We start from the raw sequence: 144,179 nt of genomic DNA, 5'->3' as shown, positions 1-144,179 counted from the left end.
GTTGTATAAGAAAGCTCAATGAGCCAGAGAGATGGAGTCAGGAAGTAGAGTTTATTGTTTCTGTATGAGTTCCTGCCCTGACGTCGGTCAGTGATGTATTGTGACCTGCAAGAATAAGATGAAAGAAACACTTTCCTATGTGGCCTTTGGTCTTGGTGCTCATCACAACACGAGAAAGCAGACTAGGCCAGCTGGAGACTGGGTGTGTGGGTATGTACAAGAAGTCCAATAGCCAGGAGGTGGAGGCAGAAGACTGGAAGGTCAGGGTCATCGTCCTTAGCTTCTTAGCAAGCTGGAGGCCGGTGTGGTGTGGACTGTGTGAGAGCCCACCCCCAACAAGCAAACAGGAACAGTTGCAGGTTAAAAGATCTGGTTGAACATGGTAAATTTTGGTCATAGACAACACCGAGTAAGTTAAGGACCCTTGTTGTTTGAGATAGACATCTCGCCTATATAATTGTGTGGTTCTTCCACCCGTCCTCAGAGGAATTTAAAGCTCAGGGAGAGAAGGTTTGGGGCCCCTAGGTAAATCTTGGCTCCAAAGGTCATATGACTACTGTTGGTGCTCATGTCTTACCTAGGACTATTACTGCAGCTTACCACGATCAGAAAGTATGTACGTGTGTTGTGCATAACTGACAGGGGTAGACTTTGGGATTTATATAATGCTTGAAGAGTGGTGGTGTAAGAATATATAGACTACATAGCAGCAGGGTAGACCAAAGCCGTTCTGCAGACACCAAGTATAACGTGTGTGTGTGTGTGTGTGTGTGTGTGTGTGTGTACATACACACTAGGGAAGCAGAGATGTCTAGGGAGGTAGACATGGCCTTCCAAGACAGTTTGTATTTAGGTTAGTCAAGTGAGAGAGAAGGGCAATCCGGAGACTATTACCATGGTAACAGCTGCACTGTAAGACTAAAGATGCTGTACCTGGCAAGCATAGACAGAAGGTGTGAATTCAGGACGGCTAAACCTTACCTGAGTATTTGGGGTTTTTTTGTATGTTTGATTTTTAGGGTTTTTGTTTGTTTTATTTCGTTAAAATATGGTCTTACCATGTATCCCTGGTTAGCCTGGAAGTCACCACTCACCATGTAAACTCTCAGAGATCTGCCTGCCTCTGCCTCCTGGTCCTGGGAATAAAGGTGTTCCTTGCCATACCCAGCCTTACCTAAATTTTGAAGGGAAAATGGACGTTTTGTCGGCTAAAGGGCATTTCAGGCCATGGGCACAGCCTGCGACAGTCGTATACATGGACAGAGCGGCAGGATCATGTAAACTCTGTAGAGAAGATCATTTTTAGGGTGACCAAGCCCCTCTTTCAGCTTCATCCCCGCAGTGAATGATTTGACGTCTGACCTTTTTCGTACCAAATCCAAAAGCGAAGAAATGAAGCTTGAACTGGGAAAACTTGAAAAGAACCTGACGGCAACGCTGGTGTTAGAAAAATGTCTACGAGAGTGAGTTGAAATGTTGGCATTTTTGAGCTATCAAGAGCTTAGTGGGACATTGTCAAGTGGGGCATGGTAGCACCAGCCCACAGTGCCAGCTATGGGAAGACTGGGGCAGCAGCCCAAGGCCAGGGCCACCTGAGCGACTCAGGAGGTGCTTGGCTACTTACTCTCCCATTTGCTTTAGGCAGTTTATCACCCTCATAATGATTCTTGCAATATTAAAAATATGGAGATTGGTAATTTTCAAAAGTTTTAACCCACAAACTACCACCTCAAGTCCATATTTTGGTATGCCTTTTTAGTACAGCTTTAATGACCCTCTTTGATGCTGTGAGCCTTTAGATTCTACTCGCCCCAGAGATTAGAGCCAGAGGTTAGCATTTATGTAAATGCAGAATAACTTGGTGACATACAAATATATTCAAAAAATAATGAAGATATAATTGTCAGACACTGTATCAGGTCACAGTAAAGAGGTCTTTATGATCTTGTTTCAAACTGGCTTTAGGATATAATAAATCACTTTTTTGAATAGCAGTTTTAGCTTACCCAAGAATAATTGTTGGGGGCTGGAGAGATGGCTCAGCGGTTCTTAATGAAGGTCCGAGTACAAATCCCAGCAACCACATGGTGGCTTACAGCCATCTGTAATGACATCTGACGCCCTCTAGTGGGGTGTCTGAAGACAGCTACAGTGTTCTTACATATAAATAATAAATTTAAAAGTCTAATAAAAAAGAATAATTGTTATAGGTTGAAATTAATGTTATTTTATGTGCATTGAGAAAAGTCTCACGTGGCCCAAGATGTAAAACTCGTGGTATAACAATAGCTGGCAAGTAGGCTGTCTGTACTGGCTAAGCCAGACTTAACTCCCAAAACAGGGAACTGACTTCCTTGTGTTTTAAATAATCATTTGCTGAGAAGAAGTATGTGCTTTCATTTTGCTTTTGGAAGAGATCTCAAGAAAGCAGAGCTGCAACTGTCTGCAGAAAAGGCCAAGGTTGACAGTCGCCTTCAGAATATGGACTTCCTAAAAGCGAAGGCAGCGGAGTTCCGGTTTGGAATCAAAGCTGCAGAGGTGCGTATGAAGCGCTGTGGGGAGCCTTTGGAGCTTTGGAGCCTTTCAGACCTTTGTCCTCACCGTAGGAAGCATTAGCGGCCCTCTCTGCAGACCAGGGAGCTACGCGGAAGGTCTGGAACCTGCCCAAGTTTCCTCACCTAGTGAGCAGCAGCTCCAGGTTCGAAGCCGGGCATGGAAACCCGTCTGCCAGCACCGTCTTCTCCCCACATCTGACTGTAGAAAGGACTCAGGGCTAGCGTAGACTAGCTTAGATGCATGCGTGCTCCTTAATTTGTGATCTGTACCTATTCTTTATTACATATTGAAAAAAGTTTCATGATGGCTACCTTCAAATGATCCTTCATCTGAACTCTCCTTCCTCACATTGCAGGAGCAACTTTCAGCCAGAGGCATGGATGCGTCTCTGTCTCATCGGTCACTAGCGGCACTTTCAGAGGTAAGCTTCCCATATTAGCCTGTCTTCTGCTGCTGTAACAGAATACCATAGATTGGATAATTTAGTTAGATGCTCAACAGTTAAGAGCACTGGCTGTTCTCTTATAGGGAAGTAGGGTTCAATCCTAACACCCACATGGCAGCTTGCAACTGTCAAAAACTCCAGTTGCAGGCAGGCGTGGTGGCGCACACTTTTAATCCCAGCACTCGGAAGGCAGAGGCAGGCGGATTTCTGAGTTCGAGGCCAGCCTGGTCTACAAAGTGAGTTCCAGGACAGCCAGGGCTACACAGAGAAACCCTGTCTTGAAAAACAAAACAACAACAACAAAAAAAAAAAACCCCTTGTTTCACCAGGCTTGGCTGCACATACCTTTTCCTCCTGAACCGTCTTGCTCGCCGCTGTAGTCCTGTAGTAAATGAGATGGACCGTAGCGTTCTTATTTTAAACACTCTGGAAAGGGATTTCTTCTATTAGAAATGAGTGATCTACTTGAAGCTCTTTGATTTTTTTTTTAAGATTTATTTACTTATTTTACATATATAAGAGTGTTCTATCTGCCTGTACACCTGCATCAGAACTCATTATAGATGGTTGTGACCCACCATGCGGTTATCAAGGATTGAACTCAGGACCTCTGGAAGAGCAGCCATTGCTCTTAACTGCTGGGCCATCTCTCCAGCCCAGTTTTTTGTTGTTGTTGTTTAGCCACCACCGCCCGGCCTTTTTTTTTTTCCCAGCCCAGTTTTTTGATTCTTTATTTAAAACACCTGCAGGTTGACAAGTGCCTCTCAGTGACAGATTGCTTGTCAACCTTCAGGAAGCTATAGGCTCCATCATTAGCACCACAAATAAATAACTCCCTAAATAGTAATGCTTCGTTGCATTTTATTTCAATAATGAGCACGGGTTAGTTGTTGGTGGGTATTTCTGTTACCGTATAACTCTCTTTGCATTTCTAGAAACTCTCGGAGTTAAAAGAGCAGACTATACCCCTGAAGAAGAAGTTGGAGTCCTATTTAGATTTAATGCCGGTAATTGTTGCTATGGGATTTCTTGGAGTCCTGTTTTCTAATTGTTCTCTAAAGACACTAAACTATCAAAATAGTGGGTTTGTGTTCAAGGATTTAAAATCCGTGGCAGAATTGAGAGTGGTGACTCACACTTGTCATTGAGCACTCGGAAGGCCGGAGTGGAAGGGTCCCTGCTTTCTTGGATAACTTAGGCTACAGAATGAAATTGTGTGTCAGAAAACCAAAAGAATAAAGAAAGGAAAAAAGACAGCGGCAGGCTTGGCCTGGCGGCCCACATCTATAACCCCAGCTCTTGGGAGGTGGAGGATTTTGAACTCAAGACCAGTTTGGACTACATAGTAAGACCCTGTCTTGTTACGATTATGTATTTATCTTGGGTGTGCGGGCCATAGCACACAAGGAGACCTGCAGAACAAGTTTCAGGACAGCCAGGGCAACACAGAAAAATCCAGTCTTGGAAAAAAAGATCCAGCTGTAAGGCAATTTCTTAATTAGTGATTGATGGGGGAGGGACTGGTGCATGTGGGTGGGGTGAACGCTGGGCTGGTGTGTTTGGGTTCGGTAAGAAAGCAGGCTGAGCAGGAAAGCCATGGGGAGTAAGCTGCACTCCTTCATAGTCTCTGCCTCCAGGTTTCTGCCCTGTTTGAGTTCTGGTCCTGACTTCCTTAAATGATAAAAAGCCATATGGAAGTATAAACCAAAAAAACCCTCCTCCCCAACTTGATTGTGGTCATAGTGTTTTATCACAGCAAAAGAACCCCAGACTAAAACAAGGCAGTGACTTCAAAGCCTCAGCTGCCGTGGCCTCTTCCTCCTGATGTTCCGGAGCCTCCCTCCATAGCCCCAGCAGATCCGAGCAAGAGCCGTGTGAGACTTCTCATAAACCGTGACGCTTTCCTTGTTTGTTTTTCTTTATAAGAGTCCATCTCTTGCTCAACTGAAAATTGAAGAGGCAAAGAGAGAATTAGTAAGTACTTCTCATTTTCCTTACTTCATTTTCCCCCTTTGAAATTAGCAGTTACTCAACTGAGATACTAAGACTTCTTTTTTTTTTTTTTTTTCCATTTTTTATTAGGTATTTAACTCATTTACATTTCCAATGCTATACCAAAAGTCCCCCATATCCACCCACCCCCGATACTAAGACTTCTAAGCTGTGTTGAGTGATGAGGTCCAACTGCTTGGGAGTACAGTGTACACACTGTCTCAAAAAACAACGAACAAACAAACAAAAAAAGTAAGACAAAACAATAAGAACAAACAAACAAAAAACCTCAGTAGGCCAAGGCAGGATGGGTGCAGGTCTGAGGCTAGCTAAAGCTGCATATGGAGATTCTTACAAACTACACATAAACAAAACTACACACATGAACATACGCACAAGGACCGGCAGTGCAGCTCAGTGGTAGAGAGGGCTTGCCTGGCATATAAGTTCCTCAGACACACATGTCCACGTACATGTGCATACAGTCAACACCAAGGGATGGTGATAGAGTTCAGTAGCCAAAGGCTTGACTAGCGTAAATGAGTTCCCCAGTTTGGTTCCTGGTACCACAAAAAAGAAACAAATAAATAAAAGGTTTGCCTTAATGCTTTCTTTCTCTACTTCTCTTATTTAATTTTCAGTAGAGGTTGATGCCGTCTCTTCCATGTCTTTATTTCTGGCTTGTTTTCTTCCTCTAGGACGCCATAGAGGCTGAACTTACCAAGAAAGTAGACATGATGGGCCTGTGAGGACAGCCATGTAGACGTGGTCAGGGGAAGGAGGTGACTGTTCTTAGAGATGATGATGTCTCTATTAGTAAAACAACAGGGTTCGCTTCTGCCTTTAAACTTTGTGGCCTGAATACAGTTTGCATATGAAAAGGCATTTCTTGTTATCTGTTGCTCACGGTACACCTCAAGGGTTACCTGCTACTTACTGAACACCTCACAGTTAAGAATCTTTCCATAAGTGGGTAGGGGGGCTGGTGAGATGGCTCAGTGGGTAAGAGCACCCGACTGCTCTTCCGAAGGTCCAGAGTTCAAATCCCAGCAACCACATGGTGGCTCACAACCATCCCCAACAAGATCTGACTCCCTCTTCTGGTGTGTCTGAAGACAGCTTCAGTGTACTTACATATAATAATAAATAAATCTTTAAAAAAAAAAAAAAAAAAAAATAAGTGGGTAGGGGCTGGGGAAATGGCTATGAGTTTTAGAGTGCTTTTTGCTCTTGCTGAAGACCCGGGTTCTATTCTCAGTGCCCATATGGTGGCTTGAAAGCATCCCTGACTCCTTCCAGGGAATCTGACACCCTCTTCTACCATCTGCAAGCACCAGGCACACATGTGGTACACAGACGTATGTACAGGCAAGACGCTCATATACATAAAAAAAAATTTTTTTAATTGACAAAAATGAATCCTTCAGTAGTTTCCTTAGGTGACCACCATGACAGTTCTTCAGACTCACAAGCTACATCAGTGGACAGTTTCTGTGGTTCCAGTTTTTCTACCTGTTTCCTTCTCTAGGGCTTACTGACCTGTCTTCAAAAGTTTATACGTTTACCTCATGAAAAAAGTAGATTTTAAGCCAGTGGCAGAAAGAGGAATAATGAAGCAAGCATACGGTGCTAAATTTATATTTCATGCCTTATATTAGTATAACCAAAAAACAAAAAAAACAAAAAACCAAAGACCAATATAAAAAATAAAAAATAAAGATGTTGACCTGGGAGTGCAACTCAGTTGATAGAAGCTCCATGATCCATCTCTAGCCCAGCGTGGTACACGTGCCAACTTGACACAAGCTGGAGTCATTCCTGGATCGCTCTGGCCTGTAGGCAGTTCTGTAGGGCATTTTCAGAATGAATGATTGATGTGAGAGGGCCCTCGCCACTGTGGGTCAGGCCACCCCTGGCCACGTGGGGCCAGGTTGTATAAAAATGCAGGTTGAGCAAGCTAGTAAACAACATATCTCCATGCTCTCTGCTTCAGCTTCTGCCTCCAAGTTTCTGCTTAGTTCCTGTCGTGACATCCCTCAGTGATGGACTGAAAGCTTTATAAGATGTATGAACCAGGCCTCTTAGAATGTCTAGCATGGGGCTGGAGAGATGGCTCACTGGTTAAGAGCACCAACTCCCGTCCCGAAGGTCCTGAATTCAAATCCCAGCAACCACATGGTGGCTCACAACCATCTGTAATGAGCTCTGATGACCTCTTGTGAATCTGAAGACAGCTACAGATATAATAATAAATAAATCTTTACCCGGACGTGGTGGTACACGCCTTTAATCCCAGCACTTGGGAGGCAGAGGCAGGCGGATTTCTGAGTTCGAGGCCAGCCTGGTCTACAAAGTGAGTTCCAGGACAGCCAGGGCTACACAGAGAAACCCTGTCTCGAAAAACAAAACAACAACAACAAAAAAAAAATGTCTAGCACGAGTGCAGCCATGGGCCGACTACAAGGTTCAACTGTATTGGCCCAAGCCAGAGCGTACCTGCTTTTGGGTGTTAGCCACATTTGTAGCGCCCACATGAGATGGTGCCTGACATGTGTTTGATTGAATCAGTGCCTGGGAGAAGACTGTCAAGTGCCTGCCTGCTATCACTCTTAACTCGTGCAGTGTAGCCGCCAGTGGCCACGGAGAACTGGGTTCCTGAAAGGAAAGCTGGGACTGCATGGGAAGGACAGCCGAGAGAAATAATGAGCCAAGACAAAGTTTCTCTGATCAAGGCTCAATGTTTAATTCTAAGGTCTGAGTTTAAAGGGAGGGGGGATGGGCCCATCCCCCACTTTGACAGGATCTCGTCAAAGGAGATCAAGGCTTTGCTAGGATCTCCTCAGGAAGAAGACTAGCTCAGCTGCTCAGCCAGTAGTGGCTTCTTGCAGGAAGCTGCAGATGTGGCAGACAATAGACTTCATCTAGGTCAGAAGACTCCACCCTAGGTGGGCTAGCGGACTGTGGCAAAACAAGGCCTGATTCAGCCCGCTCAAGGCTAGAGGGAGGGCACAACTCCTCCCTTTTTATTTATTAAAAATTAGCTGGACTGGGGCGTAAGATTTAGTTATGCTCCATGACAATTACGGGCCTGGGAATTATGATGGCTGGTGGCCTTGCCTGCTTGGGACTGAGTCTATACTCTCTGTTACCCGTCCCGGAGGACACATACAGCTTGCTTGTGTTTGTTTGCACAAACACGGCCTTTTAGTGTTTATTATGAACAAACACGGCCTCTTGGCACATGCCTCTGTCTTAGGTTGATAAGAGTCATAGAACATCAGTGGCTTGTCTTTGACTGCTGGCCCTCATCTCATCGCACACCTTTTTCCCATTCAGACCAAAGCCACAATATGCACTCAATGCATTTCTTCATAGCGATGAATAACAGCCGTCTGAGCTTTGCTGAAGGCGAGCCTGTATGGAGGTAACCGATCTGCTTGAAATACAAAGTCAAAAGTTAAAGGCAACAGGATTAAGGTGGTCTGTGGGGATGTCCCAAGCACTCAATTCAGTCTTTGCAGTTCGACATGCACATTCTCTAAAACTACCAACATTATGTCAAGCCATTACTATTTTGATGATGTAAAGAATGAGGTTATACGGCAAATTGTTCTACATAAGGCCTATAAGCTGCCTGGGATACAAATCCGATGTGACATTGCCTTAAGGGGTCTTGTCCAGGTAGTCCAGGATGAGTTTTTAAATGTCCAAAGACAGTCCTTTAAAGGAATAGTACTTTCTCTTAACTTGAGTTGTATTTGCATAAACAATTGCAAAATTTGAGAATTGGGAGTATCTTCAAAAGGAATAATTTCAACCAATTGTAAGCCCAGAGCTATATATATATTGGCTATCAGTATACAAATTAAAGCTTGATTTTTTTCAACATTTCAAAACACTGGCTACAGCAAGCAATTGGATTATCTGTGCTGAAGCAGGAAGAAACTCAAAAGAGTATATGTGATCCAATCACATAAACTTCTCTCCCATAGAAGGTCTGTTTATAAATACAGTAGATGTATTCTTTATGGGATGCATGCATAAATTTACAGAAAATACAAAAGCATGCATAGAAGCAAATTTTAACAATTTGTCTTTTGGATAATGATTATAAATTTTGCCTAAAAAGTTTGCTATGCAATACGCCAAATATCAGTATTCTGCAATAACAAATTTAATGGCTGTTTGAAACAAGGAATAGATGTCTCATCAGGTTTTTTAAGACATTCTTTCCAAAATACTTTCATGATTCTATCCTACAATTCTTTATTATCTTACAGTTCTTTATTAACACCACAATGGCTTCATAATAGGATGTCAAAACTTTACTTGGTGATGAAGAAAGATGAATCCACATTAATGCTCTCTTTGGCCAAAGAATTGCTGTGGGCACATTGAGTAACAATAACTAAAACAAGCAGCTAACAATTGATTACAGCAGCTTCTTCTGCCTTCTGTAAAGCTATTTGTCTCCCATCAGTTAGTTTGCATCTCCCTTGATAACATCCAACAAAGGCCTAAGTCCTCCTGTGAGGTGAGGTCTTAGCCAATTTACATCTCCTGCAAGCTTTTGAAAACAATTTAAAGTAAGCAAATCATCTTTTCTTTCTTGAATTTTTTTTCTTTTTTCTTTTTTTTTTTTTTTTTTTTTTGCTTTTTGAGACAGGGTTTTTCTGTATAGCCCTGGCTGTCCTGGAACTCACTTTGTAGACCAGGCTGGCCTTGAACTCAGAAATCCGCCTGCCTCTGCCTCCCAAGTGCTGGGATTAAAGGCATGCACCACCACGCCCAGCTCTTTCTTGAATTTTCTGTACCTCAATTTTTCTAGGATATAACGGAGGCCCCAAATATTGAAAAAGACATTTCCTTTGAATATTTTCTGGAACAACAACTACTTCCCAAAAATTTAAAGCTCGTTGTATAAAAGCAAAGATTTGTAGTAACAGGCCATCAGAGGAATCAGCTAATAAAATACTCTCCTTATAATAAACAATATACACTGGAAGGTCAAAGTCCTAACTTCTTTTTGTTTTGTTTTGTTTTGTTTTGCTTTGGGTATTTTGTTGTTTTTTGTTTTGGGTTTTGTTTTGTTTTGTTTTGTTTTGTTTTGACACAGGGTTCCTCTGTATAGCCCTGACTGTCCTGGAAAAAGTTCTAACATCTTGTATGAAGCAGAGACATTTTTATTTTTAACATAATGTAAGGTTATTAGCCTAGAGGCAAAATCTTTCAATGATTACAGGCTCACTTGAAGCAAACCCTTTACAATTATCAGGATGCAAAGGAAAAAAACAACCTTCCAAATCTATAATAGTTCTATATGGAGTAGGCAGGCCAGATTGTAATGCCTCTACAAGTTCCATAGCCTCATTGACCTTTCATAAATCTTAAATTTGAACTTTATTTTGAACAACAGCTGGATAGATCTGTAATAATGCTGTTTTGGCTTAAAAAAAATAATTCCTTGGAGGCAAGGCAAGGCAAGGCCCCTAAAACTTCCCTAGGCAGGGTCCACACAAGCCTTGCTGAGGCTGCTCTGAGCTTTGCATTAACTCAAATATAAATATTTCTTAATCTGAGCCTAGTCAGTCATTGAGTCCTGGCCCAGAGATTACCCCTCCAGCAGTGAGGACAGGTTCCAGGGGAGCAATTCTACTGTATACCTCTGCCTCTAACTTTTGGACAGTCTTTCCTAGGATGATTTCTACTTAAAACATTCCTTAGCACCTTGGTGCTGTGAAAGCATTGCTTGTACTGTAGCCCCTTCTAAGGCAGCAACCATAGCTGGACCCTGATTGTATGAGGGTCCAATTTCTGCACAAAGAGGAGTATATCCAGATAAGTCTGTCTTTGCTTTGTATGGCCAGATAGCCACAGCAAGCTGCATTAGCATTCTCATAAGACAACTGTATAACAAAAGGAACCCCTGCTTGAGGGTCTCTGAAAATTCTACTAGCTGTTTTTAGTAGCCTATCCACAAACTCCTTGAAACAGTTCATCAGGAGCTGGTTTGATATCAAATAAATTCTCACTGAGATCTCCTTTCCAACCATGGGGGGTTAAATTTTGCTTCTACCACTGTATCCAATAAAGCTTGTGTAAAAGGGGCAGCAGGCCCACACTGGCCACAGCTGTTTTTAACTCTTATTACTCTTGCATTCATCCTAATTCCAATATGTGGGTGAGTTAAGAACTTTGAGCTTGGGCTGGTGAGATGGCTCAGTGGGTAAACAGCACCCGACTGCTCTTCCGAAGGTCAGGAGTTCAAATCCCAGCAACCACATGGTGGCTCACAACCATCCGTAACGAGATCTGACTCCCTCTTCTGGAGTGTCTGAAGACAGCTACAGTGTACTTACATATAATAAATAAATAAATCTTTAAAAAAAAAAAACAAAACTTTGAGCTTTCGATCAAACTGCAAACTGCAGCCAATGGAACACTGGCAATTTAACCATAATTTTAAAGTTTCTTTTGCAGTATTAAGGCATAATTCTAACTTTGGAAAGCAAGACCAATTTTAAACAATCCATCCTCTTTAAAATCTATATCAAAAGCATCACTTTCACATTACAAAGTTTGGCTGCCAATTCTTATATATGAATGCATGATAGTTCAACTTTTTGTTGTTGTTTTTTTTTTGGTTTTTTTTTTTTTTTTTTTTTGAGACAGAGTTTCTCTGTGTAGCCTTGGCTGTCCTGGAACACACTCTGTAGACTAGGTTGGCCTCGAACTCAGAAATCCTCCTGCTTCTGCCTCCCAAGTGCTGGGATTAAAGGCGTGTGCCACCACACCTGACGGTAGTTCAACTTTTAATGCTTCATTAAAGAGACATTGTTTTAAATCTTATTCCTTATAAGTCTAGTTTCTTGGATAAGAATTACATAAAATATTACCCCAATTTAAAAGTATCTTTAGGGGGCTGGAGAGATGGCTCAGCGGTTAAGAGCACTGACTGTTCTTCTGAAGGTCCTGAGTTCAAATCCCAGCAACCCCATGGTGGCTCACACCCATCTGTAATGAGATCTGGCACCCTCTTCTGGAATGTCTGAGGACAGCTGCAGTGTACTTACATATAATAATAAATAAATCTTTTTTTTAAAAAAAGTATCTTTAGAGGCCTAGTTTTCCTGGGTTGGGTCATGCCATGTGTTATTTTTTAAAATGACTCCAACCCTGAGTTACCAATTTTAAGCTAATTTTCTTGTTACCAATGTTATGCCTTTTTAATCATACCCAATAACTTATAAGCCAGTACTCTATGACCAAGACATGCAGAACATATATATATATATATATATCTTTAAGACCAATCAGAAACCAAATGAAACGGCTACACAAATTTTATAAATTTAGACCAATCAAAAACTTTTTACGGGGCTGGGGAGATGGCTCAGTGGTTAAGAGCACTAACTGTTCTTCCAGAGGTCCTGAGTTCAATTCCCAATAACCTTCTGTAATGAAATCTGTTGCCCTCTTCTGGTGTGTCTGAAAACAGTGTACTCATACATATCAAATAAATAAATAATTAATTAAAAAAAGAAATTTTACTTTTTATGGGTATAGTTTTGAGAGAAAAAGCACCTTATCATTTGCTGAACCCAATAATCACATTTGCAGAGATTTTCCTAAGAAAAAACCAGCTATCAGCTTATTTGCCTTAGAACATAAGAGCTGCTGACCTCTTTTAAAAGCAGCTTTTCAGCAGGGCCTCTCCTGCTGTGCTTGACTCCTGCTAAGGTGCAGGGCAACTTAAATCAGCTTCCGCTGTGTAAACTGAGACTGAATCAAGAGATGTGAAAGGTCCCCAAAGAGGGGAGACCCTCACTCAAGTCTCGGGATGACACAACCCCCCAAGAACTCACGAGAGACCATCCTTGCTACAATTACATGCGGTTTATTGATAGGAACCAGCATGCTGGGGCCGACTTGTATCCCACACACGGGTAGAGGAGTTCGGCCCCGAGTAGTTGGGAAAGGGGGTATTTAAAGGAAAAAGCCACAACCCAAGATTGTTCTCAAGATTTTAATCTAACTTTTGTGCTCAGCCAAGCTCCTGGAACAGGGTGTGGCCAGCCAAGTTTCTGGAACAGGCTGCTTCGGGGCCCAACTATTTTTCTTGGCTCCAACTGGACTAGGGGGTCAAACTTAAATCTTCTACCTTACATTTCCCACTTTTTCTAGTGGCTAGTTCTAATCATAGAACTAAATTTCAGTACCTTCATAATATTGATTTTCTTGACCTTTTTTTTTTTCGAGACAAGGTTTCTCTGTGTAGCCCTGGCTGACCTGGAACTCACTCTGTAGACCAGGCTGACCTCAAACTCAGAAATCCGCCTGCCTCTGCCTCCCAAGTGCTGGGATCTAAGGCATGCGTCACCACTGCTCAGCTTTTCTTGACTTTCTAAAGCATGACGTAACATCAAAATCTGAACAGCACTCACTCTTTCTCTAATAAAGGTAACTAACTTATTTAATATACATGGACCTATAATTAAAAGCAGAAGCAAAATCAAAAGGGGTCCCATAAGGGTAGATATCAAAGTAGTCATCCAAGGACATCTACTAAACCAATTTTCAAACTATCCCTGATGCATCTCTCTCTCTCTCTGTCTCTGTCTCTGTCTTTTGTCTAATCTCTCTTTAAGTTTACTCATGGAGTCTTTAATTACTCCTGAATGGTCTTCATAAAAACAACACTCTTCTCTGAGAGCAGCGCATAATCCTCCCTCTTTTAAGAATAACAAATCGAATCCCCTTCTATTCTGTAAGACTACTTCTGAGAAGGAAGTCAAAGACTCTTCAAGCTTGGAAATAGATTGTCCCAGGGCCCTCAAATCTTCATCCATGGCAATTCTTAATTCATTAAAGTACTGTATTAGGGCAGCGGTGCCTGTCCCAACACCGGCGGCTACCCCGAGACCCAGGATTACTGCTAGTGTCAAAGAGACAGGCTCTCTCCGAAAATGGGTTGGGCACTTGTCAAACTCATCTTTAGATGGCTCTGGGGCCTGCTTCATGTGGGAGGCATGGATCCAAGCAGAAATACCTTCAACCTTCACCGCCGTAGGGGTTGTCAAGAGTACCAAGTATGGTCCTTTCCAGTGAGGTTCCAGATTTCCCACTCAATGGCATCGGACTAGGATGGCGTCTCTGACCTGGAACTGGTGGGACAAGTCCAGACTCCCAGTCTCATAGGCCTCTTTCAGTTGTTCCCAGGCTTGGCGTATCACTACCTCAAGGGCCTTTAGGTGGGCAAACAAGTTTAGAGAGAACAGCATCAGGATCATACACTCCACCCGACTCAGTGAGCAGTGGCGGTCCCCCACACAGGATCTCATAAGGGGTGAGTTTAAATCGCCCTGGAGTGTTCCGAATTCAGAACAGGGCAAAGGGAAGGAGAGCTGTCTAGTCATTCCTGCTGGTCTCCAAGGCCAATTTGGTGAGGGTCTCTTTTAGGGTTCTATTCATCCTCTCTACCTGACCTGAGCTCTGGGGTCAGTAAGCACAATGTAATTTCCAATTGATCCCCAGCTGGGTGGCCAGTACCTGACTTAGCTGGGAAACAAAGGCAGGTCCATTATCAGACCTGATTACCTTGGGTATCCCAAACCTCGGGAAGATTTCTTTTTTTTTTTTTTTTAAAGATTTATTTATTATTATATGTAAGTACACTGTAGCTGTCTTCAGACACACCAGAAGAGGGAGTCAGATCTTGTTACGGATGGTTGTGAGCCACCATGTGGTTGCTGGGATTTGAACTCTGGACCTTCGGAAGAGCAGTCAGGTGCTCTTACCCACTGAGCCATCTCACCAGCCCCGGGAAGATTTCTTCTAGGATCTTCTTGGCTACCACATTGGCCATCTCAGTCCTGGTAGGAAAAGCTTCTACCCAGCCTGAAAAGGTGTCTATAAACATGAATGAATACTTGTTGCCATATCTAGCTGGCTTAATTTCTGCAAAATCTACCTCCCAGTAGGCCCCAGGCTGGTTTCCCCTGAGCCTCTTCCCAGGAGTAAACATGGAATGTCCTGCATTAGTCACAGCACAGGCCTTGCAGCTTTTGACTATTTCCTCTGCCAAGTCAGAGAGTCCTGTAACATAGTAGTCTGAGGACCTAACCACACCTTTCAATTTCTTGGCCCCCAAGTGGGTCAGATAATGTAAGTTGATAACATACTTGTGTCCTTCTTCCCATGGGAGGACTAGTTTTCCTTCTTCTGTTTCTACTACCCCATATGGGGTTTCCTTTGTCAGTCCTAATTTGTCCATAATTTGATAGTCCTCAGGGGTGCATCTGAAGCTGGTCTCTCTGACATCATAATAATCTTTAGGCTCTTTGACTGTCAGGATCATTGCTCCTTGGGCCGCCTGTATGGCAGTTAGGTCTGCCATCTGATTCCCTTTAGCCACAGCATCTCGAGTTTTCTGGTGTCCTGGACAATGTATAATGGCTACCTTTTTTGGCAAGTGTATGGCCTTGAGGAGGCTCAAAATTTCCTCTTTATTTTTTTTGTCTTTCCTTGCAGATGTCAACAGCCCTCTTTGTCTGTATATTGCTCCGTGTATATGGGCAGTGGCAAAAGCATACCTGCTGGGGCTGGTGAGATGGCTCAGTGGGTAAGAGCACCCGACTGCTCTTCCGAAGGTCAGGAGTTCAAATCCCAGCAACCACATGGTGGCTCACAACCATCCGATCACGAGATCTGACTCCCTCTTCTGGAGTGTCTGAAGAGAACTACATAGTGTACTTACATATAATAAATAAATAAATCTTTAAAAAAAAAAAAAAAAAAAAAGCATACCTGCTGTCAGTGTAGATGTTGATAGACTTCCCCTCTGCCTTTCGTAGAGCTTGTATCAAAGCCACAAGTTCGGCTTTCTGGGCCGACGTCCCTTCAGGGAGGCTGCTGGCCCAGATCACTTGCTTCCCGTCCACCACTGCTGCCCCCGCCTTCCGCTAACCTTCAACCACGAAGCTACTGCCATCCGTGGACCAGCTCCGACGCCCAGGCCAAGGCTGATCCTTCAGATCATTTAAGTACCAGTTTCTTCTGCCAGAATGTCAGCGCAGTGATGAGTAGGTGAAGAGTCATCCGTCTCAGGCAGTAGGGTAGCGGGCTTGAGGACAGCAGGGGGAGCGAAGGTCACTCGTTCAGTCAACAAAAGGCTCTTGGTGTAGTTGGGGTGGGGATCTGAGTTACAGTCTTTTTTCTGACTTCCGTTAGCCACCGCTTCCCGTCTTGAAGGGTGTATCCCAAATAAGTAACTTCAGTCTGACGCGGCTGAGCCTTTTTCTTTGCAACAAGCACATTGGTCTTTATCCAAGGGGCGCCTCTGTCCATCATTACTCATCCTTGGTTTTCTGTTGCCCAAGTTCCCTATCTGTCTAGGTCCTGTCTTTTTTTTTTCCTCCTACCACTGCAGCCAAATTTCTAGTCAAATTTCTCTTTTGTCTATGATCCCTCCTGTCTTCTCTTTCTTTTGCCTCTTATTTCTCTTTTTCTCACTTCTCTCCCTCAGTCTTCCGCTTATGAAACACTTTCTCTGCCTCCTTAACCACATCCTGCAAGGTATAATCCTGCAACCCTTCTAGCCGCTGTAACTTTTTCTTAATATCTGATGCTGACTGCCCTATAAAGGCCATAGCCACTGCAGCTTGCTGACCCTCAGAGGTTGGGTCAAAGGGAGCCACTCTCATCCAAACCACCACATTCCACTTCCTGGCCCCCATAGGCTAGGCACATCTCATAATGCAAAATGCATTTAGTCCAACTTCAAAAGTGTCCACACAGTCTCTTACAGTCTTAACTGTTTAAAAGCCCAAGTCTCTTCTGAATCCCAAGGCCATCTCTTAATCGCAACCCCCAGATATTCCAAAGGTGAGCTACTTGCTTCCAACTTACAACGGCACAGAATATACATTACTACTCCAAAGGGAGGAACTGGGGCATAGTGAAGAAAGCAGAGGCTTTGTGGACCAAAGCAAGACCACAGCACAGGAGCTAACTCCAAGTCCTGTGTGACGTCCAAGGGCTTAGAGGGCTGCCCCCTTCCAGCCTGCTGCCTGCAAGACAGATCTCCATCTCGGGCTAGTAAAGCCTGTATGCAGCTCTATCCACAGCTCTGATAGGTCTAACATCTTAGGGTCTCCAAAGCCTACAGGCTTCACTCTCAAAGCCTCACTCAAAGGCTTCCCGGGGCCTCCGTGCGGGGATTCGTCTGCTACACACCTGGCTTTGGTGGCTCTTCTTAACCTCCGGTAGAGATTCCACAGCTCCTTTACTCCTGTATTTCACGACTCTAGAGCCAGAACCACGTGGACAACGCTGCCAGGTTTGGCTGCCTCTTGGGATGAAGCCTGGCCTCCTTGACTTATGTGTAATTGATTCGTTACCGTTCTTCAGCAGTGAACTGGCTGGTTTTGTGTGTCAGCTTGACACAGCTGGAGTTATCACAGAGAAAGGAGCTTCAGGTGAGGAAATGCCTCCATGAGATCCAGCTGTAAGGCAATTTCTCAATTAGTGATCAACATGTGACGGTCCCCTTGTGGGTGGTGCCATCCCTGGGCTTGTAGTCCTGGATTCTATAAGAAAGCAGGCTGAGCGAGCAATCCAGGGGAAGCAAGCCAGTAAGGAACATCCCTCTATGGCCTCTGCATCAGCTCCTGCTTCCTGACCTGCTTGAGTTCCAGTCCTGACTTCCTTTGGTGATAAACAGCAATGTGGAAGTGTAAGCTGAATAAACCCTTTCCTCCCCAACTTGGTTCTTGGTCATGATGTTTTGTGAAGGAATAGAAACCCTGACTAAGACAAGCAGCATGAAATTTCCTAGGCTTCTTGTTTTCACAAATCGTGAGATTATCTGGGTGGAATCTTGCCCAGAGGGTGCCTCTCTCTTGATACCAATGTGGATCAGGCCGTGTCCTGATTCCTTATTTCTTTTGAGCACAAGCCTTGCCTCCGACGTGAGATTTCCGGGTGCCCTTTTTCTCCTCTAACTTTACATTTCGTTTTTCTGTTTGCCCTACTTGCTCTTCTTCTATTGTAGACCTACATAAACGAGATGACTAATAGATATGGCCACGTAATAGAGCCAATATTAGACTGTCTTGACATCTTCACCAAAAAAATCAGTCCATTACTTTTCATTTTTTGTGTGTGTGTCAGGTAAATGCTTAGGGCAGAAAGCAACAGTCTTTGCCAAAGTATCCCAAGAATGGTCCCTAGCCCAGTTGCCAGTATTGTTCTCCTCTGACACCTCTTGAGCTATGCTTCCATGCCTGCACACCTCTTAGCATATTGTCTTCCATATGCCTAGTAGAATGGCCCCCATTCATCTCTGATTATAGCATTCACCTGATTTTGAGGTATAACATTCCAAAAGACTTCCTCCCTCCTCTAAAAAAAAAAAAAAAAAAAACCAGCATGGCATGGGTAGACCTATCACAGCCATCAATACCCCATTGCTTGTACCCACTTCTATATTCGATTCTTTTCTAATGCTGTGAAGAGACATAGTAACCCAAGCAGCTTATAAAAGAAAGTGTTTAATTGAATTACAGTTCCAGGGGGTTAGACACTGATGATTGAACAAAAGCAGCAGAAACAGCTGAGAGCTCAGGAACAGAGAAGGGGGCGGGGGGTGGTGGTGGTGGCGGGGTGGGAGCTGACTGGGAATGGGAGGAGTTTTTTGAAACCTCAAAGCCCACTCCTCGTGACACACTGTACTGGCTGGTTCTGTGTGTCAACTTGACACAAGCTGGAGTTATCGCAGAAAAAGGAACCTCCCTTGAAGAAATGCCTCCATGAGATCCAGCTGTAAAGCATTTTTTTCAATTAGTGATCAAGTTGGGAGGGCCCATTGTGGGTGGTGCCATCCCTGGGCTGGTAGTCTTGGGTTCTATAAGAAAGCAAGCTGAGCCGGGTGTGGTGGCGCACGCCTTTAATCCCAGCACTCGGGAGGCAGAGGCAGGCAGATTTCTGAGTTCGAGGCCAGCCTGGTCTACAAAGTGAGGTCCAGGACAGCCAGGGCTATACAGAGAAACCCTGTCTCGAAAAAAAAAAAAAAAGAAAAGAAAAAGAAAAAAAAAGAAAGCAAGCTGAGGGCTGGTGAGATGGCTCAGTGGGTAAGAGCACTGACTGCTCTTCCGAAGGTCCTGAGTTTTAATCCCAACAACCACATGGTGGCTCACAAACATCTGCAATGAGATCTGGCGCCCTCTTCTGGTGTGTCTAAAGACAGCTACAGGGTACTTACATATAATTGATAAATCTTTGGACCAGAGCGAGCAGAGGTTCAATTCCCAGCAACCACATGATGTCTCCCAACCATCTGTACAGCTACATATACATACTCATATACAATAAATAAATAAATCTTCTTTTAAAAAAATTTTTAAAAATTAAAAGAAAGCAGGCTGAGCAAGCCAGGGGAAGCAAGCCAGTAAGCAGCACCCCTCCATCTCCTGCCTCCAAGTTCTTGCCCTATGTGAGTTCCAGTCCTGACTTCCTTTGGTGATGAATGCAATGTAGAAGCCTAAGATGAATCAACCCTTTCCTCCCCAGCTTGCTTCTTGGTCATGATGTTTTGTGCAGGAACACAAACCAAAACTAAGACACACACCTCCTCCAACAGGCCACACCTCCTAGTCCTTCCCACAACCGTTCCACCAATGAGGAACTGGGCATTTTAACATATTCATTCCCATTCTCACCACCACAGCTGGTGAGATGGCTCCGCCAGTAGAGGAAGGCACTCGCTGCTGAGCTGGGCGGGTAGTCTGAGTTCAGCTCTGAAAACCCACAGAGTGGAAGTAGAGAAACAACTCCTCCAAATTGTCCCCTGACTCCCGCGTGCACAGTGTGGCCTGCGTATACCCACACACAAATAAGTAAATGTCGTTTTTAAAACAAGCAGACAAATACAAGAAAAGACATGAACTGTTTGTTCTCTGCTGTGAACTCAGTTGTATGTGCAGGGGAGATGAGGGGCAACCTCTGTTTTTTTGTATCCACGTCTGACCCTAGGCTACATGTCTGAAGACTTTCCTCCTGGTATTTCCATATCCATAACCTAAGAAGAGAAACATTGGTAGCTAAGCGCAGCAAAATAATCCAATTTGCCAGGCGGTGGTGGCATACGCCTTTAATCCCAGCACTTGGGAGGCAGAGGCAGGCAAGGATTTCTGAGTTCGAGGCCAGCCTGGTCTACAGAGTGAGTTCCAGGACAGCCAGGGCTACACAGAGAAACCCTGTCTCGAAAAAAAAATCCAATTTATGAAATGTAATATTAATGAAATATTACTGCTGTATGATCCATGCTTAAGTTTCTCCAGTTATCTTGGTCATGCAGTGTACATACAATTGCCCCCATTCAGGAACATATGTCATGTACAGTCCTGTTTGTCTTTGTTGTTTTCTGCTCTTTTGAGACAGGGTCTCACGTACACCTGGCTGACCTCAAACGCGGTATGTAGGCAGCGATGAAGTTAAAGTGCCGATTCTTCCGCTCCACCCGGAAGCTGGGTGCTGGGTGACGGGTGCGGCATTCATGAGAAACATTGCTGGGCAGATGTGTCAGGTACTATTTTAAGAGCAGGATGATCACATTGGACGTCCTTGGTTACCAGGGGAACTTTTTCTTGTGGGTCATCACAGAAGCACATCAGAGAGGGCTTACGGTAGGCTGGCTGCAGCCCTGTGCCTGGACTTCCGAGGCTGTGGGGCGACTGGCCGCCGCGCAGAGCGGCCGCTCTGCCAGCTTTCTTTGGGAGCATGATGCGTGGCCCCTTCTGATCTCAGAGTGCTTTCTCTCACGTTGTGCAGGAGTGTATTTTTAGGCTCTTCTCGCAGCACCCGGCTCCCACATGTTCAGTCTTCTTTAAACTCTGCAGCAGCAGTGGCGGGCTGACAGCCTGCCTCCACAGTGTGAGGTAAGGGGGAACTGCCCTCTCTCCCTCCACAGCATCCAGATTTTCAGCTTACACAGAGCATCCTTGTGCCACCTGCACTGTGACCTTAAAGACCACAGGGAACTCTTCAGTGTCAGACAGCAGAGCTGCAGGGCTTCCTTTACTGCCCGTTGGCTCATTTCTGAGCACCCACTAAGAATAGTATCTTCCGTGGTGGGGTTATAAAGATAAGTAAGAGTTTCCCCCTAAATCTCAGGCAGTTTATATGTTCAAAGATCATCAAACTGCCCAGTCTAAATATTAGTTTTGTAAAGCTGGGTAAAACACACCTCTGACATGGTGCAAACGCCCTGTCTATCAGCCGACTCTGCTTATTTGTATGGCATTTTTATTATACACACAGAAGAGTTCAGTTCCCAGCACTCACATGCAACTCACAACTGTGTATAACTCCAGTGCCAGGCATCTTGCTTCTGCTTTTGGCCTCCTTGGGAACCACAGGCATGTTGTACATAGACAAACATGCAGGCAAAATACACACATAAGCTGGGCAGTGGGGGGCAGGCCTTTAATCTCAGCACTTGGGAGGCAGAGACAGGCAGATTTTTGAGTTCGAGGCCAGCCTGGTCTACAGAGTGAGTTCCAGGACAGCCAGGGCTATACAGAGAAACCCTGTCTCGAAAAACCAAACCAACCAACCAAACCACATAAAGGTTTTTTGTTTTGTTTTGTTTTTTGTTTTTGTTTTTTTGGGGGGCAAAACAGCATACACATAAATCTATTTTAAGTATATAAAAGTTCACCTTGGCATGATGCACAGGCCTGTAGTCCCAGCACTAGGGAGGTGGAAGCAGGAGGATCAGGAGTTCTAAGGCATCTTCAGTTACAAAGATATTAAATCCAGGACCAGATACCTCATTCAATAAAAACAAAACAAAACAAACACAGATAACTGAAATGTATTTAGAATTATTGATTACCTAGCAAGAGCTGGTAACATTATATATTGTCCCTTCCCCAAAGGTAATTGCATTTGAAGTGTTGGGTCTATATTTCTCATAAACTCTACAGCTCCCATATACTTTAAGGTACATCCATCCATCCATCCATCCATCCATCCATCTATTATCTCTCTCTCTCTACATATCTATCTATCTATCTATCTATCTATCTATCTCTATTTATCTATTTTTGAGTCAGGGTCTCACTCTGTAGGCCTGGCAGGCCCAGAACTCACAGAGATCCGCTTGCCTCTTTCTCCCAGGAGCTGAGATTAGAAGTGTACACTACCATGCCTGGCCTTTAAATCTCCTCTGCAATATTTATTTACAATATCCAATACAATGCAAATAGTGGCTTACACTGTATTGTTTAGCGAATGAGGTGGGGAAAGGCTGTACTGGTGGGTACAGATGCAGTACTTAACCAGATGTTTCTAGCGGTTGGTAGAATCTGCACATGCAGAGCCCACAGATATGAGCAACAGCTTTATGTTATCATTTATATAACTTAGCATACATATGTATAAATTTTTTATAGTATAGAATAGAGTTTATTTAGGGCAAGGGGAGAGGAGTCAAGAGGGTAATAGTGGCAGAAAAAGGCAGAGAGGGGTAGAGAGTAGAGAAGTAGAGGTTGGCTATAAACACGTGGAGAGAGGGGGAAGGGAATAGCCCAAGAGGGCAAGAGAGAAACAAGAGCACATATGTATAAATTTAGGAATAAAATTGTTGGTATGTTAGCATAGACATCTATCAAATTTTCCAAAATGACTCTTTTCAGCCCCACATCCTCATACATCCTTGGCATTGTTACTTAGAATTTTTTAGGACAGTCAGGTGTGGTGGGACCTGCCTTCAGAAGACTCCAGCAAGAGAATCACTTGGAGTTCAAGGTCATCTTGGCTTAGAGTGAGAGAATGTCTCAAAATCGCAATCCATACCACAAAGGAAAAAAAATCAATACAGCTGGGGAGTGGTGGAGCATGCTTTTAATCCTAGCACTTGGGAGGCAGAGTCAAGTGGGTCTCTGAGTTTGAGGCCAGCCTAGTCTATATGACAGGGATACCCAGAAAAACTCTGACTCAAAAAAAAGCCCCCAAATACAAAATGAGTATATATATATATGTGTGTGTATATATATATATATACACACACATATATATATATTATTTTGTAGATGTTGCTAGTATCCCACTGTTTTTTTCTGTTTTAGATTTTTCTTTTTCTTTCTTTCTTTCTTTTCTTTTCTTTTTTTTTTTTTTTTTTTTTTTTTTTTTTTTTTTGGTTTTTGGTTTTTTGTTTGTTTGTTTGTTTTTGAGACAGGGTTTCTCTGTATAGCCCTGGCTGTCCTGGAACTCACTTTGTAGACCAGGCTGGCCTCGAACTCAGAAATCCGCCTGCCTCTGCCTCCCAAGTGCTGGGATTAAAAGCGTATGCCACCACTCCCGGCTTCTTCTTTTTTCCTCCTTGAGACAGTCTTACTATGTAACTCTGGCTGCCCTAGAACACTCTGTAGACCAAGCTGGTCTCGAATTCACAGAGATCTGCTTGCTTCTTCCTCTCAAATTCTGGGATTAAAGGTGTGCACTCATATGCCCAGCTTAGATTTTTTTTATTAATTTTTTTAGTTGTGTGTGTGAGTATGCTTTTTTGTGTGAGTGTGTGTGTGTGAGGGGGGAGGTTCTTTACAATCACAGAAATCGTAGTAGAATATGTTTTCATTTTAATCCTAGGTGTGGGAAAACGAGCCTGCTTTACAGCAGCTGACTGTGATTTGCCTCATGCTCCAGGTGGGGCGTGATTTTTGCCAGCTGCAGATAGTTTCTGTGATTGTGTGACTTTTGGAATTCTGGGGACTTTTCAGAGAGCCCCCCACCCCCACCCCGAGAGAGGTGGTGGGTTGTTTGTTGCAGTTTGTTAAGTAGTCATGCTCAAAGAAGAAACAAGAAGAAGAAATTAGATAACCTGTCAGCGAAGATCAAACTTTCCCCAAGGAACTTGATGCCCCCTAATTAGCAGGAAGTAGTCTAATGACAACATCACCCCTTTCAATCCTGACCTTATTCAGGGATCTCTTTCCTTTCCTCTCTACCCCCCCCCCCAACTAGTGTGAGGGGGTTGAGAGGGTGGAAGGAAAAGGATGAAGAAAAAGGGAAGAGTGAAGAACCCACAAAACAGCAAGAGGCAGATATCCTTGTGAGCTTCCCAGCATGGTCCTAGGGATTCAGAGCTTGGCAGCAGCAGCAGGGAGGGCTCTGTGCAGCTGAGCCAGCTCTCCAGACCTCCACGGCCACTTTGCTCTCAAGTGGGCACCGTCTTTTCACCCGGCTAGTGGATTGACAGGATTGTATAGCAAGAAAACTTGCCCGAGTTAAGCAGAAAATATTCTACCAAATAACATTTGCCTTTCTTATTTTTTTTTTTTCTTTCTTCGAGACAGGGTTTCTCTGTATAGCCCAGTCTGTCCTGGAACTCAATTTGTAGACCAGGCTTGCCTCGAACTCAGAAATCCACCTGCCTCTGCCTCCCAAGTGCTGGGATTAAAGGCGTGCGCCACCACGCCCGGCACCATTAGTTCATTTTTTTTTAAAGATTCATTTATTTATTATATGTAAGTACACTGTAGCTGTCTTCAGACACTCCAGAAGAGGGCGTCAGATCTTGTTACAGATGGTTGTGAGCCACCATGTGGTTGCTGGGATTTGAACTTCAGACATTCGGAAGAGCAGTCGGGTGCTCTTACCCACTGAGCCATCTCACCAGCCCCCATTAGTTCATTTTTATCTCTGTCATTCAGTCAACATCACTGAGCAGTTACTGTGTGTCGTGGCCACACTCTGCAAGGCTCTAGGATAAGACACAGGCTCAAAAAAAAAAAAAAAAAAGTATATCTGAAATGTAAATAAAGAAAATATCTAGCCGGGCATGGTGGCACATGCCTTTAATCCCAGCACTCGGGAGACAGAGGCAGGCGGATTTCTGAGTTCTAGGCCAGCCTGGTCTACAAAGTGAGTTCCAGGACAGCCAGGGCTATACAGAGAAATCCTGTCTCGAAAAACCAAAAAAAAAAAAAAAAAAAAAAAAGTATATCTGAAATGACCTGATCAGTTTTCTCCTAAAGTCTGATGTTCACGCTCATGATCTTAAATCACTCAGAAAACTTTCTCAGCAGTTCTTGGGCTCCTGATACTCAAAATCCCTGTCTGGGATCATGCTTTGAAAGGCTCGGTGCTGGCAAACATAATTTCAGACACCAGAGGGCGATCATAACTTTAAAATACTTCCAAACCAAAAGGGCTGGGAGGGGGGTGGGATGACTTGGTCCAAAAAGGCTATGGGTGGATTTGTGGAGAAGCGCATAATCTAACAGCGATACAAGTCCAGTAACCAATCTATTGTCCCACTCCAGGCCTGAGATTTTGCCGATTTACCATAAAGCTCTGGTCCCTAATGGAGAATAACACAATGGAACCTGATGTCCATCAAAACAAAATAGGTCACAGCGGTTCCAAACCAACACCAGCCCCCATCACCCCCTACCCGCTCCTGGGGACGTTAGCTGCACCGGGACCTATGCGAGATGGAACGGAGAGCATCCACAGACATGCCATCAAGTTCGCGCTGAAGAGTCAGACAGGAGCGTTTGTTGGGCAACAGTTGTTTAAGCAATGGCTATTCAGTGGCTGAAGAGAACCGCACTCGACTAGCTACAGCGAGAAGACTAGCTGGCAGCACATCCTGGGGTGACCAGTCAGGACGCCCTTTCCCTCAACTGGAGGAGATCAATGTTGCCACGCAGCCAAATTTCAGTTTGTTTAAAGACAGCCTACAGAGCTTGCCTTCGATGTCCTGCTGGCCCGCAAGCCCAACCGCTACCCAGCCTGGGCTCGGAGATCCATTTCCAGTGTCACTTTTTGTTTAGTTTTTTACGTTTGGTTGATTTTCGTTTCTAAAGTGTTTTTGTCAAAGCCCGACATTCTCAAAACACAGGGTTTGAGGAGCTTTGGGGAAATACAAGCAAGAGAGGGTCAGAGCCAGGCCTAGTAGCTCCCTTTTGTAACCCTGTGGTACTTAGGAGGCTGAGGTGGGTGGGAGGACCTAGAGTTCAAGGCTAGCCTCGACAGTTTAATGACAGCCTGTTCCAAAGTAGAAAGGAAGAAGTACCCTCTCTAGCGCTCAGGGAAACCATAGAGGAGATGGTGGAAAGGTGAGATCGTGGATGATGAGAGTGTGGGAAAGGGTGAGAGGAAGAGGAGGAGAAATGTGTTCCAGGCAGTTACACAGTCTCACATTCTTAGCAGCCGATGGCCTGGGTGTCACCTGCAAAAGACTGGATCTGCTGGGCGGTGGTGGCTCACGCCTTTAATACCAGCACTTGGGAGGCAGAGGCAGGCAGATTTCTGAGTTCGAAGCCAGCCTGGTCTGCAGAGTGAGTTCCAGGACAGCCAGGGCTATACAGAGAAACACTGTCCCAACGCCCACCCCCCCAAAAAAAACAAACAAACCCACAAAAGACTGGATCTTCAAACTTGGGGATGTGGGGTGGGGCTCATAAGAAGTCTCCCCTCCCTGTGGTTAGAGGGCAAAAAGTCAAATGAATCCATTATGTATTATATAAATTGTATGCTGATACAAAAATTTTAAAAAGTAAATGAGAAGGCTGGGGTATTGTTAAGGGGAGGAGCACTAACATACCTAATGTGTTAAGGCCCTAGGTTCCATCCTATGTAGTATAAAACACAGAGAAGAGACAAACAGATCTCTGTGGGTTCAAGACTAGCCCGGTCTACATAGCAAGTTCTAGGTCAGTCAGAGCAGCATAGTGACACCCTGATTTTAATAACATCATCAATAACAACAACAATAATTTTGATAATATAAAACAGAGAGTTGGGCTCCCTGCAGCCTCCTCTTGCTTCCATGTTCACGAGTAGAGTCTGTTGGAGTGAGAAGGGAAGAGAGGAGACCGAGGGAGGAAAACGGCCGAAGTAGCCGAGCTGTACCCGGCCTGGAACTGTGAGACCCCAGCTCCCTGGCCTGCACATGGCCTATGGCAAGAACACACTGACATCAGTTGCTGCATGTTCACACCTCCTTGCCAAAATTTCCAAAGCTCCCGGTGCTCTCAAAACCCCAAGAGTTATAACTCATCAGACAAAACTTGGCCTGACCTGGATTTATTCATCGCCAGGACTTGGGAAAAAGCTCAGTTGTATAGGGAGAGACTATCTAGCATGTTGAGGCCCTGAGTTCCATCCTTAGCACCATAAGAGGAAAAAAAAATCTACTGGAGTAGACTTGAACAGTGTGGCCACTGACACCTGTGGCAACTGGTGCTGGTCTGGACCTCACTCGGACAGTATAGGTTTATGAGTCTCTGCTTTCTAGAATCTGAAATATCCTGAATTTTGGAACAGAGCTCGCCATGGGATCTTGTTCCGATTATGAAATCTGGCTCTCTGTCTTACCTTGGCCATTGTCCGTCTGTCCACGTGAAGATAGGCATGATGGATAGATCCCAAGGTGCCCCTTTCTTTTGACTGTGGGTAGGACCTTGTGATAAATCAGCTAGACTGGACTAAGTGAGAACTTAAGAGAATTGAAAGTGACTGTGAGGGCTGGTGAGATGGCTCAGTGGGTAAGAGCACCCAACTGCTTTTCCAAAGGTCCGGAGTTCAAATCCCAGCAACCACATGGTGGCTCACAACCATCTGTAACAAGATCTGATGCCCTCTTCTGGTGTGTCTGAAGACAGCTACAGTGTACTTACATATAATAAATAAATAAATCTTTTAAAAAAAAAAAAAGAAAGTGACTGTGAGATAAGGCCATATGCATATTCTCTGTCTGTCTGTCTGTCTGTCTGTCTGTCTCAGCTGAAATGCTTATCTCTTGCTGCCATAGGCCACCAGAACTCCAAGGTCTCTGGCTTTTAAGCTGTGTTCCTGTACGTTCTCAGGTCTTCACCTTCAAGCTAAGACTTGGTCCCAAGGTCTTTGGACATGAAATGTAGCGTGGCCAGCCTTGGATCTGTCTGGGAACTCCTCAGCCTTCATAATCACATGAACAGGCACCTCGATAAACCTCTTATTTAGCTAATTTTATTTTTTATTTTTGTTTGTAAGACAGGATTTCCCATGTTGTTTGGGTTTTCCTGGTCCAAAATCCTGGGACTAGGGAGGCGTGTGTACCAGCCTACATTCTTCCTGCTGTAACCTAAAACTGACAAGAATCGACTTACAGCAAGGAAAGCTTATGGTGGCTCACAGTCATAGGGTACAGGTCACCTTGACAGGGAAGACCTGGGGACAGAGGACAGTTATTGGTCGATTTAGCTGTGGCAGCTGGAGTCTGAAACTGCTACTCATATCTGGGCAACTCAAGAAGCAGAAAAGGAAATGTGAGTGTCCCACTGGCTTCCTCTTTCCATCACTTTACACAGCATGAGATCCCCACTCATGGGACAGCACAATCTGCCCACACTCAGGGCAGGTCTCCTCTCAGCCAGGCCTTTCTGAAAATGCCCTCAGAGACATAGGCAAGGTTAGCCTCACTGATCCAATCAAGTTGATAACGAAAACAAGCCACTCCATCCTGGCTTTAGGTCTGTCTGTTGGTCTCCTATTTGTGTTGGCCCTATGAACAATCCTACTAATATAGACCTGTCACTCGCTGCTAACTAACAGAATATGACAAAAAGAAGAGATTTTAATCCCTAGTGACATACATGCATACACATCACACACACACACACACACACACACATACACACACATAAAGTTGTCGTGGGACTGGAAGTGTAGCACATGAGAGGCCTGGCTTAAATGGATAAGTATGCCATTCTGTTGTAAGTAGACAGATGGGAGACCGCTGCAGACTGCTGGGCCGCCTTTACCTGTCTTCTCATCCAGCCAACCACCAGCAAGGGAATAAGAATTCTGCTAACAGGGCTGAAGAGATGGCTCAGCAATTCAGAACACTGCTTGCTCTTCCAGAGGTCCCGAGTTCAAGTCCCAGCAACCAAAAGGTGGCTCACAACCATCTGTAATGGGATCCAATGTCCTCTCTTGTTGTGTCTGGTTTTTTTTGTTTGTTTGTTTGTATTTTGTTTTGTTTTTCGAGACAGGGTTTCTCTGTGTAGCCCTGGCTGTCCTGGAACTCACTCTGTAGACCAGGCTGGCATCGAACTCAGACATTCACCTCTCTCTGCCTCCCAAGTGCTGGGATTAAAGGCATACACCACCACACCCGGCAAATAAATACATCTTTAAAAAAAAAAAGAAGAAAAAGAAAAAAGAATTCTGCTAATAGCCCAAGGAGTCTTGGGTGTCTTTCCTCAGCTAAGTCCCCAGGAGACATAGGCTGTTGTTCAGACCCTACTCTCAAAGCCTTGATCTCGGTTTTTGAGAGCTAAAAACAGTGCCAACTGATAATCAGCAGTCAGTGGTGTGGCTCTTCCACTCCAGAAACTCAGTTAAGGGACTTTTGGCTTAATCTGCTAGATGGAGCAATTGCTATGCTACCTGGGAGCTAGGGCCCAGGGATGCCCTTTAACCTCCCCAGGTCTCAGTTACTCACCTGTAGTGGGGATGGGTGTGGCTGCTCTAGGTCCTGGCCGGGAGTCTTTCAGGCTGGTACTGAGAGAGACCTGTACTGCCCCGTGGCTGATTCCTCCAGTGCTGCAGCTCTCAACCTGAGGGGCTTGAACCATCTTAAAAACACAGATATTTACATTATGACTCAAAACAGTAGCAAAATTACAGTTCTGAAGTAGCGACAAAATAATTTTATGGTGGGGTGGGGTCACCATAACATGAGGAGCTGTATTAAAGGGTTGCAGCATGGGAAGGTTGAGAATCACTGCGCTAGTGTGTAAGTGTGGGTTGGTGGGTCTGTCCCTCCCTTGAGAAAGCAGAGAGGACTGTGGGCCCAAGAGCCGGGATGCTAAAGCAGCTAACGCACAGGCAGAAGATATGCAGACAGCTGGGGACTCCTCCTGGGTGCCTCTTGACCCATCTGTTAGGCTGGCCACTGACTGCAGCTGGCTTGGCTCCTGGCTGCAGAGGGAGTCGGTTTTCAGGAGCAGGAAAAAGAAACAGTTCTCTTTTCCCGGCTTGGAAGGCAAGTTCCACTGTGCTAGACACTGGCCCTGTCATTTTTAGGAAAGGGAAAAGGTCACAGCTTGAGAGCCTTGTCCCAATGCTTTGGAAGCTCTTGGGCTTGTCCCCTAGAACTGGCCTGGACCCTCTGGAGCAGCAGAGGGAGGACTGGAGTCAGGTTTCCTGTTGGCTCTTGGTAAGCACCTGAAGCCACAAGGCTGTGCTTCTGTCCCCACCCAGCCAACTGCCTTGTCTCCCTACATCCCACCTCTCCATCGGTCCCACCCTCCCCAACACGCTTCACTCCGACCGACCACCCACTCATCCCAGGAGCAGTGAGTGCATCGTGAACCCTCCGCCTCCCCTCCCCCAACACTCTCTTTGCACACACAGCTAAACTCTCATCTGGCTAGCTAAAGGGATTGTCCCTTATTAAATTCCTCGGGGGATGATCTCATTAAACCTCGTTACGGGGCACTTCTATTTCAGGGACAGTAAATTTGCTGCAATCTATGGGCAGCTAGTTAATTGAAACCCGAGGAAGGGGCTGGGGGAGGGGGCGGCGGCCGTGGTAGAGAAGCCTGAACTGGGTGGCCCAGCCTGGAGCTGACGCAGGGAACTGGAGGAGGCTGAGGTACGGGGAGGAGCTGGGGTACACGTGAGGGCAGCTGATAAAGGGAAGACCTGAGCCTCAGAGGGGGAGGAGACAGAGCAGCCCGGTGCGGTAAGCTGGCCTTGTAGCTGCCTGCCAGGCCTTGCGCTCACCCCAGACTGCCAGAGAGTCCAGACTGGCCCCAAGTGATAAGGCCCTAGGCTGGGACGCGGCCACTGCAATGGAAAAGCAGGAGGAACAGGAGAACTTGGAAACTAATTTGATACGGGGATGAGGGAGAGAAAGGAGCCCAAGATGACCTCTAAAGATCCCTGGAGAACGGGGACAGGTGCCGGAGCGCAAGCCCAGCAGAGGCCTCAGCCCAGTGCCAAGTTAGTTTGCTCTATTGTTTCAATAGTCTGTCTTCACTCCCGTCTTCAGAAAGCGTTTCCCCGTCTTCCAGTTTTTCATCTATTCAGGCTTACATTCAGCTCCTAATCTTCTACCGCTCAGCTCTTAACTTAAGCTGAGTCCAGACAGGATCAGTACAAACAGGGGCACCGCCTGGGTCAGACTCTCCCTCGGAACCCCTGCAGAGCACTTAGCTGCACTCAGAACCTCCCTGACTTCAATTCCCTCACTACAAGCAGTTGTATAATTTCCAGGACAGCTGCAGAGGAGCCAAGGACATAATAAGCACCGGAAAGCGTCTGGTAGCAGGCCTCAGTGGCAGATGAGCTTGGAACTTCTGACAGTGCTTGGAGACAAGTGGCCTCTAACGCCTGCATTGTGGTTCTCTTAAGAGGCCTGGGCTTCACTGTGTGTAGAGGAAGACGGGAGGCTTTGGTGATTTCTCACAACTTTATTTTTTTCTTCTGTGTCGTTATTGAATGGCTGTGGAAGCGCCTGCCAGTGTGGTCTCAGGCTGAGGATGTAGCTGAGTGGTTGAGTGTGGGCCTAACAAGTGTGAGGGCCTGGGTTGGCTCCCGGCACTCCAGGAAAAAGGAAAGACATACTTCGGTTTCCATTGTACCGGTTCTTTGATTCTGGAAAAGGACAACAAAGGCTTGTGACATAAAACTTCATTGGTTTCCTTGTTATTTCCATGTAGCTAGGGTGCTCTCTGTATGAGCCACCATGTGGTTGCTGGGATTTGAACTCAGGACCTTCAGAAGAGCAGTCAGTGCTCTTAACCGCTGAGCCATCTCTCCAGCCCTTATTTTTATTTATATGTCTCTGTGTATGGATATGGATTTCCAGGGAGACCAGAAGAGAGTATCTGATCCCCTGGAGCTGAAGCTACTGACAGTTATGCACTGCCTGCTGTGGGTGTTAGGGACTGAATTCAGGCCAGTATGTACTCTTACGCAGACCCATCTCTCCAGCCCCTCTGGCCTGCCTCTCTCAGAAGGAAGAATGGCCTGCTTGAGACAAGAGCTGCTGGAGAGGAGCAGCCCTGACTCTCTGCAGAGCTTGCCTGCCTACAACCCCTTTCGCCAGCTCTCAGGAGAGGTGACTGTCCCAGTGCTAGGTTCAGTGTTGCTCTGGAGGGGCATTCTGTGGTCACACACTAGCCGGGCACTCTGCCGCAGGTGTCCATGAAGTTCCCACTGTATTTCTTACGGTCTTCTTCTCCATCCCTCCTACTTGCAGGTGACTGTCAGGCTGGTGGCTCCTAGTGTCAGGGACCTGGGTGAGAAGGGACCGAGGTTAACAGCCCTTCTCGACTTTCAAGAGAAATCTGAACTTGTTTCCACGCATGCTGTTGAGTGGGGAAGGGAAGTGGGTGAGAGGCGGGGAGGCATTTTGAGAGAAGCGGTTCTCTGAGCCTTGGTTGGGAGAAAGATGGCGCTGTGCCCTCCCTTGTACAGCCATCCATTTACAGAGGGGTCCTAAGAGAACCTTGGAGATTCCAGCCTTGGGAAAGGTCTCTTCTCTCATGGCACGAGGCCAGAGACCCTGCCATAGTGTATTGCTGGGTTTGGACAAGTGGGGAATGTGCATCATTGAAGGTCTAAATCCTGTGTTTTTGTACAGTTGGACTCTGGGAGTATCTAGCAGGGAAGGGAGAGAACGAGGCCTTGGTAATAATGAAATGAGCCCTTCTGGTAGCCCTTCCCACCGCTCCCACCGCACACAGACACATGTACTATAGAGATGTTGCCAGATCCCTAACTGACTGAGAATCTGCTCTATCCTTCCACACAGTTTTGGGGAATGTTTTGTCATTCCCGAGACTGGGTAGATGGTGGCCATCTTCACAGTGGCTTGTGCCAACTGGGCACAGAGGTAATCTCATCAAAGGGTGGGTGCTTTCAGGTGGAGACCAAAGGCCCAGCTAACTAATGAGTCCTTCCATTGTTCCAGCATTGAAGACCAGAGTGGAGAGGATGGCACAGATAAAGGTCAACCAACTGCAGATGAAGGCCTACCTAGAAGGGTCTGCGCAGGACAGGCAGAGTCCCTCCAGATCTGAAGACTATGCAGCCAGCTAGCACCAGGCCTACACCAGGGGACAAGACCAAGAATGAAGAGACCAAGGCTCCCTGCAGATCACATGGCCGATTCTCATTGCTTCCAACCTTGGCTGCCTGGAAGAACCTTATCTCTACATAGATACAGCCAGTGAGTCTACACTAGACAAGGCAACCAGAGACCAAAGAGAAGAAAAGGCAGAGCGGGGACATCCGGAGACAAGAGAGAAGCAACAGCTGTTGGCTTGGAATACCACAGAAAGAAACTTGAGGTAGCGGCTTGCCAGTCGGCTACTGTGAAACCAGAGGCATGGTATCTTTTCTGCCACTAGCCTGGCAGGCATTGACAGGGAGGTTGGCCTTGGCAGTGAGGGAGCATCCCCAATCCCAGTAGCCTGGGGCAATCTCTTTCTGGAAGACAGCGGCTTCCTTGCTTTTGCTGGCTCTTCCAGTTCACCATCACCTGAGAGTTTCCGGCTGTGAACACAGCCTGCCAAGGGGCAAGCTGAAGGAAACAGACTGCATGAGAAAATGGGGAACCTGTCAGGGTAGAAGCAAGCTTCCTGCAGCCCCATGGCACGGTTCTCCAGTTTGGGTTGCCTCTCATTTTGGCATGGATTTGAGGAGATGTGTTCTAAAGTTTCTGGAGAAAATTAGAAGGATTGCAAGTAAAGTTGGGTAGTGCTCTATGAAAAGGCCTGGAACATTCCACATTTGGATTCTTATATGTCTTCTTTTTGGGAGGGGGCATTTAAAACAGGGTTTCTCTGTCCTGGAACTCACTCTGTAGACCAGGCTGTCTTCAATCTCAGAAATCTGCCTGCCTTTGGCCCCTCTGTCCCCTAGTACTCAGATTAAAGGCGTGCGCCATCAACACCCACTGGATTCTTCTTTATTTTGATGTACTTGTGCTATGTAAGTGCTCTGACTGTCCCACTACCCAGCACACTGGAATCCTGGCTACACTTAATCCCAGCCCTGCTGGCTGTGAAAGAGGCTTCCTTACCCAAGACAGCGATTTCTCTCTCTCTCTCTTCCTCCCTTTCTTCCCCCCCCCCCCCTTTCTCTCTGAGTAATCACAACACCAATGTCAATAAGATAGGTGTGGGGCACTCGGAAGGCAGAGGCAGGCAGATTTCTGAGTTCAAGGCCAGCCTGGTCTACAAAGTGAGTTCCAGGACAGCCAGGGCTATACAGAGAAACCCTGTCTTGAAAAACAAACAAACAAACAAACAAACAAACACACACACACAAACAAACAAAGATAGGTGTGGGGCCATGAACCACAGACAGGTTTAGTTCTTTTTTATTATTTTGAGTTATTTCTCCTTAGACTGAAAGTTCCAGACTTTTCTGGCATTTCCCAGGTCTGGAAGGTCTGGCTTTGAGGCACAAGATCAACACGCACATGAATGTGTATTAGCCTGGCCCTATTGGGCTAACAGAATATGATGTGAAGGTTCCAAAAACTTGGCTTACTAATGAATCTATCCTACAGTCTAAAATCCCTACATTCTATGTCTCTCTTTGACAAATCCTGGGGAGGCATTTTTATTATTGGACGATGTATTCTATCATCTGGGGGACACCATATTGGTCATCTACCACTCCAACTTGACACAAGCTATAGTTGATGCATTTATAAAAAGATAAAGGGAGCAGGTGGGGGGGCTGGAGAGATGACTCAGCGGCTAAGAGCACTGACTGCTCTTCCAGAGGTCCGGAGTTCAATTCCCAGCAACCACATGGTGGCTCACAACCATCTGTAATGGGTTCTGAAGCCTTTTTCTGGTGTGTCTGAAGACAGCTGCATTATACAAATGTACATACAATAAATAAATAATTCTTTTTTAAAAAAGTGCCAGACAGTGGTGGCGCACGCCTTTAATCCCAGCACTTGGGAGGCAGAGGCAGGGGGATTTCTGAGTTCGAGGCCAGCCTGGTCTACAGAGTGAGTTCCAGGACAGCCAGGGCTACACAGAAAAACCCTGTCTCCAAAAACCAAAAACCATAAATAAATAAATAAATAAATAAATAAATAAAAATAAAGGGGGGATATATGTGTTCTATGGGGGTGTGGTAAGATGTGGGGGAAGGGGTGCCTCAGCAGGCCCATGCCAAGGCATCCCTTTCCTCCGAGGGACCAGCCACATGATGGTATAGTATAGAATACAGTTTATTCAGGGCACGGGGAGGGGAGTTAAGAGGGTAGTAGAGGCAGAGAAAGAGCAGGAGAACAAGAGAGGAGCAAGAGAGAGTAGAGGAGTAGAGGCCATGAGCACCTAGAGAGAAGGGGTGGTAGAGGAAAGTGGATCGGGAAAGAGTGAGAGAAACAAGAGACTAAGACAGCAAAGAGGGGGCAAGCAGCTGCTTTTATAGTGAGTCAGGCATATCTGGCTGTTGCCAGGTAACTGTGGGGTGGATCATACCTGGCTTATGTCACAACCTAAATAAAAGGCAGACCCAGGGCTGGAGAGATGGCTCAGCAGTTAAGAGCATCGACTGCTTTTCTGAAGGTCCTGAGTTCAAGTCCCAGAAACCCCATGGTGGCTCACAACCATCTGTAACGAGATCTGGCACCCCCTTCTGGAGTGTCTGAAGACAGCTACAGTGTACTTACAAATAATAAATAAATAAATCTTAAAAAAAAAAAAAAAGAAAAGAAAAGTCAGACCCTTCTGATCTCCCCCCCCCACCCCCTTCTCCTTCATCTTTGTGGCTACCTTTGCCCTCTTCCCCCACGTGGAGTGGAACTGTATTGGCTTGGTATTAGCTTGGTGTGATCTGTCTGGTTGCAAGCCGTGGTGATTCTAACACAATAGTTATCTGAGAGAAGGGGACCTCAATGGAGAAAATACCTCTGTGAGATCCAGCCGTATGTAAGCCTGGAGAACATTTTCTTAGTGATTGATGGAGGGAGGCTCAGTCCATGTGGGTGGTGCCCTCTTTGGGCTGACGGTTCTAGGTCCTATAAGACAGCCGGCTGAGCAAGTAGGCAGTGCCCCTCCACCATTCCTGACTGGTTTGAAGCTCTACTTTGGCTTCCCTCAAAGGACTGTGACTGAGGATATCTAACCCTTTCCTTCCCGACTCGCTTTTGATCATGGTGGCATGTTCTATCTCACTATAGCAATAGTGACCCTAACTAGGACATGCTCCAACTTCACAGTTTTGATTTAGGTAGGGTTTCCTCTGGTGATGAGAATTCATCCAGGAGATGGGGTTTTTACTATCCCATTAAAGAAAACCTTAGAAGCCGGGCGTGGTGGCACACGCCTTTAATCCCAGCACTCAGAGGCAGGCAGATTTCTGAGTTCGAGGCCAGCCTGGTCTACAAAGTGAGTTCCAGGACAGCCAGGGCTATACAGAGAAACCCTGTCTCACCCCCCCCCTCCCGAAAAGAAAAGAAAAGAAAAGAAAAGAAAAGAAAAGAAAAGAAAAGCTTAGGCCCCCAAGGGCAGGCTTCCTCTGACACATTTTATGCATTCTTCAGTCTGACCTGCAATCTGTGGGTGTGGGTTCTCTCTGCTTACAGGGAATGGGGCTGGCTTGAGCACTAACTCTCTGGCTTTTCTGGTCTATTATACTTTTGTCAAGCCCGTGTAAACGTTCATGGCTTTTCAATGCCTGTCCTTGCTCTGAAATATCGACATGGAGACCTGGTATTTTTATTGATGAGCTTCATGCGCTATAGCGGGCAGATTCTGAGCTATTGTAACCCGACTATGCTGGTCTGACCTACTTTCCAAGCACATGGAGATACCTGCCATGTGGTGTCTCCTTGGCCTTCTTCATGGTACCTCATCTGACCTCCTGGTGAATTGCTTCCCTCTTTTTCCACCCGGGACCTGCCCCCCAGTGGAATTGGAAGCCCCACCTTATTCTTTCCTGCCTAGCTTCTGGCTGATCAGAGGTGAAGGAAAACATTTTTTACACAACATTTAGACAGGAGTTATTTGACAATGCCAGCATTGGGACTGTAACCAGATCTCTGGGCAGAGTGATCAGCACTGAACACACAGTGCACAAAACCATCCCCCAACGAACCAGACTTCACTCGGGGAAGCCTGCAGGTCAGTCCAGGAGGGACTTGGAGATGTTTTTCTCTTGAGCCGGTGCTTTGTCCTTTGGTGGCTTGAACTAGCAAGGAAGAAAGCCCAGATGGAAACAAAAGGCCAGAGGAAGCTGGACACAATGGTGCATACCCATAACCCCAGCACTGGGGAGATGCAGATAGAAGAACCAAGAGTTCAAGGCCAGCCTGGCCTATACAAGACCCTAGCTCAACGATAGGCAGTAGTGGCGCATGCCTTTAATACCAGCACTCGGGAGGATTTCTTTTTTTTTTTTTTAAAGATTTATTTATTATTTGTAAGTACACTGTAGCTGTCTTCAGACACACCAGAAGAGGGCATCAGATCTCATTACGGATGGTTGTGAGCCACCATGTGGTTGCTGGGATTTGAACTCTGGACCTTTGGAAGAGCAGTCGGGTGCTCTTACCCACTGAGCCATCTCACCAGCCCGGGAGGATTTCTGAGTTCGAGGCCAGTCTGGTCTACAAAGTGAGTTCCAGGACAGCCAGGGAGACACAGAGAAACCCTGTCTAGAAACAAACAAACAAACAAACAAAGACCCTGACTCAAAATATAGACTAAAGCAAGCAAGCAAACAAAAATGGCTGGAGCAATTGCTCTAGAAAGAGAGATTTGTAAAAACATACTGTGGTTGTTTGAAAGAAAATGGCCTCATAAGGCCATAGGGAGTGGCACTATTGGGAGGTGTGCCTTGTTGGAATACGTACGACGTTGTGGGAGAAGGTGTGTCCCTGGAGAGTGGGCTTTGAGGTTTCAGAGGCTCAAGCCAGGCGGAATGGTCCACTGTCTCTTCCTGTTACTGGCAGATCCAGATTAGAGCTCTCAGCTACATTTCCAGCACCATGTTTGCCTACTCGATGCTCTATTTCCCACTGTACTGGCTGGTTTTATGTGTCAACTTGACGCAGGCTGGGGTTATCACAGAGAAAGGAGCTTCAGTTGGGGAGGTACCTCCATAAGATCCAGCTGTGGGGCATTTTTTCAATTAGTGATCAAGGGGGAAAGGCCCCTTGTGGGTGGGACCATCTCTGGGCTGGTAGTCTTGGTTCTATAAGAGAGCAGGCTGAGCAAGCCAGGGGAAGCAAGCCAGTAGAGAACATCCCTCCATGGCCTCTGCATGAGCTCCTGCTTTCTGACCTGCTTGAGTTCCAGTCCTGACTTCCTTGGTGATGAACAGCAGTATGGAAGTGTAAGCTGAATAAACCCTTTCCTCCCCAACTTGCTTCTTGGTCATGATGTTTGTGCAGGAATAGAAACCCTGACTAAGACACCCACCATGGACGATAATGGACGTAACCTCTGAACTGTAAGCCAGCCCCAAGTAAATGTTTTCCTTTTTGAGAGCGGCCATGGTCACAGTGTCTCTTCACATCAATAGAAACCCGGCTGAAGACACATGCTATGACTCTTGGCCTCTTACAAAACAAGACCTTGGCCTCTCAAGTCTCCTTTTACTCGGGGTTACTAAGGAGCTGCTTGAGACCCCGGAAACCATTCCCAGCTCCTTGCTGTTCTGTGGTCCAGGGGCATTAACTTGTTGCCTCTCTCAGGGGCTGGCTCTGCAAATCTCTTCTTAGTCTTTCCCCTGGATGCTTCTTCTGTCCCCAAGGCCTGGTGCCTTTGAACAATTCCCTAGGGGAGCATCACACCAGAGAAGCTGTGGATTCACTTTTAGGTGACAGTTACTTCAGTCAGTTGGTCGAGGCGCCCTACTGAGTGCTTGTACTGTTCTCGTGGTGTCAGATGCTCTGCACTTTAGACACACAAGGAGTCTTTCCCCCTCCCCCATGGTGCCAAGGCTTGAAGAGGACAGCTCAGGAACTTTGGAGAATTCTACCAGACCCCTCCCCTCCTGGAAGAGAAAGGTCATAGAACACTTAGGCACCCCCACCCCCAGCCCCCTGGAAGGGAGAAGCTAATTACATTTCTCAGACCACAGCGGGGGACAGACCGTTGACCACCTGCACATAAGGGAAGCTGAGAGCAGTAGACACATTCCTCAGGGCTGGAGGGACCGTCGGCCCTCCACAGCCAAGGAAAACCCTTGCTACCTCATTTCCTAAAGACCAATCAGTTTAGAGGGCGCACTGTTCCGCCAATCATATTGTGCCTAGTTGCTGCTGCTCTAAAAAGTGTATAAACACTTACCAAACAGGCTGCGAGAGGTCACCGCCTCTCCTTTGGATGTAGGGTGACCCCAATGCATTGGAACAATAAATCCCTCTTGCTTTCTGCATGCGTTGTTCACTCAGGGGTGAACACTCAGGTAAGCTAAGGCTCGCCAGAGTCTTACAGGCTAAGTTCCTCCCAACCCTCCAACCCGCACAGGTGGAACTGGAGGCTGGGAGTCACAGGCAGCAGAACAAGGTTTGGTTGACTTCCACTGGCTCCATTTGGTGTTGGTGACCTTGGGCAAGTCAACCGCTTCCTGCTTACTCAGCATTTCCTTGGCCTCTTCTGTAAAGTCCTCGGGTGTCTGCAAAAGAATACAATTAACGGGGCTGGTGAGATGGCTCAGTGGGTAAGAGCACCCGACTGCTCTTCCAAAGGTCCGGAGTTCAAACCCCAGCAACCACATGGTGGCTCACAACCATCTGTAACAAGATCTGACTGCCTCTTCTGGAGTGTCTGAAGACAGCTACAGTGTACTTACATATAATAAATAAATAAATAAATAAATAAATCTTTAAAAAAAAAAAGAATACAATTAACAATACCCACTGAAACCTCCTACCAGTCCTGTTTAGAGAACCTAATAAACTCTTATGAGCTGAGACTGAGGGAGGTGGATCCCACTTGGGGGCTAGCCTGAGTTACTGCCTAGAGACGGCTCAGTGATTAAGAGCCCTTGTTTTTGAAGAGAACCCCAGTTTGGTTCCTGGCACCCACATGGTGGCTTCCAGCCATCCCTAAGTCCAGTTTCCAGGGGATGCGATGCTCTCAAGCACCAGGCACACGTGTGGTACACATAGGACTTGGTAAAACACTCAACTCATACTTGTAACATAGAAATAAATGGATCAAAAAAAATTAAAATCTCTATTAACAAAAGCATACTTGGGGTCTGGAGTAATGGCTCAGCAGTTAAGAGCACAGACTGCTCTTCCAAAGGTCCTGAGTTCAATTCCCAGCAACTACACGGTGGCTCACAACCACCCGTAACAATATCTGACTCCATCTCCTGGAGTGTCTGAAGACAGCTACAGTGTAACTTATATATAATAAATAAATAAACAAAAAAACAAAAAAACAAAAGCATACTTAGCCGAGCCTGGTGGCGCACGCTTTTAATCCCAGCACTTGGGAGGCAGAGGCAGGTGATTTCTGAGTTCGAGGCCAGCCTGGTCTACAAAGTGAGGTCCAGGTCAGCCAGAGCTATACAAAGAAACCCTGTCTCAAAAAAAAAAAAAACAAAAAAACAAAAACAAAAACACAAAAAAAAAAAAACCCAAACAAACAAACAAAAGCATACTTATGAAAGGGTTCACATCGCGGATACACATGTATATTTGTTGGTATTAATATGAATAGAAAAAGGGAACAAATCGGAGGTCTGGACGACTGGCCTAGTGGTAGACTGGGCGCTTAGAATGTTCAAGGCACTGCGGATACTCCCCAACAACTCAAATAATGGGAGTGGTGGGGAGAAGCGCCCAAAGGGATGCTTGTGGAGGTGCTTGAACTATGCGCTTGCCCTGAGAAGGGAGTGGCCAAAGCTGCCCTTCTGCAACCCAGTCTTTGAGCCCTACCCTCTGTGAAGGCGCCCTTTCCATCCCGTCCTTGCTCTTTTTTTTTTTTTTTTTTTTTTTTGGTTTTTCGAGACAGGGTTTCTCTATATAGTCTTGGCTGCCCTGGAACTCACTTTGTAGACCAGGCTGGCCTCGAACTCAGAAATCCGCCTGTCTCTGCCTCCCAAGTGCTGGGATTAAAGGCGTGCGACACCACCGCCCGGCTCCTTCCTTGCTCTTAAGATTCATGGCTTCCTCTCACATGTCCCTGTATCAATTAAAGATCTCAAAAGAGCAGAGAAAGCTTGTTTTCCAAAACCATGCCCTTGGGACAGGAACACAGCTCAGCGGCAGGAGATTGCTCACCAGAAGGCCTCCCGCTGGGAGTAGAGGAAGCCTGGGCTTTACCTTGGGTAGCCGCTGCACCTTTGCGCATGCTCAGTTGGAGGACACAGCAAGATGGATGAAAGGTCTGGGGTGTTTAAAATGGTGGGTAGGAGGACTACAGGGATTCCCGGCGGGATGGAGCTGCTGAGTGTAGCTGTGTTACTTAAGGAGCAGCAGTGTTTGGGGGTGGGGGGTGAGGTGTGGGGGGCAGGTGACCACGGTCTCTTCCAGGATCCCCGATTTTACTTTCCTTCTCCCCAAAACCTGGTCAGGAGAACTGTCTTCTCTGAGCCTGTCTGGTCCACAGAACCTTCCTTGCCGCCTGTGGAGATGATTATCCACAAAGCTTCCCACCGCAGACCTTGCTTAGGTCTGGCCTTCTCAGGCTATCTTTGGAATACAACTAACGGGCAGTGCACTTGCTGGCCCTCGACAGCCAGGCAGTCACGATAGGTGCACATGAGGCGTAGGAGCAGCTTTGTTTAACTTAACATACTCAGTTCAAAACAAAAGGATTTTTCAAAGTCAAGTTTTAGGACACTGTGTGCGGTCCCCTCCTCACCTCCCTTGGGCCAGGGGGTGAGAAGGTGAGGAGGGACGGCCAATTCTTTGACACCAGTGAAGTATCCAATAAATCAGCCCCGCTCAGACAGTGTCACCTAAATGCCGCAGTCTAGAGGGCTCAGTAGGTTAGATGGTCCTGCTTCTGAGCCCAGCAAGGTTCCCAGATCTGAAAACTGGGAGGGTGGGGTTACCATAATCTGCATTTATATTTGGCAGAAGAATTCACAGAACTCAGGGTTTAATGAACCTTACTACTAACGGTGCATTATACTTTAGCCCACGTCCTGAATTTTTTGAGATAAGGTCTCATTATGTTGCCTTGGCTGGCTTTGAACTCACTATGGTAGACCAGGCTGGACTCAACCTTGCGGCAGCCATCCTGCCCCACCCTCCTGAGTCCTAGGAATACTAGTGTGGGCCACCATGGTCCATTTATTATCTCCATACGGAATCTCACTGTAGTTCAGGATGGCTTCAAACTCACTCTCCTCCTGCCTCAGCAGCTTATTTGTTGGGATTAGAGGCACTTGTGGTATCTGGATTTATGTATAATTTTCTTGTGTGTGTGTGTATGTGTGTGTGTGTGTGCACGCGCGCGCGCGCACACGCATGTGCATGTGTTGCTGGGGATGGAATCTAATGCCTCGTTCATATTGGGCAAATGTCCTACCACTTAGTTCCAGTCTCAGCTCTATCAGTTCCTTATAAAGTACACATCCAAGAGTCCAAAGGACAGAGAGGCAAGGAAAGGGTCCGAGGTTAGCTAGAAGCTCCATGCCTTACCCAGTGTAGGGCATAGCCCCAGAACTCCTCAAATCCCATCATTTTGGGGGGAATTTATTAAGGTTTCATTACACAGCCTTGCATGATTAAATAATCAGCCATTGGTGGGTATAGGACATGCCTGAAATTCATAGGTGATAGGATAGGTTATTTTTCCACCTGTGAAGTGAGCCCATTCAAGCCAGACTAGAATATGTTAAAGGCAGGCTTATTGGGAAGCTGCTCTTGGCTGAGCTCACTGGCCCAAAGGACCACGGCCAGGGAAGTCACCATGGGGAGAAAAGTGGGGTGGGGGTGGGGTGAGAAAGAAAGGCTACAAGCGCAGAGAGAGAGAAGGGAAAAAAGGAGGAGGAAGAGAGGGGGGGAGGGAAAGATGGAGAGAAGGAGGAAGAGAGGGAGAGGGACAGAGAAAGAAAGAGCGAGCGAGAGAGGGAGAGAGAGAGAGAGAGCGCCAGAGCCAGCAATGTCTGGATTATACAGCCTCTTGCAGAGGTGGGGGGGTTAGGGGTCGGGGGGGGGGGGGAGGGAAGCTGGAAAGTTCAGGGTTGGGCGCAGGGTATGCCGGGTAGGGACTGAGGAATGCTGGGAGAACCTGGAGGCCAGGTGGGCTTTGATATGTAAAATATGCACCTCAATCCCCTGTCCCAGGAGAAACCAAACATCAGGCAGCTGAGAGGCAGGAGGATCTTGAGTCTGAGGCTAGAGTAGGGCTACATAGCAAGACCTTGCCTCAAACTAACCCCCTTTGGCCTTTGGCAAGCGAATCCTATCTCTAGCCCTCCTCCTTTTCCTGGGGTTGAAGGTGAGGATGGAGGTTGGGAGGAAGGTGGGGCTGAAAGTTCCACCCAGCATGGTAACTGTAGTTCTTGGAGGGTGTACTTAACCCCTTTTGTACCTGAATAACTGAAGGGTGTTTCTATGCTTGCTCTAGCCCATCCTGGCTCCCGAATAAATGACAGAGACTTGGTATATTTAATAACAAGCTTCAAGCCTAAGCTGGGCAGGTTCTGAGCCATTCTAACTCTCTATGGCTGCCTGGTCCCCACGGTGTGGTGCTTTACCTGTATCTGTGTCCTGCCCTGGCGCCCGCCCTCTGGTCCACGTGCGTCCTCGTGGCTGTTCTCTTTCAACCTCCTCCTAGTCCACCCATTTCCACATGGTTTCTCCACTTTTTCCTCCTTGCGGTCCTACTCTACCACTTTTCCCTGTCCCCCCACCCCCACCTCCCACCCCCAACCTGAATCAGAAGTCTCACCCCGTTCTCTTCTGCCCAGCTAAATGACTCATCAGCTCTTTTATTACCAATCCGGGCTGTTTTTTACATAACTTAGAGACCAGAGATGATTGACCTTGCCATAGTTAGGACCTAGAGATCAGTATCTGAAAACACAAAACACAAAACACAAAACCATCCCCCCCCCCCAGCTCTCTTAAGCTCTCCAGGTTCCCCCTAGGGTCTCGTCATTAGCACAAAGTCAGGCAGTGGGACGCCTATTGCTCAGAAGTCCCCAGGGTGTCAGGAACCTGGGTTGAGACTGGCCGAGTCCTATTGTAGGTTTATTCTGTCCCCTGGTGTTGCTCTTCCACACCATAATTTTCAGAACTGGGAGAGGCAAAGGCAGGGAGCGGAGACATTTCAAGAGCTCCTAGCAGTCTATCCCTTTCTTCTCAAGCTAAGGGTCTGTCTTCTGTAGCCACCCGCAGGGAACTTCTGAGGGTGGCATACCCTTGCCATTTCCTTCCCCGAGTTTTCCTTGTTTCCTCCAGAGACTTCAGGGGTAGCCTTTCCTTCTCTCAGAGCTCCTACTAGTCTCCTGGGTAGCTGGTTCAAGTCCTTCACTCTTTCTTCTCTGAACTATAACTGGGTAAGGAAAAGTCCAGCTTTCTATTTCTTCTTTTAAATTTTTAATAATATAATTTATATATATATATATATATATATATATATATATATATATATATATATATATAGAGAGAGAGAGAGAGAGAGAGAGAGCCACCATGGCTGCTGAAAATTGAACTCTTGAACTCAAGACCTCTGGAAGAGTAATCAGTGTTCTTTTTTTTTTTTTTTGATTTATTTATTATATGTAAGTACATTGTAGCTATCTTCAGACACACCAGAAGAGGAAGTCAGATCTCCTTACGGATGGTTGTGAGCCACCATGTGGTTGCTGGGATTTGAACTCTGGACCTTCGGAAGAGCAGTCGGGTGCTCTTACCCACTGAGCCATCTCACCAGCCCGTAATCAGTGTTCTTAACCACATCTCTCCACCCCCTTATTTTTATTTATATGAGTACACTGTAGCTGTTTTCAGACACACACTAGAACAGTACATCAGACCCCATCACAGATGGTTGTGAGCCACCATGTGGTTGCTGGGAATTGAACTCAGGACCTCTGTAAGAGCAGTCAGTGCTCTTAACCACTGAGCCATCTCTCCAGCTCATTTTTTTTTTTCAACAAGTTCTCACTTTGTAGTTCTACCCCGCCTGGAACTATGTAGATGAGGCTGGCCTTGAACTCACAGAGGACTGTGCCTGTGCTGGGAGTTCTCTATGCATCTCTCCCTTCACCTTCACCCTCAAGGGCATCAAGGGTGAACCTTCGAGACCGCAAGGACTCCAAGGTTCATCGAGGAGCTCACTCAAGTGCTTCAAGGTCATTGTGCTGGAGCGAGGGGGAGCCAGGTCCAAATTCAGACTTGGTGCTCTTTGGATCCCTTTGTCTCTCTCTCTCTCTCTTTTTTTTTTTTAAGATTTATTTATTTATTATATGTACACTGTAGCTGTCTTCAGACACTCCAGAAGAGGGCGTCAGATCTTGCTACAGATGGTTGTGAACTCCGGACCTTCGGAAGAGCAGTCGGGTGCTCTTACCCACTGAGCCATCTCACCAGCCCCCCTTTGTCTCTTTTAAGATACCCTTCCCTAGGAGGATGCAAAGTGATTCCGTGGGAGGATGCTCCAGGCAGGGCAAGTGAGTTAACTCTGGAAGCCGTCACTTGTCTGAGGTTACACGGCTATCACAGTGCAGAGCCTCAGCGTTGTCCCCAGAGTCCACCGCCGTGTACCTTCGACAGGGATTGAAAATACCACCAAGCCCATGGGGCTGCTATGAGCCTCAGAGGAATAAATCCATGTAAATAGCACAGTCTCTGTCACATAGTAAGAATGTAATAAAAGCCATTACTATCTCTTTCTCCCTTACTTAGGACTGGAAAGTTCTTGTGCCTATACCAGTTAGCAAAAATAAATGAAGTATATAAGGAATATATATATATATATATATATATATATACACAAAAAAAATGGCATCAGTATATCAAAGAAATCTCTGCACTTGCATGTTTACTACAGCCCTATTCATGAGATATGAACGTGATACTCGGTAGAGTATTATCCAGCATGAAATGAAATTTGACCATTTGCTGCAACCCGGAGGTTTGGATTGTTAAGTGGGGTATGTCAGGCAGCAAAGGACAAATGCTCAAACTGCGTGCTCTCACTTAAATGTTGTTGCATTGACTTTTCCAGGGAAAACGTGGAGGAAGCTGTCTATTCGTCCCAGATAGGACATCTGGGACAGGTCTAAGTCATGGTTCCACTCGAGTCCAACCTTGGAAACCAATGAGTTTACTGGTTATTACTGGAGCACAGGTGAGGGGCTACTTATGGGAGCTTGGAGGGTTTAAAGAGTGGTGACTTTAGGGAAGTTCTATCATGGAGTTCTGCCTTCAGTTGATCTTCTACCATATATACAACATATGCATATTATATATATGGCATGTGCATATATTACACATACATACCATATACATATATATATGATTCATGATCTTGAAACTTTCTAGGATATATATATATATATATATCCACCCCCAGTCATTACCCACCCTCCAGTTGCCACATGATCTATCTATCTATATATATATATCCTAGAAAGTTTTAAGATCATGTGGCAACTGGGGGGTAATGACTAGAACTCCAGGCTAAGATCCCAAGACACACCCCTGCTTTTTCCAGGATGTGTTAGCAGTCCCCTGTCACCATAGACCTAGTTATCACTGTATTGCTCCGTGCCCACTGCCATTACTATGGGGCTAACGCTATTTCTGCTACAAGATGGTCATGGGATAGCCATGCTTTGGCTTGTGTAAGAACTGACACTACGACACATGTAGAGGTTGAAGAGTTCCTCTCTGTACTGGCTTTGTGTGTCAACTTGACACAGGCTGGAATTATCACAGAGAAAGGAGCTTCAGTTGGGGAAATGCCTCCTTGAGATCCAGCTGTAAGGCATTTTCTCAATTAGTGATCAAGGGGGAAAGGCCCCTTGTGGGTGGAACCATCTCTGGGCTGGTAGTCTTGGGTTCTATAGAGAGCAGGCTGAGCAAGCCAGGGGAGGCAAGTCAGTAGAGAACATCCCTCCATGGCCTCTGCATCAGCTCCTGCTTCCTGACCTGCTTGAGTTCCAGTCCTGACTTCCTTGGTGATGAACAGCAGTATGGAAGTGTAAGCTGAATAAACCCTTTCCTTCCCAACTTGCTTCTTGGTCATGATGTTTGTGCAGCAATAGAAACCCTGACTAAGACACTCTCCCAGGAGAGGAGCACAGAGTAGGATAGTTGTTACCAGAGCCTGGGGAAGACACGTGGGGTTGGATCGGATGTAGAGAGATGGTTAAGAACAGGTGCCCCTGGATTGAAGGAAGAGCTTGCATTGCTTTGTAGCAGCAGGCTAGGATAACTGTGGCTGAAACAAGGAATCGAATACAACAGCTAGAAGAGAGGGTTTAAAATGCTTTCAATATAAGAAATGTCTGAGGTGATGGCTATGCCAGTCATGCTGATCTCATCATACATCATGCATGATTTGAAGTGGCACACTGTACCCACCCCACAAATGGCACAGCTATTACATGTGACTAAAACATACTTGCAAACTCCTGAGAGAGGGCTGGCAAGAAACCTCAGTGAGTAACCGTGCTTGCCTTGGAAGCCTGACTGAGTTTGATCCTCACAGAGAGCAGACTCCCAGGGGTTGTCTTCTGAGCTCACTGAATCTCTCTCTCTCTCTCTCTCTCTCTCTCTCTCTAACAGGATGATGATAATAATCCTGATTCAACTTGAGTGACCTAGTCTAAGGAGGTAACTGATGTTGATGGAGGTGTGTGAGCCTTTTCTTTTCTTTCTTTTTTTTTTGGTTTTTCGAGACAGGGTTTCTCTATGTAGCCCTGGCTGTCCTGGAACTCACTTTGTAGACCAGGCTGGCCTCGAAGTCAGAAATCTCCTGCCTCTGCCTCCCAAGTACTGGGATTAAAGGCTTGGGCCACCACTGCCCGGTCTTTTTATCTTTTTGTCTTACAGAGAGGCACTTTATTAGCAGGAATTGGCTGTGAACTCTCTTCCTCCAGATACTGTTAGAAACGATGGGGTGATGTCCCATAGCAAACAGAAACTCTGAAGGCTGACTGGGTCAGGGGTTTTGGTCCTGTTTCCTTCTATGGTCTGGAGTTCGAGATGCAGGGCAGCGAGAGCCAGCCAGGAGAGGACTCATCTCAGGAAACCTTTACCTTTGCTTTCACAAGTCGCTGGGCAAATGGGTGTTCTTTGCTAGAAAGACCAATGACACAGAAAAGTTATCTGAATGGTGCAGAGATGTGGCAGATGCCAAATACATTTCCCTCAGACGCTTATCAAGAGGCGCATTTGTTTTCCGTCTTTGCCTTCCATTTTCTCGGTCTGCGTCGTCTCCAGACTCCACACCAGAAATCAGAACATATCTTTACCAGTTTAACAGATCTCAAAACGGTGAGACCCTGTCTCAAAACTGGATAAAGGTCTGAGGACGTAACCGAGGGGTGAAGAATTGCCTCGCATCTGCAGGGACCAGTTCAATTCCCCGCAGTATAAATAAATAAACAAATAAATAAATAAATAAATAAATAAATTTTAAAAAAGGTACAGATGACTATCATTTTCTTCTCTTCCAAAACCTGCACTGCTCGTGGGGAGTCAGACCTTGCATTGTAAACTTGTCCTCCGCGTCGGTCTCTGGAGCTCTCTCTACATGCTAAGTGGAGACTCATTCATCCCATTTTCTCAAGGTCCCGAGCCCAACACGTGCCCCGAGCCCATTTTTAAGGTCCGGTCTGCAAAACTCCCAATAGTGTGTGTCACCCTTCCCAAGGCGGGCTGCCAAACCAAGGAGTGACTCTGCAGAGGTGGAATTCTGAGCGTCTGGAGGCGTGCGTTGGCTGGCGGAGCGGGGTCCCCTGGAGGACTGTGTCACCGGCAGGTGGCGCGCTCGCCGCAAGCCCCGCGGCGTTTCCAGAGCCCAAACTTGAACAGGACGTTAGTGCGGGTGTCGGAGCCGAGCAGTTCCCGGGAGCCGAGCTGTCTTTGGCCCCCGAGGGAAAGTGGGGAGCGAAAGAGATTGGACACCTTGCTGGGGTGACTCCACGAATCGGACATCGTGAGCTTCCTTCGGAAAGGCTTCTCGAGTGGGTGAGTACTGGGCAGCCCTCGGGAAGCGGAGCCCCATGCTTTTAAGGCTCGGGCTTTGCCCGGCCCGCCATCTCGGCCCTCCGAGACCGACGTTACCGGATCGAACGGAGGGCGCGCGCGCGCGAAAGCCCGGGAAGCGGGAGCGCTGGAGCCCGCGCTCAGCGGAGGGCGCGCGCGTGTGCGTGCGCGTCCCCGCCGCCAGATGGCGCTGCGCCGCTCGCTCCCGGCCGGCCGCCAGCTAGCTTAGGTTCCCGCCGCCGCGGCGGTCGCTCTAGCCGGCAGGCGCTGCTCTGTGGTTCCGGGCGGAAGTGAGGCGCAGAGCGGAACGGCCTCTGGTGACATTTTCTTGGGGCGGCGCGGACGACTGAAGGGAATTTGGTGTTGGAGGCTGCGGAGGCGGCGAGCTCCTCTCTGCCCCGCTGCAGGGGCTCCAGCCGCGCTCCTCTGCTCGCCGCTGGGAGTCGTCTGAGGAGAAGGGGGCGGCGGGGCCGAGTCTGCGGCCCGTCAAGCGCCGCCCGGGGTGGGCGCGTGCCCCGACGGGGCGCGCGGGGCCGGCGAGGAGGCGCGGACGGCGGGGCGCAGGTGAGGCACGGAGGGGCGCGGGGCCGCGGCCTTGGTGGCGGGGCGAGCCTCGGGGTCGGGGCTGCCTCCCGGGGAGGTGCTCGTGAGGTTGGAGGGGAGCGGGGCCGGGCTGCGGGCTCTGCGGCGTCCGAGCTTGGGGTCACGACGGCGGAGGCGCGGCCCGGACCCCTCGCCGGCTCGCCGCTGTGACCCTCGCGTCCTCTGCCCGCCCGTCGGAGTGCCCTCCCCCGGCCACCGGCACGGAGGGGACGGCGGGCTGAAGGGACCGCAGCCCCCCAGGCCGCGGAGTTGTGTTGGAGCAACTTTGCGGAGCCCGACCCGCGGGACGCTCGGTACCCGAGCCTGGCGCCCACCGCAGCCCGAGCGGAGCTGCCGAGAGCCCCCTCCCGCGGTGGCCTTGGAGGAGCGAGAAAGGGCTCCCCGGGCTTGGTGCTGGCCTCTGGCCGCTTCCTCGACTGTGGGTCGGCAGATCCCCGGGATCAGTGTGCGTGGGTCCCCGACGTTGACCTGCGACTTCGTCAACTTTAAAGGCCATCGCAGATGTATTCTGAGGACCCCCCCCCGCCCCCCAGATTAAGGACTCTATTGCCTCCCCGGATTTCCCATAGGACACCACCAGTATCACTTCTCACCGTTTATCTCAAAGCATTTATTTTTATAGTGTAGTGTAGTGTGTGTGTGTTTTAATGGAGCAGCCTCTGGTCAGACTCGTCTGCCATTCATTCTTGCCTTAAATTGCCCTATCTTTATCATAGAGAGGCTCGCCGGTTGAAGAAAAAGCACCCTGCGTGCAGCCCTTCCAGATCCTTCCCCTCTCGGTGCAGTTTGTGCTTGCAGTGCTTTTTGCTTTTGGGTTTAGGCCCTTGTATCTGAATCTTTGCATTCGTTTGGGTGAACGTTCCACCGATCATGCTTTGTAAAGGCTGGGCCTTAATTATAAATGGGTCTGATAGTTTGCTTATAGTATCGTTAGGCTCAAGTTAACCGTTTGACTTGCTCCCTTTCTCCTCTTGGGATATTTTAAGGATGGAGGCTATTAACTTTGCAGTGTAGTTTTGCTGATCCTGGCAATCTGGATTTCTCCAGTAATCAGAGCATTGCCTTTTGGTTTAACAAGCAGTTTAGAGACCGACATATGTATCATCTCCTATCTTGAAGAATTAAGGCAGTAAACCCCCCTCCTTGTTGGAGAATCATATTTATATGCTATTATAACGTTAACTAGAGTGTGCATGTTGTCGATAAATGTGTAGTTAATAAATTTGAATTTAGGAAGCAAGATGGACTTGATGCTACTTTAAAAAGAATTTGACCAAAATTTTAATTAATTTCTGCTACATGACAAAAATATTTTTAACAAATAAATTGACTTTCTTTAGCATTCCTCTCAGTAGTACTGTTTTTTGTTTGTTTATTTTGGTATTCGTTTTTGGTTTTCAAGACAAAGTTTCTCTCTCTGTGATGTCCTGGAACTAGCTTTGTAGACTAGGTTGACCCTGAACTCCGAGATCCCTTTGCCTCTGCCTCCCAAGTGATAGGAATAAGATGTGTGCAACTGGGCTGGAGAGATGGCTCAGCCGTTAAAGGCTAGGCTCACAACCAAAAATATAAGATGTGTGCAACTGCAGCTGGCCCTGTAATGCTGAATTCTTAAAATGGTAAACTACTACTACTCCGTCTCTGTCCCTCTTTCCCCCAACAATTGTGTGTGTGTGTGTGAGAGGGGGGGTGGCGGTGGTGGTGTGTAGCACAGACTGGTTTTGAACTCCTGATTCTCCTGCTTCCATCTTCCAAATGCTAGCTAGGATTACAAGGGTTAAATTAACATGGGTGTAAACATCAAAATAAATGTGTAGAATTTGAAAGACAAGGAGAAAAGGCAAGATAGCTGTGACTAGAGGTCCAAGTTAGTCAGAGTTTTTTCTTTTTTTAAGCTAGTCTCACCTTATAGCTCAGGACAGTCTCAATCCTCCTGCCTCACCTTGCGTGCTCAGATTTTTCAGTTTGAGTTAAATGTTTCTGTTTGGGTGCACGTACTGTTTCATTAAGTGGAGGTCGGAGGAGTTTGTGGGAGTTGGCTCTCTATTTACATCATGTAGCTCTCAAGCACTGGGGCAGGTGTCTAACTTACCGAGCCATATTGTAGGCTCCATAAGTCAGATTTCTTAGGGAAATGCCACTTCAACTTTATGGATTTTGAAACAAGAAACTTGCCCACTGTTAGCTTCATATTAAATTCACAGTGCCTTTGTAATTTAGCTTGTTTGTATGTTTGTATGTATGTATGTATGTATTGGTGTGTTTGTATGTTGGGGAGGGAGGGACAGGGTCCAGGCTGGCCATGAATTCTTTGTAGCAGTCTCTATACCTTTGCCTCTGGATTGCAAGTGTGTGCCATTACTTGTGGTATTATTCACCCTTAATATGTATTCATATGAGACTGTCATGATACTGTTTGTTTTATGTGAGTAATTCAAGCCCTACATAATGAAAATAGGTTTAACTTTAACTTTCAAGTATAATGCAATTCTGCTAGAGCAGTACTCTCAACCTGTGGGTCCCAACCTCTTTGGGGGCCAAACAATAACAAGAGGTCCCATTATCAGATATCTGGCACATCAGATATTTACATTATGATTCATAATAATAGCAAAATCACAGCTATGAAGTAGCAACAAAATCATTTAATGGTTGTGGGGTCAGCACAGCATGAAGAACTGTATTAAAGGGTTGCAGTGTTGGGAAGGCTGAGAACCACTGCACGAGATGGAACGTGGAACGCCGTGTTCAGTGCATGGTCTTCATTGTCTTACTCTTACTCAGCTTTGTGTTGATGTCAATACTTTGGAACTTTTTTTTTTTTTTTTGGTTTTTCGAGACAGGGTTTCTCTGTATAGCCCTGGCTGTCCTGGAGCTCACTTTGTAGACCAGGCTGGCCTCAACTTTGGAACTTTTTATATTCATATTTCTGGCATTGATACTTTAATTCTTTTTACTGAGCCGGGTAGGATGACCTATGCCTGTAATCCAAACCGAGGCAGAAAGATTGCTTTGAGTTCAAGGCCAGCATGTGTAACATAGTGAGATTCAGGACAGCCTAGATTATAGTGTGGGATTGAATCTCAGAAATAAATGAATCTGTTTACTACAGAACTGATCATTTCTGTGAGCTTGTGTGGCTACTCATTATTTAAGAAGTTGTTTTTGGGGCTGGTGAGATGGCTCAGTGGGTAAGAGCACCCGACTGCTCTCCCGAAGGTCAGGAGTTCAAATCCCAGCAACCACATGGTGGCTCATAACCATCTGTAACAAGATCTGACGCCCTCTTCTGGAGTGTCTGAAGACAGCTACAGTATACTTACATATAATAAATAAATAAATCTTTAAAAAAAAAAAAAAAAAAAAAAAAAAAAAAAAAAAAAGAAGTTGTTTTTACAGTTTTGCTCCAACACGTACATGAAGAGACATGATAGATAGGCACTTTGAGTATTTTTCTTCCCTTTTAAAGCTTGGATATAGTAGCAACCCAATCCTTAATTTGGTAACTTTATTAAAAATTATCTTAGACCTCCATTTTCCTGCATATAATTAAGTGTATGAAAATAACTTATAGAGTATTTACTCAGTTGACAATGCTTGAAAACTCCAGCAAAATACATTATTAATGTGTGTTCTCTGCATAATGATTTTAAGTATGTTATTGTTGTGGTGGTTATTTTTCATATCAATTAATTAATAAATTTAGAGGCAAAGTCTATATAGTCCTGGCTGGCCTGGAACTGTAGATACCAGGCTGGCTTCTAATTCATAGAGACCTATCTGCTTTTGCCTCCCCTAGTGATTTTAATATATTATTTTAAGAAAAATTTGGGGCCCAAATTTTTCTTTGTTAATGATAATTATGTAGGCAAAATAGAATAGACATAATATAAAAGTGATGATACCTAGAAGAGATACGGACAAAGAATGGACAAAGAAGACAATACAATATTCATGTGGGACTTTTTTTTTCCTGGTGAGATGAGTCTTAACTATGTAGCCTTGACTGGCCTGTAACTCACTGAGATCCCGCCTGCTTCTGCCTTGTCAGTCAGTGGTGGGATTAAAGGCATACCACACCCTGGCCTCATTTGGCACCTCTTTATCCTCAGCCCTAAGCTATTGATTCTTAATGCTTGCCAGTAGTTCTATAGAGCTATGATGGAGCATGCTCAAGAAACCTCGACTTTTGAACCTTAGGGGTTTTTGTTTTTTGTTTTTTGTCTTTTTGTCTTTTCCTTTTTGGTTTTTCGAGACAGGATTTCTCTGTGAACTTAAGGTTTGAGGTGAGTTTCTAGGCAAACGACAGGTCTAAGTGAACTCAAGTCTATCAAGTTCTGAGTTGCCTTGTGCTCTTAGGAGTGAGTGGCTGTGTTAGAAAGAGTAGGGCCAGGTCGGGAAGATTTCTTAGTTCGTTAAGGGTGTGTGTGTGTGGGGGGGTGTTGTGCATCTTTTTAAGATGCTTCCTCCTCTCTCAGAATGAGAGCTTAATTGAAGACAAAGTATTATAGCCCAGGCTGGCCTGGAATTTGTGATTGCCCCACTTAGCATTCGGAGTGCTGGAAGGCAGGCAGTTTGGTAGCCGCTGGGGTGGGAGCTAAGAGCTTCCATCCTGACTAACAAGCAGTAGGCAGAGATGGGGAGTGGGGAGACTGAGAATGGGCATGGTGTGGGCCACCCCCAGTGACACAAGGCCACATCCAATCCTTTCCAGTCTCACCAACTGGGGACCAAGCATTCGCATAAATGAACCTATGGGGCCATTCTTATTCAAACCACCACACTGGGAAAGTGCCTCTGCTGAGCCCTCTCCCTGGCCCTGATAGTTATTTTTCTTTAGTTACTTTGAATTTGACTATTGTCATGAAACTTTATAAAGACAATTTTGTCTGTCTTTGTCTTTTAAATGTACCTACTTTCCTTATTCTTTCTGAACTCTCATTACTGAACTTCAGGGAAAGAAACAGTGCTTCTTGTGTGGGCAGAATCTCTCTCAAAAGAGTGGGATTGATGTTCAGTCAGTTTTCGCACTCAGCCTACAGGGCCTGTGGAGCAGGGTGAGCTAAGAAAGCAACTTGTTCTTCTTTTCAGTGTCTCTGAGCTCCTAGAAGAGGAAACATGCAAACCATGTGTGTGTGTGTGTGTGTGTGTGTGTGTGTATAAACATATAAATATATAAACATAAATATATATTACAGACTTACCAGAATGTAGTAACAGCAGCTGGTGGTTCCTAATGTGACTAAAATTCTTTAGCCCTTAGATTTGGTTAGTTCTATTTGGAATTTCTGAGTTTGACTTGGTTCTTGTAAATTTCTTTACTTAAAATAAGGAACTTTTCTTCACTTAGTCAATAGGTAGATGTTGTAAGTCCATAAAATATGAACTTGGCTTTATTTGCATATTTACCAGAATTTTTTTTTAGTTAGATAAAAAGTGTAATTCTTATCAGCAAATCCTACTTTGTGTGAATGTGGTGAATTTTACAAAGTGGTTAAATGGAAACCTCATTTACTGAGCTCTGAAGTGCCAGGTGGGGATGGGTACACAGACAGAATAGTCTCTAGCTAAGGAAAGGGTCTAGGGCACCAGGTGATTCCTAAGTCTCCTTCCTGCTGAGAATGGGAGGGAGAGGAAGTATGCTATAAGGGGAAAGCACAACAATTGTAGGCCAGAGCTGGGCTTTCCTTTGTAAGCCTTTTCAATAAGGGTTTGGGAAGCTGCAGGTTTTTCTTAAATGGCTCTCCAAGCTTAAAGTGCCTGGAGACAAGTCAGTTTTCTTTCTTTCTTTCTTTCTTTCTTTCTTTCTTTCTTTCTTTCTTCCTTCCTTCCTTCCTTCCTTCCTTCCTTCCTTCCTTCCTTCCTTTACTTCTTTATTTCTAAATACACTGCCATTTTCTTTGCAGAATGCATTTTTTCCACCTGAAATCAAGTTTATGTATTAATAAATTAGCATGGGTGGTTGTTCAAAGAGCATCAGTGATAAACCTATTAATATTTCTAGAGTGGCTATATTCAAAAAATTTAAAAAGATTTTATGATTTTTATTTTTATATGTCTCTGTGTTTGTGTAAATATGTACCACCACTTTGTGTTTACTCAAGGAGACCAGAAGACGGGGTTGGATCCCCAGGAGCTGGAATTACAGGCAGTTGTAAACTGCCTTTAGTGGGTTCTGGGGACTGAACTTAGGTCTGTAAGAGCAGAGGTCTTCTTTTAACCACTGAGCCCTTTTCCCCCACCCTCTAGAGCAGCCTTCTCCCCTCCCCTCCCCTCCCCTCCCCTCCCCTCCCCTCCCCTCCCCTCCCCTTCCCTTCCCTCTCCCATTTCTCACCTCCTTGGTTTTTTCCCCTTATACTCTCTTAAATTTGTTATATGGTGTGAATACTTGAATACTTGATACTTGAATTTTCTCAAACTTTATCTTGCCTCAGAGCAGCTGTTTCTAAGAATGTGTTTAAACTAGAATTGTGCTTTGCTAGTCTAGAAATTAAGTTTCTATTTTCATGGTTGACATTAGAGATTAAGATTACTGACTGAATTTTTTTTTTTAAATGGGGTCATCTGAGTTTTAGTAATAAGTTCTTATGTTTAGGGTCAGTATTTTGTTAGCTGCTGTGTAGTTAGACAAAGGTATTGGGGACAGGGAAGTTGGGTGTGGAGTATAAGACTCTAGGAAAACAGAGTTGTTTTCCTTTCTGTATTAAGAACAAAAACCTCATGTAGTTGATTTTAAACAGTGTCTTTCCTGTCTGCCATTGTGTTATCCTAGAACCGTGTTCTTTTGCCAGTGTTGTGGTGCACACCTGTGATCGCATTACTTGGAAGGTAGCAGATTGAGAGTTCAAGGTCACCCTCAGCTACTTAGTGAGTTTGAGCCAAGTTGGGTTTATGAGACCCTTTTCCTCCTAACAAAACAAAAGGGGTCCCAGTCACTAAGCATGACTATCTGAGTTTGACCCTGGGGTCTCACATTGAAGGAGAGAATGGACTCCTGCATGTTGTCTTCTGACTGCTTAGGAACATATGTGTACTGTGGTGCTCAAACCCACACATACAGGAAATAAAATTAAAAAAAATGTTTATTGAGGAAAGGTTGGGCGTTTTGTAATATTTTCACACAGGATCTCACTTTGTACCCCAGCCTGGCCTTGAACTCTAGACAGCCTTCCTGACTGAGCTTCCTGGATCTAGAATTGTGGGAATGAATCACTATGTCCATCTGATAAAAAGGCGTTTACATTTTTTATGGTGGATGGAGAAATGGCTCAGTGGTTAAGAGCACTGGCTGCTCTTCCAGAGGTCCTGAGTTCAATTCCCAGCAACCACATGGTGGCTTACAACCATCTGTAATGGGATTGTTTGCCCTCTTCTGGCATGTAGGCTCTATATGTAGATAAAGCACTCATACGTAAAATAAATGAAATCTTTAAAATTTTTTTTTTAAAAATTATGTTTAACATATCATAGGATGGACTCAGACTAACTGCATAGTTAAGGCTACTCTTGAATTCTTGATCATCTTGCCTCCATTTCCAAGTGCTGTGATTTATAGTCCTGCACCAGCATTCCTAGGTGAGAGGCATACTCACTCTTTTTTTATTTTTTCTGAGGCAGGGTTTCACTATGTAGTCTTTGCTGACCTGGAACTTGCTTTGTAGCTTCCCTAGTCCTTGGATTAAAGGACCACAACCATGTCTTTATTTTTTATTATTTGTTTATTATTATTTGTTATTTTTTTCTTTATTTTTAAAGATTACCTTTTAAAATGTATGTATGTGTGAGTGTAAAATGTGCACGTGAGTGCAGATGCCTGAGAGAGTCAGAAGAGGTTGTTGGGTCCGTTGGAGATAGCTGTGAGGCTCCTGATAATAGGTACTGGGACCTGAACTCCCTGCAAAACCCTATTGACCACTGAGCCTTGAAAAACATTCTTTTTTTTTTTAAAGATTTATATATTTTTATGTATGTGAATACACTGTAGCTGTCTTCACATTTACCAGAAGAGGGCATTGGATCCCATTACAGATGGTTGTGAGCCACCATGTGGTTGCTGGGAATTGAACTCTCTGGAAGATCAGTCAGTGCTCTTAATCTCTGAGCCATCTTTCTAGCCCTGAAAAAATTCTTAAATTAACATTTAATCATCAAGTGTTGTCTGTTTTTCTCAGCTGCAATCCAAAGAACAACTTGCTATGAGCCTGAACGTATGTATAGTAGATAGATTTTTGGCAGCCTTGCCTCACCTCGCCTCCCCCTCCCTCCCCTTCCCTTCCCCCTCCCCCCTCCCCCCTCCCCTCCCCTCCCCTCCCCTCCCCTCCCCTCCCCTTCCCTTCCCTTCCCTTCCCTTCCCTTCCCTTCCCTTCCCTCCCCCTCCCCCTTCCCCTCCCCTTCCCCCTTCCCCCTCACCTCCCTTTCCCCCTTCCCTTCCCCTTCCATTCCCTTCCCTTCCCCTTCCCTTACCTAGATCCCAGCATATGTGGTGACCTATGCTTTGAATCATCTGTGAAAGCTAGAATGACAAGAGCAAATGTTTTAGAGAAATTAAAGCTCATATCTTATATTATTCTTGATTTACAGTAATGGTGCTTTAGAATGAGTGCTTTGGAATCTTTTTCTTTGCTGAAGTGCTTTTTGCAGTTGGTAACTTCCTTAAACCTCCTACTTGATGCTCCTGTATTCTAGGTCCTGGTCAGGGCCAGGTGCATGCTAGAAGGGGTAGCATCTGCTCCATGAAGTGACTTGAGTAGCTGTTATCACTCCTGGCCTGTTCATAGGGCTCCTATCAGTTCAGAGAAGGTTGGCTGGCAGATATGCAAAGCTACCTTCCTGGTTGCAGTCTGGCAGTTTATATTTCTGTGCTTGTTAGGCAGGATCCTGCGTGTTCCTGATAACTCTGTTCGTCTTTATTAATTTCAGTCTTTTTTTATGTGCTCGACCCTTTGGCACTCAGTTTCCAGCCAACTTCACCCTTAAGGAAAGAAAAACCAAACAATTGTTAATCACAGTGAAGGATAATAAAGTTAATAATTCCAAGTGTAGTTCAGGGTTCTTCATTATTTCATGGATGTGTATTTATGGTTAGTTAGATCAAGAACCAAATACAGTCTTTGTATTGTTTAGTAATATCTAGTTCCTCTTTTTTTCTTTACACATCATGTATGAAGAAATCAAAATTTTCCCACAGTCTGAATTTGTTAGTTCTATTCCTGTAGTTGTGGTGAGCATGTTCTTCAGGCCCGTGCATATTTGTGAAGTGATGTCTTCTGTTAGGAGAATTGTTTGGTTCCTTTTCTGTGATGTATATTCTTTCTTGGTCAGTTTTTCTTGGATGGCAGAGTCTATAGTTAACGTTGAGTGCTCGCCTCAGGAGGCACATGTTTTGTTTTGTCTGTGATGATAACCTCTGTTGGTGGTAATTGGCCAGCTCCATTAATGAATTTCTCCTGTTTCATCATTTCCAGTTGGGAGTCTTTTTTTGCGCGTGTGTGCGTGTGTGTGTGTGTGTGTGTGTGTGTGGCCTCTTTAGTTCCCTTCTGAGAGTTGGGGAAGGATGAATTTGCTGTAGAGAAAAGACTTGTTTTGAACTTGTCTGTAGGTGTTTCTATTTTATTCCTAATCTTTGGTTACAGCATAGTTCACATTATTTGTGCTATGGCTTCTCAGTGGAAAAGCTAACCTAAAATCCTTGCAAATAATTGAAAGTTGTTGGGAAAGAAATTGTTTTTGAGGTATTGATACTTAGAGTACTGTTGTTACTAGGCTTAGTGCTCTATGCCTGTGATCCTAGTACTTGGGGGTATAAGCAGAAAGAATAGGAGTTCAAGGCTAGCCTGGGCTACATGAAACTGTCTTATAAAAACTCTCTTTGAAGCCGGGCAGTGGTGGTGCACGCCTTTAATCCCAGCACTGGGAAGGCAGAGGCAGGCGGATTTCTGATCCTCCCCCCCCCCCAAAAAAAAAAAAACAAACCTCTCTTTGAAGAGGTTATTTGTTATGACTATAGTCTGAATAATTAAATAATTCAAGTGTTAATTTTCTTAGATGATGGCTAGTATTGCAGTTCTCCATTTAATACATTTTTATAGCTATCTATAATTTTTTTTGATGTGGTGTTGGCGATTAAACATAGGACTTTGGGCATGCTAGGTAAATACTTTTTTTGTTTGTTTGTTTGTTTTCAGACAGGGTTTTTCTGTATAGCCCTGGCTGTCCTGGAACTCACTCTGTAGACCAGGCTGGCCTTGAACTCAGAAATTGCCCCACCCCCCACCCCCAGTGCTGGGATTAAAGGCCTGTGCCACCACTGCTCGGCTTGGTAAATACTCTTATACTTAGCTACATCCTGGGAGATTTATTTATTTATTTCTGAGTGTTTAGCCTGCGTGTAATAGGTGTGTGCTTTATATGTGTGTGCAGGGGGTCAGAAGAAGGTATGGGATACCCTGGAACTGGAAGTATGGGCTGTGGGCCACCATGTGGGTCCTGGCAACGGAACCTGGTCCTCTGCAAGTACTCTTAACCACTGAGCCATCTCTTCAGCCCTAGATCTTGGTTGTTTAAAGATAGGTCAGGGTGTCCTTGAACTCACAGCCTCCTGCCTCTGCCTCCTGTATGTTGGAATTGTAGGTATAAGCCTTGTTCACAGTGCTGCAGGAAGGATCAACTTGTTTAGTAATGGGTAAAGTAACATGGTTTTGATTTTTCCCCCCAGTGTTAGGGATGGAACCCAGGACCTTGCTTACCCTAGGTAAGCATCCTGTCATCACTGAATTGCATTCCTAGCTTGTAAAATACACAAAATCACTTTGTGGCAGTAGCTGCCCCACCCAGCACGAAGTGGGTGCACAGCACTGTTTGAAAGCCCTGCTTCATTCTAGTTTGATCTTTGTGTGTTACAGTTTGTCTTTCTAGTGTTTCTAGTCTGAATGTTTCCTGTTCTGTTTCTGTGATTAAGAGACTAAGCAGAGCCAGTAGTTAAGGCCAGCCTGGTCTGCATGTCAAGACCTGGGTTACATATGGAGACTCTCAGATTCACAGAGACCCACCAGCCTATGCCTCCCCAAATTCTAGGATTAAAAGCATGTACCACCATACCAGGTCATCATTCTTATTGTACATTTTAAGTGTAGAGATAGCTCAGACAAAGGAACTACATAAGTATAGCTAAATATCCACAACTTGGTTGGTTTTTGTTTGTTTTGTTTTGTTTTGTTTTTTGAGACAGGGTTTCTCTACATAGCTCAAGCTGTCCTGAACTTACCATGTAGACTAGGCAGGCCTTGAACGCACAGAGATTTTCCTTCCTCTGTCTCCTAAGTTCCGCTTCACCTGGCTACAACTTGTTCTTATTGATTCTTTTTTTTTTTTTTTTTAAATTTTTTTTTGAGGGGTGTTCTTGATTGCAGCTGTTAGAGAAATGTGTGTTGAAGACAGGACAATGTGTAGTTCTTTCTTTTCTTCTACCATGTGGGCTCAGGGATCAAACTTAGATATGGTAACAGGTATGTTGACATGCTGAGCCATCTCGCCAGCCCTAGTTTTGTTTTGTTTTGTTTTGTTTTGTTTTTCTTGACAACTTTTTTCAGTATAGTATTACAAGTAATTCAAGGAATCTATTTCCCAATCAGGAAATAAAATGTTGGTTTTATGTTTAAAGGAAAGTTATCAAAAAGCAGTATCCATAGATCTAGGCAAGCATCTACATACTATTTGCATATCCTGTAGATCTTTTGAAAAAGTAATTCATTTCTAAAGCCTTGTGTTGGTAAGAACACATTTATTGGTAAAGTCTGTCTTCAGAGAAAATAAACCAGAATGCTTTTTTTTTTTTTTTTTTTTTTTTGGTTTTTGAGACAGGGTTTCTCTGTATAGCCCTAGCTGTCCTGGAACTCACTTTGTAGACCAGGCTGGCTTTGAACTCAGAAATCCGCCTGCCTCTGCCTCCCAAGTGCCGGGATTAAAGGCGTGCGCCACCACGCCTGGCTAAACCAGAATATTCTTAAGATTCTATTTCCATACTCTAACAGGGATATATATATTTTTATTAGGGATTTTCCTCATTTACATTTCCAATGCTATCCCAAAAGTCCCCCATACCCCCCCCCCCCACTCCCCTACCCACCCACTCTCACATTTTGGCCCTTGAGTTCCCCTGTACTGGGTCATATAAAGTTTGCAAGTCCAATGGGCCTCTCCTAACAGAGATTTTTAGAATATATTTTTATTTATTTATGGGTTTGCTTGTCTGCATATGCACTGTGTGTGTGTGTGTTGGTATAGGTGCTCTGGATGTCAGGAGAGGACTTGGGAACCCCTGAACTGGAGTTACAGGTGGTCAAGAGCTGCTTGGTATAGGTGCTAGGGACTGAACCCAGATTCTCTGCAAGAGCAGCTAGTGTTCTTATCAACTGGGTTAATTCTCCATCCCCATCAGTATTTGTGTGTGTGTGCTGAGGCAAGCTCTCCTGTAGCCCAGGCTGGTCTTAAGTCCTAATCTTTCTGCCTCTATAGGCATGTACTAGCACACCAAGTTTCTATCCTGGGATAGAAGCCAGGCACCACACATAGATAAGCCCTCCCCAGCTGAGCCCTATCCCCAGGTCTTGCCTCAGCCTCTTGAGTATGCCCTACCATGCTCAGCTACACTTGTTTTCCATTTGTGTTAAATATTAAGACTGTGAGTGAGGGGTTATTTAGAACAGTAATGTAAGCCTTTTGCTATGGTCTTAATTTTTGTCTTCCCAAAATTTCTATGTTGAGATCTTTACTCCTAGCATTGGTGTTAGTAAGGTGAGGCCTTGGGAGGTGATTAGGTCATGAGAGATCTGCCAGAATGAGTGGGATTAGTGCCTTTATAAAAGAGGCCAGAGAAAGATTAGAAGAGATCAGGAGTGTTCAGGCTACATTGGCTGTAGGCATTGGCGGTAGGCATTGGAGAGGTATTAGATTGCTTCTCCCTTCCACCATGTGAGCATTCAGTGAGGAGGAGCATTCTGCAAGCCAGGAAGCAGACCCTGGCCAGATACTAGATCTGTATTAGGTTGCTAGTTGCTATGACTGGGAGAAATAAGCTCTGCTGTTTAAGCCACCTAGTCTCTGTAATGTTACAGAGGCAACCTGATTATACTTTTCTTCAAGAATTACTTTTGTTTTTAAAGATTTATTTATTATTATACATAAGTACACTGTAGCTGTCTTCAAACACACCAGAAGAGGGCGTCAGATCTCATTATGGGTGGTTGTGAGCCACCATATGGTTGCTGGGATTTGAACTCATGACCTTCGGAAGAGCAGTCAGGGCTCTTACCTGCTGAGCCATCTCTTCAGCCCTGTGTTTTTTTTTTTTTTTTTTTTTTTTTGAGATAGGGTTTCTCTGTATAGCCCTGGCGGGCCTCGAACTCGGAAATCCGACTGTCTTCTGCCTCCCAAGTGCTGGGATTAAAGGCATGTGCCATCACTGCACTGCCTGGCTACAAGAAATACTTTTTTTTTTTTTTTTTTTGAAGATTTACTTATTTATTATATGTAAGTACACTGTAGCTGTCCTCAGATACTCCAGAAGAGGGCATCAGATTTTGTTACGGATGGTTGGGAGCCACCATGTGGTTGCTGGGATTTGAACTCTGGACCTTCGGAAGAGCAGTCGGGTGCTCTTACCCACTGAGCCATCTCACCAGCCCCAAGAAATACTTTTAAGAAAACTCTGTGTGTGTGTGTGTGTGTATGTATGTATGTATGTATGACAATATGCACGTGTAGGTGAGTGTGTGTTTGGGGCAGATAAGAGTTTAGACCAGATTTCATTGTGTAGCCCTGGATAGCCTGGAACTTAATATGTAGACCAGGCTGGCCATGAATTTGCACTGTTTCTCCTTTCTCTGCCTCCTAAGTCCTTGGCTTATTTATTTAAAACAGAATGTTGTTTTAAAGCTCAGGTTGGCCCTGAACTTTAGCTTCTCAAATGCTGAGATTGCAGGCAGGAACTAGTATGTTTGGCTTAATTTTTTTTTCCTGGTTTTGTGTTTTTATTGGGGTTTTATCATGGGCAGGAGCTGCCACCACAAGGTATGCCCCTCCCACCAAGCATGTCCGTTCTACGGTGCTTTCTGGGACTTTTTTTTTTCTTTGTACTGTTCTTTGTGAAGTTAGCAGCAACTTCAGGCTCCTCAGAAAATTTCCTTTTCTTCTTAGGAAAGCTTAAATTTTTTTTAAAGGAGTCTGTGGCTGAGGAAAACTTATTTTAAAGGACTCTTTTAAATCTTCGTGCGGTTGTGTATTTGCCGTCTTTAGGGAAAGAGCTGAGGTAGAAGCCTTGCAAGTAGAAGGTCCTCCTGAACAATTGAGTCAAACCTTGTTTCAAAATAAAATTCAAAAGGGGCTGATGATATAGCCCAGTGGTAGAGCACTTGCCTAGTGTGCATTAGGTTTTGTTCCAACCCTCAGTAATAACAAAGCAAACTTTTACTTACTGAAGCAAAGTTGGGTTAGTTAACCTTCTTCTCCTCTTCCTCCTCTTCCTCTTCCTTCCCCCCTCCCCCTTACTATAAAGCCCTAGTTGGCCTGAAATTTGATATGTAGACCAGGCTGGCCTGGAACTAGCAGAGATCCATTGCAACCTCTGCCTTTGGAGTGCTGGGATTGAAGGTGTGTGCCACTACGCCTTGCCCTATTAAGGGGATCATAGCACAGATCTTACCGCAGAGGGTTAAAAGTAAGAGAAGCATTGAGAAAGAAGACGTGCATACCTAGGGCATGGTGAGTGTGAGCTTCTCTAGGAAGAGTAGCCTTATTTTCAAAACAGGGCTTATAGGCGTGCCAGCTTATGTGGTGCTAAACATCCAACCCTGGGCTCTGCGTGTGCTGTGCGAGTACTGTACCAAGTAAGCTCCAGCCCCAGCTCCAGGAACAACTCTTGCCTTTAAAGCAATACAATCTAATTCATCTGTTGGTAGAGACCTAGATGTTTAGAATGTTTATATTTGATTAAAAGAGGTTGCTAGTGTGGCATGGTCCAGGCTTGAAGCAGGGTGGAAATTCAGAAAGTATTCTAAATATATCTTTCTAAATATATCTTGGCCATTGACCTACATATTCTTTTCTTAGAAATGAGTATTTATTTCAAGCTAGTTATGATCAGTAATAAAAATTAATAAATTGATCTCAAAACCTAAAATAGAATTACTCAAAGATAGTTGTCAGTGTAGGTATACTTTGCTTTTTATGTGCTGGAGATCAAATCCAGGGCATCATGCTATGCTACAAGGATACATTTGGAGTTCCACATCACAGCAGGCTTGCTTTTGTTTTATTTTATTTTATTTTATTTTATTATTTTATTTTATTTTATTTTTTGATACGGGGCTTCTCTGTCTTGGCTGTCCTGGAATTCAGTATGTAGACCAGGCTGACTTCAAACTCAGAGATCTGCTTGTCTCTGCCTCCTGAGTTAAAGGCATGCACTACCACTGCCTAGCTATAGCTTTTAAAAAGCCTAAAAATTAGCAATAATATATTCAACGTTTAAAATAGAAAAGGTATGTGTGGTGGCACCTGTCTGTAATCCCAGCACTTGGGAGTGGAGGCAGGAAGACTAAGAGTTGAAATTAACCTTTGGTTCAAGGCCAGCCTGGCTACATACAACCATATTTCAAAATAAACCTTTTAAAATCCAAACCAGTTAACAAATCAAAAACTGGCACGAACTTGTGATCCTCTTGCTTTAGCTTCCTCCGTGCTGGGTTATAGACAAAGATTCTTGAGTATGTGTTTCGTTTTCTGTATGGCTAGAGGACATGTGTTTGTGTGTTTCTTCATGAGTTTCACCAGTTTTGTAGTGGAAGTGGGTATATCAGTTTCATCCAATTCTAGAATTGGAACTCACTGTACTATCTTTTAAAAAAAATTTTTTTTTAAAATGTCACCAAGTAGGGGGAGTGGGGGTGGGTGGATATGGGGGACTTTTGGTATAGCATTGGAAATGTAAATGAGCTAAATACCTAATAAAAAATGGAAAAAAAAAGTCACCAAGATGTCAACTATACTATACAACTTATTCTAAAACATTTAATATGGGAGTATTAATATTGTGTATTAAATCTATAAGAATTTTTAAAATAAATTTTAGAGTGTGTGTGTGTGTGTGTGTGTGTGTGTGTGTATTGGTGGGGGGGCACATGAACATGTGGATGTCAGGTAAAAACTTGTTGGAGTTGGCCCTAGGGGACAAACTCAGGTAGTTAGCAGGTTTGGTAGCAGACACCTCTACCCTTTGAGGTATCTCAACAGCTCCACTTGATTCATTTTTTATGATGTCAGGCTCTAGATAGTACACAGGTTTTTGTTGTCATTGCTGTATTTTTTTATTTGCTTTTTTGTGTATATCTTCTTGTGTGCTTTTCTTCTCTTCTTCTTTTTTTTTGTTTTTTTTTTTTTTTGTTTTTCTTTTCTTCCACAGATTTAAAGAAAATCTGTATAGGATTGTTCTTTGGGAGTTTGAATATATATATTTTAAAAGTGTATGCCACCATTGACTGGCTTCTTTTTTTTTTAAAGACTTATTTATTTATTTATAATATGTAAGTACACTGAAGCTGTCATCAGACACCCCAGAAGAAGGAATCAGATCTCGTTACGGATGGTTGTGAGCCACCATGTGGTTGCTGGGATTTGAACTCAGGACCTTTGGAAGAGCAGTCGGTGCTCTTAACCACTGAGCCATCTCACCAGCCCTTGAATATATATTTATAGTTTGAGTTGGTATTCTGTGAGTTGATTCTCTTTCTGTGTGAACCTAGAACTTTATACATTTGAGGTAAGCACTCGACCACTGAGCTATATCACTAGTTTGTTGTTGTTTTTAAAAATTTTTATTTATGTTTAAAGACATTGTCTATTTGTAGCCTGCCCTTGAATTTTTGTCCCTCCTTTTCAGCCTCTCAGCTCTGGGATTATAGTATAGGTTCATGCTAGTATAGTATATATGGGATTATAGTATAGGTTCATGCTAGTATAGTATATATGGGATTATAGTATAGGTTCATGCTATTAGGTCTTGTTTCCTTTCTACATTTTGAAATTTCTTTGTTGTTAACCTTTGGTTCAAGGCCAGTTCCTACTTGGTTAAACTTGAGTAATGAAGACCCTAAGTTGGCAATGCTGTCCTTTGCTTGCTTGCTTTTCAAGGATTCTTTACTATATAGATGATATGCATTTAAATTCTAATTTGGTTTTAAGAGTTGCCCCCATAAGCTCATATATTTGAATGCTTAATAATCGGGAGTGGCACTATTTGAGAAGGATTAGGAGGTGTGTCCTTTTTAGAGTAAAGGAAGTGTCACTGGGCGTGAGCTTTGCTATGCCCCCTTGCCATGATGACACTGGACTAAACCTCTGAAACTGTAAGCAAGTCTACAATAAATTATTTTATAAGAGTTGCCCTGGGGGCTGGAGAGATGGTTCAGATGTAAAGAGCACTAACTGCTTTTCCAGAGGTCCTGAGTTCAATTCCCAGCAACCACATGGTGGCTCACAACCATCTGTAATGGGGTATAATACCCTCTTGTGGTGTATCTGAAGAGAGCAGTGGTGTACTCATATACACAAAATAAATACATCTTTAAAAAAATAAAAGAGTTGCCTTGGTTACTGCATCTTTTCACTTCAATAGAACAGTGACTAAGACACCTAGCTATACAAGTAAGAGTCAGGCAGGCAGTGATTTCAAATCCTCTGGTTACTGATCTCCCTGTCTTTACTGGAAGTTCCCTGATAGACCTAGACCTGTTGGCCCATGTTGTTTTTACCTGGATCTCCTTTTAGCTAATGGTAGAAGCCACTATGATGGTCTCGGCTTGAGAGTATCAGGTCGGGTTCAGAGTCTCAACCTTGTGAGTGGGCGGGTGGTGGTGGTGGTGCTCGGATTAAAGACGTATACCACCACGCTTGCCTTTTAACTTGTTTCTTCTCTTTTTTGTGTCTTTTAAATTGAAAACTCATAGACTATATTCTGATTTTGGTTTCCTTTTCCCATTTCCTCTCAGATCCTCCCTTCCTTCCCACCTATCCAACTCCATGCAAAACCAAACCAACCAAACCATAACCAAAAACAAAAGAAAGAAAGCACAAGAAACAGACACAAAAAAACAAACCATAAAACCACAAAAATCAGAAACCATAATATACCATGAAAAGACCAGTATGGTTTTAAAAATGCTGAAACAAAGCAATATTAAGTAGCAAATCTACAAAACTCTATAGAGTTTGTTTGTGTTGGCTATCTGTTGCTGGGCCTGGGGCCTACCCTTCATTGTGGTTTATATGACCAGTAGATTCTATCTGAAGCCTTTTTCTTTTCTTTTTCTTTATTTTAAAGATTTATTTAGGGCTGGTGAGATGGCTCAGTGGTTAAGAGCACTGACTGCTCTTCCAAAGGTCCTGAGTTCAAATCCCAGCAACCACATGGTGGCTCAAAACCATCTGTAAAAAGATCTGGCACCCTGTTCTGGAGTGTCTGAATCTGAAGACAGCTACAGTGTACTCACATATAATCAATCAATCAATCAATCAATCTTTTTAAAAAAAGATTTTTTTTTCCCTTGGTATCTTTCATTCCCTTTGGCTCTTTTATCTTTCCACTTCCTCTTCTGCATAACTCCCTGTGCCCGGAGGAGAGGAGTTTGAAGACATGTCTTCATTTAAGACTAAATGTAACAAAGTCTCTTACTCTTTGCACATTGTCTGACTGAGGCTCACTGCATTAGTTAACATCTATGGTAAGAGGAAGCTTCTCTGATGATTGCTGAGCAAAAAAACCTGATCTATAGATATAGCAGGTAAGAGTCATTTTAGTGTGGTTTTCTTTTAGCAGAACATTAGTATTTGGGTTTCCCCATGCCAAATCTAATTTCATGTTCTTGGCCACTGAGCAGTATTAGGCATGTGTTCCATTTCATGGGGTAGGCCTTAAATTAACCAGCTAGTAATTGGTTACTCACACAACGTTTGTGCCACTACTGTACCAGCGTATCATGCAGGCAGGACACTATTGTACATAGCTGGGGTTGAAGCTGGCTTGGTTACCTCTTTTCTCTGGTGGTGTGCAGAGTACCTTCCAGTACCATAAACATTAGTCAGTAGAGGTGAAGGCTCTAGTGAGACACCAGCTCTGTGTTTCCATGTTGAATATTAGTGACTTCCCTAGCATTGAGTACTTGCTGAGCAGGTCTTCAGTCCAATTAGAGAGTTGTTGATTACTACCAAGGTGTGTGTGCCATACTGCACCCTTAGTGTTGTTGTACCATACTGGTTATTGCTGTGGTTCTTGGCTGCTTAGCTGGGTAGGACTATTGGTTGCCTCCCTCCTTTGGAACTTACATGGTATCTTCAGCAATAGGGATTTGCTTTCTACCTTTGTGGGTGGACAATAGCAATAGACTGTGTTTTAGGACTCTTGGAAAGTCCTGGCAAACAACTCAAAAGAGGGCTTCTCATGTCTGATATCGGGGTTTTTGTTAAGAGGTGTTGGCTCATGGAAGGAGCATAGTCCAGTTCAAATGAGAAGAGTTTGTTAAAGCTATATATGTATTAATATACAGAATTACACATATTAAAGTTTTTAGGTAAATAGTTAATAACTATGATTCATTATAGCTTTTCCAGACATCCTTATTGTTAACTTATCCTCCTTCCTCCTTCTCTATTTACCTCCTTCCTTCCTAAGGACTCCCCCTTTCCCACTTCCCTTATCAGATCACTTGTACCCTGCTATTCCCTTTACTTCCTTCCTTGTTCTGTATTTACCTCCTTCCCCCTCCTAAAAGTGAGTGTTCTCTTTTTCTAGCATCTCCTCCAGCAGAAATACAGTATTCTTTCTCTCTTTTTTTAAAGTGATTCATTTTATTTATTTATTTATTTATTTATTTTATTTTATTTAAGAGTACACTGTAGCTGTCTTCAGACACATACCAGTAGAGGGAATCGGATCCTATTAAAGATGGTTGTGAGCCATGTGGTTGCTGAGAGTTGAATTGAGGACCTCTGGAAGAGCAGTCAGTACTCTTAACCATTGAGCCATATCTCCAGCCCCTACATTGATCTTTCAAAGGAGACTGATAAAAGCCCTATCATTAGGTATTTGAAACTAGATTACTTAAGACAGCAGGTATATTATTTGACCTACTTGTATGTTGCAAGGAAATAGGATTTACCTCAACTCTAAGACATTTTTAAGATTTATTTATTTTATGCATGTGAATACACTGTATCTGTCTTCAGACACACACCAGAAAAGGGCATCAGATCCCATTAGAGATGATTGTAAGCTACCATGTGGGTGCTGCTCAGGACCTCTGGAAGAACAGTTAGTGTTCTTAACTTAGTGTTCCTAACCACTGAGCTCTCTCTCCAGCCCCCTTCCTTTAAATTTGTGTGGCAAATACATACACTCTTAGTCTTTTTTGTTTTGTTTTGTTTTTTCAAGACAGGATCAACAGAAGCTTTCTTATTTTATCAGCAAACATTGGCTCTCAAAAATCTTGAGTCTTTTTTAAAAAAACTATAAATCTATTTTTAGCTTATATATTATGTGTAAGACAGCAAGGTTAAAATTCATAAGTTATGGGGCTGGAGAGATGGCTCAGTCGTTAAGAGCACCGACTGCTCCTTCGAAGGTCCCGAGTTCAAATCCCAGCTTCCATATGGTGGCTCACAACCAATCACCCCTAATGCCCTCTTCTGGAGAGGCTGAAGACAGCTACAGTATACTTACATATAATAAATAAATCTTTAAAAAACTTCACGTTACCTGATATTAATACTAGCATGAAAGCACATTGGAGCATACATGTGAAACAGCAAGGTAAGCTAACTGGTTATGTAGGTCATGTTTGAGATGTTGCTTGTTTTTCTTTCAGTTTTAGGGTGATGATTAAAATAAATAGTTGTAGCAGTGATAGCAATTAGAATGCCTTATTCTGTAAAGCAAAATCATGCCTTAAAGTATTCTGTTAATTTAGTTAAATTGATTTATTGTAGTACTGGAGATAGAGCGGGTCTGTGTACATGGACCCTCCACAGATCTACATTTCTGTCCTGGGAAATGTCATTTAATAGATTGAACTTTTTTTTTTTTTGGTTTTTCAAGACAGGGTTTCTCTGTGTAGCCCTGGCTGTCCTGGAACTCCCTTTGTAGACCAGGCTGGCCTCGAACTCAGAAATCCGCCTGCCTCTGCCTCCCAAGTTCTGGGATTAATTAAAGGCATGCGTGACTGCCTGGTTAGATTGAACTTTTATCAGCTTATAGCCTCAACTTGTGGTTTCAGTTGAACAGTTTTTTGTGGGAGCAATATACTTGTAACATGGAATGTCTTCAGTTTCTATTTTGTTATGAGAGCATAGGGACAGCAGTTGTAGTTTGTTGTAGTAGAGATGCCATGTCATTATAGAGGTGTAAATGATGGCTAATGATTGCTTATAAAAGTATAGCGTTGAAAAGGTAAGACTTACACTGAGTAGTCAGTGAGTTCATAAGTTGCTTTGCCTCCTTTTCTCTCTCTCTCTTCTTCCCTTTCTTGCCTTTCTTGCCACCCTCCCTCCTTTAGATAGGGTCTTACTGTGTAGCTTAGATTGGCCTGGAACTCACTGAAGTCTAGCGAGTTCATCAGGCTGGGGTTATAGGTGTGTGCCATCACATTTCATCCGTCTATTGTTTGTTTGAGGGTTGTATTCTTATAAGTGTTACTTCATACACACTCAAGTTGATTATTTTTCTACCACCTGACTATTTTATCCTTTCTGTAGTCCTCTTTTGTCACCTAAGGGTGTTCTTCCAGGACCCCCCCCCCTTTTTTTTTTCTTTGAAAGAACTTTCCTGATCTGTCTTGAAATCTTGTTTCCTTTAACTCTCAAATCTCTCTTTGCTGGTACCACTATTATCTCATTTAGGAATAATTTAACCAAAAATACTTTATTTAACTTTATGTGTATATGTATCCCTGAGTGTAAGTCTTTGAACCATGTGTGTGCCTGACCTCTGAAGAGGTCAAAAGAAGCGTCGGATCCCCAGGAGCTGACGTTACAGACGGCTGTGAGCTGTTATGTGAGTACTGGGAGCTTCTGCAAGAGCAGTAAACGCTTTTGACTGCTGAGCCATCTCCCTAGCCCCATCACTTATGGATAGCTTATGTAAGTAATTTGTTAGAGGCAGCAAGAAATGTCACTTGAATTGTCAGCTTTGTTGCCTGAAGAGTTCTTCTTAGAACCCTCCCCTTAAACACTGGCTGCATCTTGACTTAGATCTTAGGAAGAAGTTTGAGAATGAATCAGAATGAAGCAAAGTTGGGTTTATTGTGGGAAGAACAGTGTACACTCATGGGGTAGATTAGGCTCCTCAGTCTCTCTAAAATGCCATGTATGTATGGATGTATGTGTGATTCTGAAATTACATTTTAAAAAGGATAATGTGTTTTGGTGCTAGGCATGGGTGCACATGTCTTAATTTCAGCACTTGAGAGGCAGAGATAGGCAGATCTTTCTAAGTTTGAGGCTACCCTGATCTACATAGCAAATTCCAGGCCAGCCAAGTCTATATAGTTGTTTTGTTTTGTTTTGTTTTGTTTTTTAAAGCAGCTTATGGGGTGCCTTATACAGGTTTATAGAAAGAATTAGTTCTGGCAAAATTAAAACAAGTCAAAAAGAGAGGGGATGATGGGGCTGGTGTGATGGCTCAGTGGGTAAGAGCACCCGACTGCTCTTCCGAAGGTCCAAAGTTCAAATCCCAGCAACCACATGGTGGCTCACAACCATCCGTAATGAGATTTGAGTCCCTCTTCTGGAGTGTCTGAAGACAGCTACAGTGTACTTATATATAATAAAAATAAGTAAATAAATAAGTATATAATGTCAAAAAAAGAGAGAGAGAGAGAGAGAGAGGGGATGATGAGATGGCCCTGGTTAAGAACACTGCTGCTTTTCCAGAGGACGTGGGTCCAAAGTTCCAGACCCACATGGTGGATCAGAAATGTCTGTAACTCCATTTCCAAGGAATCTGACCCTCTTCTGATCTTTGTGGGCATTGCACACACACACTACATAGACATACATGTAGGTAAATACATTAAATAAGGTTTAAAATAGACAAGAGGAATTAAAATTTCTTTTTTTTTAAAGATTTATTTATTTATTATATGTAAGTACACTGTAGCTGTCTTCAGACACTTTTTCTTCTCACCCAGAAGAGGGCATCAAATCTCATTTTGGATGGTTGTGAGTCATTATGTGGTTGCTGAGATTTGAACTCATGACCAGAGAAACCAGCAGTCGGCAGAGCAGTCAGCACTCTTAACCGCTGAGCCATTTCTCCAGCTTGAATTAAATGTTTTTTAAAGCTATATATAAGTCACCAGGAGGTCAAGACATTTTATGGTTGTAAACATGATTCATCACCACGTATGTGAGGTTTTTTTTTTTTTTTTTTTTTTTTTTTTTTTTTTTTTTAGGCAAAACCAGCTTTATAAATGAGAAAGGATATTTTTTGAATGAGTATTTTATTCCTATGTTTGCATATGCCACATGCATGTGGCTGCCCAAGGAGGCCAGAAGAAGGTTTTGGGTCGTTCCTGAGCCAAGGTGAAGGGTGAAGAGTGGTGCTGGGAGAGAAGCAACTGAAGGAAGGATTCATTTACTCGGGTTCCCACTTTAAGCCGTAGGGAAGGCATGATGGCTGGAGCATGGGGCTTTTTCTGTCTTGAAGGATGAGGAAGCAGAGAGCCCCAATAGAGAGCTCAGTGAGCTGTAGCCTCAGAGGCTCACTCTCAGTGACCCATCTTGCCAATACCAGCTGGGGACCAACTATTCAAACACATGTGTCTGTGGGGAACATTCTCATTTAAATAGTAACATCATGCCTTCTTTACCTCCATCTTTCGATTCTGCTTTGATCCATTTAGACACTAAATATAAACTCAGAATTATTCTTGAGTGTTGAGGATACTTACTACATAATCTTTATTTAGGTGTTCACAGTGTAGTAGAAGAGTGTCTTAGTCACTGTTCTGTTTCTGTGAAGAGACACCATGATCAAGGCAGCTATAATAAGAAAACCATTTAACTGGGGGACTTGCTTATGGTTTCAGAAGGTTATTTTATTATTATCAGAGCAGGAAGTATGGCTGTATGCAGGCAGAGGCTGGAGCAGTAGCTGAGACCTGCCTTGTTCTGTAGGTAGAGGGAATGACTCTGGAATGGCATAGGCTATTGAAGCCTTAAAGCCCACTCTAAGTGGGCTAACAAGGCCATACCTCTCAATCCTTTGACTCCTTTCAAATAGTGCCATTCTGTGCTGACTAAGCATTCAAATATATGAGCCCACGGAGGCCGTTCTTATTCAGATCATCTCAAAGAGAGACCGTATCCAGGGAACAATATAGTACATCAATTTTTAAACTTTTTTTGTTTTTGTCTGTCTGCTTGTCTTTGAGTCAGGGTCTTATGATATAGTCCCGACTGGTCTAGAACGAACTATGTTGACCAGGCCTAACTGGAATTCTTAGTGATCTGTCTACCTCTGCCTCCAGAGTGACAAGATTAAAGGCATGTTCATGCCCAGCTCTTTTAAATTATTTTTATTAATTTATTTTACATTTTTGTTTTTGAAATCATGATATAGTAATAACATTTCTCTGTTTCCTTTCCTCCCTTCAGACCCAGCCTTACAAATTCATGACCTTTTTTCTATTGTTATTGCATGTGTGTGTATATATACACATACACACATTTATATATATAAATATATATCTTTCATATGTATAGTGTTACTTTTATGTATGCTTTCAGGCTGTCTTATATAGATAGCTCTTGTTGGCCTTGAACTTCTAATCATCTTGAGTTTCTCTACCTCCAAGTAATGGGACTATAGAAGTATGCTAGGTAGCTATTATTTTCATGTATTTAATATTTGTTTGAATTACAAAACTGAAATATAAATGAAACAATTACTTTTTTGTACATTTCAATTATTTTGTGTGTATATGTGTATATATACACGCATATGCCTTGGCCTTACTAGATATCAGAAGACAACTTGTGGGAATTGGATCTCTTTCTACCATGTGGATCTGGGTTTTGAACTCAGGTCCTCAGGCTTCATGATAAGAGCTTTTACAGGCTGGTTCATTTCTCCGGCCCCCTTCTTATATTTTAAATGGAAGATAAGATATAAGAAAGTATATAGACTCTTGTAGGCTTACTCAGCATATTCCCACTGTTGTCATCATTCATTATTTTAGGGTCCTACCTCTTCCCTCCCTCCCTCCCTCCCTCCCTCCCTCCCTCCCTCCCTCCCTCCCTTTCTTTTAAAGATTGTATTTATTTTATGTATGTGAGTACATTAGCTATCTTTAGACACACTAGAAGAGGACATCAAATCCCATTACAGATGGTTGTGAGTCACCCATGTGGTTGCTGGGAATTGAACTCAGGACCTCTGGAAGAGCAGTCAGTGCTCTTAGCCACTGAGCCATCTCTGCAGCCCATACCATTTTCTTTTGGTCTGTGAAAGTCTCTTTGTATTTCTTCTTTTAAATTTGAAAGAATAGTTTTGTTGTGTTTGGGAATCTTGGTTGACAGCTTTTTTTTTTTAATATTTTTTTATTATGTATTTTCCTCAATTACATTTCCAATGCTATCCCAAAAGTCCCCCATACCCACCCCTCACTTCCCTACCCACCCATTCCCATTTTTTTGGCCCTGGCGTTCCCCTGTACTGGGGCATATAAAGTTTGTGTGTCCAATGGGCCTCTCTTTCCAGTGATGGCCGACTAGGCCATCTTTTGATACATATGCAGCTAGAGTCCAGAGCTCCGGGGTCCTGGTTAGTTCATAATGTTGTTGACAGCTTTTTACAACAGCACTTTGAAAGTGTGGGTCTACAGGAAATCAAACTGCTGAAATGAGGCTCCTTTTCATGGGATGGATTACTTCTGCTTACTTCAGGATTTTTATTTTGCCTTTTACTTACCTGTGTTGTGGCAACTGCCAGTTTATCCTATCCAAGGGAGGCTTTTGGGCTGCTGCCTCCTCCTCTTCCTCCTCCTCTTCTTAAATCAACTTTAGAGTATGTGTGAATTGTCAATTTTTCTCCCCTCCCCTCCCCTCTCCTCCGCTCCCCTCCCCTCCCTCCCTCCCTCCTTCCTTTTTTTTTTTTTTTTTTTTTTCTTTTTCTAGACAAGGTGTTATATAGCTTAGTCTGGCTTTGAACTTGCTTAGTAGCTGAGAAAGATATTGAACTGCATCTTTGTTTCAAGTACTGGGCTTACAAATAGATACTACCTACTACTGTCTTTGAGATCCCCCCCCCCCCCAGTTTAATTTCTTGGGTTTTACTTTCTTTGAGGATTACCATTAAATATATGATAGTATTTATTATTTTGTCCATTCTGTCAGTCTTCAAAATACTATGTTTTTCTTTTTCTTTTTTTCTTTCTCTTTTTCTTTTTCTTTTTCTCTTTCTTTTTGTAAAATAGGGTCTTTCTGTGTAGCCCTGGTTATCATGGAACTCACTCTGTAGAGTCAGGCTGGCCTTATACTCAGAGACTCACTCACTCATCTATCTCTGCCTCCTGAGTGCTGGGATTAAAAAAACACATGGGCCACCACAACCACTGGTTATTTTAAAAATAAGATTTTAAGGCGTGTATGTGTGTGTGTGTGTGTTACTGAGAATTGAGGTTAGGGTTCTGTGCATGTTGTTAGTAAGCTCTTTTATTACTGAGGTTGCACAGTAGCCCCTCTCTTATGCTTTTGAACATATTTAAAATAACTCCTTTGAAGTCTTTACTAATAACATTTGACATTTTTTCCCAGTGACTACTTTTTTCTTCTGTGAGTCACAGTTTCCTGTTTCTTTTGGAAGTCTTAAACTTTTTGTTGAAATTGGGCATCTTAGACAAAATATTGATCCAGTTTTGGAATCTGGTCTTCATTCTTTTAAAGATGTTACACTCTGTTTAGGTAACAGGTCTGTGAAATGTCTTCACTTCGGTGTATGACTGCTGGTTTCTCTGGTCAATATTTCTTTCTTTTTTTAAAATGTTAAGGTTTTTTTAGTGGTTGCTTTTGTCGTTTATTGATCTACCAGACAGCTGGAGCTAGTAAAATTTGATTCTCCTTGTGGATCTGTATGTAGATAGTGGAATGCATTTTAAAGCCAAGGTCTATAGCCGGGCGTGGTGGCGCACGCTTTTTAATCCCAGCACTTGGGAGGCAGAGGCAGGCGGATTTCTGAGTTGGAGGCTAGCCTGGTCTACAGAGTGAGTTCCAGGACAGCCAGGGCTACACAGAAAACCCTGTCTCAAAAAACCAAGGGGGAAAAAAAAAAGCCAAGGCCTTTTCAAAATCTGTCCATCACTATTATTTTCTAAAGTGCTTTTACAACAGAGCTCATTGTCTTCATCTGTGTTAGTTACCTTTCTGTGGTAGTCATAAAATACCATGACCAAAAGCAACTTAAGGGAGAAAGGGCTTTTATTTTAGCTTATGGTTCCAAGGGGATAACATTTAATCATGGCAGGGAAGTCAGACATGTTAGCAGAAGCAGGAAACTGGTTGATCACATTTGTATTCATATACAGCAGCAGAGGGGTGATGGGAGTGTGAGTCGGAGAGGAGTGGGGAGAGAGAAACGAGGTTAGAAACCTTTAAAGGCCACCTTTATTGCATACTTCTGCTAGCAATATTCCCCATCCTAAGAGGAATTTTCTAAACCCCACCACCAACTGGGGACTGAGGGTTCAAATTCATGAGCCTGTGGGGGAGGAGGAATATTTCTCATACAAGGCACCACATCAGCTGAGGATATGCTTGATACACATTTACAGCCGTATCTTCAGACTTGTAGAGCTCTTGGCTACTCTATTGGCTAAGATTATCATTTGTCCCTAATAGGATATAGGTGTGGTCTATTACTACATATAAAAACGAAGGTACTTTGTCAGTGCTTAGTGTACATTCTCAGTGCTTGTTCCATACTAACAGAAGCTGCTGAGTTTGCAGATAGCCTCAAGCAAGAATGGTAACTCCTGTTGTCAACAAAAATTCAGTTTTCAAGTATCAGCACTTGCTTTTTTAGTGGATTTCTAGAGAACTGAAATGGTTCTTGTTAGTTTTGCTTTGCTTTATAGTAAGATTTGCTAACCCTAAACCTTGCCTATAGCCAGGAAGCCTGTATATCCTGTTACCCTCCCGTAGTTTCTGAGAAAGGCTCTCCCAGTGAGCTCCATGGTCCATTTTTCCCATATCCCCCTCTTCCCTCTAGGGTTGCATATAGATGAACTACTGCTGTACTTGGCTTTCACATAGATGCTGGGGATCTGAATGCAGGTTCTCATGTTTGTGCACCAAGCACTTCCTCATCACAGCCTGGTCTTTTTTGTTTCTTTGTTTTGTTTTGAGGTGGTCTTATATAGCCTAAAATGGCCTGGTGCTTATAATTTTCCTTCCATAGTTCCCTGAGTGCTAGGATTATAGACTCGAGCCACCACACTTGCCTCTATTAATACTTTTAAATCTCTCTATACTCAACCTTCACACTTCCACCTATAGGTAACTGCTACCTTGACATTTTGGTAAATGTTCCCTTGCTTTAAAAGATATTTTAGGGGGCTGGAGAGATGACTCAGTGGTTAAGAGCCCTGACTGCTCTTCCAAAGGTCCTGAGTTCAATTCCCAACAACCACATGGTGGCTCACAATTATCTGTAATGGGATCTGATGGCCTCTTCTGTCTGAAGACAGCTGCAGTGTACTCATACACATCAACTAACTAAATAAATAATTCTTTAAAAAACAATATAAAAGACATTTTAATGTACAACTAAATGTCTACGCATAATCTGTCACTTTGCATAGTTTTGAGTTTTGAACTTTATATACCTTGGACACCTTTTTTCTTCAGCTCCCTAATCATTATTTCTAAAATTTACTCATATTAACATAGTTGTGCTAATTTGTTACTGCCTTATATACTACTTTTGCCTTTTTTTTGTACTAAATTTTTTAAAAAAGATTTATTTATTGTTATATGTAAGTACACTGTAGCTGTCTTCAGGCACACCAAAAGAGGGCGTCAGATCTCATTACAGATGGTTGTGAGCCACCATGTGGTTGCTGGGATTTGAACTCAGGACCTTCGGAAGAGCAGTCAGTGCTCTTAACCACTGAGCCATCTCTCCAGCCCTACATTATTTTAAAAGATTTTTTTCAAACTTTTTATTGGTTCTTTGTGAACTTCACATCATGCACCCCAATCCCACTCATCTCTCCCTCCCCTCAATACTTGCCCTCCACCCTTGCAACCTCCTTCCAACAGAGAAAAATCTCGTGGAAGCTGTAGTGTATACCAGTGTGTCCCAAGAACTTGCCTGGCACAAGTTCTCTGGCTTCTGCTACTCTATCAATACTGCAATCTCACTGGGGCTCCTTTCAGATGTCCTGTTGTTGCCTTGTGTCATGGAGATCCTGTAGTTTTGGATCTGTAGAACGGGCCCCTTCATCCTCTCTAGCAGTTCATTGATGGGGTAAATGTTGGGGTGGCCCTGGATCTAGGCCTGAGAGGTACCAGAAATGATCATCTCTCCTGCTCTTATGCCTTCCAGGCTGGCTCACCAGGGCCAGCTCTACCCTGCTGCCCAGGCAAGGTTTAGGACCTGCTCTCTTGAGTTCTGTAGTAGATGTGGAGCAGAGCTAGCTCTCCTGTTTTCATGACCCCAGGACCAGCTCTTCCACCTGTCCTAGGGGGCAAGGGCCTAGGGTGGGGAATACTGCCTAATGGCAGACAAAAGACAGGGTCAGCTCTCCTAACACTCACACCCTTAGGACTGGCTCACTGGTACCCTTACCATCAGGGTCACTTCCACTGTGCTGCACAGAGCCTGTTCTCCCAAGTACTGCAGCTTGTGAAGGGCAGGGCCAGCTCTCCTGTTCTCATGACCCTAGGGCCAGGGCTCCTGCCTGTTGCAAGTAGTGAGGCAGGAAGGCGGAGAGTGTCTCTTTCTTATTCACGCCACCACAGGGAGACAGTGGTAGGGCTGGCTATCATGCTCACATCCTTGGGGCCGGCTAACATGCAACTCCAACAGTACTCTCTGAGGCTGCTCTCTGAGTACCGCTGCTGGCAATGGACGGGATAGGTTTCCTGCTCTCATACTTCTAGGGCCAGCCCTCCCATGATGAGAGGTGAGGGGTGTGACCAATTCTGCACATTCCCAGTGGCAGCCCAGACCAGGAATATCCACCTCATCTTTGGTGGTAACAGACCTCTGCTGCTGCAGAGCTACAGACCCAGATATGACTTCCAGTGTCAGCCTAGGCCAGGACCCCACCTCGGTGGCATCACCAGCCACTCACATCAGGCTGTTCTTTACTACCCCTGAGTCTTCAGTTCTGCCTCTCTTTGTTGTGCCTGTATCATTTTGTTTCTCTTTCTCTTCCATTTCTCCACCCCTTACTTGCTCTTCTTAGTGGCATCTGGGTTCTCTTAAGTGTCTGGGGTCCTCAGGAGTGATCTCAGGAGTGCAGTGCCTTCCTTTGCATTATGGCAGGGATCATCTTGAGCATGGTCTGTCCCCCTACCGCACCCCCCCCACCCCCAAGACCTGAGGGGCACTAGACTGGTATTCATCTTAAGTTGGCTCCCTGTCTGGGCCCCATGGTACTAGACTGGTAGTTGTTTCAGGCTTGCTTCTTTACTGACCCACCGGAGTGGCCGTCTGTCTTGAGCTCACTCCTGCCTGAGGCCTGTGGTCCCATGCTGAGTTCTTCTAGCCTCAGGCTTGTTTCCAATCCAAGCCTATCTGGCACTAAAGTGGTGGCCATCTCGAGCTAGCTCCCTATTCAGACCCTCTGGCACCAGACAGTGTTGGTCTCAGGCTTGCTTTTTTCAAGGGATGTTAGGTTACTAATCATTCAGATGTTCCTAGGTCAGAACACAGACCGAAGACATAGCCTTTCTCCTCTCTGCCACCTATTGACCCACATGGGACACAGCAGCCACACCTGCAAGGCCTCTAGGGGCAGGAGTACTACAATTCTTTATTGTGTCTCTGTGTGTATGTGTGCACGTGTGTGTGCATGAAAGTGTTTGCAAGTACATGCCTGGATTCCATGGTGCTAATGCAAAAGTCAAAGGACAACTTTGGGTAGTCAGCATCTACCATATGGGTCCTGGGGGATTGGACTTGTTGTCAGGCTTTGAAGCAAGAGTGCTCTTACTGTTGAGTCATTTTGCTAGCCCAGTGCTTTTTCAATAGAATGTACCATAATTTATTTTTTAACAAAACAGTTGTATTGTCAACCAATTCTGGTTGGGAAGAGAATGGATACAACAGAGTTGATACTAAAACCATGCATAGCAGTGCTGGAAGTGTGTTGGTTCAGTAGTTAGCATCGCTTCCTGCGTTCAGTTCCTAGCACCCACATCAGGTGGCTCTCTGTCTTAAGAGGCCCTGCAGGCATGTGTGCACATAAGCTTACACAGATGAATACACATACATACAACAGTCTTAAACAGACAAACTTAAATAGTGGCATTTGCTCAACCAAGTTGACAGGAGAGACTTTTAGGATGTCTTTTTTCTTAATTTTTAAAAATTTAATTGTGTGTGTGTGTGTTCAGTTTAGATATCTATTCCATATTGCTAGATGGAGGTAGAGGACAACTTTTGGGGGCTTGTTATTTTTCCATTTGTGGTTTCAGAGATGAAACGTAGGTCATTAGGCTTGCTTGACAGTGCTTTTTACCAAGTGAGCCATCTTAACCAGCTCAAGCTGTCCAGGCGTCACTCTCAGATTCAGTTTTGATTTGCAAGTTTGTGTATCATCTCAAAGCATTGCATCATCGTTCCTCTGCTAGCACATTTATTTACTTATTTATTTCCTGTGAATTTATGTACATATTCATATATGTGTGTGAGTGCACATGTGCCACAATGTGCACATGGTCAGCAGCCAACCTTCAGGACTTGGTTTTCTCTTTTAAATGTGGGTCCTGTACTCATATTTCTGGGCTTGGCTGTTCCTTTACCCACTGAGGTGGCTGACCTTTGGTACTTGCATTTCTTGATTCAAATAAAAAAGGATAGTACAGAGCAAAACTGAGAGCATATGATAGCCCCAGCTCACATAATTGTTTTGTTTTTAAAAATCCAGACTGCAAAGCAACTAGCTAAAGAAATGACCAAGGAAATTGGGGTGACTTGAAAAAGTGGCTTATTCCTTTATTTTCTATAACTGGGTCTCAGCTTCCTCAAAAGAATTTGTTGAAGTATAGCATGTAGTATCAACAGTATCTCAGACTTCTTTATTGTCACAAAATATTTTATTGTCCAGAATCATTCTTGCAAGCAAATTTAATGAGTGCTTCTGTGCACTACTTCCCTTGGCAGTGCAGTTTTTCTGGAGTAGCGAATGGGCCCCTTATCACTGCTTTGCTAGTGGGTTTCTGCACCATACCATGGTACCAAAAATTCTGGAGTCCCACGTTTTACCAGATAACTAACTTTAAACAACAACAGCCCTATGACATAGTGTTTCTTTTTTTAAGATTTATTTTTATATGCATTGATATTTTGCTTGAATGTATGTCTGTGTGAGGGTACCAGATCCTTTGGAACTGGAGCTACAGACAGTTGTGAGCCATCATGCAGGTGCTGGGAATTGAACCAGGTTTTCTGAAAGAACAGCCAGTGCTTTCAACTGTTGAGCCTTCTTTCCAGTCCCAGACAACTCATTCTTCACCAATTGATATAGTGAGAGGTATCTCATCCCATGATTGTCCCAGTGATTGGGTATACTATTCTGACAAGGAAGTGAAGTATCTGAAGAATCCAGGAGCCACTTGTGGCGATGCCCTTAATTCTAGCACCCAGGAGGCAGATCCAAATGGATCTCTGTTAGTTTGAGGCAAGTTGGTCTACATAGTCAGTTCCAGGCCAGCCAAGATTACATAGAGAGACCCTATCTTCAAAACAAAACCAAAAATAACAAAACAAAACTCAAACAAACCCAGGAAAGGAGGATATGAAGTTGAGGTGGTAATTAGAAAATTTTTATTTATTTATGTTAATTATTAAGATTTATTTTTAGTTTATACGTAGGTAGGTGTGTAAGTCATCTGATGTGGGTGCTGGGAACCAAACTCTTTGTAAGAGCAGAAAGCACTCTTAATCATTGAGTCATCTTCTGAGCCTCTTTTCTCATGTATCCCAGGCTGACCTCCAGTTCATCCTACCTCAGCCTCCTGACTGGGATTACATGTTACACCTGACAGGAGACTAGCAATGAATAGGTTGAATGGATATGTGACTGAATGTGTTAGCGAATGAGTGGGCTGATGAGAGTCAAGGAATAGTCAACTGTGTCTGACCATAGGGAGAAGAGACAGGCATGGGTTGTAATAGCCACATAGCAAAAGACTCCCTGTAGTTTGACAGGAAGAACAGTGTGGATGAGATTGCCATTATAACAGGAATGATGGTTTATATTTATACTCACTGTGCATTCACTATGAACATTAACCTAGAAGCCTAAATGATATGAATCTCACTGGATGCTTTCTTGAAAAAAATTTTTTTTTAAAATTACATTATTTATGTGTGTGTCTGGTCACGCACATGCTGTGGTGTGTGTGGTAGTGAGACAATACCTTAAGGGAGTCAGTTCTATACTTCAGCATGTAAGTCTCGGGGATCTAACTCAGGTTGCCAGACTTTGTTGCAAGTGCCTTTCTTTGCTGAGTCATCTTCTGGTCCTAACATTTTTAAATTACCTGTTTATTAACTGTGCATGTGTGCGTGTGCGCACCCACATACGGAGGTCAAAGTATAAAGAACTCTATTTACTGTGTGAATCCCAGGGATCAAGCTCGGGTTGTCAGGGTTAGCAGAAAGTACCTTTTAGCTGCTGAACCAGCTTGCCAGCTTTGGCTTCACACTTAAAAAAAAAAAAATCATAATTTTCTACTTCCAGCTATTTAATTATCCTTACCAAAAAAAAAAAAAAAATCCACTTTCTGGACAGGGGAAGCCCACGAGACTTCTACCCTACACTAAGAATACACTAAGGAACGCAACTAAGGACCACCAAGAGCAGGAGAAACAGTCTTCCCCAGGGAAGAGGACACCGATTGGGTACCACATGGTAGCCCTGAAAACCCTTACAAAAGCAAAAGTAACATGATATAGACAAACACACATGCAAGCATGCACACAGTAACAACGAAAAAAAGAGGCCATGGTTTGAAAGAGAGCAAGGAGGGGGGGTATATGGGAAGGTCCGGAGGGAGGAATCAGAAGGGAAAAGCGGTATAATTACATTGTAGTCTCAAATAGAAAATATAAAAAGAAAAAAGTCCACTTTTTGATAATTTGATTGTTTGGCATGATTAAACTGTGTATATCTTTCCTATTGTATTTAGAGAACTTTATTTACCTTGGATTTATGTTACTTTTTGACCTAACCCTATATTTAATTATAAGAAAATTATATTCTAGAGGGAAAGCTTTGTAGAATTTATTGATGAAAAATGACCCAAATGGTAGAAATAAAAGCACTGCCCTTTTTATGGTAGAGTTTTGAAAGATATTTGTTGTATATGGTAACAAAATTCAAGAGGTACAAAACTGCATATAATAACATCTTCTATTCCTTGCCCCTCTCTTCCACTTTCTTAGGGATCCTTCCAGAAATTCTGTGCCCTATATAACAAACAAAATCATAAATAAAATGGCTTGTTCTATTTTTATTTATTTATTTATTTATTTATTATATGTAAGTACACTGTAGCTGTCTTCAGACACTCCAGAAGAGGGTGTCAGATCTTGTTAGGATGGTTGTGAGCCACCATGTAGTTGCTGGGAATTGAACTCAGGACCTTTGAAAGAGCAGTCGGTGCTCTTAACCGCTAAGCCATCTCTCCAGCCCAAATTGCTTGTTCTTAAACAGATAGTATAATTACCTTTTCTGTTCACTTAAGGGTTGTGTGTGCATGTGTGCACATGTGTATGGAAGTCAGAGGTTGATATCACTTGTTTTCCCTAGATCACTCTTCACCTTGTTTTTTGAGACAGAGTCTCTCACTCAACCTAGAGCTCATGAATTTGACTAGGCTGGTTGGCCAGTGAACGCTCAGAACTCTCAAGAACTTGCCTGTCTCCCACTACCTCCAAGCACTGGGAATAAATGTGTGTAATCTAAACTAAGGTCCTCACGTGTGTGCAACAGGCACATCACCAACTGAGCCATAATCTCCCCAGCTGCCTCATTTAGTTTTTGTTCACTGCAGCTGCTCCATGTCATTTTATATGAAGAGCCTTTTCCTTCTTAATGCCCACATTGTTTGGAAAGACCTTAATGTGCTCACTGGCTCTATTTACGGTTAATGTCAGTCCTTTGTGGTTGGTTTGGAAATTGTGGGGTTTAACTAGAGTACTGTTGACCTATTTAGGCAACTGTGACAAAATCTCATTTAAAACTTAAGTTTAAGGATTTTGAAATGCAAGTTAATTGTTTGATTGATATATAATATTGAAAATAATATTGTACAAAAAAGTAGTTCAGATTCATCTGTGCTATCCATATAACTTATTCTCTGAAGAAACAAGAGTCATGGGCATTTTAACTCATTGATTTTTTTTCTTCAGATTTTAGCTTCTTAATAAACATGTTGCAGAAGAGTTTAGTTAAAACTTCATAGCTGGGGCTGGTGAGATGGCTCAGTGGTTAAGAGCGCCGACTGCTCTTCCGAAGGTCCCGAGTTCAAATCCCAGCAACCACATGGTGGCTCACAACCATCCGTAACGAAATCTGATGCCCTCTTCTGGAGTGTCTGAGGACAGCTACAGTGTACTTACATATAATAAATAAATAAATCTTTAAAAAAACCAACCAAACAAACAAACAAAAAAACTTCATAGCTGGGGTAGAGAGATGGCTTGTTGGTTAAGAGTACTTACTTGTTCTTCCAAATTTGGTTTCGTTCCCAGCACCCAAGTTGGGCAAGTTATAAGCCATTTTCTGGCCAGGAACACCGCGCATACATATGTTTGCACAAACATACACTCTGGCACAGACAAGACACATGCACATAAAATAAACAATTAAATCTTTAAAAAAAAAAAGCAGCAAAACCAGCCCATGTCATTATAGCTGTCTCTGAATTCTTTTTTTCTTTTTCCTCTTTTTTTTTTGTTTTTTTGTTTTTTGTGTTTTTGATTTTCTGTTTTTTTTTTTTTTTTTGTCTTTTTCCTCTTTTAAGATTTATTTGTGTGTGTGTGTGTTTCTGGAGAGACAGACACACTCGTTCACAGAGATGGACAGGAAGGGGGAGGAGGGGAATACGAATGTGAAAATGTATGCAACATGTGTATGTGTGCCTGAGGAAGTCAGAGAGAAGCTTATGTTCGCTACAGCTGGAGCTACAGGCAGTTGTGAGCTGCCCAATGTGGGTCCTAGAAACTGAGGCCAGCAAGTTCAGCAAGTGTTCTTAACCACCATTCCATCTCTCCTCAACTGCCCATTCTCCATTCTTGTTTGTTTCTTGCTTATCTTGTTCTGATGCAGCAGAGGGCAGGACTCCTGCTAAGTGTAATACCAACTGCATGAGCAGGTCCAGCAGACTCTTGTGTTGCAGATGAGACTCCCAGGGCTGACATTGGCTGGGACTTGGCAAATAAGTTAGGCCAAAAGGTTCGAAATGTATACCAGCTGCTATAATGAGAACATTGATATTACCTGTGCAGGTCATCTCATCACCTTGCAGGCTGAGAGCAGAATAGATGCAGGCAAACATAAGCACATGGTGGGCAGTGGGGATGATGCTGGGAAGACTGCCATTGCTGGATGACGTGCTAGTCTCTACATGGAACAAGGCCTTCCTCTCAGGTAGCACTGAGGAAGGGGGCAATAAATTAGTTTTTAGTTTGCTGTTATATTGTGATACTTTTTAATATTTTTCAAAGTCTAATGATCTCTTCTTTCAATACTAGAGTTTGATGTATTTGTTATAAATGACATTACTTTCATTTTAGTATTTTTTTAAAAGATATTTCAACTTTAAAGAACTGTTAGTAGAGGGATGGAAGACTGGCCAGAATGTATGATAAAATTAAAAAGGGAAGAACCTCTATTCTATCTAGAGTGTGAGTGATCCTCAACAGAAGAATCAGTGTCATCTTTCTCACATGCACTTTAGGCAAAAATTTAGAACCCTAGCTGGCCTTGATCTTGTTATGTAGCCAAGGGTGGTATTGAACTTTGATCCTTCCCACACTGCAGAGGCTCTGTCTCCGCGGTGGCGGTGGCAGGATTACAGACAGACAAGTTTAACTGTGACTTGTTTGTGCACTGCTTGAGATTGAACCCAAGGCTTTTGTGTTTTAAGCAGACACCCAGCTCACAAACTCTGAGCTTGTTTTGCTACAGTTATTTACTGGAGGGTGGGTATATACACATGTGTTATAGTGTGTACACATGTGATATAGTGTGCATGTAGTGGTTAAAGCTCATGGGAGTCCTTTTCAACTCTGTGGGTCCCAGGGTTGGAACCCAGGTTGTAAGGCTGCTTTTACTTCATCTGTTAACCATTATTAGTGATACTTTTCATTTATTGTTTTAGCCTATGATCCCTCTGTTGGCTTAAATTTCTTTTAGAACTGTTACACATCTATGCTTGTTTTCATTTACTTAAAAATTAGTTGTAAAAAATACAAATATGTTTATGAAATAGGCTACACAAGAGTGTCACAAGTTAGTAAATACTCAAGTAGGAATAGTTTACACTTCTAGAGTTTGTTAAGGAAACTATCACAGTGCTCATTTTATTAGAGAAAAGGGCTATGCAAGGGGAAAAAAGTACGTAGAATATCATGTTTAAATCAATAAAAGAATGATGCTTCAAATGTTAGATCAATAAAAGAAATTTTCTGATATTTTCTAGGTTTTGTCATAAAATGAGCTGATATTTGGTAGACCCAAATGATGGAGATGCTGTATTCTACATTTCTAGCATACTGCTAAGATCAAGGTTTGCAGGCTAGCTGCCTTTGACCTGTGGGGTCATTATGTTACCTTCTGTAACATTCTATGTACAGAGCGAGGGAGTGGTTTGCCTTGCTTCCTAGCATTCTCAGGAAAGCCTTCAGTTCATGAAATTAGCAATGCAAAAAGTTACAGACTGGTGGTTAAAGATTATGTTTTGCTCATGATTAATTAGATTTGTGTCTTTTATGGGAGTGGTGAGGACATTAGGTTCTAAATTTAGTATATAAGGTATAAAATATGTAGGATAGTTTTATTAAATGTGGTCCTAGTCAGAGACTTTCAGGATTGCCTGAAATTCACTATGGATGACCTTGAACTTTTAATTCTCCTGCCTCTCCTTATAGTGCTGAAATGACAGGCATATAGCATCATGTCTAGTACTATATAGTGGTGAGGATTGAACCCCAGCTTCATGTATGCAAAGCAAGCAAACATTACCTACTGAACTACATCTCCAGCCCCAGAAGAGTCTTATTTTAAACCATTCTTTTTATTATATTAAAGTCAAGTACACATTATTATATTAATTTTTCAAAGATTCCTTTTTTTGAGTCTTTTAAACCTTTCTTATTTGGTGCTGGAGATTGAACTCAGGGCTTCGCGTACCTCAAACAAGTGCTCTACTGCTAAGTTACTCTTCCAACCCTATCTAAAGCTCTAAACTTAACTCTTTGGTTACTTGCTGTAATTACAATAGAGGTTAATATTCTATTTTTAGTAGATGAGCCTGCTAGGATTTTGTTGGAATTAAATCCTTTGAATCTGACTGCCAACCAGCCAGGTTATGGGAACATAGTGTCTTAAAGGTCTGTTGTGCAAATGGTACCTTTTGCCACTCAGAAAAATAGGATGCTGCCTAGGTTAAATAGTCTTCCATTTCTAGTCATTGACTTTGTGTGTTTTCATACAGGCTGCTTCCCTGTTGCACCTTTGATATCGTTTCCTAGACTCCGTTCCATGATTTAATTTGGAATTCTGAGATGAAGATGGAGGAGGCAGTGGGAAAAGTTGAAGAACTCATTGAGTCTGCAGCCCCACCAAAAGCATCTGAACAAGAGACAGCCAAGGAAGAAGATGGCTCTGTAGAACTGGAATCTCAAGTTCAGAAAGATGGTGTAGCTGACTCTACAGTTCTCTCTTCAATGCCCTGTTTGTTGATGGAACTGAGAAGGGACTCTTCAGAGTCTCAGTTAGCATCCACAGAGAGTGACAAGCCCACAACTGGCCGAGTTTATGAGAGTGACTCCTCTAATCATTGCATGCTTTCCCCTTCCTCTAGTGGCCATTTGGCTGATTCAGATACATTGTCTTCTGTTGAAGAGAATGAACCCTCGCAAGCAGAAACAACCGTGGAAGGAGATACTTCAGGAGTGTCTGGTGCCACTGTTGGACGAAAGTCTCGGCGGTCCCGTTCTGAAAGTGAAACATCTACTATGGCTGCCAAGAAAAACCGGCAATCCAGCGATAAGCAGAATGGCAGAGTCACCAAGGTTAAAGGTCATCGGAGCCAAAAGCACAAGGAGAGGATCAGACTACTGAGGCAGAAACGGGAGGCAGCTGCAAGGAAGAAGTACAACCTGCTGCAGGACAGTAGTACCAGTGACAGTGACCTGACTTGTGACTCAAGCACGAGTTCCTCAGATGATGATGACGAGGTTTCAGGGAGCAGCAAGACAATCACTGCAGAGATACCAGGTAGAGGATGTTTTTTAAACTGACTGTAAGCACCTGGTGGCCTTTCTCAGCTGTCAGACTCAGTTAGATGTGTGACACTTGAAAAAATCCAGGAGACTGCAGCTCTATATAAATTTGAAGACTGCAGTCTATTAAAAAGACATGGCCAACTTAAAAAACAAACCTATTCTGAGTTGCCAGTGCACTTTTTAGCACATCAGCAAAAACATTAAGTGGTTAATGATAGGGACAAGATTATTTTTAAGAAATGGAATTCTCACAGGTCCTTCTCTGTAACATACTGTTTGAACTTCCGTCATTGCCTTTTTAGCACTGCATAGATTAAAGACTCGTTGTTGAGCATTATTACTAAGTACAAGTACATTTTCCTCAGGACTAGGCACCTTGCTTTATTATCTAGCCTCTGCACTTGAGCTTATGGTGTCTGAAATGATACATTCTTTCATTAAAGCTTTCTAATTACTGGTCCTCCTAAAACAGTTGTTTTGTTTTGTTTTGTTTTGTTTTGTTTTGTTTTGTTTTGTTTTTCTGTTTTCCCTGAAATTTAGTGGATGATAAACTAGTTACCCATATTGCACCTTTTTTTTTTTTTTAAATCCTACCTTGTCACTAGATTGTAAAGAATGCTCAAAAACTTTCCCCTTCATCTCCCAGGCTTTAAAAAGTTACTCAGAAATTGGCTTGTTTCAGCTCTCATAAATAAAAGGGTCTGTAGTTTATTATATGTTAGCATGTCTGTTTTCCCTGTATTATTGCATCTGATACTGTGTGCTACAGAGGCAATCTTTGAGATTTCATAGAGGAAGAAAGATGATATCTGAATGGTTCTTAAGTGAAGAATTCTCATTATTGAAGAGAATTATATATACTAGGAATATTTTGTAAAGTAACTGATACTTAGTTGGTCATGACAGCAGTGTTTATTTCTGCACTAAAGAGGGGAAAGTTTTGGTTTTCTTAAAGTTTATAGGTGATTTTTTTCACTTTAGTTTTCTGCAAAAGGTAACACTTATGATGTACAAAGGATATTTCAAGAAAAAGCATATTGGTTATCTAAATTTATTCTTAACCATGTAAACTCAATAGCAAGAATAATTTTAAAAAGCACTTTAACAGGTGCTTAGCATATAACAATAAGTCTCTTTCATATAGCATATTAAATATGAGTTTAAACAGTCTTTAGAAATGCTTTTCTGTGATATCTTGATCAAATTCCTTTAGTAGTTTCTTCTTATTAAAACTAAATGAGAAAAAGTTAAATGTAGCTCATGAAAGAAGCAGACTGTTGGTGGCTCTAAGGCATGTTCTAGGTATATTTTAGTTTTCCATTTACTATTATTTTTAAGGAAGCCTTACTACATACCTATAAAATTGTATATTCTTATATTCTGTTCTAATCTGTTAATCAAATTTATTATGGATACAGTACTTAATTTCAATTGAACAGATTTTCATGTAACCACATCAACACTTTGCCTTTTTATGGAAAGGGAGAAGTGGGTGAATAAAATTCTTTTTAAAGCTAGATCCCATTGTAGAGGTGAAATGAGTAATGTCTAATGAACACTCTCCTATTTTCTTAATATGTAGGCTAAGTATGCTTTGTTCATATCTGACTAACAATCATTTTTAAGACTTCGAAACGTTGGTATTCTTTCTGTTTGCCATCTATTGTTAATTGTGAACCAATCAAGCATTGAAGTAAGTTCATATTTACTGTATTTCTGTTTTTATATATCATTTAATTAAGTTTTTGGCATTTGAGAAGAGGTAACAGTTTCTAAGGTGATTGTGGGAAATCAAATGGTAGTTGATGATGAAGGCTACTGTATGGCTGTGGAATGCACTGCTCAGATTTTTGGAGAGGAAGGTGGCAGTAATCACACACAGGACAGGCATAAATGGTCTCTTTGAAAATTATGCAAAGCAGCAAATATTGATCTACCTAGTGTTTAAATATAAGGAACTTCAGGTCAGCCATATTGTTATGCTTGAAAAACTGTGACTTTGTACAGTTCTACTGGAACAGACACACATTTTTTAATTTTCTGAGTCACATGACTTTGGGCAAGAAGGGAGGCACACTCAACCTTATATAGCAAGAGTGGTTTTGAAAATGCCATGAAGCAACCTGAGTGAACCACATGGACATTCGTGGGAACTGACACTGATGTGCCTAAGACAATCTGGGATGCTGAGACTTTGAGTCCAGCTGTTTACACAGAATGGGAAACAACTGGAACAGTAAAACATTTCCTACTATGTAATTTTGTCAAGATATAACCAGTTTAGTAATTCAGAAAAGTTTGTAAGCTTTTGTTTAGTCACATCTTAAGAACTGAAGGAAGTATGTGATTGTACTACATGCCAAGTCATTTAATAGTATATTTCACTTAAAGAGAGTGGTGCAGACTAGTACAGCTTACTGATTTAGTTTGATATTTTGGAAAGAAATGTTTAAGAAGTTTTTAAAAAGATCAATTAACTAATAGGCTGCTTAATATTGCATTGTATCATTTTCTTGAAGTTTTTGGGAATAGGGATGCTTTAAGTATCTGTTTGGAACAAGAAGATAATCTGGCAGAACTTTCATTTGGAGGACTTTGAAATATTATAAATTTATAATATTTTATAGTAAATTAGTGTAAAAATGCTATGTGATAGTTATCTTGAATACTCAAGGCTTTTTTTCAAAAATGCCTGGCTTATCTATAATTTTTTGGTATGCTTTATATATTACCTTTGCAGTTTTTGATTGGAGCATTTATATGGCTTATGTTTTCTTTACAGTTATGAACATTATTTTTCATGGGGGGGCAGTTTCTCTGTAAAGTCACTCAAGCTATGTAAAGTTTGTTGGAAGTATTTTGATTTTAGTTAATAAGAATAATGGGCATTAGACTACTAAATTAAAGGAATTAGTTTGCTGAGTAAATTTGTGCATCCGTATCCACCTAGAAAACATTTTCTTCTCTAACTTTTCCTTTTCACTAATAGTTACCATAGTGGTAGCTTTGTCTCATCTTGGCTGTTATGGCCTACTTTTGTGTAGTCAAAGAGTGAGTATCCATGGAGGCAGGTAAGAGTTAGTTGTCTGAACTGGTTTACCTTTTTTGCAGTGGGTGAAGGTGTTACTGAGGACACCTCAATTCTTAATTCATGTGGGGGTAGTAAGACCAGCTCAGCCCCACTGAAGCCAGCATCTCTGCATCTAACTCAGCCACAAATATAGATATGCTCAGATGCAGTATGGCAGACTTGCCTAGCTAATTTTTCTATGATTATTATTCTTGCCTAGAATTAAACATTCTTAAGAAGTAACAGATTTGGGCCTGAGAGATGGCTCATGGTTCAGAGCAAGTACTGCTCTTTCAGAGGCTCAGGTTCTAGCACTCACATGGGATAGCTCACAACCACCTATAACTTTAGCTCTAATGCCGTTGGCAGATACACACACACACACACACTCATAATTAAAAATAAAGATAAATCTTTTAAAAAATAGTAAATTCTTCTTCCATAAATGGTTTGTCTGAATGCACTTATGTGCACCGTGTGTCTTTCTGGTGCCTGTGGAAGTCTGAAAAGTGCTTTTGATCCCCTGGAACCACGGTTACAGATTACTGTAAGCCATCATATTGGTGCCTAAAATTGAACTTAGGTCTTCTGTAAGAACAAGTGCTCTTAGCCAGTGAGCCACTTCTCTAGCCCCTAGTAATTCTACTTTTGTTAACATTTAAGTATATCTTCTATACATAACAAAATTTGTCATATAGGATATGCATCTGTTTTCTTTATCTTTACATCATTGCATTTTGAACCTTTAAACATTATTCTCTAGATTATTTGGATTTTGGATAATTTACTATAAAAATTAACTATAAAAATAACTATCCTATTGTTTGACATTTGGGCCATTTTTCTATTTTGCTGTTACAACTAAGAGTATGAACATTTAGGGTTTCTGATCATAGATCATAATAGTATGTTTAAAAAACATTTTTATTGTATCTTGAGTTTGAATGTTTATGCATTCTGTCTATAGATAATATATATAGTCTTGTTGATTTGGTACAGGATTTGGACCTTCAGGTTAATTTGTATGACTTTGCTATTTAGTGAAGTTGAAAACTACCTTTGCCACTTGTTCGTCACATTTTCTTCTTTGCACATATGCTTTTTTTCTTCTTAATTTGTAGGGGTTCTTAATCTATTGGGCATTTAATTGTTTAGAAAAGTTTTTATTAATCTAAGCAGTGAGGATGCATAATCCTGAGACTCATAAGGCTCCCCATGAGGCGCTGATCTTTGACCTAAATTGAGTATGAAGTGATTCTCAGTGACTAAAAGCTTCATGGTACTTAGTGTAAATAAGTGTTTGTAATCTGGAAGTAGTTTGGTAGCTGTTTAAGAGTTCTGATAGATAATATTGTTAATAAAATACAGAGGCAAAATAAATAGGTAAAAACTGTTTTAAGCTTCATAAATCCAGAGTAGGTTGGAAAGATTCATTCATGTTTGTTTGTTTTTTGTTCGTTTGTTTTTGTCTTAAAATTTGGCTTTGTATTTTAATTGCTGTTTAAAAATTCTGGTACCCAGGCTACACTTCAGCCCTATCAAATTAGAATCTTCTGAGGTCTGACTCTAGGCACCAGTGCCTTTAAAACTCTCCAAATGAACTGCTCAGTTAAGTAAACCAGGTTGTGTGGGATGATCGGATGGTGATGAGAATATAAAACTGGTATTCTGGTAATTTAAGGGATCAGTGGGTCTGATATTCTAACAAATGGGGTCTGGTTTTTAGAAATCAGAGTTGTAAAGTATGCATAGTTCTGTATTAATAGGCATAGGTACCTTCTTTTTCCATATAAATGAAAAAAAAATTTTTTGGCAGTGTCTCAGTAGGTAACTGGCCTTGACTAGTGGTCCTGCTGACTCCTCCTCATTCGCTCGTTCCATCCACCCAAGTGTGTTTAGTCTGGATATTACAGTGCCCTTTGAAATAGATAATCTTTTGGCAGCCTCTCACATTAAAACACCAAAACACATTACTCACATCCTTATCTAAAATGAGTGTCTACACTGTGTTCGTATATACAACACAGATACTTAAGTGTTAATAAAAAGACCATGTTTGTTTATGATGAAATTATTGTTCCTGTTTTTTAATGTTGTTGTTTGCTACGCTCTCTGGTCGAGTCAACTGGACAAGCCGAAAGGCTTAAAAGTCACTCACACAGGGACCCAAAAGGTCTGCGGCAGTTGTTGTTTTTTGAGGCAGGGTTTCTGTCCTAGAATTCATTGTAGAGCAGGCTGGCCTTGAACTCAGAGATCCACCTGCCTCTGTCTCCCAAGTAACTGGGATTAAAGGTATTTGCCACCACTGCCTGGCTTTAAAACTTTTTAGTACTACTTTTTAGTAGTTTTTATTTCTCAGCAAATTTGAACAAGAATTCTTCCAAATTCCTGTCTCCACATATAGCCTCCTACTATCAAAAACCTAAGTGAAAGTATACTTTTTTCTTTTTTTAAAAAAATGATAAACCTACATTGACCTTCTGCTATTACCTGAAGTCCTTTGTACTGTTAGGGTTTACTTAGTTTTTCTAAGTTTTGTGAATTTTGACAAATGTGTCACGTAAATTCATGTTTGTTAGTGTTCATGGCCAGCTATCATTCCTTTGAGGCTGGGACTTTAGTCTTTAATATAAATGTTCTCTCATCATTTCCTAAAGTCAGAATTTTAAGTACCTATTATTATATTCATCCAAAATTAGGTGATGCCAGTATTTAATAGATCAGCTTTCTGATTGTGTCCTACATTTATTTCTACCCAGTATATGTAATGGGGCTAAAAGGAAAATGGTTACTCTTTAAATTCTGCTTAAGCCAAGTAGGGTGGTGACCAGCTATAATCCACCATTCAAGAGGCTAAGACAGTAGTTTAATTCAAGGCTGGGTCCAATAGCAAATTCAAGGCTAGTCTAAGCCATCAAATGAGACCATGTCTCACAAACTGGCCTTTCTATGTAGTTTGGTGTGATGATGCTCTGTAGTCACTCAGAGCCCTCAGGAGGCTGATGCAGAGTGATAGAAAGTTAGAACAGCATGGGATACACAATGACACACTCTCAAAAACAACCAGGAAACTAAAGTATACATTCTATTTGGTCTGGTTTTCCTAAAGCTGATATACAGTAGGTGGAGATACATCCTTCTCAAGAATCATGGATATATAGAAAATGCATTTGTTTTTTAACGCTTTTTTAAAAAGTGGATTCAGTGGAGAAAGAATAGTCAGAAGAGAAGGAGATGAAGAAATGTAGGTTACAAACTAGAAGGGTTTTATTATTAAGTAGAATGGGGTTAAAAAATTGTGCAGAATCATATAGGTATAAAAAGTGAATGGTGTCATTTAAAGAATTTTAGTGTCTGCAGTTATTTTTGATAAGGAGGCATTCTTTGCATCTTTATAGGTAGCCACTAAATGATACAATGAGTCGTGTTTTTAGAAAGAACATGTAGAAAAATGGTAGAACATTCATTAGATTGTGTTTTCCAGTTTTGTTTTTTGGTGGTGCTGAGTATCAAAGCCAACCAAGGCCTCATACATGCTAGGCAAGTGTTCTGTTTCTGAGCTAGATCCCAAGGCTAGCTCTGTTCATCATAGGACATCTTGATGTATATTCCCCAACATTGATTGTCAGTTGTTTTATTCAGAAAGTATTTTTGTACCTGTTATACAGTGTTGGGGACATATTAGTGAATGAAGTCTCTTCCTTCATGAAATAAACTCTTCCTTGAGTAGCCAGATCATTAGGTGGTTTGTAACTAAGAACAATAGGAATAATAATAAAGCATGCAGGAGATGAAGACTGAATGGGGGTTGGCTGGAAAAGCCACTGTAGACAGTATAGTTAAGAGCAGCGTGAGAAGGCATCCTCTTTAATATGGGTCCTGAAAAATGAAGATTTTAGAACTGTTAGTTTTGTTAGAGGCTCAAACCAAGACAATCCAGCTCAAGGATGGAGTTTGTGTAGGGCCAAATCTTAAACCAGAATCTGGTGAGACTACTCTTCTATAGATATTAGTATCTGTTTACAGTGCACATATTTGGAGTATGCTTACATTATGTGAAAAGTTTTTTTTTAACTGCAGGACAACTTAGAACTATTAATATATCCTATATAGGGCACATATGCCCTATCTATCTATCTATCTATCTATCTATCTATCTATCTATCTATCTATCAGACAGGGTCTCATTGTAGCCCAGTTTGACTCCAGCTGGAGGATGGCCTTGAACTTCTGCACTCCCACCTTCACCTTCCAGATATTAGTATTAATAGGAATTCATCACCACATCTGGGTTCATGCAGTGTTGGAAATTGAACCCAGGCTTTATGTATGCTAGGCAAACACTCTACATCCTACATCCTTAGCCTGCATACCCCAAACTTAATACAAGACTCCTTTGCTCCCAGTGGCATACAGTGCATTTAGTCCCTGGCAGACACTAAGGTCTTTATAAGACTTGCCCAAAAGTGCACATAGATTCTGTGCATCCTTTGTGTAGTTTTCTATAAAATTAAAACAAGAGCTGTTAGGTGAGAATTACCTTGTAATGGTTGGTTATGGGTTCACCCGACAAAATATTACCTTTTAGAATTCTAAATCCAACACAGTTAAAATATTCAAATACACCGTGGTTCTCAACCAGAACTGTACATTAAGTATTATTATCTTGAAAACTTTCAAAAGCAAAATAATCTTTAGATATCTTGGAGCCACCCTAGTTTGCGGTATTGTTAAGCCACTCCAGATTCTTAATTTAGCAAAGGCTAAAAATGGGTTAAAGTCCATCTTAAGTAAGAGAACACATTTTCCCAGATAGACCATTGGGGCTATGACAAAGAGTAATATCATACGATATTAGTTATTTATAATTTCTTTATAATAAGTTACTTTGTCTTGGTTAGTGAATTTTAACATTGCTCACCAGGGCTGTATCTATCAGGCTTAAGACAAACAAACAAACCAAAAATAATGCTGTTGCCACTTTCCTGAGTTAAGTGTGTTGAGGTGAAAATACATTTTTTTAGATTATTAATATTTTGTTCAGTGGCCTCAGTGTTTCAAAGCTGGCATCTGTTGCGGTAGGGGATTTGAATGTGTGCTCAAGGAAACAGGAAATGGCTAGGATCACTTGACAAAGGGGCATGGTGTGTGATAGGAACTTATATATAGGCAGTGTTCTAGAAGACTAAGGGATTGTTTTGCTAAGTTACAGAGACAGACAGAGGTCCTGAATGTATTTGGGAAACTAACTCATTTTGACACCAGTTAAGACCATGAGCAGTCCTTGAACCCAGGGGCCCAAAACATGGCTGGTTACTCCAAGAATTCCCCCTCATCCAGTCAGGTGCTTAAATGCTGATGCCCAACTTGCCAGTACTGCCACACAATGCTTTGCTACTTTTTATGTTCCTTGCCTGTTTGAAGGTTGACAATATATTAGAATTCCCAAAGACAGTAGTTTTCTAGTTAATACTGCTAAAAATGAGAAAACTTCTGAATCACCTATGAACTTGTCATTAAAGTGTATTGTCTTCTTTATGAATTAAGCAAAGGGTATACTTCTGGTATTAAAAGTTTCTTTTGATGCTACTTAAAGACTGCATAGTAAACAGGTTTTTGTTTGTTTTGTTTTCAATTAGGTATTAGCTGAGTCTGGCATATACCCATGATCCCAGCGCTTGGGAGATAGGGAGGCAGGAAGACCAAGAATTCAAAGCCAGCTTCAGCTATAGAGGGAGCTTGAAGCTAGCCTGGGCTATGTGAAACCATTTCCAAAAACAAACAAAACAGTATTTAAAACACAAAGCAGTGATTTGATAAACACAAGTTTAGCTTGTGTTTTATTTTGTAGGTTGGAACATAAAAACGTATTTTTACAACAATAGGTAGAAAGGAATGATTCTCTCTTATGTTCATGCAAAAGAAAAGTCTGAATAAAAAATTTTAGCAAAAACAACGCAGTAAAAATAGGTAGTTGGTAACTTGAGATTCTCTTACCATCCATTCCACAAACCTCATTCCGATTCAAATCCTGTTTGATTTGATTTTTTCAGATTCAAATTTTCTATGAAGATTATGAAAGAATGTACTATACAAGCATTTGGATTCCTAGTTATTTAATGAATTTGTCAGCAGTCTTCATTAAATTATAATATATTGTACATGAGAAGCATGTATTACTTTCTTGAGTAAATATTTACTTTTAACCAACTATGCAACATACTGTGTGGAACATCAGGGCATGGTGCTGCAGGCCTGTAATCCCTGAATTTAAGAGGTTGAGGATGGAGGATCAAGAGTTTGAGGTCAGTCTGGGTTATAGGAAATCCTTCCTTAAGGGGAGGGGGCAGTATGCTGAAGGCCACTTTACTGCAGGTTGATTTTCTTCAAGAGGAAAATAGTGCAGTAGCTCCCCTTACTGGGAGAGGGTGTGTTCTAACATTTCCAGTGGATACTGTAAGCTTTATACAGCACCGAACCCTGTATATACTGTCCCCCTACCCCCGTATGTGCATCTCTACTATAAAGCTTAGTTTATACATTAGTTATATTAAGGTTAATAACAATAATAAGCTAGAAAATGTATAAAAATACACTGACAAGTTCTGTGAGTTATTGTCTCAGATTATCCCATTGGACTATATTCACCCTTATTGTGCTTGTAGTAAGATGGCAGATACAGTGCCTACACACCAAGGTGACTAACACTGGCCTAACGTTGGGCTGTATGCAAAGGTGTCTTGGACAAAGGCACTGGGATATTAGAACAGTCTCCTAACTGACATGGCGGATTTCTTTGGGGGATACTCTGAACTAAGGGATGACTCAGAGCTTGAGCTCAGGGCTGTGGAAGATTGCATCACACTCCTCAGAATACTGTGGATATTATTGTGAGTTAGTCATCTCTGCATTTTTCCTTTATTATTTTGGCCCTTAGTTAACTGTAAGGAATTGAAACAATGGAAAATGAAACTGTCCTTATTGGGCAACATTGTATTTCTCATCATATATAAATCAACTTTAATCTTGAGCTTTAAATTAACCCTGGTAGATACCAGTCAGTTGAATTAGATGGGTTTTAAAGTTTCTAGTGAAAATATTTAGTTAATATATTAGTTTAATTTTGTTTTTACTCCTTAGATTGAAAATAACTAATCTCTGGTCATTTTAAAGGTCTCCAAAGGCAATAAGCATGGCAGGATTGACAGGCTTGTTAGACTGGTATATATTATGTTTGTATGTGGGATTTAAAAACATATTTTTGAGGATTTGTAGGAGTATGGTGACAGACATTTAAATTGGCATGAAAGTCTTCAGTTAGGGATATGTAATTTTGCTAATATTAACTGGTTTTTAAGCTTTTACTTTTCTTGCAAGAGAAATTTGGCCTTTCCCTTCATATCAATGAAAAAGAAAAAATATTTTGTGTTTTGTAGATTAGGCATGATGTTTAGAATTTTATATGTAAAAAATTAAAACCTGTAATTCATCTTAATATTTATCAGTAATCTTGTGTGGGAAAAAAAAACCCTGTTTTTCCCCCACACAATTTTGAGACAGGGTTTGTTATAGCATAGGCTGGTCTTGAACACTGTGTAGCTGAGGGATGGAACCTTAAACTTTTGATCCTCCTGTCTCTACCACATCCAGCTTAGGAGGCACTCAGGATCCAGCCTAGGCATGGGTGCCAGGCAGATAGATGCTCTACTGACTGAGCTGGTCCAAGCTGTTTCTTTATTGGTGGTGTTGAGCTTTAACCAGGGCCCCACACATGCCAAGCAGCTATCACTTAGTGACCATGCAGATATTTGCAACTTTTTATTAACAGGAATAGTCTGAGCCAAGGTTTTTCTTTTTCAAAGAAGGGTTGAATTAAATACTTGTAATTTTTTAACTTTTGCACTATAAGTATATGAGAATTGTGAGTTAATCGTGGAAGGTTTAATATGTTTATGCCTAAGAATATCTTTGTAGATTGATATACTTATTATTGCGTAATGAGTTCAAAGTTTATGAACCTTATTTTCAATCTATTAGGATAAGGTTTAAACAATAAGATTTTTCCCTGTAAAGATTTAGGAGTTTCTGATGATTGATGAGATTTTCTCTGAAGTGAAAGTATAGTTACAAACTTTGTCAGTCTATATAAATATATACACATACACGTGTGTGTGTTTTAAGTTTTATATCAATAGAAGGAGCATACCATTTTTAGGTAACTGACTGAATTTTAAATTAGTCAACAAGCTTTCCTTGAAATTGAGAGATGTTTTCAAAAGAAATTTACTTTGTCTTTACTAGAAATTTTTGTGATTCTAGAATCACAAATTTTATTAGAAGTAGACTTGTAGACATTAGAAAATACTGCTTTCATCTCAGCATGTTACTGTGACTTTTCTAATGCATGCATATACTAATATGAGTTCTATTTTGCTTTCTGATAAAATATTTAACATATTAAGCATGACTGAAATTACATTTATTTTTAAAATAAAAAGACCAATTCTTTTAGGACTAGCATGTAAGAAAATTATTGCTGGTATTGATTGCAGTGACTGGATATCGTCTCATTTTATTGTTGAGTTAGAGCTCTATAGATTGTTTTGTTTTGTTTTTTTGTCTTACTTTGTAGCCCTTGGCTAGTCTGGAACTCACTATGTAGACCAGGTTGGCCTTGAACTCACAGAGATCCACCTGCCTTCCTGAATGTTGATTAAAGGCATGTGCCACCACCTTGGCTATCTATAAAACAAGAATAAAATTCAATGAATTGGAAGATTTAAGTAATAGTTGACATTGTAAAGTGATAGGGTGATGTTTTAAGTTCTTAAAGAGATGTTAAACACTTGTCGTTTTGGGAAGTCTTTTTTGCAAAAGTTTGGATAAAGATGTAGAAGTGAGTTTTGGTAGAAAGAGGAAACTGCATAACACTGATTTAATTCAAAGAATATATACTAAAGTATTAAGTTTATCTTAGAGTAAGACTTGGCATTATATAGTCTGAAGAGTTTAGCCTTAAGGGTAATTTTGCAGTGGAAACCTACAGAAATTTTATTCTGATTTAATTTTCACACAGTGCCTTAAAAATAATATATTACTACTGTTTTAAGGATTATTGTTTTGAAAATAGATTTACTCTAATGATAGCATCATTTCCAGAATGCACAGATTCAAAATTCTTCCTTTAGAATAATTTGAGTTTGTACTGTAGACATTTAAAGAACTGGATTATTAAAATTGCCCCAGTGTAGCTGTTATGGAAGTGCCTAGTAGTGTACATTCATTTCCTGTGATTTCCCGTAGTCGCAGAGCAGTTTAAAAGCAGTGATAGAAACTGCATCCTAATTTGTACTCTGGAAAGGGTTAGTCCTGGCAGGAAGCATCTTTCAGCCCACAACACTAATCCAGGCATTGCTCAAATGCTTTTATATCAGTGTCGCCCTTTATCTGGAGTGTACTGTCTCTTAGCATCTGTGTATAGAATTACCTTTTGTCTATCTGGTGGTTGTTTTCATTTGTGTTTTTTTTGTCATGGGATAGAGAATTAGACAATCAAATTGAAGCCTTTTTGGTTTTTTCGAGACAGAGTCTCTCTGTATAGCCCTGGCTGTCCTGGAACTCACTTTGTAGACCAGGCTGGCCTCGAACTCAGAAATCCACCTGCCTCTGCCTCCCGAGTGCTGGGATTAAGGTGTGTGCCAACCATGCCTGGCAAGTTGAAGACTTATTGACAACATGTTATTGCTCCCACTTAAGATTACTGGCCAGTTTATTTCCTCACTGCATTGTGACATCTAAAGGACCATAATCCTCTCACTAAGTTTTAACATTTTCTGACAGTCTTTCTGCAGTCTGTTTTCTCCTTGGTATTTACTAGTTTAGCATTTTGAAATATTTTACACCAAATAATTTTAAGAGAATCTTAACTAGCAGATTAAAGTAATCTGGTTATTAGAGCCACTTATGAGACAGTAACACACACACACACACACACACACACACACACACACATGCATTATTAAAATTGAAGTAACTTTAAAAGTTCAATTAAAATTTTAGTTTAGAATACCTGAGAAATTAAAAGCTTAGGATTTAATATTTTGCATGAGTTTTTAATTTAAAAATTATTTTATTTGTATAAGTGTTTTGCTCAAATGAATGTATGTGTGCCACGGTTAGTCTGTTGCCCTCTATGGTCAGAAGAAGGCAGTGGGTCCCCTGGAACCTGAGTCTCAGATGATTGTTAGCCACTGTGTGAGTACTGGGGACTGAACTCCAGTCCTCTGCACGAGCAGCTGCTCCTGACTTTATAAGAACCATCTCTCCACCCCAGCATGACGTTTTCTTAAAATAAGAAACTTACCTTTAATTTTCTCTCTCTTTTCTTCCTTTCCTCCTTCCTTGTTTCCTCTCTTTCTTTGCTCATTTCTTTCTGCTTTGTTGTTTTTCCTGAGCAACAAAAAGGAGTCTGATCTCAGGGATGTGCTACATATACACATATATGCTTAAGAGAGTATCTTTGGACATAAATTATTGGTAACAGGCCAGATAAAAAAACATAAGAGAGCTAGTCTGGCATGGTGTTACATGCCTTTAATCCTAGTACTTAGAAGACAGAGGCAAGTTGATTTTAAGCCAGCTTGGTGAACATAGCAAGTTCAAGGCCAGTGAGGGCAGCATAATGAGTTCTTTTCTTTAAAAGGCAAAACAAACAAACAAACAAACAACACCCCCACCCCCGCCCAACACAGATGAATTTATTTTGCTTACTGTCATGCAGGTTTTAAAAGAGGGCCTCTGGGTATAGGTTTTTCTCAGCTTATGAAAGCTGTATGCAACTCAAACAAGTACACTGTCATTAATGAAAAAGGTATGTAGTATATCATTTTGTTCAACAAGGCATCTTAAATTGTATTACTGATAACTTTTTATTTTGTTAGTGACAAGGCCTCGTTGTGCCTTTGAACTTGTAATCCTCCTGCCTCAGCGTTGCTCCATCTTGAGATTGCAGGCTTTGTCACCTTGCTTAGCTCTTATTGATAACTTTCTTCTTGTTCTTTTTTTCTTAATTTTTTAATTAATTTATTTTAAAGACAGGGTCTCCTATAATGCTGGTTGGCCTGCACTTACTGTGTAGCCAAGAATAATCTTGAACTCCTGGCTGCACCTAGAGTTCTGGGATTATAGTGTATCATCACACCAGGTCTTAAATTTTTATTTTTAGTATTGTAGTTGACTTTGCCTAATGGCAGTTACATTACAGTTATAGGAAAAATGGTATGCAGGTGTCTTGTTATCCTCATAAGTAGATAATAAAAATTAAAGGCAAATTGTCTTACCAAAAAGCAGTCTTCTAAAAGTATTATTATATTTTATTTAGTTTATACTTTCAAAATGGTTTAAATAATGCATGGGGGTGGTGAGATGATTATGTGTTAAAATGTATAGTATTAAAATAGTTCTATCAAATTTATAAAACTCATACAGTTATTAAATATATTTTATTCTTTTAGGTTCCTCTCAAATCCTCTTCAAAAATGGCATAGGTGCCTTTAATCATAGTATGCACAAGAAATGTATTGGTTTATCTAGAAGGTATATAAATTAATAAATGTAGATAGCATTGAAAATGACTTCATTTCTATGCTTTTGGAGGGAGTCTTAATTTCTGTTCGTTCTTCCTTTGACATGGAGGAAAGTTAGAGTGAGCAGCGGGCTAGAGCACTAAGCACGGGGTAGATGGTCGGATTGCTGTACTAGGTCACCATAGTCTACAGACTTGTCATAAACAAAAGGGAATGGCTGCCACAAAATGTATTATTTTTATTAGAACTTTCAAGATTTGAGAAGAATGTTATTTAATTGCTGATTTTATTTTATTGCGTTCTTTATCATCTTTATACATCTGTGCATCTGGAGTGTAACTAATAGATCAAATAAAGAGTTTGAAAAAGAAATGTTTCTTGTTACTCTGTTGAGGACTCTTGTAATTTTAGTTATTTCCTATGGGCTAATTCATATTACATATTGACTATTCCTGAGTCAAGACATCTTCTTTCTGCAATAAAACTAGTAGTGTTATAATTTATTTATAGTTAGAAAAATTGATTTTACACAGTATTTTTAGGAGATTTTTCAGGATTGGAATTGGTGTACTGAAAGGAAGATAAAATGCCATTATAAACATAAAAGTCTGTCTCCGTGCTCTACTGGTTACAAGTCAGGGTCTGGAAAGACAGCTCAGTGGTTGGGAGCATTGGCTTCCCAATTCAATTCCTAGCACAACATCTATACTGGAATCTGATGACCTGTCCTTTCTGTCCTCTTGTCATGTAGACATACATGCAGGTAGGGCATTCACATACGTTAAATACATATATAAACCTTTTAAAAGAATCGGAGTATTTGAGAAAATGGAAAAATATAGACTGGGTCTGTTTAAAGAACTCAGTAAAACGTTGAATGAATGAATCTTTAGCCAGGAGCTAGACTGGGAGAGATGGTTAATCTAGTATGTGATGCTTGTGCTCGCTGGTCGCGCGTAGTGTGTGTGCTTAGGTCTTCAAATGCTCTGAGCCCGTGTGTTCCTCTAAGTATCTCTATAAAGGACACTGCCTTGTCTTTTCATTGGGTTCACCGAGTCAGGACCTTATCTTTGTACAAACGTCTACGCCTTATGCGGTCATTTTCTTTCGATGAACTTTTTGCGTATTCTGAGTATCTTGAAGTACCCTTAACTTCTCTGCTCCTTTCAAAGTGATAAATGGAGCTCTTTCATCCATTATAGGCGACTTTTCTTCTGAACAAAATGACTTACTGTTTTTCCGTGTGAGACAGTGTAATTCCAAAAACTATTTCCCTGGTTGGAAGGTTATGAAGTTTAAATTTTTTTAGTAACTGAGATGAGCAGAGAGGAAAAAGTTTAGAGCAGGCTGTCTCCTTTTTATTTTAAAAGCACCACAATTTCTAAACATAAAATGTAGTACATAAAATTTCGTTTCTGGTTAGCCCCATTTGACATTTTTTATATTAAAGTAGCTTTATGATTTTATTCAGAAGAAAATTATACTCACACAGCATTTAATACTTCAGGCTGCTTGTTCAGAGACAACACTGCTTTACTTTTGTTTTCTGATGACATAATTCTTTTCTAAGAGTTCCTTTCGCTACTTCCTTATTTATTCAAATGATTCTGGATTTGTGGTTTTTTCTTTGATGGTAATGAAAAAAACAAGTATTCTCAAGCATTTTTTGCCACTTACAAATATAAATTTGTATTTTACTATTCTAGAATATAGTAAGATTAGTGTTTTTGAAAGTAGGTTCTTCTAAAATTCACTCTCTTTGTATCTTGAAGTCTGTCCTGTTCTTTTGGTTCTTGAAGCCTATACTTTGTTCCCTTGTTCGCCACTAGCAACACTATGGGAGTAACTTATTTGAAAGTCTTCATCAGTAGAAATTACAATTTTTTTTTTATCTGCTACTGAAATTTCAAGACTCACTCTTAGAGTCAATTTCTTTAATATTTCTACCTAAGGAACTTAGGTTTTTCATCTGTTCTGAAAGAAGTGGGGTGGAGATAGATGCCTAGGCTAGACCCTGTCTTAAAATTTTAAAAAGGCTGTGCGTGTAGCTTAATGGTAGTGCCCAGCATTCATGAGACCCAGTATTAGAAGCATTCAAAAGGATAGGAAAGCAGCTAAACTGTGTAATTACCTTGTATAGTTATACAATGGTATGCTTCTAGTTACTAAATTTGAAAGGAGAATTCATTATGAATAAGCACATTAAAGAAATATTTTATTTTTTTGTATGATTTTGATTTTTTCCATTAGAACACTTTGAAAAAGAAACTAATTTTATTAAACATTTAATATTAAATAGTGGAGAAGGTTGAAGATCAGAAAGATTTATTAGGAGTAGCAATAAGATTCATCAATGTTTGTTTTTGAAAGTTGGAGCCAGCCTTGGGGGTGGGGTGGGGGTGGGCAGCAGCTCCCTTAGTAAAGTGCTTGCAGCACAAACACGAGGACCTGAGTTTAGTTCCAGGGAACAGAAGCCAGGTGATACTGAAAATGTCTAACTTCGGTTCTCTTATTTTGGAGGACCCCTAGGGCTTGTTAGTTAGGCAGCATAGCCTACTTGGAGAGCTACAGGCCAGTGACAGTTCTTGTTTCAAACCTACAACAAAAGGTGAATGATGCCTGGGAAATGACACTCAGGGTTGGTGCATTTGCATCTATGTACACAAGGTGTGTGTGTGTGCACGTGTGTGTGCATGTGAGTGTGCGCATGTGTGCGTCTGTGTGTAGAGACTGATTGATTAGAACCTGTTCATATAGGAGCTTAGTGTAGACCTAGCACGGTGTATTGTGTGACTGGAAATTAAGCCAGAACTTTGTGCATGCTAGGCAGGTACTTGACAACTGAGCTATCTCCCTAGCTTTGGGTTGATGTTCTTACATAAAAGGTGGTTGGCAGACTTCTTGATTTAAAGACTTTTCTTGCTTTGTAATTGCAACAAGTTATAAGACAAAAATATTTCTCTTAACTGGACATAGTGATGCATGTCTATAATCCTACCTGTCAGGGTCCTCCCCCAAAAGCAATTAGTGAGGGAAAGTTGCACGTGAATAAACTACATACTGATATTACTAACTAATTGTGTTCAGTTTACATGTATAAGGAGATACCTTTAATGTTTTATAGAAACTAACAAATTCATTCATTATGTGCTGATTTTTATGGGTGTGATTGGTTTCAGTAGACAGATGGGAAGATATATTTTGAGTAGCCTTGTTTGTGGTATGGAATATGCTTATGCTAATAATTGAATCTTAAATCATTAATGTTTCCATGCAGGCCTATTGAAGTGAATATTTTAATATTCTTGGAAGTTAAGACAATTTCTAAGTAGGAATTGAGTTGTTCAGTCAGCATAGAGGAATAATCAAGAGGGCAGGAGGAGGGTCCTCATTTGCTCTGCTGTGGTGAACTGACAGTGTTCGACCTTTCAGTTAACACACTGAGTTTTTATAAAAAAGCAGATAAAGGGTTAGAAAATGCCTCAGTGGGTAAGGTTGCTTTTGCAAAGCCTGACCCAAGTTCGACCCTCAGAACCCACAAGACGGAAGGAGAAAACTGGTTCCTGCAAGTTGTCTTCTAACCTGTCCATGCAAATGTGTGCTCTCACACACTCCCATAGTAAATGTAATAAAATAGTTACATTCTGTGAAGCCAGAGAACCAATCTGTCACAAACTGTCACCATTAGTTAACTAATATCACATACTTTTAGAGACCATACCCTGGTCTCAGTGCCTTACAGTTACTCAGTCTTGGCTTCCTAATGATTGTGTCAGAGGATCTTGGAACACAAAACCCTTTTAACCGTGCTTTCTCACTGAAAGTCAAAGTTGGAAAAGTAATTTACTAAAGTTTGTATAGTTCTAAGTTGTCATTATCTGAATCCATTGGAAATGAAAACTGACAGTGAACATAGTTTAACTGTTAAGTATGATTAAGATATGAAAATATTGATGTCTTTGTTTATGATAAATACTAAATTTAAGCTAAGTTATAAGGTGTGCGGTTTGGAAATATGGAAGATACAAGAATGAAGCCAGATAACAAGTTTATACTTGTATTTTCTACTGATGAAGACTTTCAGACAAGTTATTCCCATGGGTAGGTGATGTGACTCTGCATGTATACATACATTTATATTTATTTGCATGATTATACATGTAGGAGTAGTACAATTTTGACTTGACTGGTGACCTCTTCAGTTTGGGGGCAGAGGAGGGGAATACATGGATAAATGGTTCTGAATTGTTATTGGTTATATTCATTTTAGAATAATCAGTAAATAAGTCATTGCAAACACCTGAAGAAACACACAAAGCTCTTTCAAAAACAGAACCTGTGGTCACATAGTCAATATTGTACTTGGCCCCCTTACCCTTTGTACCTAAGTATTTGGACGTCACCCACTATCACGATTCCATGATAATCATTTTGAACTCTGACGAAAATTCTATAGAAAAATGCACTTTTTTTTTTTTTTTAAGAAAAGAAAAACCTCAAATGAACAAATTTTGCTGTTTGAACTAAAATCATTACCATCTTGTTAAATGTTGTGGGCTTTGGTGAACTTGATCGCCCTGTAAGGGAACTGGGAATTATTTTTAATAGTCAACCAAAATTGCCATGATCGTCAGAATTTCATATTGTGATGTGTCTGTCCTTTATATAGTGGCACCTGACAACTCATTTGCTTTCTTATGTTTGATCACTTTTTATTTTTAAAAAATGTTGCCACATAAAATACGGGATAAATACCCCATGTGTATTCTGTGTTGTTCAGTGATGTTTATACAATGGATGTATGTATTGAAGCAATAAGCCTTCATTGTATGATATATTTTGATTCATTGATACATATATTCGTAGGCAAGAGTGTCATAATCATGTGTTTGATACTCATTTGTTGGATGATGTTAAAAATCTGAATGGAGAAACCAGTTTGCTTGCTCTCACCATAGCTAGCTATTGGATAGGACTCCGCATTCCCTTCAGCTTGTTCTAAAATGGGGGTAGAGGAATTTCCTGAAGCAAAACTGTTTCAGAGTACTCTTGCTACTGTGTTAAGAAAAGGGTGGCAACATCATTTGAAAGCATGTGTTCACTTTATAAGCATGACTGCCGGGCTATTGTAGCATGAATTACTGTAGTAGAATTACTTTGGTACTCACCTGCAGTCAGTGATAGGATTTGGGGTTTGAAGCATGCTCTTATTTTTCCAAAAAAAGCTTTCTCAGCTTTCTTTAAAACCTACTCACAATGTTGCTGTCCTTTACTTGAGTGAGCTTATCTTTTTCAGGGAAAAGAAAATATAAACCTTCTTTCTCCCTTGTAGAATACCCAAAGCAAAATCCTGAGAGTGGATTTTGTGGTATTGTCTTTTTGTAGAGTGCTGTAAAGTATGTAACATCCCTGTTAGTGGATAAAGGGCCTCACTGGAGGTTAGTTAATAAGTTAGTGGACCAGAGCTCTCGTGCCAACTTTGTTTAGTAAATGAAAAAATTTACATGTGATTTTCCTCTCCAAGTCTACTAGGAGCTTTTAATATTAGCTACGAACAGATTCATTTTTCTAAAGCCATTAAGTTAGATTTTAACAGTTTACTGTGGTTTCCCCCCATTTTCTTTGTGGAGTCATCACCTTATCTAAATCTGTTGCTGTTTAGAAATAAGTCAGTGTTACATTGTTCACTACAGTCTTGTCTTCTGTTTCTCATAGTAAGTACTACCCCTTTCCTCTTTCCAAAATGTGTCCCTCATCTTTGTAAACTTGGGTTATCTTTACTACTTCAGCATCATGTTCAAAATACTAGATGCGTAAAGTCAGCTCTAATCAGATGCAGTGATAGTTAAGGCAACTGACATTTAGTGGCTCTTAATTAGTTGGAGAGGTATTTCTTACCCCACAAGCTAGATACAAGTATACATTTTTTTTCCTCCCTAGATGGACCTCCAGTTGTAGCTCATTATGATATGTCTGACACCAGCTCTGACCCAGAAGTGATAAATGTGGACAATTTATTGGCGGCTGCAGTAGTTCAAGAGCACAGTAATTCAGTAGGCGGCCAGAACACAGGAGCTACCTGGAGGACCAGCGAGCTTCTAGAGGCAGGTTGGTCTCCCCTCCCCCTTCTCTAACAACATATTGTGCATGAGTCCTACCAACCATTTCTTTTGGTAGTAGACCCTGCTGAGGAGAGCAGGCCATATACAACCAACTGTCATTGAACGGCTGTGACTGTCCGGGCTAACGTGTAACAATTTGAGTAGCATGTCATTTTACTTTTTAATTAGAAGGAAGCAAATAAAAATATATAAATAAATGTAGGCAATAGTAAGTTCCAGGAGGCATACTCTTGGAATAAAGATGCTTTTATGAAAAGCAACCCAGATGGCTCCTTGGCCAGTTCTTCCCCTGCCTTACCTCTGGACAGCTGCCTTGCCGCTTCTGAGGGGCTGCGGACGCCCTCTACGCATGCTTTTTCATCTGCGGGGCTGTCCCTCTTAACCTCTTCCCAGTAAGCTCTCTCTTGCCCTTTTAAAACCCTTCTTTCACTTTCTGCCTCGTCATTTCAGGGAGTCTCCTTGTTTTGCGTCCTATTACTTTAGGTCTCTGACATTCTGAAAGCCGTACTTAGAGCCTCACTGCCTGTCAGAAGACTTCCCAGCCAGCCGGCCTCCAGCTTCCCTTCCCTTCTTTCTCAAATACTCTGCTTTATTTGAACTTTTTAAAAGGGTTAGATAAGTTTAAGATAAAAGGAAAAGAAACCTTAAAAAAACTTTTTATTCAGTATATGTTTTCTTTGTTGCTTTCAAAGGATTATGTTCATTGGTTTAAAGCATTAGTTTGGTAGTTTAATCTTTAGCCAAAGTATTACTTTTATGGGAAGTTTTATAATATTCGTTTTCTGCATTAAAACAGTGCCAGTGGTCATTGTCCTGAATTCTTTCTTGCACTGCTATCTTTGATGAACATTGAAGAATAACTTACTGACCTTCTGATTAACTTTTCTGTCTGCTCTGGGCATTAGAATTAGTTTTGGTCTTGGATCAGCTGTTTTTCTTCTGGAGTTTTATTTTTACGTGTTTGAATACGTAATTTGCCCAAAAAGTCTTTTAAGGACTTACTAGTATTCCGTGTCAGTACTTGGAAAAGAAGTAATAGTTAAAATGAAAGATACTGGCCACGTATATCCAAAGCTGTATGATTTAGTCTGTTCTATGTACTAGCCAGTCTGTTTTTATTCTTATGATGGCTGAAGAAGTGATCTGTTCCATCTCATCCATCTCAGTTTTATTTTTTTGCTTTCCTAATTATGTCATTACATAAACATTACATTACACCACTCTTAAACATTGAGCCGTCTCTTGAGCCCAGGTATTATTCTTTTTCTTTCCTTTTTTTTTTCTTTTTTTAAATTTGTATGGATGTTTTGCCTGCATGTTAGTCTGTGCAACATTTACAGGCCTGGTGCCAAAAGATGGCATCAGATTCCCTGGAACTGGTGTTTCAGCTAATTGTGACCCACTGTTTGGGAGCTGGGAATCAAACTTGGGTCCTCTAGAGAGGAACCGATGCTGATAACCTCTGAGCCGTCTCTTTAGCCTATGTGATCTCCCCCCATCTTTTTTGAGACAGGATTTCTCTAACAGCCTAGGTTGACCTGGAACTCTCTTTGTAGAGACCAGGCTGGCCTTGAACTCAACAGAGATGCACCTGTCTCTGCCTCCCGAATTCGAAGACATGCATCACCACACCCAGCTTCCCATGTGATTCTTCATATGGAAACATTTTGATCTACAGAAAACCTATCAGTTTCTGTCTAGGATAGTATTTACATTTTCAGATCTAGACATAATCATACCTTAATGTGCCTGTGAGGAATGTATTCTAGAACCTCTGGATTATAAAACAAAACCAGAAATGCCATAGGAGCTGTGCCAGTAATCCCAGCATTTGGTAGGCCAAAATAAGAAAGTTACTCGAAGTTTAAGGCCAGTGTAGTCTACAGAGTAAATTCATGTAAACTTGGCCCAGAGTGAGATTCTGTTTGACAAAAATCCAGGTCTGTAGGAAAGAACAAATTAAAATGGAATAATATTTTCATGTAATTTACACACATCTTTTTGCTTTCAATTGTCCTTGGATTACTAACAAGCCCTCATTGTTTATTGTCTGTTCTTTGGGGGATGCTGACAAAAAGACAGCATGTTTAGTTCAAGTGTAGTTTTTCTCCCTCGGTATTTTCCATTTGTAGTTGGTGGAAATTCTGAATGTGGAGTCTTGGCTATGGAGGGTTCACTGTAAATTTTACCTTGTTTATTTAAAACATGATTGTTGTGTGCCTGCCACCATCCCTTTTAACAAGTTAAGTATGCCGACAGTGTGAGGGGACCCAAGTGGCTTCAGCTCTGCTACTTCCGTTCCCCTCAAAGCTGCCCTAAAATTTGTGTTTAATGTTGGCATTTCTGTATATTTCTTTATGTACTTAATTTGTTAATTAGTTATTAGTTCACACACCTGCTTTAGAATTGTTACCAATTTGCAGACAGTTATTTGAAGTTTTGTTTTCTTAGTTAAACATTTCACGGGCTTTGTGTTTGCTAAAAGTGGGTCTGGCTCATTGTTGTTTGTTTTCACTGCTGTTTAGTATTTTATTGTATATCATAACTTACTCTCTTACTGAACATTTAGAGTTCTGTTTTAAATGATTCTGTTAACATTTTTCACATGCGTATAATTTATTTAAATTATAATACAGTATGTGTGCATGTTGGGTCATAAATTATTTTAGGTCAATCTTTGGATACAGTTACTGCTAATCAGTAGCTCCCATAACATTCTCTTGTGAAGCAATTTATAGTCTCTTTTAAAGTCATTTTTCCTTAGATCTGTCAATGTAGCTATGTGAATAATAAATAAAATTGAGTGTTACGTTTTACAGTAGGAATCCATTGTATGGATCTAAATATTATGAGTCATGATAAAATATTAATAGAAGTCATGATTGTCGGTTTAGTTTTGGCATTTTCTCTGTTTTTACTTTTGAATGTAAGTTAAATGTTCTGTGGAAATCCGGTGTCCCTGTTTCACAGATAAAGAAAATTCTAGTTAACTGAACAGACTGCTCATATGTTCACTTTAATAATAGACTCTCAGCTCAAGTCCACAGCCTGGATGTATTTAGGGTCATGTGAGTAGCCGTTGGTGACAGATTAGCTAGCCTCCTTCTCAAAGCAATAAGATGATGTTCCTGTAGTAAATAGTACTCCAAAATAAATAAGCAAACAAGCAAATAAATACATAAATATTGGGCAGACGCAAGCAGAGTTCTGTAAGTTTGAGGCCAGCCTGGTCTACAAAGTGATTTCCAGGATAGCCAGGGCTGTTACAAAGAGAAAAACCTGTCTGGAAAAGCCTAGACAAACAAGTAAGTAAGTAAGTAAATAAATAGTCAGCACTTAATGTCTTTAGTTTTGACCTAGTCAGAAGAGTTGAGTGACAGGCAAGTTTTAAAAACTAATTTGAAATCAGGGCAAACACTGGTCAGCAAGAGATCTACATGTTTAGCTTTTCCCGAGTGTGTAAGCTGCTTTTGACCAGTAGTCACCGAATGAGTCCATAGGTCTGTTATTAAAGCCTCAGTTTTCTCTGTCTAGAAACTAGCATCTGCCTCACTGTGGGCTATTGTTACTATAAGTGAATAGCATACAGCAGGAATGCTCGCCACCATTGTGCTAAGTAGTTATGGTGCTCAGATAGACTGAGTAAGCTTGCAAGCTGTTGCTGTGAGTTTGAGGCCAGCTTGGGGTACAGAGTAACATCCTGTTTCAAAACAACAAAACAGAAAACAAAACAACCCAACAATACAATTTTAGTTGGAGTACCAAGAAGCAGAAGTCTGAGATACTCTTGAATTTCAGGAGGCCTGACACTCGGAGTCCCGGGCATCAGATCCTAAGTACTAGGACTGTAAGCATTTGTTACCAGGTAGCTTGTTTTTGGACTACAGGTTTGGATTGTTTGTTTTTGAGACAGTATTTTTGATCCTCTTGCCGGCCTCTTCCAAGTACTAGGATTATAGGCACATGGCATTGTATGTGGCGAACACTGCAATTTTTATGGCCACACTTGGACTGTTAAAATTGTTTGGGTCTAATAATTTGAAAGTAGTATATAAATTATGGCTTTTAGATTTATTATAAAGTTACAGTAATCTGAAATACTAGTGGTTTATCGTTTTAAAAATATTGTTAAAAAAACAAATGTGACAGTTGTTTTTCTTTTTCTTTTTTTTTTTTTAAGCAAAAAAAGCTAATATAATGTTCATGCTGCTGGCCCTAATGGGGCTTTGAACACAGGGTCAGGGTGAGGGGCCTGCCTAGTAAAGATTAATATTCAAGAATATGGATATATCACAGATTCCTACCATAAAGTTAAATTGTAGCTTAGAAGACTTGTGCTAGAATTGGGCACAGAAATAGTAAGATTGGGGCTGGTGAGATGGCTCAGTGGGTAAGAGCACCCGACTGCTCTTCCGAAGGTCCAGAGTTCAAATCCCAGCAACCATCCGTAACGAGATTTGACTCCCTCTTCTGGAGTGTGTGAAGACAGCTACAGTGTATTTACATAAAATAATAAATAAAATTAAAAAAAAAAATAGTAAGATTAGTCATTTCTGCTGTGTGGCATTTGAGTAATTATAGCTTTTAAAGTATTGCATGATAAAGGGGAGAGTTTGATAGCAGCACTGACTTCAAGTTTTCTTTTTAAGTTAGGGTTAATTCAGTTTGCTTCTTTATCTTTGGGACTTTGACAGACTGAGAATCTTATAAGCCTGTCACAAGTGGCTCTTAAAGCCCAATTCCTTACTTAGTGAGACAGCACTATTTTAATGTGGCAGTGAACACAGGTGAGCATTATGTGCAGAATATGAGAGCTGATGTGCAGGTGGAGAGACTACACCAGTGATGATTCATGAATGAGTGAGCCTGTCAGGGGTCAGTGTGTGGCAGTGGAAGCAAGCATCCCTGGAGAAACAGGATGCAGGTCCTGGAGGGTTGGGGACTGACCAGTCTCCAAACTGGGAAATGGGCTTGGAGCAATTTCCTTTCCAGAGGAGTAGGGCAGGGGCAGTATTCAGGAAAGCCAGTTCTCATAAGGAAGTAGAAGGAGGGTTCAGTGGTTTACACTGAGCTGACATTCCAGCAGCAGAGATGTTGGCAGGTGAGTGTGCGTAGCCAAACACAGCTGAGCAAGAGTGGAGTCTGAGCAGAGGACCGGGGTGTGTGGTCCAGGTTTTCTGTGGAGGCAAAGAGGAAATAAATGACAGTGCTGTGCTCTCTACCTCCTACCTACCTGTTCTTGTCTTTTGCAACCAGGGCCCTCTTTTGTTCTGTCACAGTTTTGTGTCATCCTTTCTGACTCCGCCTTTCTTTGGCTGGGATCACAGACATGTATGACCACTCCAGATTTACACTAAGGGCTTTTCTGTACTCTTGTTACTGTTACTTTCTTGGGTCTTGCCCCAGGACTCCCTGGCGAGTATCCTGAGCTGTTGAGTAGAGTGTTGAGCTATGTCCACCTAGCATAATCCAGTTAGCCTGTGTCTACACTGCTAACCCTAACTGGAGAAAGTCACATGGCTGCATTAAGGGTCACTATGTTTCACCTTGACCCTCGGGCGGGCGATTACCTTATGAGCCCCCCATCTCCTACCCACACCCCCCCATGTCAGCTCCTATCACTTGCTCTGTCTCTCCCATTTTCCCTAAATATAACATGCTGTACCCCATCTTTACGATGGGACAGCTCCCTTGCTTAGCACTGTCTTAGCTCCTTTCCTCTGTATTCTGCCTTTTGCAGGTTGTCTGTTCTTGACTGCCCTCAGCCTGTTTTGCTGCATGGTCCATCATGCCTGAAGCTTTGCTTTCCAAGGTTATCTTGTTGTCGACTGAAGGTTTCTGCTTATTTTCACATTTTTCCCCCATCAGAGAGAATATAGATTAAGAAAAATTGAGAAAGAACTCCCAAGAGTGGGAGGGGCTCCCAGGTGAACATGCCCCTTCTCACTTCTTACCCGAGCCCTGTCTTTGTTGTCTTTTGTTGTTGTTGTTTTTCCCAAAGACTCCCTTTTTTTGTGCCATCTCCTAGGTAGTGGTGGTCATTGGGACTCTGTTCTGTGCTCCTTTCTCTTTGGTGACCCTTCTCTCAGGGCTACTATGGATTAACAGTGTTTTGCTCTAGATCTCTGAGTCAAAGAGGTTCTGAACAGTACCTCCAACTGTATCTGTCTTATATCTGAAAGTTATGTACGCAGGTACCCTCGGCCTTCATTGTCTCCTTTGAGTTCCCTACACCAGCAGCACACACTACTTTTGACTTCCTTTCATATAGATAGCTGGTCCACGGTATCATGGGAGCATTTCCCATTCTGCATCTCCCTAGAAATATGCAGCCATGTAACTGGTTCCGTTGTCTGCAGTTTCCCACCCTGCTCTCAGTTGGAGATCTATACTCCAAAGGGAGGGAGTAATGAATGTATTTATTATAGGAGCTCACAGATAATTAAACAGTAAAATGCACTTGAGTTATTGATTATAGACTTGTTGAAACTTGAGATGAAAGAGGTCAACCTGTTCCTCCCCCACAATGCAGCTGGAGCAGTGTGCATGGTGACAGCCATAACTAAAGCATCAAGGCAAAATGGATAAAACCCTTGATCATACCGAAGTATTAAGGCAGAATGAGGATCTAGGGTTACTATTGCTAGGCTTAACCAAGTCCCATTTAAATAATGTCCTAGAGTTAACAAAAGTGGGTACTGTATAGTGAGTATTTGCATACAGGTTTCAAACATTGGTGCCTGTTGCCAGTGCCACCAGCACATGAAATCCAAACCATGTTCCAGGCCCATGCCGACTGTATAGTCTCAGTCACTGGTTATTAATTTCTATGTATGTGGACATGCGTACCGCAGTGCACAGATGGAAGGAGAGGTAGGTTCTCTCCTCCCACCATGCAGATCCTAGGGATAAGACCTGGGTAGTCAGGCTTGCCAGAAAGTGCCTTTACCTACTGACCAGCTCACCAACTTTTAAACTTGCCAGTGTTCTCTTTTCTCATGTACTTCCTTTTCTGTCTGTCTTTTAAAAAAAATTTCTCTCATCCAATACATCCCTGACCTCCATTCTTTCCAGTCCCTGCTTCTCTCCCAGATCCACTGCTCATTCGATTTTCTTTGGAGAAATGTGGGCTTCCCAAGGATATCAACTGAACACAGCATAACAAATTACTGTAGGATTAGACACCAACCCCCATATCAGGGCTGAGAGAAGCCCCCCAGTAGGAGGAAAAGGGTCCCAAGGGCAGACAAGAGTCAGACACACCCCAGCTCCCACTGTTAGGAGTCCCACAGAAACACCAAGCTAACAGCCATGATATATTTGCAGATGACATAGTGCAACACATGCAGTCTTGGGGCCCCAGAAGCCCAGTGTGGTTAATTCTGTAGGTCTCCTGTAGTTAATTCTTCTGCTGTCCTTGGCCTCTCTGGCTCCTACAATCCTTCCCCAAGTTTAGCATGAAGGGATCTGATGCAGATCTCCAATTTGGGTTCTCTCTGCACCTAATGTTTGGCTGTGAGTCTCTTCATCTGCTTGCATGTGCTCCCATCAGCTACCAGAGGAAGTTTCTCTTATGATTATTGGGCTAGGTACTGATCAATGAGTATAGCAGAATATCATTAGGAGTCATTTTATTGATTTTTTTTCTATCCTAGGTTTATAGAAGAGAAGTAGGTAAACATAACATTAAACAATAAGCACTAACAACATCAAACTGGAGCTCTCTTTACTGTCTACATTTTTATAGTAGTATGTATTATACCTTAAATGTTGGGCGTATCTGTTCCCAAGTTCACGTCAGCACTGTAGTGCCCATTGTTGACTGTTGTAATATTTAACTTATGTGGATCTTTTCCTCTTGGAGAGAATTCTCCAAGATGGGGTTGCAGGACTAGAAGATGCAAGCACTGTAAAGTTTGGATTTGGGGCTCCTTCCTGTGTTTCCCCACAAGGGTTCTGTGAAGAGGTTGATGGGAGTGAAAATCCAGGACTGCTCAGTGGTGCTTGCAGATGTACTGGAGTGAGTGACAGGAGCAGGGTGACCTGTCTGTCAAGTCCGCCTTTCCTTGGTCTCATCTGTATAAAGTTTCATTAAAAATTTAAGTATAGGTGACTTTTTTGGGGGGTTAGGGTGGGGAGTTTCAAGACAGGGTTTCTCTGTGTAGCCCTGGTTGTCCCAGAACTCACTCTGTAGACCAGGCTGGTCTCTAATTTAGAGATCCACTTGCCTCCACCTCAAGTGCTAAGATCAAAGGCGTGCACCATCACCACCCGGCTTGCCAGCAGCATATTTAAATGCAAACATCTCTTAAAGAATAAATGAAACTTTGTGTTAACTGCAGCTGTGTTAATCTGTAGGAATAAATTGTGTGTGTGTGTGAACAATTTTAGGGGTCTATTCCCCCCTCCATTGTATTCTGGGGACTGAACTCAGGCTGTCTAGCTTGTAGGATAGATGCTTTTACCACTGACCTTTGCTGCTGGCCAGCTAGAATTATAAAAGCTGGAGACGTAGCTGAATTATTTTAACTTATACATGGGTTGTTTTTAGAGCATGTATTTTGATTTGATGTTGTGCCATTAACCTTTCTGTCAGCTCTATGACTTTAGAAGCGTTTTATGGTACCATGTAATGAATAGTTTATGGAGAGGCCTGTGAAAAACCCCTTTGTGTCGCAGAGCATTGAAGAGGGTTATGTTTGTAGCACTCGTGGCTTGTTCATGTCTAATGAGAGTTGTCAGCAGTGTGCAGCTTATGCTCCAGTCATGCAAATCCCAAAGCTCCTTCCGCCTCTGTCTTCGCTTTTATGTGGATTTGGGGATCAGACTTTCCCAGACTGTCCCTCGTTGAGAAGGAAAACATGTTAAGTCTCTCACATAGCATATTGGTATAAATATAGTATTAATTTGGTTACTTTTATTCTGTGTATGTCTTTGCAGAGTTTTGATTTAGAATCTTGTTCTATGAGGATAAGCAGTAGACTCCATTGACCTCTAGGTGGTTATGCAGGTCATTAAAAGTGGACTAGGGTTGAATGCAAAAAGCACCACAGAGCAAAATATGAGTGTCACACACACACACACACAAAGTTTATGTATAAATAGATAGATAGCTACCCAAAGTATTTAGTTTTTGTTCAAAGGAGCAGAGTATAGAATAAAAGACTTTTGAGTCTCTTGAAAGTACAGCTACATGCCTTGTCCATATGTTATATTTTTTGAAAAGATACTGGTTTTATTTTTAATTATATGCATGGGTATGGGTGTGCATATATGAGTTTGGGTTCCTGTGGAGGCCAGAGGAAAGTGTCCGATTTCTTGGAGCTGCCTGGTGTGGGTGCTGGGAACAGAACTTGAGCCCTGGGAAGAGCTGGCGTGCTCTTACATTGACTGCTGAGCTACTCTCCAGCCCTTTCTGTTTCTTTTTTAGCCAGTTTGTTTTCAAATGGCAGAGTGTGGGGAGATGGCTCAGTGATTAAAGCACCTACCATCTGAGTGTGAAGAATGGGGCTCAGAAACCCATGTAAATGCCAGGTGGGCATGCCAGGCTGCCTGTAATCCCAGCCTGGAGGTGGAGACAAGCTGGCTAGTAAGACTGGCCACATCAGTAAGCTCAGAATTGATCCTGTCTGAGAGAATATAGTTAAAAAGGGATGAAAGATGATTCCTACCCACACATGTACACTACAACACACACACACACACACACACACACACACACACACACACACACACATGAAAAGTGGAAAAGGGGAAGAAAACAAAAAATAACAAGAGTTGTGTCTGCCCCTGCTTATTTGACACGATACCAGTTTTGCTGTGACTAACGTGCTTTAAACCTAGGTGGGTAACTTGTCAGTGAGCTGTCCCTGTGTAAAGAGATCAAACGGTTTTGTTTCTTTTCTCCCCGTCTCTCTCAGGTCATTTGGATCCAGGATTCCTGGCAAGTGACAAGACATCAGTTGGCAGTGCACCACTTAACGAAGAAATTAATATCGCCTCTTCAGATAGCGAAGTGGAGATTGTGGGTGTTCAGGAGCACGCAAGGTGGGCTAGTAAATGGTATCCTGGTAATTTAATTGTGACCTTATTTAAGTCAGAAAAAGAAGTGATTAAAAAATGGTACAGCTCATAGCCTGGCTGCAGCTTTCTTTGGGTTAATAAATACTTTTTGTTAACTCAAGTTTAAGAATTTATCTCATATGGTTGCATATATAGAACATATTATTCGGGGATACAGAATTGGCTCAGTAATTAAGAGCACTTCTTGCTTTTGTAGAGATCCAGAGTTCTATTTGCAGCACCTATGTGGTTGCACACTGTTAACTCCAGTACCAGGAAATCAATGCCTTCTTTTGACCTAAGCAGGCACCAGACACACACAACACACAGGTAAAACATCTATACGCATAAAATAATAAAATAAATCTAAAATAAATCTAAAACAAACAAAAAGCACACGTCAGTCATGGGTGTGTGTAAACTACAGGTGATTAATCCCCTCCTTTTAGACAAATGTCTAGGTACCGTGCTTTGCTCTTCAGAAAGAAGTATCCGCTGTGTGTTGTACCCCTCATTCCTGGTGGGGTTTTGTTTGTTTGCTTTTTGTTTTGTTTTGTCTTTTATTTTACCTTGAAATATATTAGGAGCAAACAACTGGGGGGCATGCATCTGACACCATACCTCTTGCTGCTTGAGAATAAAAAAATATCTGAAACATTGTAAAGTGTTAAGGAAGGTAATTTTTGTGAAGTTTGGTGTTCTTTAAGGTAGGAGGTAACAAACTGTGATTGACAGGCCAAATCTGGCCTGCCACAGCCTATTGTATGTATTGAGACCTAAGAGGAGTTTTACATTTTTGTTTTTTAAGGTTTTATTATTTGTAGTTATGTAGAGGGTGGGTGTATTTGTATGTGACTGGAAGCCTGAAGTATCTGGTTCCTTGGAGCTGGAGGCAGAGTTACAAGGTGTGGGCTGCTGAAAGGATGCTTGGATTTGAGCTCAGGCTCTCTAGGAGACCACTGTGTGCTCTGTTGACCTGCACCATCTCTAGTCCTTTTACAGTTCAAAATAATTGGGCAGGAATGGTATCTTATGCCATGTTAAAGAACTGTAAGAAATTCATAAAATGATCCTAGTGGAGTTATTGTGAGTTCATTTTGCCTGTAACGTGTGGCTGCTTTTGCCCTGCAGCCACAGAGGTGAGTATTTGAGCAGAAGGCATCAGCTCCCCTGGAGTCAAAGTTATGGATGACTGTAAATCACCATTTGGTGCTGACAACTGAATCCAGGTCCTCTGCAAGAGCAGCAGTGCTCTCAACTGAGGAGCCGCCTCTCTCCAGCTCCTGGCCTTACAACCAATATTTTGGTGTCAGTGATTGATTCTATCATTAAAAACATTTAATTTAGATTCCAGTGCCTCCTTATCCCTAACTCATTTGTGTACAGATCCTGTCTGCTGTACCCTTCTGAACGTCAGTATTTGGTCTAGATGAATGATTCTCCACCTTTCTAATGCTGAAACCTTTAAATGCAATTTTTTCATTGCTACTTCACAACTAATTTTGCTACTGTTGTGAATCATAATGTAAACATCTAATGCAGATGGTCCTGTAGTCTTAGGGCAACCCCTGTTTATTCATTTACCCTCAAAAGGTTCACAGCTCACAGGTTGAGAACTATGGGTATCTTAGTCAGGGTTTCTCTTCCTGCACAAACCATCATGGCCAAGAAGCCAGCTGGGGAGGAAACGGTTTATTCAGCTTACACTTCCACATCAATGTTCATCACCAAAGGAAATCAGGACTGGACCTCAAGCAGGTCAGGAAGCAGGAACTGATGCAGAGGCCATGGAGGGTGCTGCTTACTGGCTTGCTTCCCCTGGCTTGCTTAGCTTGCTTTCTTAGAGAACCCAAGACTACCAGCCTAGGGATGGCACCACACACAGTGAGCCCTCCCCACCTTGATCACTAATTGAGAAAATGCCTTACAGTTGGATCTCATGGAGGCATTTCCTCAAGGGAGGCCCCTTTCTCTGTGATAGCTGCAGCTTGTGACAAGTTGACACACAAAACCAGCCAGTATAACTGATCTGGATTGTCATCTAGTTTTGTACCTATTTTGTGCTATTTCTTGAACTAAGTCATATGACTTAGATTACATTTTGACTATTGTTACTTTCAAGGTCCTTTTCTTATAGGCCTGCGGAATAAGTTGCACATTCTGATCCATTGATTTGAATTGGGGGTGAGAAACTGTTTTGAAACTTCTGCTGTATACAGTAGAATACAGACTTTGTAGATTTTGCTGGAGACTTTAAAGGAAATCCTATTTCATTTTGGGATTTTCTTCTATATTGTCCTTTGGATCCAGGAGTGAAGTGAAAAGTCTTCACATGACTGCTCTACCTTTCTAGAAGTATTTTCTGCAGCAGTTTCTGCAGGAGGAGCTGGGTGAGCCTCACTTCTGCACTGGATTAAAACTCTGAGAAGCCCACAGAGTAGGCTTCCCTGGTCAGAGTTGCTCCTTTGCCTACCTGAATCTCATCGAGAAATTTTTTTTACAGGCCTTTCTTGGGTTGCAATTATGAAGTATTAATAGGCTTCTGATAAAATGATTACTCAGAGAAAGGCTCTAGGTGTTTGGCCACCCTACATCTTTTTGTTCTAATTTCATTTGCATTTATAGATATTTTGTTTGGATTTAGTGGCCCCTCCCCTTTCCCTTTGCTTTTGTTATTCTACACAGTCCTGGGTTTCCTGAGAAAATCAAACTTGGTCCTTGAGTTGTTCTCTGTGGAACTGTATTGCTCGTTTCTGTTGGGTGCCATTCTTCCTGTTTGACTTTTGTGCTTAATGATGTGTCCTTTAAATGAGGTTGCTTTTCTTTTCTTGCTCACTAAGATCCTTCTTCTTTTTTTTCTTTTTAAATCAGGAATTCTAGCTGTCTGTCCATCCATCCATCCATCCATCCATCCACCTACCTACCTAATTTGTTTATTATGTAACTTTGAGCCAGGCTTTCAGTTTGTAGCTGGCCTTGGATGATATGGAACTTGCTGTGTAGGCCAGGCCGGCGTGGAAACCACACTGGACCTTGCCGTGTGCATTTTATCTGACCATAGATTAGATAGTATCTTCTCTGAACTAAAAAGGGTGGAGTGCTTTGTTTATGGTGACCTTGGGACAGTTAATTCCACAGTATGTTCTGTGCTTGTAAGATGGAGACTTTGGGTCTCTTGGTAGACATTCCGGCCTTCATGCCAATGGTTTTCTTTGCTTTCACTCTTTTCTGCCTTCCCTTCCCCCAGCCCACTGATGGTTTTCCTAGGTGGGTTACTGCCTATAGTGCTGCTTTGGGGTATGGAACTGTGTTGAAGGCCCTTCAATAGCCTCTTCAGAGACTCTTGTGAATAAGACTCCGAACATTTTAGATATTAATTCTTTAATATTCAGCAAGTGAATTGACAGAACCTTCTTGGGGGGGGGGGATTTAAGGCATTGTTTCATGGAACCAATTGTTAACATCAGTACTAAAAAAGAGCAGGAAGGAAACTAGCATGTCCCTGAACCCACACGGGTGAGCGTTGTTGCAGTGTGGTGCCTTCAGGCTCTGTAAAGGAGAACATGGCTCTTTACATTTGTTTACTTAGAGACAAATTAGAGAGTACACCTGTCAGCGCTTAGTCGGCAGGCCTGTTCTTCCTGTAATATGGAAAGACTGAAGCTCTCCCCTGTTGACTCCAGCAAATAAGGAATAAGAAATCCTATCAGATTTTATTGTTTATATTTTTTTGTAGAATTTTGGCAAATGAGGTCTGAAGATATTTTTAATTTTTGAATTATTAGGCATGGTGCTGTATACTCATAATAACCAGTACTTGAGAGCTGAGGCATATGAATAGCCAGTCAGAGATTAGCCTGCACTGCAAAGTGAGACCATGTCAACATAGAATCAAAAGCTTCTACAGAATACACCTCTGGGTTGTATGCTCCTGTGTAGACTGTGTGCAGCCTGTGTCTGCACTGGACTTGGACTGGAACAATTTAAAACTCAGCCAACTATGTTCCCTACCCCATGCCTTTCATAATACAGAAAAGTATATTGATTAATTCATGGAAATCGTTTTTTACTTTAATGCCTCAAAATTTTGAGCCTTAATGACAGCTCTGTGGAGCTTATAAAAACCATTGCAGTCTTACTACATGAAAAATTACCTTATAGAAAATTTTTATCCCTGTTGTTATTCATTATAAATTACTTCTCTAGTGTACACTCTTTTACACTGTAGTTGAAATGTTTCTTCAACACCAGCCTGCTTTCTGTACTGTACAACAAGTTCTTGGGCTGGGGAGGTGGCTCTGTTGGTAAAGTGTGACACACAGCATGTGGACCTGCTTTCTGACCCCCAGCAGCTGTATCAACCCAGTGCTGGCTGATCCCTAACGCTCCCTGGCCAGCCAGTCCCGCTGGATTGAAAGACTGTGTCTCCGGGGCAGGAGAGTGAAGTAGAGAAGCAGTCAAGGAAGACTGCTAAAGTTGTCTGCTGGCCTGCATGTGTGCACATGCCCACATGAACATACATTAACCCCGCCCTCCGTCTCTTCACTGTAAGGAAGAAAAAAGCCTCACTGTGTGTCATTCATTAACTGACTACACAAGTCCTAATGTACACCGTAATTATTAAGTAGTCAGCATACATACAGGTGAGAGCACAGACAGGCGTCCTCCTGTGACTGACTGCACTTGAGGTCTGGAATTCCCAGGCCAGTCCTGCTGTGCTTGTGACCCTCACTTCCAACAACTCCTAGTCACCAGTGGCCTTGGAGGGCATGTTAGCATCTTCTCATTTTAAAAGGTGTCTCGGGGCTGGTGAGATGGCTCAGTGGGTAAGAGCACCCAACTGCTCTTCCGAAGGTCCAGAGTTCAAATCCCAGCAACCACATGGTGGCTCACAACCACCCGAAATGAGATCTGACTCCCTCTTCTGGAGTGTCTGAAGACAGCTACAGTGTACTTAGATATAATAATAAATAAATTTAAAAAAAAATAAATAAAAAAAATAAAAGGTGTCTCAGCTTGAATCTTTTAGAAAATGTTTGGGGTGGGGGGTACAGGAGTACAGGTGCCATCAGAGGTCACAGGTGTCAGATACCTTGGAGCTGGAGTTAAACTTGTAAGCCACCCAAGGTGGGTGCTAGGAACTTGTAAGCCTTTCTCTGTAAGAGAAATAAGCCCTCTTCACCTGCCCCCCCCCCCCAGTCTTAAGGGGTAATTTATTCTATTTGTGGTGGCTGGATTGTTGTGTAGAATTGATCATCTAAAACTTGCCTTCTAGAAATGGGTTTGTTTCACTTTTGACTTTGAAATTTCTGAAGGGCAGAAAGGCACATTTTAATGGAACTGTTTATGGTGGCTCTATTTGGGAACTAGCCTTCTGCCTATAAACTGTCTCAGGAAAGCTTTGGACCAGAGAATTTTAAATTCTGAAAACAGACCCAGGTGGTCAGGGCTTGATCTCATCCATTCTTCTTTTAGGTGCTCCAGTGTCCTAACTGTCCCTTATCACATAGGTGACTGGAGCTGCTTGTCCACGGCACAGCCCTGACTGTTTAAGTAGTTAGATTCGTGTTCTCCTTGGCTTTCCCTGTGCGCTCGTCAGTAGTAAAAGCAGGCTTCAAGCCTTTCATTCTCACACCCTGCTCCTAAACCAAACACTTTGCTAGAATCTGTCTGGATGGTTAACAGATCCTCCTGGGACTAGGCAGCATTCCTCTGGATCAAAAGAGTAGTGTTTCAGCTGTCCCTGGGGGACAGCGGGCCTGAACGGAGATGCCATTTTCTGTAGTTCTGTACTTACGCTCCCTTTTATCCTCTTCTATAACATACAGACTAGGTTCGAGCCCTTTAAACCACTGCCCATGATTCCTTAGGGAGAGTAGCAATGGGACCTTCACCCCTTAGTTCAGAGGACCTAGGAATCCTGCCAAAGATTATGTGCACTGTCTTGGTGGCTACTTAGTCCCTGAATTTTTACTAATTTTCTAGTTGGCTTTATTTCAATTACAGTGATGTGCTAATGAGTTTTTGAAGTTTTAGAGAACATCATATTTTCAGATGGTTCATTTTACTTACACACCTGTACACTCACTGATGTGAAGTAAATTTCTTCAACGTTCCTTGACCTGACAATTAAAATATTGTGACCAAGGCAAACCCTGTTACCTGCCTTAAGCCTGTTTCCATCTGTAAAAAATGTTATTCCACCTCATAGGGTTTTTTTTGTTTTGTTTTGTTTTTTTTATTGTTCAGTGAGGTGATAGTTATAAAACTGCTTAGGAAAGTTAGTAGTTACTTTGTTTCTAGACATCAAAAACAGGGTTTGTAAATGTTGGCAGGACACCCTTACCCTAAACTCTTCTACATCCCAGTCTTCCACTTTACAGACACTTAGTCTGTATTTCCTTAATGGTTGTAGGACGTGGGATCAGATATTGTGCTGTACGGTCCTTATTTTCATAGTTTGACTAGCTAGCCTTTGCGTATATTGTGGCTTCTGGCTTTAGTAGCTACTTGGCTCATTTTTGTACAGATGTTGGATCTCTGATACTATGAGAAATGTGGGTTCTGAGCCAGGTGTGGTAGCCCATGCCTGTAATCCCAGCATTCAGGAGGATGAGGTAGAAGAATTAGTGTGACTTCAGGGCCAGTTTATGGTACATGGTCAGTTTAGGACTATTCTAGGATATGGAGCAAAACCTTGTCCAAAAGAAGAAAACAAACAACCCAACCAACCCAAACCCAGACAAAAAGCCTGTATTCTACCATATGCCTTGGTCCCAGCGACTCTGTCCTCCATGCTTCTCTTGGTTGTTGGCAAGCTAACCTTTGGAGGAATGTGTCTGTAATTTTGGGAGATGTATGGTTTAAACGCAAGGGTTCCCCTCCCCCCATCATTATTATTATGTATATGATATGTGGTGATGGTTGAACTCTGGTTGTTGACTGTCAGAATGCATGCTGTTTGTCACCTCACACAGGAGTTACATGGGACATTCAATAATTTCTGGTGTGGGATTAGAACTCCAGCCTTCTGCCTTTCTCTTATTTGAGTCAAGACTTCTCTTGTGCTTCCTCTGGGGAGGCTCTGGTTTTATCATTTGGCTAGAATATGAAATTCATGATGCTAGTGTTTCTGGAGTGAACTAGTTTTCCTGGTGAACTCGTGTGACTGATCAGCAGAGTGTTTCTTCCCTCCAGTATGCTGGAAACTGAGGGCTCAGCCTAGCTCCTTTCACTGAGCCACAGTGTGAGACACATAGATCTGTTTATGCAAGGTGCAGTTTCCACACAGTCTTAGAAATAAAACCTGTGAAATGGCGTTATTCTCACTTTTTAAAATATGGTTATTTGTGTTACAGAACTGTTTTACAGGCAGATTTTACCCATTTTTCTTGTTGTCTCAACTAAGATTGTTCATTCTGTTGAGAATTTCTTATTTCCTACCATAGGAATCCCAGAGATTTACGTGAGCCCAGAGACAAGTCATCTTCCCTGTTGTCAGTAACTGACTGGAGCACAGCTCACCGACTTGATCGAGTCCTCAGTCTTTTAAAAACTAAACTGAGAGGGAGGGGTGGGAGGAGGAGACAGGCAAGTAGAGAGGAGAGAGAAAGGCACTGATGGGCATCATGAACTTGTATAATAGAACTTAAAGTGTTGATCAGCACAACTAATGTCATTGCCATGGTAAGATTAACGGGACTTCACTCTTCCCGCAATTGCAGGTGTGCTCACCCCCGAGGAGGCGTGATCCAGAGTGTCTCTTCCTGGAAGCATGGCTCTGGCCCGCAGTATGTGGGCTCCCGGCCCGCACAGTCATGGACTGCTGTGACCCCGCAGCAGACGTGGGCTTCGCCAGCAGAGGTCGTCGACCTTACCTTGGATGAGGATAGCAGACGCAAATACCTACTGTAATGCAGTGTCACTGTCCCTCTGCACTGTTCCTTCCAGCGCCTCTCTGTGACATGGAAGTTCATTTCCTAGCTTCAGCTTCCGAAGCTGTGTGTGGCATTTGTGGGATGGAAATTCATGGTAACTCCCCCTTTTATTAAAATAATTCACTTAGGAAAATAACTTAGCACAGAGAAATAATTTTTTCTTTTCCTCAACAAGAAAATGAGAATGGTGGATTTTATTAGGCAGCTTCATTTTGCTCGGTGACCTACCTTAAAGTCACTCTCCATTTAGAATAATATTTTACTTACTAGGCAAAATGGATTTCAGGTTTTGAGTCTTATATTTATTTTTCTGTATAATGAATTTAATATCTAGCTGTGACCACTCTCTGTCTGCGTCACTGTCACCCCTGGTCTTGGGCATTTGCACACTTATCAGTCAGGACCTCATTGGCACCTGGTAGGGCATGTGCATTTAGAAAACCCTTCCTTAGATGTGGAAGACAGAAGTATTATAAAATATATTTTTCCTTTAGCTTACTTCTTCTGCCTTCTTTCCTGACACAGCTCTTTGTCTGTTTGCCATAACACAAATATTTGAAATGCCCCCTTTTATTTCCAAATACTATTAAGGGGACTCAGTTGGTCTCTTTGTTGCAATAATTCACAATTGTTTGAGACTATCTGGATATCTGAGGAGTGCATTGAGAGATCAGTGGGAAATCTGTACCTCTCAACTTTTTTCTCCTGGTTTATTCAAACAGTAAGCAGACATGGAAACCTGTTCCTGGAGCAGGGCGACTGTAAAAGGCCGGGTGGCATCCGGATATGTAGGCACTTGCAAATCTGAGCGCACAGTGCCTTGTCTCATGTCTGCTTGCTCCATAGAGGGTGTGACCACTGTTTAACTGGACCCGGGCTGTGTTTGAGTAGTTTTCTTCTCTGCCTTCTAAAAATATGTATACAAGAGAAATCAAAATATACCATAAGAAATCAGATGCAAAGCACATTGATAGTACTGTCTTAACAGTATTTAAAACAATTAGTAAAGGGTCATAGAAACTTCAGGGACTTTAGGAAATGCCAGCAGAGGAATTTTGTGGCATCACTTACTACCTTTTTTCCTATAATGTTGTAGTTACTAGTGAAGTACTTTTAAAAAGCAATACCTAGAATTAGAACACTATGTGTTGTGCAGAGGGGGAGTGAAGTAATATTGGCTCAGAAGACATCACATGTTTCTGGTTTTGTTTTCATGCGGTGTTGCTATGTTCTTTGCCTTCCCTCCTCAAATACCTTGGTGACATCCTCATTACAGGATGAGACCCACCACTTTTATTCAGTGCACACACATTGACCAAGGACCTACTCTGTACAAAGCACTGTGCAGGGTGGATGTTTGGAGGCCCTGAGAAGAATGAGACACAGCCTGCCTGCATGCTCCTGCATGGGTCTGCCTGGCTCCATCTGCCTGGCCTTTCTGTTTTCTTACATGAAGACAGGTTTATTCATTATTCTCCTGGTTGTTCAGTTCTTGTGTAGACTCCTTCTGTAGGGATGCATTTGAGCATGTGCTCGATGATGTTGTCTGGCGTAATCTCATTTGACCTGCCCTCTGCTCACCACCTTCTCATCTTTTCTTCAGTCTACTACTGTCCTGCTAACCAGGCTGTAAAGCCATGATCTCCAGTGTCAGTGCATCATTGCTCACTCTCCTAGATAGAAACCAAAGACCCAGAGGCCAGAGCAAAACAGAGCTTCTGGAAACTCACTGCTGGGTTATCTTTGCACTTTCACATCTTGCTTTAGGATTAATTTATTGAGTTTTACTGTTACACATTTTTTTTTTTTACTTGAATTAAAATACTCAACAAAGCAGAAACATAATTTCTGGTCTGTGTTTTCCAGAAAATCATTGGTAAGAGAATACAGTGGAGGGTATGACTTGAAGTTTTTGCAGCTTATATCTATCTCCCCGAATGGCACAGCCCCATTTTAAAGAATGTTTTCGCATTACTTATTTTCATGTTAAAAATGTTCTGTTCAAGTCTACACAACAGATAGTTTCCCTGACATTTTCTTTAGTCTTTTTAGCCATCCCCTTTCTTTGGGTGTGCTGCGGACTGGGTTAGAGGGGAGTTGCAGCCAGGCTCTTTTCTGGCCCTTTATCTTAGGTTGCACACAGATGCTCCTGGTATCCGACCCTGACTACTTGATTTGGTGCATCAGAACGAGCGTTAGACATTAATATGCAAGTGAAGGGAAGCTTGGGGCAGTCTGCTCTCTCTAGCAAGTATGGAACTTTCCCACTTCCCATCTCATAACCAATTATGGGGGCAGTTGAACTCCTCCGTTATTACTACATCCAGGAGAGTGGAAATGTGATTTCTGGCAAGGTATTAGTCAAATTCTGTGACATACAACTCTCATACATTGGAAATTTCTTTAAAAGTATTGTTTCCTAATCAGACTTTTACATTGGTACCATGAGTTCTTTATGCTTTGCCAAGACATTGTTTGAGGGATATAGTGGGATCATAGATTGGTTTATGCCATAAATGTGATTAATTCCCTTCCCCTCCCCTCCAATTTGAAGAACCAGAACCAGAACCAGAACCAGAAGCAGAAGCAGAAACCTGGCTGTTTGTCACTGGCGGTTCTAGTGCAGCTACAGAGCCGTGGTTCTCAACCTGTGGGTCACGGCCCCTTTAGGGGCGAACGACTCTTTCACGGGTTGCAGCGTCAGGAAGGTTGAGAACTAACTGTAGACTAACGGACGCCATCAGTATGAGAGATCAGCCCTAGCATGCGCTTGTCAGCACAGTTCCAAAGCATGACCTGCCTGGTTTGCTAGTTCAGTCATTTGTTCACCTACTGTTAGCAAATTAGCACCACAAGGAATTTAAGACAGATGTTGCCTGCTTCTTTTGTACTGTGTCACGGGCTTGCAAAAGCCTGGGGCACAATTTAGTCTTAGTTTTGACTTTTTTTTTTTTTTTTTTTTTTTTTTTTTGTTAAAGGCAAAGAGCCGAGCCCCAATTCCTGTTTCCCTGTATGTGTGTGATGTGACTTCCATGTGTATATAAAACTATTGCACCCTAACCAAACTTCCTCAGACTGTGCACTGTTTGTTGAAAATAATCACGTATTTTAGTTCAATGCTGTTGTATTTTTTCTTTTTATTTAAAACACTACTTATTCTCTAACAAATTTCAAAGGGTAGTGATCTAAAAAAATCACTGGAAACTAGGAAATGTTTCTGTTGTTGCTTTGTTCTTTAAAGAGTGCAAAGGTCACGGAATCTTTTGCTCTTCTTACCTTGAACATGAATTGTCAGCCATTGTGTGGCTAGGAACCAGTGCACTTGGCGTTCACAGATCTGCTGTTGCTGGGACTGAGCGTGGACTTGATGCAGTGACAACAAATCACTGCGTAGACGGAATGTTTTCCAAATGTGCAACTCAAGTTTGTAAAATGAATTTGGTTCTTTACATCATTATTTAGGTTTTGTTTCCATTTAGTATTTAATGGTCTTTGGAGAAAAAAAAAACAGAGTGTTATATATATATTTTTTGGTGCAAGATAAGATTTTGTTTTTTGAAATAAGTCTGTAGCATAAAGGTTAAACTATTTTAAGATAAAATAAAAATAGAGTGTATTTAAACAGTGACTCTTTCTGAGAATGTTTTCTTCCTGTCTCAGTTAATAAGGTGGAGTCTGGGAGGAACCTTTCCCAAGCTATCCTTTGGAGATGAAAACGTGTTACATTTTGTTAACAGACCACTCATTATAAGAAGCCTAGTTTTCTAATCAATATCTGTATCCTGTCTTTAAGATATGTTACTAAGGCATGTCAGATCAAGGGGAAAGCAGTTTAATGGGATTAGGGGTTGGCTCAGTTGGTAAAGTACTTGCCAGACCTGAGGACCTGGGTTTGATCTCCTGCACCCACGTAAGAAGCTGGTGGCTGGCACACTCTCACACTCTCACACTCTCACACTCTCGGAGCACGGCTGGCTCCCACACCGGGGAGGTGTAAGACAAGAGGATTGATCCCCGGAGCACAGAGCCTGGACAGGCTGACTCTGCCTCCAGGAGGCGGATGGCATTCCTGCGGATGACAACCAAGGTACTTCTCCATGCCCCTCCCCATAAACACTTGGGGACGTGCCCTCGTACAAAGCAGTGAAAGACAAAAGGAAAGACAGCTTTACATTAGCTTCCCTATAGCCTGTATCTCTCTCTTTAGCTAAGGCCAGTGAGATTTTAGGCACAGTTGAAGGGACCTTTGCTCCCAGGAACAGAATTCCATTGAGAACTAGTCACTTTTCAGAAAAGAACATGCCGGGCTCTGTCCACCATGATTGTATGTGATTTGACAGTGTTTCAGTAGCCCCGTGAACTCTATTCCTAGCTTGGTTCTGCTTTCAGTCTTATTTGGTTACAAAAGCAGTAGAAGCCATAGGTGAACACGTCATGCCTTTTGTAAAGTGCATGAAGAATGGAGCTGTAGGAAGAGACCTAGCTCCTAAACCCTGCCTCTCAACTCCAGAGTCTCTGAGTCTGGTTCTTAGTGACTCTGTTGGCCAAGCAGGGGCCACTTCCAGTTTGTTTGAAATGCCTTCTTCATGCTGCCTTGTACTTGAAACTCGGACATAGTAGTACCTACTGAGAGTTTACGCTCACACAAACACTTCTGTGACTCTACAAGGAAACCGTTTGCCATTTGTAGTCTAGGCACATGCAAATAAAGCAATATGTGGCCAGTGCTTGTCTCGCTCGGCCTTCCTGCAGGAGTGAGTCCCTGCTGGACTATGGTTTGCCTGCCCTTACTGTAGAGGTCCTCAACCTGTAGGTCAAGGCCATCACAGGGTCTGCATGGCAAAGGTTCACAGTACTATTTATAACAGTAGCAAAATTACAGTTATGAAGTAGCAACCAAGAACTTGATTGGGGGGTCACCACAACGTGAGGGACCATATAAAGGGTCACAGCATTGGGAAGGTTGACAGCCACTGCCTTGTTGGTTTGTTTTTTACTGTAGACATCACTTCACTATAACTTCAATCTAAAAGGGAAAAAAAAATCACAGATCAATCCTGTAGATACAGTTATACATGTAGTACACATACATCCAGTTTTATTTTAGCTATGTTCCTGCTCTGGAAGGAGCAGCTTTCTTAGATCTTGGTAAGTATGATTCTCTTCTGATGCCTTTCTGTCTGCGGGGGGTGGGGGGGTGGGAGGGGGCTGGAGAAAGTTACTATGTAGCCTTGCCTGGAGCTCACTATGTGTATCAGACTGGCCTCCAACTCACAGTGATCTGCCTGTTTCTGCCTCCAAGTGCTGGGATTAAAGGTGTGTTCCATCATACGCAGATTCTTCCATTATCATCATCAGAAACTCGGGGGCTTAAGAGATGGCTCAGTGGTTAAGAGTCCTGACTGTTTCTGCAAAGGACTCAAGTTCAATTCCCAGCACCCACATTGCAGTCTGTAACTGCCTATAATTCCAGGTCAAGGGGATATGATGTCCTCTTCTGACTTCTGAGGGTACCAGACACAGGCATACTTAACAGTGTACACATAAAATAAGTCTAACTTGTACAACATTTACCCCCTTCCTTGATGCCCACTCATGCACTGGGTTTAGAAAACAACTCAATAGCAATCAGTTCTCTCTTCCATCATGTGGGTACCAAGGTCAGACTGATACATGGAATGAGGGAGGTTCCTGGGCTACAGTGGAACGTTGGCTCAGAGAACAAGAGTGGTGAGCTCAGAAGTGTCGAAGATGAGTCTGATCATCAGACACAGGGAGGAACGCCTGCTCACCCCAGAAGCGATGGTGCTTCTGTCCCCCCACACCTCTACTCCGCCTTTCAGGTCGATAGGGCTTTATGCAGGGGTCCCAGTGTGTGATGGGGATCCATGCTTTTTTTCTGCTTGCCCTTGGTGTTGCATTTGATGGGTAGGTAAAGGACGGGCACGCATCCAGTGACTAAGTCAACTCTGCAAAGAGTATGGCACAGAGCCGGGCGGTGGTGGCGCACGCCTTTAATCCCAGCACTTGGGAGGCAGAGACAGGCAGATTTCTGAGTTCGAGGCCAGCCTGGTCTACAAAGTGAGTTCCAGGACAGCCAAGACTATATACAGACAAACCCTGTCTCGAAAAACCAAAAAAAAAAAAAAAAAAAAGAGTATGGCACAGTGGCTAGAGGGGTCTAGATTTAGCATGCTGCCTGATAACACATCCATTGGTTAGTTTTATCTATAGAACTTCCTCCCTCGATGCTGAAAGAAGCTTATGGGGACCCTCTACCCTTTGTGCTTTGGTAACTGACACCTTAGAGGAATTAGATCTGTTCCCTTCAAGTAACACTTGTCTCGAGTGAGATGGCGAAGTGGATCTTCACTCTATACCTGACTGTAAAAAATGCACATTTGATTTTTAGGGTGCATCATTATTTCATTAGAGCTGTCAGGTCAGAGGTGGGTAACCTCAAAAAACTGGATGATGCTAAAGGGACTTGAGGTTTGTATTTGTTTGTTTTTCCTCCCTCCCTCCCTCCCTCCCCTCCCTCCCTCCCTCCCTCCCTTCCTTTTTTAAAGATTTATTTATTATATGTGAGTACACTGTAACTATCTTCAGACACACCAGAAGAGGGAATCAGATCTCATTACAAATGGTTGTGAGCCACCATGTGATTGCTGGGATTTAACTCCAGACCTTCGGAAGAGCTCAGTGCTCTTAACCACTGAGCCATCTCTCCAGCCCGGTGTTTGCTTGTTTTAATTTAGAGAATACGTCGTTGGTTCTGTAAATGGGCTTCATTAGCTCCCAGGAGGTCTGTCTCTAACAAAGCTGTTTGGGGATAGGATTCATTGTTCAGTAGTGCTTTCCGGGTTCAAGCTGCTTACTCAGAAACGCTGTGCAAAGGATGTCAGTGTGCACTTGCTGAGGTTTTCAGAAGGTGTTGGAGAACCAACACCCGCCTGTGCAGCCTTGACTGTGAACCTTGGCTTTCAAAGTTTTAAAAGAGTGTTTCTCAATTTCCACATGGGATAAGATTGTTAAGAATTTACACATCAGAAGCTGAGCAAACTCATGACAACAGATCCAGAGTTACACACAGACTGCCTAGGACAATTTTGTGTTTTATATGATTTTTTAAAAACCCTCCTTTCTTTACTTGGTGTTTCCCTTTGTTTCTTTTCTTTCTTTTTTTTTTTTTTTAAGATTTTATTTTTAGTCGTGTGTGTGTGTGTGTGTGTGTGTGTGTGTGTGTGTGTGTGTGTGTGTGTGATAAGTGCAAAGTGTTTGTGGAGGTCAAAGGTGGTCAGGTTTCCTGGAGTTAGAGTAACAGATGGCTATGATCTGCCTGACATGAGTGCTGTAGCCAGAGCCAGACTTGAGTCTCCTTGAGATCAGTGCCCACTAGTAACCACTGAGCCATCTCTTCAGCCCCTCCTTAATTCTTTTTTTTATTATTATTATTTTTGCTACTGGCTGTATCTTATTCCAGCCAGAGAAGAATGAGACATCTTTCTGAGTAGATAAATATTCGATTGGGCAAGTGGTTAGAGATTTGAACATAGGTACCAAAACCACACAGCTAAGCCACACCTATGTGGGCTCAGGCTTTGGATTGGCTCTGCAAACTTTCTGTAGGAGATTCTATGGTTATGAATCCTGAAAATTCAGATGCCCTATAAGCAAGAACGGTTGCAAACTTTACAGACTGGCTTTTTTATAGTTAGGAATGGATATACATTTTTAAAAGGAGACACAGCAGTAGCAACTTATTTCCTGGCTTCTGGGAACATAATTTTCCTCAATAATTGGGGAAACTGGAATTGTCTAGTTCCAGCTGAGCAGGTCTATACATCAGGGTACCTTCATGGGACGGTCCCTTTAGTCATGCCATCTGTGCTTGTAATGGATAGAAGGAAGTCACGGAGACAGTTCACCCTGTCTATAAGCCAGTTTGGTGTTTCGGTAAAAGCAGGATCATTGAAAATTAACTGGAGACAGCACTGCTATACAAAGTCCTTGTATGTTGTATATGGAGTATAAGTCCTCACATGTAGATACAGGGCCAAGAAGTAAAATGTGTCTTTAAAGTTTGGGTTATAATTTTAAAGGAAGGAGGAAGGCAAGGATCAGGCTGAGAAGTGGAAAGCCAAGGTTTTAAGGAGAATTAAAGAATCAAAGAATTAAAGTGTGTGTGTGTGTGTGTGTGTGTGTGTGTGTATATGTATGTATGTGTGTGTATATATATATATATGCATATATACACACACATATATATATACACACATATACACACACACATATATATATATGTGTGTGAACAAAGTGCTTCTTGCTAGTTTTCCATTTTGAGCCATTCCAGCGTGGATCCCTTAAGATGTATTCATTGCTCTCCCAAGCCACTATGACGATGAATAAGTAGAGGTGTATTTGTATACTTAAATCAGCTGCAGCAACATGATTTTGTCTCAGTGAGATCAGAGAAAAAGCAAAATGCAAAAGATTAAATGACGTCACTCATTTTGAAACCTAAAAACTGAAGGAGGATGTTGGGAAGTGCTTCCTCGGAGGCCAAGACTCCCTTCTGCAGCCGCTGTCACCCTCCTCCATACGACAGTTCTTTGAGGAGACTCATAGGAGGCTGGATGTCCTGGAATCTGGCAGCGATTCCCTGCGCTCAGCCAGAACCCTCAGTGATGTCCTGAAGGACCCCAGCACGCACAGAGGAAGAGGAACTTGGAGATAGGTCCACAGGCAGATGGACCCCTTGGAAGAAGTTCAAGGCAAGACAATAAAGAGATCATAAAGGGTAGAAGGGGTGATAGAGTCAGCTGTAGTCCTACGCAGATTGTCTCAGTTCACTAGGGACCCATTTAAGTTTCTTAGCACCCATTTGACATAGAACTTGAGGCCTGAGTGCAGCTGTCTCTTTAGAAGCCCTTGGATGTGTTTGTTCCCTTTCCTGAGACTGTCTTTTAACCCAAGTGCTTAAATCTATGTAAAGTCCCTTTCAAAAGATGAAGTAACACTGCATATTAATAAGGAGTACATATGAGAAACATAAGCACATCTGGGGCAATGGTCACCTCTGCAGAGAGAAGTTTGATGAGGACACAGCCATCAGTTTCAGCACTACAGTTTCTTAGGTTGGGTAATAAAAACAGAACAATGACAGTTTTGTTTTATTTGTTGACACAGGGTTTCCCTGTGTAGCCCTGGCTGTCCTGGAACGCTCTCTGTAGACCAGGCTGGCCTTGAACTCAGAGATCTGCCTGCCTCTGCTTCTGCCTCCTGAATGATGGGGTTGATGGAAGTTTGTGCTACCATGGGCTCAGCTTCAGGACACTGACAGTTTTGTTTTTGTCTCTCTGAAACAATGTTTCACCATGTAATCTAGTTTGGCCTTGGATTTGATATTCTTTTCTTTCCATGTGCTAGAGGTCTAGGGTCTGTGCCACTGGGCTTGGCATTTTGTTTTAATATTTAATTATTTAATACCGTTTCTGTATTAAATATTTATGATAGCACCAGAAGAGTTTTAAGTAGAATAAAAACCCTTTCCCGGCTTTCTGACCGTGCCACTAGAAATGCGTATGCCCAGGACCTGGTTTCTGTAGCTGCTTCAGAACTTAGAGATAATGCCAAGAGCATGGGCAACAGAACTTTTATTTTAATTTTTCTGATAATTTTGCCTTGTTTAAATTCAAAACTTTTGTACTTCAAAGGATACCACCAAGAAATATAGAAGACTACTCATCCAATTGGAGAAAATATTTAGAGGGCTTAAACTTGTGTCTGAATATATTCTCATGACTCAAACCACACACAAGTAGACAAAGGCCAGCTGTGGTGACACACACCTTTAACTCAGCACTTGGGAGACAGAGGCAGATGGATGTCTGTTAAGTTCCAGGCCAGCTTGGTCTACATAGCAAGCTCTAAGTCAACCAGGGATAAATAGACTGAAAGAAGAGCGAGATGGGTAATGGATCTGGATATTTCTACCTAGAAAACTGAAAAATATCCAGTAATCACACAACAATAAGCACATCTGGGGTAATGGTCACCTCTGCAGAGAGGTGCAGAGATGTGACAAATCAAATGTGTGACGGTTCACTATCAAGATCCTCACTTCAGGGCTGGAGAGATGGCTCAGCGGTTAAGAGCACTGACTGTTCTTCTGAAGGTTCTGAGTTCAAATCCCGGCAACCACATGGTGGCTCACAACCATCCGTAACGAGATCTAGCGCCCTCTTCTGGAGTGTCTGAAGACAGCTACAGTGTACTTAAATATAATAAGTAAGTAAGTAAGTAAATAAATAAATAAGAAAGATCCTCACTTCAGGCTATTAGCTGCTTCTCTTATTCATTGTGACCGGAAATCTGACAAAGAAACTTAAGGGTGGCAGGGTGTTCTAGTTTGGATTCTATTGCTGTGAACAGACACCATGACCAAGACAACGCTTACAAAAGAAAACATTGAATTGGGGCTGACTTACAGTTTCAGAGGTTCAGTCCATCATCATCATAGTGGGAAGCATGGCTGAATGTGGGCAGATGTGGTGTTGGAGGAGCTGAGAGCTCTAGCTGATCCAAAGGCAGACGTGTGCCTTGCTAGCCATAGCTTGAAAATAGGAGACCTCAAAGCCCACCCTCACAGTGACAGGCTTCCTCCAACAAGGCCACGCCCACCACAACAGGGCCACACCTCCTAATAGTGCCCCTCTCCATGGACCAAGCATTTGCACCAGCCAGGTCTTAAAGCTCTACAGTCTTCAGAACAACACCACAGGCCAGAAAACGGGTGCACAAAACAAGAAACTGCAGGAGATGTGTTCAAGCCAATGTAGACGACTGGTATCAAAGCATCCAGGGAAGATGAGAACTTTAGAACCTGTCTCTCTCTGATGCGGTCAGTAAGAAGAGTCAGGATAACCCGGAGAGGAGGAGAGGAAACCATTGGGAGTCACAAAGGACTGTAGGGTGTGAGAGGTGGAGTGGGGGATATAGCCTCTGAAAAGAAACAGGGCTCCACCCACACAGTTCCTGGGCGTCAGGGAAGGGAGAGCCCCCCCGTTAAGGCAGTCCAGGTAGCACTGGAGACAAGCGGACAGTTGATGAGAGTCGGTCCTCTCTATTTCTACTACTTCTAGCATGTGGTTTCTCAAGGCTGAATTCAGCTCTTTAGACGAACAGCAAGCGCCTTTCACTGCTGAGTCATCTCGCCAGCACCCCCACCCCATTCTTTCTAGGCGGGATCTCTAGCTGAACCTGAAGCTCATTGAGCAGCTTCCTGGTCACCCAGGGATCATCCTGCCTCCACCTCCGGAGCCAGGTCGGCTTCTTTGTTCTCACGTGGATGGTGGGCATTGACCTCAGTTCAACGTGCACTTCTTCAACGGAGCTATCTCTGTGGGCTATACCTTTATATTCCTTTCCTTTCCTTTCCTTTCCTTTCCTTTCCTTTCCTTTCCTTTCCTTTCCTTTCCTTTCTTTTTTTTTTCTTTTTTCTCTTTTTGAAGCTTTTATGGATTTATTTATTTAGGGTTTTTTTGAGACAGGGTTTCTTCATAGTCCTGGCTGTCCTAGAATTTGCCATGTAGACCAGGCTGGCCTTGAACTCTGTCTCCCAAGTGCTGGGACTAAAGCCGGGCACCACCATCACTCTGCAGCTTTAATTTTTTAATATTTGAATTTCTTGTTGTTATTAAATTTCCCATTATTGGTAATGTTCTTTAGTTCTGAACTCTTTCTCTTCACAACATTCTCCTCCATCTCTCCCCCATCCCCATTTTTTTTTCTTTTTCTTTTTCTTTTTGAGACAGGATCTCACCATGTTCTATAGCCCTGACTGGCATGGCACTTTCTGTGTAGGTTGGCCTGCCTCTGCCTCCTGAGTGCTGAGATGGAGGCTGGGCCTCCAAGCCCGGCCTTTGCTCCTCCTGTTGAAGCTTTGGTCTTAGTTTCCTCCCTCCATCTACTCCTTTCTTTAATCTCATTTATTTGCTATTTCTACATCTACTCAAAATGCTTTTAAATTGATAGTGGACTGCACGGTGGTGGCTGTGTTCTGTTCGGTGGCCACTGTGATGTGTGGCTGGTTGTTACTGTGCTGTTACCATGGTGGATTTTTTTCCCTTTTGTAAGTGGTACTGGGCATCAGACCCTCAAGAATCTGTCACTCCCTGAGAAGACCCTGAAATAAAACCAGGAGGCATCCAGATGCTCAGATGGATACACAGAAACATAAGAAGTGGGAGGAAGCAAAGCAACATGGCTGCCCAAAGAGCGTAACTGCCATGTAAGAAAGGTCCCAAAGGACCACAGGGAACCGAGGAGCTGAGAGCGGGAGAGACGGCCGTCCCCGAGCACACGGCTCGGTTGGTTATCTGGTACCAAATGGGCAGCCCTGAAAACATACATAGATGTAACATACAGACTGAGCGGGTGTATTTACATAGTAACAACACACATGCACACGTACACACACACCACACACGCACACGTACACACACACCACACACACACACCACACTACATATACCACACACACACACACAGTATACATACTACACACACACTACACATACCACACAAACAACACACACACACACTATATATACCACACACACACACACACCACACACACACACACACACACACACACACACACCCCACACACACACTACACATACCACACACACACATACACACACTACACATGACACACACACCACACACACGCTACACATACCACACGAACACACACCACACACATACTACACATACCACACCCACACACACACTACACATACCACACACACACACACACTATACATACCACACACACCACACACACACACACCACACACACACACACACACACCACACACACACTATGCATACAAACACACACACACACACACAGTATACATACTACACACATACACACACTACACATGACACACACACACACACACACACACACACACTACACATACCACACACACACTACACATACCACACAAACACCACACATACCACACAAACACCACACATACCACACAAACACCACACACACACTATACATAACACACAAACACACAAATAGACACATGTGCGTGCACACACACAAACACACACCCCCCCCCACACACACACATGCACACAAGCACACACCACCACTACCAACACCAACAAAGAAAAAGAGGCCGTGATTTGAGAAAGAACAGGGTGGAAGGTGTACATGGGAGGGGGTGGAGGGAGGAAAGGTAAGGGGAAATGACATAATTATAGTCGCAAATGAAAAGAAAAAGATTTAAAAGAACGTAGCCTCAGAGTGACCCACGCTTCCATTGACCTCTGCTTTGGTTCCTTCCCTGACTTCCCTCAAAGACAGACTGTGACTGAAAAGTGTAAGTCAAATAAATCCTTCCCAAGTTGCTTTTGGTCCCATTTGTCACAACAACAGGAAGAGAAGCCAGAACACATGTGACTGCAACTTCCACGAACTAAGCGACGTGATAAAGAAACCAAACCTCCTGGGAGTGCTGGTGCATGCCTTAAATCCAGAGGCAGTGGCAGGTGGATCTCTGTGAGTTTGAGGACAGCCTGGTCTACAAAGGTCATCTAGGACAGCCAGGGCTACACAGAGAAACCCTGTCACAAACAAAACCAAACAAACAAAACCAGAACAAAAGCACAGAAACCTGTTCATGAAATTATAGAAGAAAACGTTGCAAATCTAAAAGGGGAATGCACACACGAGAGTGAGAATCATTTAAATCCCTAAGTAGACATGGCTAGAGAAGAAGCTAACCATGGCACATTTTAGTACAAAATGAGAAACAGTGATAAAAGATGCTATACTAGGAGAGATGGCTCAGAGGTTAAGAACACTGTACTTCCAAAAGTCCTGAGTTCAATTCCCAGCAACCATGTGGTAGCTTACGACCATCTGTAATGGGATTTGGTGCCCTCTTCTGGCATGCAGGCATACATGCAGGCAAAACACTGTACAAATAAATAAATATCTTTAAAAAAAAAAAAAAAGATGCTATCCTAAACCACCAACACACATAGGCAAACCCATCGGGATGTCGTCAGGTCTCTTAGCCCAAACCATTAGATCCAGGAAACCTTGGATGATCCCTCGCATCTCCTTGTGTGTCTTGTTTTCTCTTCAGGGATGGAGAGAAACCCTTTGGCCAGTGTCCACTCTGGGGAAACATCTCCATCAGGAAACAGCCTTGAGTAGAAAGTAAAGCCTGAAGTCCCCACCCCAGCAACCTACTTCCTCCAGCTTGGCCTCACCTCCTAATGTCCACACCCTTGTATAAACCCTACCACCAACTGCTGGGAACCAAGTGTTTTGAACACAAGAGCTTGTTGGGGGAAGAGTCACACAAAAGCCTAACATTTAGCTCATGGTTCCTGTATGTGCACAGCCATGTCATAATGCAAGGTGCACTGAGTTTGACTTCAAAGTCGACAGCTAAGATTCGAGTCAGTCCCCCTGCCCTCCTGCCTCGTTCACAGTGCGGTAGCCAATCGTATTTGCTCAAGAGCTTGTACTGTGAGCATCGGACAAGCCTGGACTTGGATCTGTGAGCTCATATCGCTTACCAAGGACGAAGCAAACCGACCCACATGCAGGGCTGGAAACTAAAGGTCCATAGTTATCACAGTGCAGACTTTGGATCCTTCTTGCTCTTCCGGGAGTGCAGTGTGTCTGCACTCTACCCGAGCTGACTGACCTCTAGCTTTTGGTGAATGATGTTTGGTTAATCCCGGAGCATCAAGGATGCGAGGGAGACTGGGGAAGCAAAGTCTGGACCGCTTCACACGGCTGTGAGTCATTCCTGCTCACGGGCCATGCTAATCCCTGTATCAAGGCGGTCTTTTTAACGGTGAATCCCTGCCAAAAGAGAATAAAGTTTTAAGTTATATATGTTTATTATGCTGTACTACAGAGTAAATATTACCCTTCCAAGAAGGAATGTGGACAGCAAGGAAAGATGGCCAAAACCGAGCCGGGCAAATAAAACCCCGCAGCTCTACACCCAACATCTGAGGGTCCTGTTGGCATCTGCCGAGTGTCAGTGGACTCCATAGCCTTACCACTCACGCTGCCTCCTCCTGTAGAACATGGGGCCTCTTCTTTGGCTGTCTCCATCACATGCCTGCAGGGATGCTTGGGAGATGGTCCACATTCTTAGTACTTCTAGTATCCTGGGGTATCGGTTAGAACCGGAAGCTTCAGTTTACAGCTTCCTGAAGAGCCCAATCGGGCTCCATGCTGGGAATTCAACTAAGGTACACAGTGCCAGTCCTTAACTGCTTTCTGGAAGCTTGATGTAAGTCCCCCTGGATGATGAAGCCAAGTTCCACCACTGCCGTGTCAGAATGCAGCCTGTGCCTCTTTCACCTCAGCTGCAGTGGCCCCTGTGCGCCTGGGTGGCCGAGCCTGGAAAAACATTCCCTAAGAGAACTTATCGAGCAAGGAAGACACTCTGTTCAGGAACTCTCCTTTGAGAGAAATGGTTTTTTTCGAGCGTGTTTTCAGTTTTATTCCTTTGAGAGGGGTCCTGCCCATGTGTACTGTCCCAGTACAGTGTCTGGCCCGCCCTTAACTGCAACAGCGCTTTCTGCTCCCTCCTTTTTTCTTTTCTTTTTTCTTTTCTTTTCTTTTCTTTTCTTTTCTTTTCTTTTCTTTTCTTTTCTTTTCTTTCCTTTCCTTTCCTTTCCTTTCCTTTCCTTTCCTTTTCTTTTCTTTTCTTTTTTTTTTTTTCTGCTCCCTCTCTTTTGAGAGCTAACTAAAGATAGTGAGCAACAGCCACGCCACAGCCTGGATGCTAGG

At 42.5% G+C, this 144,179-nt stretch overlaps 2 protein-coding genes, 3 long non-coding RNA genes and 1 other non-coding gene across 17 annotated transcripts in view; 3 read left to right on the top strand and 3 right to left on the bottom strand.

Annotated features, from left to right (window-relative positions):
* Positions 1-6,168, top strand: part of Haus1 (HAUS augmin-like complex, subunit 1) — a 16,609-nt gene extending 10,441 nt beyond the window's left edge. For 4 of the 6 annotated variants that reach the window (NM_001357532.1, NM_001357531.1, NM_001357533.1 and 1 more), the window contains 6 exons: positions 1,329-1,463; positions 2,415-2,538; positions 2,912-2,977; positions 3,937-4,008; positions 4,928-4,975; positions 5,692-6,168. In NM_001357532.1, the coding sequence (NP_001344461.1) occupies positions 1,329-1,463; positions 2,415-2,538; positions 2,912-2,977; positions 3,937-4,008; positions 4,928-4,975; positions 5,692-5,742 (496 nt within the window). In that variant the 3' untranslated portion in view covers positions 5,743-6,168. The remainder of the gene's footprint in view (positions 1-1,328; positions 1,464-2,414; positions 2,539-2,911; positions 2,978-3,936; positions 4,009-4,927; positions 4,976-5,691) is intronic. The other 2 variants (XM_030250449.1, XM_006526433.4) reach the window with 1 other exon arrangement.
* A 6,706-nt stretch (positions 6,169-12,874) lies between these two features.
* Positions 12,875-18,375, bottom strand: 5730552O08Rik (RIKEN cDNA 5730552O08 gene). Its single transcript, NR_165794.1, has 2 exons — positions 15,800-18,375; positions 12,875-14,238 (listed from the first exon to the last, which is right to left on the bottom strand). It is a non-coding gene; the product is annotated as an RIKEN cDNA 5730552O08 gene (long non-coding RNA).
* Positions 18,376-29,974: 11,599 nt separating this feature from the next.
* A330094K24Rik (RIKEN cDNA A330094K24 gene) lies at positions 29,975-33,952 on the top strand. Its single transcript, NR_155289.1, has 2 exons — positions 29,975-30,203; positions 32,967-33,952. It is a non-coding gene; the product is annotated as an RIKEN cDNA A330094K24 gene (long non-coding RNA).
* Positions 33,953-47,999: 14,047 nt separating this feature from the next.
* Positions 48,000-49,261, bottom strand: 4930465K10Rik (RIKEN cDNA 4930465K10 gene). The gene has a single exon (NR_027978.1). It is a non-coding gene; the product is annotated as an RIKEN cDNA 4930465K10 gene (long non-coding RNA).
* 8030462N17Rik (RIKEN cDNA 8030462N17 gene) lies at positions 48,955-131,957 on the top strand. 7 transcript variants are annotated; one of them, XM_011247067.3, is made up of 6 exons: positions 49,416-49,724; positions 88,761-89,545; positions 110,149-110,316; positions 120,251-120,377; positions 120,610-120,722; positions 128,117-128,465. In XM_011247067.3, the coding sequence occupies exons 2-5, from the start codon at positions 88,831-88,833 to the stop codon at positions 120,692-120,694; spliced, it is 1,095 nt and encodes a 364-aa protein (XP_011245369.1). In that variant the 5' UTR covers positions 49,416-49,724; positions 88,761-88,830; the 3' UTR covers positions 120,695-120,722; positions 128,117-128,465. The 7 variants fall into 7 exon arrangements, with proteins under 7 accessions (XP_006526489.1, NP_001355688.1, XP_011245369.1 ...); XM_006526426.2 differs by lacking the exons at positions 49,416-49,724; positions 120,610-120,722 and adding an exon at positions 48,955-49,142 and having other exon boundaries at positions 128,117-131,957; XM_011247070.3 differs by lacking the exon at positions 110,149-110,316 and having other exon boundaries at positions 49,422-49,724; positions 128,117-128,195.
* On the bottom strand, positions 80,700-80,831 carry Gm26014. Its single transcript, XR_003952684.1, has one exon. It is a non-coding gene; the product is annotated as a small nucleolar RNA SNORA17 (small nucleolar RNA).
* Positions 131,958-144,179: the final 12,222 nt, after the last annotated feature.

This window comes from Mus musculus, chromosome 18, assembly GCF_000001635.26.
Source record: "Mus musculus strain C57BL/6J chromosome 18, GRCm38.p6 C57BL/6J".
Classification (NCBI taxonomy): Eukaryota; Metazoa; Chordata; class Mammalia; order Rodentia; family Muridae; genus Mus; species Mus musculus.
Note: the sequence above shows the minus strand (reverse complement) of the source record. Positions and strands in the feature narration are given on the sequence as shown.

Excerpts from the sequence above, each read along its gene's own strand:
- 8030462N17Rik (XM_006526426.2), top strand. The coding sequence starts at position 88,831 with ATGAAGATGGAGGAGGCAGTGGGAAAAGTTGAAGAACTCATTGAGTCT. Across the intron at positions 89,546-110,148 it reads AATCACTGCAGAGATACCAG|ATGGACCTCCAGTTGTAGCT; the intron begins GTAGAGGATGTT and ends TTTCCTCCCTAG. Across the intron at positions 110,317-120,250 it reads CAGCGAGCTTCTAGAGGCAG|GTCATTTGGATCCAGGATTC; the intron begins GTTGGTCTCCCC and ends CGTCTCTCTCAG.